General features: G+C 69.4%; 5 protein-coding genes across 12 annotated transcripts; 4 read left to right on the top strand and 1 right to left on the bottom strand.

Moving 5' to 3' along the window:
* Positions 1-200: 200 nt before the first annotated feature.
* Positions 201-47,967, top strand: FLNC (filamin C). 3 transcript variants are annotated; one of them, XM_075141410.1, is made up of 47 exons: positions 201-591; positions 3,207-3,458; positions 4,584-4,681; positions 5,470-5,620; positions 6,680-6,798; positions 6,903-6,980; positions 7,648-7,810; positions 9,717-9,917; positions 10,867-11,004; positions 12,138-12,264; positions 12,474-12,610; positions 13,823-14,016; positions 15,012-15,125; positions 15,737-15,880; positions 16,300-16,423; positions 16,863-17,023; positions 17,146-17,236; positions 17,862-18,031; positions 18,887-19,004; positions 19,432-19,694; positions 21,440-22,037; positions 23,458-23,631; positions 24,220-24,382; positions 25,360-25,520; positions 26,599-26,766; positions 27,708-27,831; positions 27,926-28,082; positions 28,702-28,891; positions 29,943-29,966; positions 30,050-30,297; positions 31,405-31,492; positions 31,781-31,921; positions 32,501-32,629; positions 32,768-32,941; positions 33,725-33,886; positions 34,499-34,702; positions 35,739-35,891; positions 35,994-36,116; positions 37,982-38,224; positions 40,399-40,668; positions 41,464-41,601; positions 41,989-42,104; positions 43,430-43,559; positions 44,313-44,489; positions 45,364-45,582; positions 46,513-46,728; positions 47,669-47,967. In XM_075141410.1, the coding sequence occupies exons 1-47, from the start codon at positions 255-257 to the stop codon at positions 47,854-47,856; spliced, it is 8,058 nt and encodes a 2,685-aa protein (XP_074997511.1). In that variant the 5' UTR covers positions 201-254; the 3' UTR covers positions 47,857-47,967. The 3 variants fall into 3 exon arrangements, with proteins under 3 accessions (XP_074997511.1, XP_074997529.1, XP_074997520.1); XM_075141428.1 differs by lacking the exons at positions 29,943-29,966; positions 37,982-38,224 and adding an exon at positions 30,987-31,000 and having other exon boundaries at positions 30,050-30,304; XM_075141419.1 differs by lacking the exons at positions 29,943-29,966; positions 37,982-38,224.
* A 2,075-nt stretch (positions 47,968-50,042) lies between these two features.
* ATP6V1F (ATPase H+ transporting V1 subunit F) lies at positions 50,043-52,828 on the top strand. Of its 2 annotated transcripts, XR_012672291.1 has the most exons (3): positions 50,043-50,302; positions 51,230-51,978; positions 52,010-52,828. XR_012672291.1 is itself a non-coding variant. In XM_075141394.1 (2 exons), exons 1-2 carry the CDS (start codon positions 50,145-50,147, stop codon positions 51,429-51,431), a joined length of 360 nt encoding a protein of 119 aa, XP_074997495.1. In that variant the 5' UTR covers positions 50,043-50,144; the 3' UTR covers positions 51,432-52,828. The 2 variants fall into 2 exon arrangements, 1 of the variants encoding a protein (XP_074997495.1); XM_075141394.1 differs by having other exon boundaries at positions 51,230-52,828.
* Positions 52,829-60,674: 7,846 nt separating this feature from the next.
* On the top strand, positions 60,675-71,723 carry LOC142078076 (cadherin-related family member 5-like). Its single transcript, XM_075140606.1, has 12 exons — positions 60,675-60,731; positions 61,973-62,059; positions 62,161-62,271; positions 64,154-64,324; positions 64,404-64,494; positions 66,042-66,148; positions 67,033-67,233; positions 67,996-68,127; positions 68,904-68,982; positions 69,217-69,407; positions 70,581-70,601; positions 71,310-71,723. Exons 1-12 carry the CDS (start codon positions 60,675-60,677, stop codon positions 71,721-71,723), a joined length of 1,662 nt encoding a protein of 553 aa, XP_074996707.1.
* A 5,030-nt stretch (positions 71,724-76,753) lies between these two features.
* Positions 76,754-92,879, top strand: IMPDH1 (inosine monophosphate dehydrogenase 1). Of its 5 annotated transcripts, none has more exons than XM_075141373.1 (15): positions 76,754-76,809; positions 78,745-78,843; positions 79,886-79,934; positions 80,405-80,479; positions 81,964-82,038; positions 82,123-82,329; positions 83,728-83,815; positions 84,407-84,606; positions 85,804-85,894; positions 87,430-87,525; positions 87,667-87,810; positions 88,643-88,787; positions 88,861-89,004; positions 89,084-89,167; positions 92,293-92,879. In XM_075141373.1, exons 1-15 carry the CDS (start codon positions 76,790-76,792, stop codon positions 92,312-92,314), a joined length of 1,539 nt encoding a protein of 512 aa, XP_074997474.1. In that variant the 5' UTR covers positions 76,754-76,789; the 3' UTR covers positions 92,315-92,879. The 5 variants fall into 5 exon arrangements, with proteins under 5 accessions (XP_074997474.1, XP_074997453.1, XP_074997445.1 ...); XM_075141352.1 differs by having other exon boundaries at positions 80,378-80,479; positions 82,126-82,329; XM_075141344.1 differs by having other exon boundaries at positions 80,378-80,479.
* Positions 92,880-94,278: 1,399 nt separating this feature from the next.
* Positions 94,279-96,685, bottom strand: LOC142078075 (uncharacterized). The gene is made up of 4 exons (XM_075140605.1): positions 96,673-96,685; positions 95,089-95,574; positions 94,729-94,917; positions 94,279-94,646 (listed from the first exon to the last, which is right to left on the bottom strand). Exons 1-4 carry the CDS (start codon positions 96,683-96,685, stop codon positions 94,279-94,281), a joined length of 1,056 nt encoding a protein of 351 aa, XP_074996706.1.
* Between the last annotated feature and the right edge of the window lie 7,703 nt (positions 96,686-104,388).

The following is a 104,388-nucleotide window of genomic DNA, read 5'->3' as shown; positions in this document are numbered from 1 at the left end:
GGCACTGGGATTAACTCGGGGCACCCACCCGTAGACACCAGGACTGACCCGGGACCCCCACCCAGGACACCAGCACCCACCCAGGACCCCTATTGAGGACAGCAGGAGCGATCCAGGACCCCCACCCAGGACACCAACCCCCAGCCTGGTCTACAGCCCCCTCTAGCAGAAACCCACCCCAGCACCCACCACCCCCCAGCACCCCCCACAGCACCCACCACCCCCGTAGCACCCAGTACCCCCCAGTACCCACCATGAACTCCACCTACGAGGCGCAGCCGGGCGAGGAGCCGGAGGAGCTGCCGGCCACCGAGAAGGACCTGGCGGAGGACGCTCCCTGGAAGAAGATCCAGCAGAACACCTTCACCCGTTGGTGCAACGAGCACCTCAAGTGCGTCCACAAGCGCATCGGGGACCTGCAGCGGGACCTGAGCGACGGCCTGCGCCTCATCGCCCTCCTGGAGGTCCTCAGCCAGAAGAAGATGGGGCGCAAGTACCACCCGCGCCCCAACTTTCGTCAGATGAAGCTGGAGAACGTCTCGGTGGCTTTGGAGTTCCTGGAGAGGGAGCACATCAAGCTGGTCTCCATCGGTGAGTGAGTGGGTGGGTGTGCAAGGGGGGGGGGCACGGAGGGGTGGGATGAGTGTGCGAGGGCGGGGGGGGTGGAAGGAGTGGGGCTGGGGGTGAGTGTGCAAGGGGTGGGGGTGGTGGACAAGTGGGGGTGAGCGTGCAAGGGGAGAGGTGATGGTCAACTGGGAATGGGGCTGGGGGTGAGCGTGCAAGGGTGGGGGTGAGGGACAAGTGGGGATGAGTGTGCAAGGGGAGAGGGGATGGGTGTGCAAGGGTGAGGATGATGGAGGAGTGGGGCTGGGGATGAGCGTGCAAGGGGGGGTGAGGGACAAGTGGAGATGGGGGTGAGTGTGCAAGAGTGGGGGTGATGGCCAACTGGGAATGAGGCTGGGGATGAGCGTGCAAGGGCAGGGGTGAGGGACGAATGAGAATGGGAATGAGTGTGCAAGGGCGGGGGCGATGGAGGAGTGGGGATGAGTGTGCAAGGGTTGAGACGACGGTCAACGGGGAATGAGGCTGGGTTGAGCGTGCAAGGGTGGGGGTGATGGAGGAGTGGGGAGGAGCGTGCAAGGGGAGAGGTGGTGGTCAACTGGGAATGGGGATGAGTGTGCAAGAGCAGGGTGATGGATGAATGAGAATGGGAACGAGCGTGCAAGGGCGGGGATGAGGGACAAGCGGGGATGGGGGTGAGTGTGCAAGGGGAGAGGTGATGGACAAGTGGGGATGAAGCTGGGGATGAGTGTGCAAGGGCGGGGGTGAGGGACAAGCGGGGATGGGCGTGCAAGGGTAGGAGTGACAGACAAGTGGGGACAGGGCTGAGGATGAGTGTGCAAGGGGAGAGGTGATGGACAAGTGGGGGCAGGGGTGAGCGTGCAAGGGCAGGGGTGACGGACAAGGAATGAGCAACGAGTGTGCAAGAGCAGGGTGATGGGCGAATGAGAAGGGGAATGAGTGTGCAAGGGCGGGGGTGACGGGCGAGTGGGACGAGTGTGCGAGGGCAATGGACGGGGGTTGAGTGTGCAAGGGCTGGGCCGTGGGTCCGACCCTCGTGCGAGGGCTCGTGTCGAGCCGCGCTGGGGGGCCCGGTCCTCGTGCGAGGGGCCGGGTGTGCAAGGGTGGCCATGCCTGGGGGTTCCAGGGCGCGTGTGCAAGCGTGCAAGGGGTCGTGCACGGCCGCTCGGGGGTCCGGTCCCCGTGCGAGGGGCCGCAGCGTGCGAGGCCCCGCGGGGCGGGGGGGGGGGGCTGCGCTGAGCTCACTCTTGGCTCAGGGGCCGCGTGCCGGTGAGCTCACGCTGCGGGGGCACGCTCGCCCCTCGCACGCTCGCCCCTCGCACGCTCACCCCCCTCGCACGCTCGCCCCTCGCACGCTCACCCCCCTTGCACGCTCGCCCCCCTCGCGCGGGGCCCCAGCGCCCACCCGCCACCCCGAGTGCCCCCCCTCGCACGCCCACTTGCACGCTCGCCCTCGCACGCCTGCTTGCACGCTCGCACCCTTCCTCGGCGGGGCTTGCACACGCAGCCCCGGGGGGGGGTTGCATACCCCCCCCCTTGCACACCCACTCGTGCACCCCCGCCCTTGCACACGCAGCCCCGGGGGGGGTGTTGCACACCCCCCCTTGCACACCCACTCGTGCCCACCCCCCCTTGCACACCCAGCCCGGGGGGGCTGAGCATCCCTGTGGACCCCCCCGTGTCTCTGCACCCCCACAACCGCCCCCCCCCGGGGTGTCACCCCCCTCCCCCACGCGTGTCCTTGCCCACCCAGATGTTGGGGTGCCCCCCCCCCAGATGTTGCCCCCCCCCGGCAGGCCCCAGAAATGGGGGGGGCCGGGGGGTCCCGGCCACATCTGCAGCCCATTTCCTCCCCGAAACACGATCGCTCGTGGGGGGGGGGGAGTGGGGGGGGTGGGGGGGAGGGGCGGACGCCTGGGTTCGCTCTCCGGCCGGGGGGGGAGGGGCGGGGAGGGGGAGGGGCCGGGACGCCGGGGTCCTCTCGGCAGGGCGGTGGGGGAGGGGGCAGGGATGCCTGCCCCCCCCCCTCCCCCCCAGCAGCCCCTGCCTCAGTTTCCCCATCCCGGCACCAACCCCCAGGGCCAGGGACCCCCAGGGTGCTGGGGGGGGTCCCTCAGGGTGCTGTGGGGGTCAGGGACCCCCAGGGTGCTCTGATGGAGACCCCAGGGTGCTGGGGGGGGACCCCAGGGTGCTATCAGGGTGTCGTGTCCCCCCCCCGGCACCGTCCCGTGGGATGTTGGGGTCCCCCCCCCGCCGTGGGGGGATGTGGGGGTGCTGGTGCCCCAGGTGGGGTCCCCCCGGGGGGGTCGGGGTGCTGCAGCTGGGTGCTGTGGGGTGCTCTGGGGGGACAGGAGTGACAGTGCCGTGGGGTGTCGGGGTGCCCCCAGCCCGGCCTTGGGGTGTTGGGGTGTTGGGGAGCCCCCAGCCCAGTGTTCGGGTTTTGGGGTGCCCCCCTGGCCCTGGGATGTTGGGGAGCCCCCAGCCCGGTGTTGGGGTTTTGGGGAGCCCTCAGCCCGGTGTTGGGGTTTTGGGGAGCCCCCAGCGCGGTGTCGGGGTGCAGGGGTGCCCCCCCGGCCCTGGGGTGTTGGGGAGCCCCCCTCCACGCCCCCCCCGCCCCCCCGCAGACAGCAAGGCGATCGTGGACGGGAACCTGAAGCTGATCCTGGGGCTGGTCTGGACGCTGATCCTGCACTACTCCATCTCCATGCCCGTCTGGGAGGAGGAGGAGGAGGAGGACGAAGGCCGCCGGCAGACCCCCAAGCAGCGCCTGCTGGGCTGGATCCAGCACAAGGTGCCCCAGCTGCCCATCACCAACTTCCATCGCGACTGGCGCGACGGGAAGGCGCTGGGAGCCCTGGTCGACAACTGCGCGCCCGGTGAGGGGGGGGGTTGGGGGGTACGGGGGGGGGTGGGGGTATGGGGGGGCTAGGGGGGTGTGGGGGGGTGGGGGGCATGGGGGTACGGGGGATATGGGGGGGATGGGGGTACAGGGGGTATGGGGGGGATGGGGGGGGTGGGGGGGTGGGGGGCATGGGGGTACGGGGGATATGAGGGGGATGGGGGGTACAAGGGGTATGGGGGGGCTGGGGAGGTGGGGGGGCATGGGGGTATGGGGGGCTGGGGGGTACAGGGGGTACAGGGAATACGGGGGGTACAGGGGGGATGAGGGGCAGGGGGGCGTATGGGCGGGTATGGGGAGTATGGGGGGTACAGAGGGGCATGGGAGGCATCGGGGGGTATGGGGGTACAGGGGGACACGGGGGGCGTATGGAGGACTGAGGGGGTATGGGGGGTGCAGCGGGCATGGTGGGTATGGGGGTATAGGGGTACAGGGGGGTACGGAGGGTATGGGGGGCTGGAGGGTACAGGGAGTACGGGGGGTACAAGGGGGCATGGGGGATAAGGGGGGGCACAGGGGGTATGAGGGATACAGAGGGGTATGGGGGGCATAGGGGACACGGGGGGCATGGGGGGGCGGGGGGGGCTGGAGGGTATGGGGGTATAGGGGATATGGGGGGCATGCGGGGGATGGAGGGGATGGGGGGCATGGGGGTCACGGGGAGCACAGGGGTTATGGGGGGCATGGGGGGGTATGGGGGGCACAGGGGACATGGGGGGCTGGGGGGGGCAGGCGGGCATGGGGGCAATTGCACCCCAGTGAGTGGGCGTGGGGGGCACAGGCGTCGGGGGCAGCGGCACCCCCAGTCCGTGCTGGCTCAGGGGGCACTGGGGGGGGGGCAGGGGTAATGGGGGACAGCCCCCCCCGGCTGTGCTGGTGTGGGATGCGAGGGGGCACTGGGAGATGCTGGGGAGGGCACTGGGAGATTGTGGGAGGCACTGGGGGGATACTGGGGGGTCACTGGGAGATTCTAGGGGGGCACTGGGCGATGCTGGGGGATGCTGGGGGTCACTGGGAGCAACAGGAAAGGGGGGGTGGGAAGGGGGATGCTGCCCTCCCGGAGGGGTGGGGGTGCTGACCCCCCCACTCCCCCCCCCGCCAGGCCTGTGCCCGGACTGGGAGAACTGGGACCCGAACCAGCCGGTGCAGAACGCCCGGGAGGCCATGCAGCAGGCTGACGACTGGCTGGGCGTCCCCCAGGTACTGGGAGCACTGGGATGGATTGGGGGTACCGGAAGCACTGGGGGGACTGGGGACGCTGGGGGGACTGGGGGCGCTGGGGGGACTGGGAGCATTGGGAGCACTGGGACTGGGAGCACTGGGAGCAACTGGGATGCACTGGGTTGTACTGGGAGCACTGGGAGGGCCCCACGGTTGGGGGTGTGGGGGGTGGGGGGGGGGCTGGGGTGCCAGCCAGTCCCATGATGGGGTGCGGGGGGGTATGGGGGGGTCCCAAGGGTGACCCTGGGCATGGGGGGGGGGCACCCTGGAGGGGGCAGGGGGGTCCCGGGGGGGGGTCCCTGGGGGGGCAGGGGGGTCCCTTGGGTGTCCCTGGGGGTCTGAGGGGTCCCTGGGGGTGTAGGGGGGTGTCTGGGCATGGAGGGACCCTGGGGTTACAGGGGGGTCCCCTGGGGGTGTAGGGGGTCCCTGGGGGGGGTCCCTGGTCCTGAGGGGGACCCTGGGGGGGGCCAGAGAGGTCCCCAGAGTGTCCCTGGGTGTGGGGGTGTCCTTGGGGGTTTTGAGGGTCCCTGGGGGGGTCCCTGGGAATGGGGGGACCCTGGGGTTACAGGGGGGTCCCCAGGGTGTCCCTGGGGGTGTGGAGGGTCCCTGGGCATGGGGGGGTGTCCCTAGGGGTCCCTGGGGGGTCCCTGGACATGGGGGGTGTCCCTGGGGGTGTAGGGGGTCCCTGGGGGGGGTCCCTGGGCATGGGGGGGGCACCCTGGGTGGGCGGCAGGGGGCGCTGACGGGTGTCGGGGTGTCCCCCCCAGGTGATCGCCCCCGAGGAGATCGTGGACCCCAACGTGGACGAGCACTCGGTGATGACCTACCTCTCCCAGTTCCCCAAGGCCAAGCTGAAGCCGGGGGCCCCCCTGCGCCCCCGCCAGCCCCAGCCCGCCCGCGCCCGCGCCTACGGGCCCGGTACGGGGACGGGGGGCACGGGGGGGCACGGGGGGACATGGGGGGGCACGGGGGGACATGGGGGGGATAGCCTGGCCAGGGCATGGGGGGACATGGGGGAACACGGAGGGGGCACGGGGGGACATGGTGGCCAGGGCATGGGGGGACACAAGGGTCACCATGGCCGGGGACAGGGGGGACATGGGGGGGACATGAGGGGACATGGGGGGGACATGGGGGACACATGAGGGGGACATGGGGGACACATGAGGGGGGACATAGGGGGACATGGGAGGACATGGGGGGACATGGTGGGACATGGGGGCCAGGCACACAGGTGGTGGGGGGGGACACGGTGGGCAGGGCATGGGGGGACACAAGGGTCACCATGGCCAGGGACATGGGGGGGACATGGGGGGGACATGGGGGGGACATGGGGGGACATGGGGGGGACATGGGGGGGACATGGGGGGGACATGAGGGGACATGAGGGGACATGGGAGGACATGGCGGGACATGGCGGGACATGGGGGCCAGGCACACGGGTGGTGGTGGGGGACACGGTGGGCAGGGCATGGGGGGGACACAAGGGTCACCATGGCCAGGGACAGGGGGGACATGGAGGGGACATGGGGGGACATGGGGGGGACATGAGGGGACATGGGAGGACATGGGGGGACATGGCGGGACATGGGGGCCAGGCACACGGGTGGCATGGGGGGGACACGGTGGGCAGGGCATGGGGGGGACACGGGGTGCCACGGGGGGGGACACGGTGGCCAGGCACAGGGTGCCACGGGACGTCAGGGCGTGGGGGTGACCCACAGGTCCCCTCCAACCCGCGGGACCCCCCTGTGCCCAGGAACCCCCTTAGTCCCCCGGGGTACCCCCCCATGCCCAGGGTGCCCCCCACCCCCAGGGACCCCCTTTGACCCCTCCCAGAGTCCCAGGGACCCCCCTGCCACCTCCACCTTAGAGGTCCCAAATTGGGGGGGGGCTGAGAGGGGGGGATCAGGGTCTGGGGTGCCGGGGGGTGGGGTGCCGGGGGTGGGGGGCACCCTGACCCCGGGGGTCCCGCAGGCATCGAGCCCCAGGGGAACGTGGTGCTGAAGCCGGCGCAGTTCACGGTGGAGACCCTCGAGGCGGGGGTGGGCGAGGTGCTGGTCTACGTCGAAGACCCCGAAGGCCACACCGAGGAGGTAAAGGGGGGGGGTCCGTCCCGTCCCCCCCAGCACCCCCACCCTGGGGGTTCCCCCCAGCTCTGCCTCACATTTTTGGGGTTCCCCCCCCCGCCTCGCCCCAGGCCAAGGTGGTCCCCAACAACGACAAGAAGCGGACGTACAGCGTCACCTACGTGCCCAAGGTCGGGGGGCTGCACAAGGTGAGCACCCCCCAACGCGCGCGTCTTGGGGGGGGGGTGGGGTGGGTGCCCCCCGCACCTGGGATGGGGATGGGGGGGAGTGGGGCACTTGGCACTCAGGGGGGTCCTGGAGGGGGGGGGTCCTCCATAAGGGTCCCCAAAGGGTGTCCCATGAGGGTCCCCTGGGGTATTGCACTGGGGGGGCCTGGGGGGTCCCTGGGAGCGGGGGGGCATTGCAATTGGGGGTGCCTGGGGGGGGCCCTTGGGGGTCTCTGGAGGGGGGGATTGCAATAGGGGGTCCCTGTGGGGGGGGCACTGCAATTGGGGGGCCCTTGGGGGGCCCTTGGGGGTCCCTGGGGGGGCATTGGGGGTCCCTGGGGGGGGCACCACAGTTGGAGGTCCCTCGGGGGGCCTTGGGGGTCCCTGGGGGGGGCACTGCAATTGGGGGTCCCTTGGGGGTCCCATTTGGGTCCCCGCTGGCTCTTGCATTAGGGTCCCTGGTAGGGGGGGCAATAAAGGGTCCCTTGGGGGGGGGCAGTGCTGGGGGATCCCCTTCAGGACGTTGCTGCGGGGGTCCCTGGGGTGTCCCACTTGGGCGGGGGGGTCACCGAGGTGCCGGGTGCTCTGGCGTGGTGGTGGTGGTGGGGGGGGGACACGCGGCCACCCCTGACCCCCCCGTGTCCCGCAGGTGACGGTGCTGTTCGCGGGGCAGAACATCGACAAGAGCCCCTTCAGCGTCAACGTGGGCATGGCCCTGGGGGACGCCAACAAGGTGACGGCGCGTGGCCCCGGCCTGGAGCCCGTCGGCAACGTGGCCAACAAGCCCACCTACTTCGACATCTACACCGCAGGTGGGCTCCGGTGGCCACCACGCACTGGGGACGTGGCGTGGCCCGGTGGCCCTGGGGTGTGGCATGGCCGTGGTGATGCTGGGTGGCATTGAGGGCATGTCTTCATGGTGGCGTGGCCATGGGATGGGCTGGTGGCTCTGGGGCCGTGTTCTCGTGGCGGCATGGCCATGGCATGGCCTGGTGGGACTGGGACCATGTCCTCATAGTGGCGTGGTCATGGCATGGCTGGGTGGCACTGGACTGTATCCTTCTCGTGGCATGGCCATGGGATGGTCTGGTGGCTCTGGGGACATATCCTCATGGTGGCATGGCTGTGGCATGGCCTTGTGGCTCTGGGGCCGTGTCCTCATGGTGGCATGGCCATGGTGTGGCCTGGTGGTGTTAAGACAATGTTCTCATGGTGGCATAGCCATGGTGTGGCCTGGTGGTGTTAAGACAATGCTCTCATGGTGGCATGGCCATGGAATGGCCTGGTGGCTCTGGGACCATGTTCTCGTGGTGGCGTGGCCGTGGTGGTGCTGGGTGGCATTGGGACCATGTCCTCATGGTGGCATGGCCATGGTGTGGCCTAGTGGTGTTAAGACGATGTTCTCATGGTGGCATGGCCATGGCATGGCTGGGTGGCACTGAGACTGTGTCCTTCTTGTGGCATGGCCATGGGATGGCCTGGTGGCACTGAGACTATGTCCTCGTAGTGGCATGGTCATGGTGTGGCCTTGTGACTCTGGGGCTGTGTTCTTACGGTGGCATGGCCGTGACATGGCCTGGTGGCACTGAGGCCACATCCTCATGGTGGCGTGGCCATGGTGGGGCCTGATGGCTCTGGGGCCATGTTCTTGTGATGGCATGGCCATGGCGTGGCTGGGTGGGACTGGTGCCATGTCCTCATGGTGGCATGGCCATAGGATGGCCTGGTGGCTCTGAGGACACAACCTCATGGTGGCATGGCCATGGTGGTGCTGGGTGGCACTGGGACCATGTCCTCATGGTGGCATGGCCATGGTGTGGCCTGGTGGCATTAAGATGACGTCCTCATGGTGGCATGGCCGGGTGGCACTGGGACCATGTCCTCATGGTGGCAGGGCCATGGTGTAGCCTGATGGCTCTGGTGCCATGTTCTCATGGTGGCATGGCCATGGGATGGCCTGGTGGCTCTGGGGCCACGTCCTCATGGTGGCACGGCCATGGTGGTGCTGGGTGGCACTGAGGCCATGTCCTCATGGTAGCATGGCCACGGCATGGCTGGGTGTCACAGAGACTGTGTCCTTCTCGTGGCATGGCTGTGGGATGGCCTGGTGGCTCTGGGGCCATGTCCTCGTGGTGGCATGGCCATGGTGTAGCTGGGTGGCACTGAGGCCACATCCTCCTGGTGGCATGGCCCTGGCGTGGCCTGGTGGTTCTAGTGCCATGTCCTTATGGTGGCATGGCCATGGCATGGCTGGGTGGCACTGAGACCGTGTCCTTCTCGTGGCATGGCCATGGGATGGCCTGGTGGCTCTGGGGCCATGTCCTCATAGTGGCATGATCACGGTGATGCTCGGTGGCACCGAGGCCATGTCCTCGCGGTGGCATGGCCGTGGCAGGGCCAGGTGTCACTGACATCATGTCCTTGTGGTGGCACAGCAATGACGTGGCCTGGTGGCACTGAGCCCGTGTCCTTGCCATGGCTTGGCTGGATGGTCCTCACTGTGTCATGGCCTGGTGGCACTGGGGTCGTGTCCTTGCCGTGACGTGACCAGGGGACACTGAGGTGTGGCATGACCATGGCATGGCCTCATGGCTCTGAGGCCATGTTCTCATGGTGGTGTGGCCATGGGATGGCCCGGTGGCTCTGGGGACACGTCCTCATGGTGGTGTGGCCGTGGCATGGCCGGGTGGCACTGAGCCCGTGTCCTCGCGGTGGCAGGGGCCGGCCCGGGCGACGTGGGGGTGGTGATCGTGGACCCCCAGGGCCGGCGGGACACGGTGGAGGTGATGCTGGAGGACAAAGGGGACAACATCTACCGCTGCACCTACCGGCCCGTCCTGGAGGGGCCCCACACCGTCTGCGTCACCTACGCCGGCGCCCAGATCCCCAAGAGCCCCTTCACCGTCAACGTAGCTGAAGGTGAGACCTCCCCTGGGGGTCCCCACCAGGTCCCTTTGTCACCCATCAGTGACCATGGTGGCCCCATGGCACCCATAAGTTCCCCTCCGTGTCCCTGTGTCACCCATCAGTGACCATGGTGGCCCCATGGCACCCATCAATTCCCTGTGTCACCCATCAGTGACCATGGTGGCCCCGTGGCACCCTCTGTCCCCAGGGTGTCCCCAGGGTGTCCCCATGTCACCCTTATGTCCCTGGGGACCCCATGGCACCTCTCTGTCCCCAGGGTGTCCCCATGGCACCCCACTGTCCCCAGGGTGTCCCCATGTCACCCTTACTCCCCTTGGGACCCCATGGACCCCTCTGTCCCCAGGGTGTCCCCAGGGTGCCCCCATGTCACCCGTATGCCCCTTGGGGACCCCATGGCACCCCACTGTCCCCACTGTCCCCAAGGTGTCCCCATGGCACCCTTATGCCCCTGGGCACCCCATGGCACCCCTCTGCCCCCAGGGTGTCCCCAAGGTATCCCCATGGCACCCTTATGCCCCAGGGACCCCATGGCACCGCTCTGTCCCCAGGGTGTCCCCAGCGTGCCCCCATGTCACCCTTATGCCCCTTGGGACCCCATGGCACCCCACTGCCCCCCGGGTGTCCCCAGGTTGTCCCCAGGGTGTCCCCATGCCACCCTTATGCCCCAGGGACCCCATGGCACCCCTCTGTCCCCAGGGTGTCCCCAGGGTGTCCCCATGCCACTCTTATGCCCCTGGGCACCCCATGGCACCCCACTGCCCCCCGGGTGTCCCCAGGGTGTCCCCAGGGTGTCCCCATGCCACCCTTATGCCCCTGGGCACCCCATGTCCCCCCTCTGCCCCCACCCCCCGTCCCCACGGGTGCCCATAAGCCCTTCCCGGGGGTCCCCGGCCCCCCCGGGCGCTGGCGGCGGGGTGCTGAGGGTGCCCCGTGCCGGCAGCGTGCACCCCCTCCGCCTGCCGGGCGACGGGGCGGGGGCTGCAGCCCAAGGGCGTGCGGGTGCAGGAGGCGGCCGACTTCAGGGTGCTCACCAAGGGCGCCGGCACCGGGGACCTGCGGGTGCTGCTCAAGGGGCCCAGTGAGTGGGGGGGGGCACCATGGGGTGCTCATGGTGGGGGGTTGGATGGTTGGGGGTCCCATGGGGGAGGTGCCCATGGTGGGTGCCCATGAGGGTTGGATGGTTGGAGGGCACCATGGGGTGCTCATGGTGGGGGGTTGGATGGTTGGGGGTCCCATGGGGTGCCCATGGGGGGGGGGTATCCATGGTGGGTGCCCATGAGGGTTGGATGGTTGGAGGGCACCATGGGGTGCTCATGGTGGGGGGTTGGATGGTTGGGGGTCCCATGGGGTGCTCATGGTGGGGGGGGTTGGATGGTTGGGGGTCCCATGGGGTGCTCATGGTGGGGGGTTGGATGGTTGGGGGTCCCATGGGGTGCTCATGGTGCGAGGGGTTGGATGGTTGGGGGTCCCATGGGGTGCCCATGGTGGGGGGTTGGATGGTTGGGGGTCCCATGGGGTGCCCATGGTGGGGGGTTGGATGGTTGGGGGTCCCATGGGGTGCTCATGGTGGGGGGGGGGTGGATGGTTGGGGGTCCCATGGGGTGCCCATGGTGGGGGGTTGGATGGTTGGGGGTCCCATGGGGTGCCCATGGTGGGGGGGGTTGGATGGTTGGGGGTCCCATGGGGTGCTCATGGTGGGGGGTTGGATGGTTGGGGGTCCCATGGGGTGCTCATGGTGCGGGGGGTTGGATGGTTGGGGGTCCCATGGGGTGCTCATGGTGGGGGGTTGGATGGTTGGGGGTCCCATGGGGTGCCCATGGTGGGGGGTTGGATGGTTGGGGGTCCCATGGGGTGCCCATGGGGGGGGGTGCCCATGGTGGGTGCCCATGAGGGTTGGATGGTTGGAGGGCACCACGGGTGGGGTGCATGGTTGGGGGCACCATGGGGAGGGGTGCAAGGTTGGGGGACACCCATGGGGGTCCCCATGGTGGTTATATGGTTGGGGGGCACCATGGAGTGCCCATGGTGGGGGGCGTTGGGTGGTTGGGGGTCCCATGGGAGTGCCTGTGGGGGGGGCGTGCCCATGGTGGGGGGGTTGCATGGTTTGGTGGGTGCCCACAGGGATCCCCACAGAGGGATGTCCATAACGGGGGGGGGGGTTGCACCATATAGGGGTGCCCCCCATCTGACACCCCCCCCCCCTTTACGCAGAGGGCACGGAGGAGCCGGTGACGGTGCGGGACGCGGGCGACGGCGTCTACGAGTGCGAGTACCACCCCGAGGTGCCCGGCAAGTACCAGGTGGCCATCACCTGGGGCGGCTACGCCATCCCCCGCAGGTCAGCTGACACCCCCCACCCATGGGGACCCCCACCCCAATACGCCCCCCCCACCCCCCACCCCGGGAGCCTGGCGGGGCTGGGTGCAGACGCGGGGGGACCGGGGCGCGGTCGGGGCGCGGTCGGGGCGCGGTCGGGGCGTGGTCGGGGCGCGGCGGGGGCGCGGTCGGGGGCGTGCCCCCCGGTGACGCGGCCCCGCGGCCCCGCAGCCCCTTCGAGGTGCAGGTGTCCCCCCGGCCGGGCAGCCAGAAGGTTCGGGCCTGGGGGCCGGGGCTGGAGGGCGGCGTGGTGGGACGCTCGGCCGACTTCGTGGTGGAGGCCATCGGCACCGAAGTGGGGACCCTGGGTGAGCGGGGGCGGGGGGACGCATTGGGTGGCACCGTGGGGGGGACGTGGGCATGGGGACACACACACCATGGTGGGGACATGGGGACATATTGGGTGGCATTGTGGTGGGGACGTGGGCATGGGGACACACACACCATGGTGGGGACATGGGGACATATTGGGTGGCACCATGGTGGGGACGTGGGCATGAGGGGGGGTTTCATGGTGGGGACGTGGGGACATATTGGGTGGCTTTGTGGTGGGGACGTGGGCATGGGGTGGGGGACACCGTGGTGGGGACGTGGGCATGAGGGGGGGCTTCATGGTTGGGGACATGGGGACATATTGGGTGGCATCGTGGTGGGGACGTGGGCATGGGGGGACACACACCATGGTGGGGACATGGGGACGTATTGGGTGGCACCATGGTGGGGACGTGGGCATGGCGTGGGGGACACTGTGGTGGGGACGTGGGCATGGGGGGGGCTTCATTCTGGGGACGTGGGGACATATTGGGTGGCTTTGTGGTGGGGACGTGGGCATGAGGGGGACACTGTGGTGCGGACATGGGGACATATTGGGTGGCATCGTGGTGGGGACGTGGGCATGGGGGGACACACACCATGGTGGGGACATGGGGATGTATTGGGTGGCACTATGGTGGGGACGTGGGCATGAGGGGGACACTGTGGTGGGGACGTGGGGACATATTGGGTGGCATCATGGTGGGGATATGGGCATGGCGTGGGGGACACCATGGTGGGGACATTAGCACGGAGTGGGGGACCTCATAGTGGGGACATGGGGACATATCGGGTGGCATTGTAGTGGGGACGTGGGCATGGGGTGGGGGACACTGTGGTGGGGACGTGGGCATGGGGGGGGCTTCATTCTGGGGACGTGGGGACATATTGGGTGGCTTCGTGGTGGGGATGTGGGCATGGAGGTAGGTGACACCATGGTGGGGTTGTGGGGACATATTGGGTGGCATCGTGGTGAGGACGTGGGCATGGGGTGGGGGACCTCACGGTGGGGACGTGGGGACAGGCTGGGGGTGACCACAGTGGAGACAAGGACTGGGTGGGGGGGTGTCACCACCACATGGGGACACATGGGGTGGCGCAGGCTGGGGGTGACCACGCTGCCACCACCACGGGCGGTGCTGGGGGGACCGCGGAGGGGGGGGTCACCGCCCCCCGCCGGTGCCACCGCCTGTGTCCCCGTCCCCCAGGTTTCTCCATCGAGGGCCCCTCGCAGGCCAAGATCGAGTGTGACGACAAGGGGGACGGCTCCTGCGACGTGCGGTACTGGCCCACCGAGGCGGGGGAGTACGCCGTCCACGTGGTCTGCGACGACGAGGACATCAAGGACAGCCCCTTCATCGCCCACATCCTGCCCGCCCCCCCCGGCGCCTGCCCCGAGAAGGTAGCGCTGCGCCCCGCTGCGCCCCGCTGCGCCCCATAGCACCCTGCTGCACCCCATTGTGCCCCGTTGCGACCCGCTGCGACCCATTGTGCCCCATAGCGCCCCGTTGCGCCCCATAGCGCCCCGTTGCGCCCCGTTGCGCCCCGTTGCGCCCCATAGCACCCCATGGCACCCCATTGCGCCCCATTGCACCCTATTGCAACCCGTTTCGCCCCATTGCACCCCACTGCACCCCACTGTTCCCCACAGCACCCCGTAACACCTCATTGCACCCCATAGCACCCCATAGCACTTCACTGCACCCCATAACACCCCATTGCGCCCCATAGCGCCCCATTGCACCCCATAGCACCCTGTTGCACCCCATAGCGCCCCGTTGCACCCCATTGCAGCCCATAGCGCCCCATAGTGCCCCACAGCACCCTGTTGCACCCCATTGCACCCCATAGCGCCCCGTTGTGCCCCATAGCACCCTGTTGCACCCCATTGCACCCCATAGCGCCCCGTTATGCCCCATAGCACCCCATTGCACCTCATGGCACCCCGTGCGCCCCATTGTGCCCCATTGCACCCTGCTGGGCCCCGCTGCCCCCCATAGTGCCCCACTGTGCCCCACTGTGCCCCACTGTGCCCCATTGCGCCCCATTGCGCCTCATTGCACCCCGCTGCGCCCCACTGCACCCCTTTGCACCCCATTGGGCCCCACTGCGCCCCACTGCGCCCCATGGCACCCCCTTCTGCCCCCCGCCACGCGGCTGCCGTGCCACCCATTGTCCCTCGTCCTCGGGCGCAGCTGGCGTTGGCACCCCCTGCACCCATGGGTGCTGCTCCCCGCCCTTGCACCCACGGGTGCTACCCCCCATCTTTGCACCCCCGCGCCCCTCTGCGCTGCTCTCCCTGCCCTCCCCCTCCACCCCCCTCCCTCAATCTCCCCCCCCTGCCCCCTCCATGGGCGCTGAGGGTGCTGACCCCCCCACCCTCACCCCCACCCATAGGTGAAGGCCTTCGGGCCGGGGCTGGAGCCCACCGGCTGCATCGTGGAGCGGCCGGCAGAGTTCACCATCGACACCCGCGGCGCCGGCAAGGGCCCCCTCAAGCTCTACGCCCAGGTAGGGTGCCATTGGGTGCCGTTGGGTGCCCATGGGTGCTGTTGGGTGCTGTTGAGTGCCGTTGAGTGCTGATGGGTGCTGTTGGGTTCCGTTGAGTGCCGTTGGGTGCCATTGGGTACCGTTGGTGCCAGTGGGCGCCGTTGGATGCCATTGAATGTCTTTGAGTGCCGTTGGGTGCTGTTGGGTTCCGTTGAGTGCCGTTGGGTGCCATTGGGTACCGTTGGTGCCAGTGGGCGCCGTTGGATGCCATTGAATGTCTTTGAGTGCCGTTGGGTGCTGTTGGGTGCCGTTGAGTGCCGTTGGGTGCTGTTGGGCGCCATTGGGTGCCGGTGAGTGCTATTGAGTGCTGTTGGGTGCTGTTGGGTGCTGTTGAGTGCCATTGGGTACCATGGGGTGCTGTTGGGTGCCGTTGGGTGCCAGTGGGTGCCGTTGGGTGCCATTGAATGTCTTTGAGTGCCGATGAGTGCTGTTGGGTGCCATTGAGTGCCATTGGGTGCTGTTGGGTGCCTTTGAGTGCTGTTGGGTGCTGTTGGGTGTCATTGAGTGCTGTTGGGTGCTGTTGAGTGCCCTTGGGTGCCAATGAATCCCCTCAACCCCGCCGGTGCCCACAGGATGCCGAGGGCTTCCCCATCGACATCAAGGTGAAGGACAACGGGGACGGCACCTACCACTGCGTCTACGTGCCCACCAAGGCCATCAAGCACACCATCATCGTCACCTGGGGGGGTGTCAACACCCCCCGCAGCCCCTTCCGCGTGGGTGCCATGGGGGTCCCATGGGGTGGCCCTGGGGGGCCCATGGGGTGATGGGCATGGAGATGGGGGTCCCAGACCTATAGGGTGTTGGGGTGGGGATGGGGGTCCCACTGTGCTGGGGTGCTGGAGATAGGGTGCCAGGCCCGCAGGATGTTGGGGTGCCAGTGGTGGGGTTGGGTTGGGGGTCCCAGACCCATGGGGTGCCAGGGTGCTGGGCGCAGGGGTGGGGTCCATGGGGTGTGGGGTGCCAGGTCCAATGGCAGGGTGCTGGGCAGGGGCATGGGGTGCATGGTACGTGGGGTGCCACCCAGGAGGAGGAGGGTGCTGGCTACGGGGCAGGGGGTGTATATGGGGTGCCAGGCACAGGAGGGGGTCACGGCACCGCGGGTGCCCACTGGTGACGCTCCCCGTGCCCACAGGTGAACGTGGGTGAGGGCAGCCACCCCGGCAAGGTGAAGGTCTATGGGCCAGGCGTGGAGAAGACAGGGCTGAAGGCCAACGAGCCCACCTACTTCACCGTTGACTGCAGTGAGGCCGGGCAGGGTGGGTACCCACCGCTGGGGGCAGGCAGCACCCAAGGGGACCCCTCTGTGGGCGTGACCCCACCTCCAGCATCCCTGGTCCTGCTCCATCATCCCTGGTCCTGCTCCTGCATCCCTGGTCCTGGTCCATCATCCCTGGTCCTGGTCCATCATCCCCGTCCTGGTCCATCATCCCTGGTCCATCATTCCTGGTCCATCATCCCTGTCCTGGTCCATCATCCCTGGTCCATCATCCCTGGTCTGCGTCCTGCATCCCTGCTCCATCATCTCTGGTCCATCATCCCTGGTCCTGGTCCATGATTCCTGCTCCTGGTCCATCATCCCTGGTCCAGCACCCGTGGTCCTGGTCCAGTCCCACGTCCCTGGTCCCACCCCATCCCTTGGTACCACCCCAGAGGAGCAGGGTGACACGGGTGCTGACGGTGGGGGACACCTCACAGGTGACGTCAGCATCGGGATCAAGTGCGCCCCGGGCGTGGTGGGGCCGCTGGAGGCCGACATTGACTTTGACATCATCAAGAACGACAACGACACCTTCACGGTCAAGTACACGCCGCCGGGCGCCGGGCTCTACACCATCATGGTCCTCTTCGCCAACCAGGTACCGCGCACCCGTCCCCCCCTCCCGCCCCACACCGGGTGCCCTGGGTGCCACCGCTGGGGTGATGCGGGCGTCACCTCGGCAGTGGCACCGTCCCACCGTGCCACCCGCTCTGTCCCCAGGAGATCCCCAGCAGCCCCTTCCGCATCAAGGTGGACCCGTCCCACGACGCCAGCAAGGTCAAGGCGGAGGGACCCGGGCTCAGCCGGACGGGTGAGGGGACGGGGGGACGGGTGCTGAGGGGATGGGTGCTGAGGGGCTGGGTGCTGGGGGGCAGGGGCTGTGGGTGGTGTGGGGCAGAGCTGTGGGTGCTGGGGGTCTGGGTGCAGTGGGGCAGGGCTGTGGGTGCTGAGGGTGTGGGTGCTGTGGGGCAGGGGCTGTGGGTGCTGTGGGGCAGGGTCTGTGGGTGCTGTGGGGCAGGGCTGTGGGGCAGGGGCTGTGGGTGCTGTGGGGCAGAGCTGTGGGGCAGGGGCTGTGGGTGCTGGGGGTCTGGGTGCTGTGGGGCAGCGGCTGTGGGGCAGGGCTGTGGGTGCTGAGGGTCTGGGTGCTGTGGGGCAGGGCTGTGGGGCAGGGGCTGTGGGTGCTGTGGGGCAGAGCTGTGGGGCAGGGGCTGTGGGTGCTGGGGGTCTGGGTGCTGTGGGGCAGGGGCTGTGGGGCAGGGCTGTGGGTGCTGTGGGGCTGTGGGTGCTGTGGGTCTGGGTGCTGTGGGGCAGGGGCTGTGGGTGCTGTGGGGCTGTGGGTGCTGGGGGTCTGGGTGCTGTGGGGCAGGGGCTGTGGGTGCTGTGGGGCTGTGGGTGCTGTGGGTCTGGGCGCGGCGGGCGCTGACGGTGCGGCGCAGGCGTGGAGGTGGGGAAGCCCACCCACTTCACGGTGCAGACGAAGGGCGCGGGCAAGGCCCCCCTGGGGGTGCAGTTCGGGGGGCCGGGGCCGGGCGCGGCCGTGCGCGACTTCGAGGTCATCGACAACCACGACTACTCCTACACCGTCAAGTACACCCCCCTGCAGCAGGTGGGCACCCGTGGGCACCCCGCCCCATGGGGGCACCCCCATAGGCACCCCGCCCCGTAGGGGCACCCCTATAGGCACCCCACCCCAGAGGGGCATCCCATGGGGGCACCCATCCCATAGGGGCACCCCAGCCCATATGGGCACCCCTATAGGCACCCCGCCCCACAGGGGCACCCCTTCCCATACGGGCACCCCTATAAGCACCCCACCCCAGAGGGGCATCCCATGGGGGCACCCATCCCATAGGGGCACCCCAGCCCATATGGGCACCCCTATAAGCACCCCGCCCCATAGAGGCACCCCTTCCCATATGGGCACCCCTATAAGCACCCCACCCCATAGGTGCACCCTGCCCCAGAGTGGCACCCCATAGGGCACCCCATCCCATACGGGCACCCCTATAGGTACCCCATCCCATAGGGGCACCATATGGGCACCCCTATAAGCACCCCACCCCATAGGTGCACCCTGCCCCAGAGTGGCACCCCATAGGGCACCCCATCCCATACGGGCACCCCTATAGGTACCCTGTCCCATAGGGCACCCCATTCCATACGGGCACCCCTATAGGCACCCCGTCCCATAGGGCACCCCATTCCATACGGGCACCCCTATAGGTACCCCGTCCCATAGGGCACCCCATTCCATATGGGCACCCCTATAGGTACCCCGTCCCCACGGCCACCTCCATGTACAGCCGTGCCCCCCATGGACACCCCAGGGACCCCCAGCCCCCCCCCAGCCCCGTGGGCACCCCCCACCCCCCCAGCACCCCTTTGTCCCCCCCAGCACCCACGGGTGCCCCCGATCCCAGTCCCCCCGCGGCAGCACCCTGAGGCGCGGGTGTCCCCGCAGGGTCCCCTGGCCGTGGTGGTCACCTACGGGGGGGACCAGGTCCCCCGCAGCCCCTTCTCCGTCCCCGTCGCCCCCCCCCTGCAGCTGGGCAAGGTCACGGTGCAGGGGCTGAGCAGCAGTGAGTGGGGGCGGGGCCCGGGGGGGCGGGGCCCTGGGGGGAGGGGCACCGGGGGGGAGGGGCACCGGGGGGGGAGGGGAGGTCTTGGGGGTGGGGGGCACCCAGGGTGGTGGAGGGGGTCCAGGGGGGGAGGGAAGGACTTGGGGGAGAGGGGCACGGGGGGGGAGGGGATCCAGGTGTGGGGGAGGGGAGGACTTGGGGGTGGGGGGGCACCCAAGGTGGGGGAGGGGAGCACTTGGTGGGGGTGGGGGAGCACCCAGGGTGGAGGAGGGGAGCACTTGGGGCTGTGGGGGGCCAGCACGGGGGTGGGGGGGGGGCATCCATGGGGGGGGGGGGGGGCACCCATGTGGGACTGGGACCCCCTGGGGGGCACCCATGGGGTGGGTGCCCTTCCCCCACCCTGACCCCCCTCCCCTCCCCCCCGCAGAGGTGGAGGTGGGGCAGGCGCAGGAGTTCGCGGTGGCGACGCAGGGGGCGGGGGGCCAGGGCAAGGTGGAGGTCAAGGTCACCGGCCCCTCCCGCCGCCCCGTCCCCTGCAGGGTGGGGCCGGCCCCGCCCGGCGGACCCCACCCCGTCACCTACACCCCGCCCGAGGAGGGGCCCTACCGCCTGGAGGTCACCTACGACGGGCACCCCCTGCCCGGCAGCCCCTTCCCCGTGGAGGCCCTGCTGCCCCCCGACCCCGCCAAGGTGGGCGTGGCGGGCGTGGTGGGCGGGCGTGGCAGGCGTGGCGGGTGTGGCGGGCGGGCGGGGTGGGCGTGGTGGGCGTGGCGGGCGGGCGTGGCAGGTGTTGCTGGTGTGGCGGGCGGGCGGGGTGGGCGTGGTGGGCGTGGCAGGCAGGTGGGGTGGGTGTGGCGGGCGTGGCGGGCGGGTGGGGTGGGCGTGGCGGGCGTGGCGTGGCGGGCGGGACCCCTCCTTGCACACGCGCGGCCTCGTGCCACGCGCACGCGGCCCCCCCCCGGCGCGCCCCCGCTGCCTGCACGTGCCCCTTGCACACTCGCGCTGCCCGTGCACGCTCCTTGCACGCCCGCGCTGCCTATCCGTGTCCTTGCACGCTCACATTGCCTGCGCGTGCTCCTTGCACGCCCGCGCTGCCTACACGCGTTGTTGCACGCCCACACTGCCTGCGCGTGCCCCTTGCACGCTCGCGCTGCCCGTGCACGCTCCTTGCACACCCACGCTGCCTACACACGTCGTTGCACGCCCGCGCTGCCTGCACATGCTCCTTGCACACTCGCGCTGCCTTTGCATGTTCCTTGCGCACCCGCGCTGCCTATACGTGTCATTGCACGCCCGCGCTGTCTATACATGCCGTTGCACACTCACGCTGCCTGTGCATGCCCCTTGCACACTCACACTTCTTTTGCATGCTCCTTGCACACCCACGCTGCCTGCACGTGCTCCTTGCACACTCACACTGCCTTTGCATGTTCCTTGCACACCCACGCTGCCTACACGTGTCGTTGCACCCCCACGTTGCCCGTGCACGCTCCTTGCACGCCCACGATGCCTGTGTGTCATTGCACACCAACGCTGCCTGCACGTGCCCCTTGCACGCTCACGCTGCCTGCGCACACTCCTTGCACGCCCACGCTGCCTACGCGTCTCATTGCACGCCCACGCTGCTACGTGCGCTGTCGCACACCCACGCTGCTCACCGGCGCCTTCCCGGCACGCACGCCGAGCGCACGCTCCCTGCTCACACGTGCCAGCCGGTTGCACCCGCACGCGCTGCTCCTTGCACGCTCACCCCGCTTGCACGCTGCTTGCACACTCCCTGCTCTCCTACTGCGCGGGGGGCACCCGTGCTGATCACACTCGTGCTGCAGGTGCAACTGCACGCTTGCCACCCTTGTGCCCGTGCCTTGCACACTTATCGCCGTCATCGTTGTGCCTTGCACGCTTACCGCCATCGTGCCCGTGCCTTGCACGCTTACTGCCAGCAGACCTGTGCCTTGCACGCTTACCACCCTTGTGCCCGTGCCTTGCACGCTTACCGCCGTCACGCCCGTGCCTTGCACGCTTATTGCCATCATCGTTGTGTCTTGCACACTTACCGCCAGCACACCCGTGCCTTGCACACTTATTGCCATTGTGCCCGTGCCTTGCACACTTATCGCCATCATCCTTGTGCCTTGCACGCTTACCGCCATCGTGCCCGTGCCTTGCACACGCACCGCCAGCATCCTTGTGCCTTGCACGCTGACTGCCATCGCGCCTGGGCCTTGCACGCTTATCACCAACATGCTTGTGCCTTGCACGCTTACCGCTATTGTGCTTGTGCCTTGCACACTTACCGCCATCTTCATCCTCGTGCCTTGCACGCTTACCGCCATCGTGCCCGTGCCTTGCACGCCGCCCCCCGCCCCCGGCGCGCCCCTCCCCCGCGCGCCCGCGGCCCCCAGCCCCCCCCGACGCCCCTGTCCCCCCCCCAGGTGTGCGCCTACGGGCCGGGGCTGCAGGGCGGCCGGGTGGGCACCCCCGCCCCCTTCACCATCGACACCAAAGGCGCCGGCACCGGGGGGCTGGGGCTGACGGTGGAGGGTCCCTGCGAGGCCAAGATCGAGTGCCAGGACAACGGCGACGGCTCCTGCTCCGTCTCCTACCTGCCCACCGAGCCCGGCGACTACGCCATCAACATCCTCTTCGCCGATCGGCACATCCCCGGCAGCCCCTTCAAGGCGGAGGTGACCCCCGTCTTCGATCCCAACAAGGTGACGGCCAGCGGACCCGGTTTGGAACGGGGGAAAGCCGGCGAGGTGGCCACCTTCATGGTGGATTGCTCCAAAGCCGGAGACGCCGAACTCACCATCGAGATCATTTCGGAAGCCGGGGTGAAAGCCGAGGTGCTCATCCAGAACAACCGGGACGGCACCTACGCCATCACCTACACCCCCGCCTGCCCCGGCTCCTACACCATCACCATCAAGTACGGCGGGCACCCCGTCCCCAAGTTCCCCGTCCGCGTCACCGTCGATCCCGCTGTTGATACCAGCGGCGTCAAGGTCTACGGCAAAGGCGTGGAGCCGCGAGGTGAGAGCAAGGGGCATCTCCGTGGGCATCCCATCCCTGTGGGCACCTCCGCCCCATGGACACCACCATGGGCATCTTCTCATGGGCACCTCCTCCCCATGGGCATCCCATCCCTGTGGGCATCTCAACCCCATGGACATCACCATGGGCATCTTCTCATGGGCACCTCCTCCCCATGGGCATCCCATCCCTGTGGGCATCTCAACCCCATGGGCACCACCATGGGCATCTTCTCATGGGCACCTCCTCCCCATGGGCATCCCATCCCTGTGGGCATCTCGACCCCATGGACACCACCATGGGCATCTTCTCATGGGTACCTCCTCCCCATGGGCATCCCATCCCTGTGGGCATCTCAACCCCATGGACACCACCATGGGCATCTCCTCCCCATGGGCACCTCCCTCCCGTGAGCATCCCCGTGGGCATCACCTCCCCGTGGGCATCTCCTCCTCATGGACATCACCATGGGCATCTTCTCCTCATGGGCATTTCCTTCCCACGGGCGTCCCATCCCTGTGGGCACCTCCTCCCCATGGGCGTCCCATCCCTGTGGGCATCTCCTCCTCATGGACATCACCATGGGCATCTTCTCCTCATGGGCACCTCCTCCCCATGGGCGTCCCATCCCTGTGGGCATCTCAACCCCATGGGCACCACCATGGACATCTTCTCATGGGCACCTCCTCCCCATGGGCATCCCATCCCTGTGGGCATCTCCACCCCATGGACACCACCATGGGCATCTTCTCATGGGCACCTCCTCCCCATGGGCATCCCATCCCTGTGGGCATCTCCTCCCCATGGACACCACCATGGGCATCTCCTCCCCATGGGCACCTCCCTCCCGTGAGCATCCCCATGGGCATCACCTCCCCGTGGGCATCTCCTCCTCATGGACATCACCATGGGCATCTTCTCCTCATGGGCATCTCCTTCCCACGGGCGTCCCATCCCTGTGGGCACTTCCTCCCCATGGGCACCCCCATGGACATCTTCTCATGGGCACCTCCTCCCCATGGGCGTCCCATCCCTGTGGGCATCTCCACCCCATGGACACCACCATGGGCATCTTCTCATGGGCACCTCCTCCCCATGGGCATCCCATCCCTGTGGGCATCTCCACCCCATGGACACCACCATGGGCATCTCCTCCCCATGGACACCACCATGGGCATCTTCTTCTCATGAGCATCCCCATGGGCACCCCCTCCCCATGGACATCTCCTCCCCATGGGCACCTCCTCCCCATGGGCACCTCCTCCCATGGACATCCCCACGGCCACCCCCTCTTATGGGGGGCTCCGTAGCTGTGGGGCACAGCGGGGATTGGGGCCGGAGACCCCGCAATGGGTGGTCCGGGGTGGGGGGTGGCCAGAGGTCAGGACCTCTGGGGGATGCTGAGGGTGCTGTGCCGCAGGGGTGCTGCGGGAGGTGGGCACCGACTTCACGGTGGACGCCCGGGCGCTGACCAAGACGGGGGGACCCCACGTCAAGGCCCGGGTGGTCAACCCCTCGGGCGCCCAGACCGACACCTACGTCACCGACCACGGCGACGGCACCTACCGCGTGGACTACACCCCCTACGAGGACGGTGAGGGACCCCCACCCACCCTGGGACCCCAACACCCCTGGGGACCCCCAAACCCCAACCAGGGACCCCAACACCCCCGGGGACCCCCAAACCCCAACCAGGGACCCTAAACCCCCCCAAACCCCAACCAGGGACCCCAAAATCCCCTGAGACCCCCCCAAAACCCCAACCAGAGACCCCAAAACCCTGAGACCCCCCAAAAACCCCAACCGCGGACCCTGAAACCCCCCCAAATCCCAACCAGGGACCCCAAAATCTCCTGAGACCCCCCCAAAACCCCAACAAGGGACCCCAAAACCCTGAGACCCCCCAAACCCCATCCAGGGACCCCCAAAACTCCCTGAGACCCCCCAAAACCCAAAGCAGGGACTCCCAAACCCCCTGAGACCACCCAGACCCCAATCAGGGAACCTGAAACCCCCCCCAAACCCCAACCAGGGAACCCCAAGATCCTGAGACCCCCCAAAACCCAAAGCAAGGACCCTCAACCCCCCTGAGACCCCCCAAACCCCAACCAGGGACCCCCAAACCCCCTGAGCCCCCCTCCCCATGGCGGGCGGGGGTGACGGCGTGTCCCCGTGTCCCCAGGCATGCACCGGGTGGAGGTGACCTACGACGAGGTGGCGGTCCCCAAGAGCCCCTTCCGCGTGGGGGTGACGGAGGGCTGCGACCCCACCCGCGTGCGGGCGCACGGGCCCGGCCTGGAGGGCGGCCTCGTCGGCAAGGCCAACCGCTTCACCGTGGAGACCAGGTGGGGACCGGACCCTCGGCCACCTCTGTCCCATGCCACCAACCCACCACCTCCAGCCCCTACCATGGAGGTGCCACCTCCATCCTGTGCCACCAACCCACCATCTCCATCCCCTGCCATGGAGGTGCCACCTCCATCCCATGCCACCTCCATCTCCTGCCACCAACCTGCCACCTCCATTCCATGCCATGTTTGTGGCACCTCCATCCCATGCCACCAACCCACCACCTCCAGCATCTTCCATGGAGGTGCCACCTCCATCCTCTTGCATTGGATGTGGCACTTCCGTCCTGTGCCACCAACCCACCACCTCCGGTCCCATGCCATGGATGTGCCACCACTGTCCCATGCTATCACCTGCCACCTCCACCCCATGCCACCAACCCAGCACCTCCATCCTCTCTCATGGAGGTGCCACCTCCATCCTCTTACATTGGATGTGGCACCTCCGTCCACTTGCCTCCAACGTGGCATCTTTGTCCTCCTGCCATGGATGTGGCACCTCCATCTCTTGCCACCAACGTGGCATCTCCACCCCCTGCCATCGATGTGCCACCTTCACCCCCCAGCGTGGCACCTCCATCCCACTGCCATGGAGGTGGCACCTCTGTCCATCTGCTGCCATCATGGCACTTCTGCCCTCCTGCCACTGATGTGGCATCTCCGTCCCCTTGCTACAGAGGTGGCACCTCCAGCCCCATGCCACCAAAGTGGCACCTCAATACCCTTGCCATGGAGGTGGCACCTCCATCCCCCTACCACCAACGTGGCATCTTCATCCCACTACCATGGAAGTGCCACCTCCATCTGCTTGCCATGGTGGTGGCACCTCCAGCCCCATGCCACCAACGCAGCACCTGCCATCACCCTACCATAGATGTGACCCCCCCACCCCGGCACCCACCATGGACGTGCCACCCCTACCCCAAAAGCCAGGCCAGCCCTGGCAGCGTCCCTGAGCGGTGTCCTGTCCCCAGGGGTGCGGGCACCGGGGGGCTGGGCCTGGCCATCGAGGGTCCCTCCGAGGCCAAGATGTCCTGCAAGGACAACAAGGACGGGAGCTGCACGGTGGAGTACATCCCCTTCACACCTGGGGACTACGACGTCAACATCACCTTCGGTGGCCACCCCATCCCTGGTGCGTGGAGGGGCTGGGGCGTGGCTGGGGGGAGCTGTGGGGCTGAGGTACCCCCCAGGGTGGCTGTGGGTCGGAGATGGGTTCCTTGGTGCTGGACGGTGGAGGTGCTTGTGCTGACCACATGGCCAACCCCATGGTGGCTGTGCTGACCCCACGGCCACACTGAGCCCGTGCCTGTGCCGGCCCCATGGCCATGGCCTTGGTGTCCCCATGCCCATGTTGACCCCATGCTGAGGCCATGTCCACGTTGACCCCATGGAGATGTTGACCCCATGGACATGCTGGCCCCATGGCCATGCTGTCCCTGTGCCCATACTGTCCCCATGGCCACGCTGACCCTATGGCCACGCTGACCCAATGCCCATGTTGACGCCACGCCCATGTTGACCCCATGACCATGTTGAACCCATGCTGTGCCCATGGCCGTGTTGACCCCATGGAGACATTGACTCCATGGACACGCTGTCCCTGTGTCCACATTGACCCCATGGCCACACTGACCCCATGGCCATGTTGACCCCACGCCCATGTTGACCCCATGGACACGTTGACCCCATGGACATGCTGGCCCCATGGGCATCCTGTCCCGGTGCCCATACTGTCCCCATGACCATGTTGACCCCATGGAGACGTTGATCCCATGGAGACGTTGACCCCATGGACACGCTGTCCCTGTGTCCACATTGACCCATGGACACGTTCACCCCATGCCCATGTTGACTCCATGGAGATGCTGTCCCTTGTGTCCACATTGACCCTATGCCCACGTTGACCCCATGGACACATTGACCCCATGGAGATGTTGACCTCATGCCCACGTTGACCCCATGGACACATTGACCCCATGGAGATGTTGACCTCATGCCCACGTTGACCCCATGGACACATTGACCCCATGGAGACGTTGACCTCATGCCCACGTTGACCCCATGGACACATTGACCCCATGGAGACGTTGACCTCATGCCCACGTTGACCCCATGGATGTGTTGACCCCATGGACACGTTGACCCCATGCCCATGTTGACCCCGTCCCACGCTGACCCCCGCCCACGCTGACCCCTGCCCGCCGCCGCAGGGAGCCCCTTCCGGGTGCCGGTGAAGGAGGTGGTGGACCCCAGCAAGGTGAAGTGTTCGGGGCCAGGGCTGGGCCCCAGCGTCAGGGCCCGGCTGCCCCAGACCTTCACCGTGGACTGCAGCGCCGCCGGGCTGGCGCCCCTGGAGGTGACGCTGCTGGGACCCTCCGGTAGGTGGGGACACGCGGCGGGGAGGTGGTGGGGGGCATGGATGGAGGGGGGGCCCTGCCCCATGGGGTGTCCTGCTCCAAGAGTTGCCCTACCCCATGGCATGTTCTTCTCCATGGAGTGTCCTCCTCCATGGGGTGCTCTGCCCAGGAACCCACTGCCCCAGGGGGTGCCCTGCCCCCTGGCAGGTCCCCCTCTATAGAGTGCTCCAACTTATGGGGTTGCCTTGCCCAGGGATGTCCTGCTCCATAGGGTATCCAACCCCATAGATCCCATGGTCCATAGGGTGTCCTGCCCCACAGGGTGTCCTACCCCATGGGGTGTCCTGCTCCATGGGGTGCCCTGCTCCGTAGGATGTCCTGCCCCATTGGATGCCCTTCTCCATAGGGTGTCCTGCCCCATGTATGCCCGGCTCCATAGGGTGCCGTGCCTCATAGGGTGTCCTGCCCCATGGATGCCCGGCTCCATAGGGTGCCCTGCCCCATGGATGCCCGGCTCCATAGGGTGTCCTGCCCCATAGACTGCCCTGCCCCATAGGGTGCCCTGCCCCATGGATGCCCTTCTCCATAGGGTGTCCTACCCCGTAGGCTGCCCTGCTCCATAGGGTGTCCTGCCCCATGGATGCCCGGCTCCATAGGGTGCCGTGCCCCATAGGGTGCCCTGCCCCATAGACTGCCCTGCTCCATAGGGTGTCCTGCCCCATAGGCTGCCCTGCTCCATAGGCTGCCCTGCCCCATAGGGTGTCCTGCCCCATAGGCTGCCCTGCCCCATAGGATGCCCTTCTCCATAGGGTGTCCTACCCCGTAGGCTGCCCTGCTCCGTAGGGTGTCCTGCCCCATAGGATGCCCTGCCCCATAGGGTGTCCTACCCCGTAGGCTGCCCTGCTCCATAGGGTGTCCTGCCCCACGGGTCACCCTGCCCCACTGACGGCTGCTGCCCGCAGGTCTGGCGGAGCCGGTGGAGGTACGAGACAACGGTGACGGCACCCACAAGGTCAACTACACCCCGGCCACCGACGGGCCCTACACCGTGGCCGTCAAGTACGCCGACCAGGAGGTGCCACGCAGGTGAGGACCAGCACCCTTGGGTGGGTGGGGGAAACACACCCACCCCAACATGGGGGTCCCGGCACCCCACTGACCCCCACCCACCCACCCGCAGCCCCTTCAAGATCAAGGTGTTGCCCACCCACGACGCCAGCAAGGTGCGTGCCAGCGGGCCGGGGCTGAGCGCCAGCGGCATCCCCGCCAGCCTGCCCGTCGAGTTCACCATCGACGCCCGCGACGCCGGCGAGGGGCTGCTGACGGTCCAGATCCTGGTGAGCACCCGGGGGGCCGGGGGGGCTGAGCCCTTGGAGGTGATGGGGTGCGGGGCTGGCAGACGTGGCGGTGGGGGGTGCTGAGCACCCGTATGGTGCCCTGGCACCCATGCCATGGGGTGCTGAGCCCCATATGGTGAATGGGTGCTGCCCTGGCACCTATGGTATGAGGTGCTGAGCCCCATAGGGTGCACCTGTACTGCCCTGGCACCCATGACATTGAGCGCTGAGCCCCACACGGTGCCCTGGCACCCATGCTATGGGGTGCTGAGTCCTGTAGTGTGCACCTGTACTGCCCTGGCACCCATGCTATAGGGCGCTGAGCCCCATATGGTGCATGGGTGCTGCCCTGGCAACATGCCATGGGGTGCTGAGCCCCGTAGGGTGCATGGGTGCTGCCTTGGCACCCATGCCATGGGGTGCTGAGCCCTATATTATGCCCTGGCACCCATGCCATGGGGTGCTGAGCCCCATATGGTGCATGGGTGCTGCCCTGGCACCCATGACATTGGGCGCTGAGCCCCACACGGTGCCCTGGCACCCATGCTATGGGGTGCTGAGCCCCACACGGTGCCCTGGCACCCGTGCTATGGGGTGCTGAGCCGGGTGGTGCCCGCAGGACCCCGAGGGGCAGCCCAAGAAGGCGGCGATCCGGGACAACGGGGACGGCACCTACACGGTCTCCTACGTCCCCGACCTGCCGGGGCGCTACACCATCACCATCAAGTACGGGGGGGACGAGATCCCCTGCTCCCCCTTCCGCATCCACGCCGTGCCCGCCGGCGACGCCAGCAAGTGCCTCGTCACAGGTGGGCCCTGCCCCACGGCATCCCCTGCTGCCCCACGGCATCCCCGCGCTGCCCCACGGCATCCCCTGCTGCCCCACGGCATCCCCTGCTGCCCCACGGCATCCCCGCGCTGCCCCACGGCATCCCCTGCTGCCCCACGGCATCCCCTGCTGCCCCACACATCCCTTGCTGCCCCACGGCATCCCTGCGCTGCCCCACAGCATCCCCGCGCTGCCCCACGGCATCCCCTGCTGCCCCACACATCCCTCGCTGCCCCACACATCCCTTGCTGCCCCACGGCATCCCTGCTGCCCCACGGCATCCCTCGCTGCCCCACGGCATCCCCTGCTGCCCCACACATCCCTCGCTGCCCCACGGCATCCCCTGCTGCCCCACGGCATCCCTCGCTGCCCCATGGCATCCCCGCGCTGCCCCACGGCGTCCCCGCGCTGCCCCACGGCATCCCATCCCACCCCCGCACCCCTGCCTTGCCCCATGCCACCCCACGGCTGCCCCCACCCCACCCCCTGCCCCATGGCTGCTGCCCCACCCAGCACCCCCATCTGCCCCACCCCTGCCCCCCACCGCCCCCCAACCCTCCCCTCCCCACCCCTGCCCCCCACCGCCCCCCAACCCTCCCCTCCCCACCCCTGCCCCCCACCACCCCCCAACCCTCCCCTCCCCACCCCTGCGCCCCCCCACCCCCCACCCCACCACCCCCCAACCCTCCCCTCCCCACCCCTGCGCCCCCCCACCCCCCACCCCACCACCCCCCAACCCTCCCCTCCCCACCCCTGCCCCCCCCCCCACCCCTCCCCTCCCCACCCCTGCACCCCCCCACCCCCCACCCCCCCACCCCCCAAACCTCCCCCCCCCACCGCTGCCCCCCCCCCACCCCTCACCCCTGCCCCACGGCGCAGTGGGGGGTGAGCGGGTGCCCCCAGAGCAGAGCAGGACCCGCCGGCCCCCCGGCCCCCCCCGGAGCCCCCCGGAGCCCCCTGGCCCCCCCGGAGCCCCCCACCCCAGCCCCCTCCCCCCTTCTCACCTGCTTTTCCCCGCTCTCTCTTTGCAGTATCCATTGGGGGCCACGGATTGGGTAAGTGGGGCCGGGGGGAGGGGCAAGCCAGGGGGCTGCCTTGGGGGTCCCCATGACCATGACACCCCCCAACCCTCCCGCAGGTGCCTGTTTGGGTCCCACCATCCAAATCGGGGAGGAGACGGTGATCACGGTTGACGCCAAAGCGGCCGGACAGGGGAAGGTGACCTGCAAGGTGTCCACCCCCGACGGGGCCGAGCTGGACGTGGACGTGGTGGAGAACCACGACGGCACCTTCGACATCTACTACACCGCCCCCGAGCCCGGGAAATACGTCATCACCATCCGCTTCGGGGGGGAGAACGTCCCCAACAGCCCCTTCCACGTCCTGGTGGGTGGCGTTGGGGGGGCTGGGGTGGGAGGTTGTGGTGGGCACCAGGGAGGAGGAGCTGCAGGGCCATGGGGTGGGGTTGTGGGGAGGACCGTGGGGTCGAGAGGCCATGGTGGGCACCGAGGGGTTGGGAGACTGTGATGGGTAGCAAGGGGTGGAGAGTTGGGGCTGTGGAGGACATCATGGGGTTGGGAGACCATGGTGGGCACCGTGGGGTTGGGAGAGCATGATGGGCACCGTGGGGCAGAGAGCTGGGGCCATGGTGGGCACCATGGGGTTGGGAGACCGTGATGGGTACCATGGGGCTGAGTTGGGGCCAGGGTGGACATCATGGGGTTGGGAGACTCTGGTGGACCAAGGGGCAGAGGTTTGGGGCTGGTGTGGACACCATGGAGTTGGGACACCATGATGGGCACCAAGGGGCAGAGAGTTGGGGCCATGGTGAGCATGATGGAATTAGGAGATCATGATGGGCGCTGTGGGGTAGGGAAGCTGTGATGGTCGCCATGGAGTTGGAAGGTCCTGATGGGCACCAAGGGGCAAAGAGTTAGGGCTGGGGTGGGCACCATGGAGTTGGGAGACCATGATGGGCACCATAGGGTAGGCAAGCTGTGATGGTCGCCATGTGGTTGGGAGACCATGATGGGTACCATGGGGCAGAGAGCTGGGGCTGTGGTGGCCTTCATGAGATTGGGAGATTCTGGTGGGCCATGGGGCAGAGTTTTGGGGCCGTGGTGGGCACCATGGAGTTGGAAGACCATGATGGGCACCATGAGACAGAGATTTAGGGCCATGGTAATCAGGATGGAGTTAGGAGACCATGATGGGCACCATGGGGCTGAGTTGGGGCCAGTGTGGACATCGTGGAGTTGGGAGATCCTGGTGGACCAGGGTCAGAGGGCTGGGGCTGGTGTGGACATCATGGAATTGGGACACCATGATGGGCACCATGAGGCTGAGTTGGGGCTGGGGTGGACACCATGGGGTTGGGACACCACGATGGACACCACGGGGCAGCGAGTTGGGGCCATGGTGGGCACCCTGGGGTCGGGACCCCACGTCGGGGTGCCGTGGTTCTTACGCCCCCTCTCTGCCCCACGGCGTCAGGCCACGGAGGAGCCCCCCGCCACCGCTGAGAACCTCCGGCCCTTCAACCTCGTCATCCCCTTCACCGTGCAGAAGGGCGAGATCACGGGTAGGGGGGGGCAGGGGAGGGGCACTGGGAGGCACTGGGAGGCACTGGGGAAGCACTGGGGGGGCACTGGGGGGCACCAGGAGGCACTGGGAGGCACTGGGGGTGCACTGGGAGGAATTGGGGGGACACTGGGAGGCACTGGGAGGGGCACTGGGGGGCACTGGGAGGCACTGGGGCAGGCTGCAGGCTGTGGGGATGCAGAGGGAGGGGTGCCCAGGCGTGGGGTGCCTGGCTATGGGGTGCCCGCCCCCCCTCGCCCCCGGTGCCCGGCTGACGCGGCGGCCCCAGGGGAGGTGCGGATGCCCTCGGGGAAGACGGCGCGACCCAACATCACCGACAACAAGGACGGGACGGTGACGGTGCGCTACGCCCCCACCGAGAAGGGGCTGCACGAGATGGACATCCGCTACGACGGCAACCACATCCCCGGTGAGACCACGGCGGGCACTGGGAGGCACTGGGAGGCACTGGAGGGGCACTGGAAGGCACTGGGGAGGCATTGGGGGGCACTGGGGGGGCACTGGGAGGCATTGGGGGGCATTGGGGGGCACTGGGAGGCACTGGGAGGGCACTGGGGGGCACTGGGGGGGGCACTGGGAGGCATTGGGGGGCACTGGGAGGCACTGGGAGGGCACTGGAGGGGCAGTGGGGGGGCACTGGGAGGCATTGGGGGGCACTGGGAGGCACTGGGAGGGCACTGGGGGGGCACTGGAGGGTCACTGGAAGGCACTGGGGAGGCATTGGGGGGCACTGTGGGGGCACTGGGAGGCACTGGGGGGCAGTGGGAGGCACTGGAAGGGCACTGGGGGGCACTGGGGGGGGCACTGGGATGCACTGGGGGGCACTGGGAGGCACTGGGAAGCACTGTGGGATCCCTGGGAGGTACTGGGAGGCACTGGGAGGCACCGGGCGGTGGCTGAGCGAGGTTGATGCCACCTCACCCTGGTGGGGCACCCATGGGTTTGGGCTCCCCGCGGGGTCCCTGAGCGTCGCCCCCCGTGTCCCCAGGGAGCCCCCTCCAGTTCTACGTGGACGCCATCAACCCCCGGCACGTCAGCGCCTACGGGCCGGGGCTGAGCCACGGCATGGTCAACAAGCCCTGCACCTTCACCATCGTCACCAAAGATGCCGGGGAGGGTGAGTGGTGGCCAAGGGGGGGCACCGGGAGGTCTAGGAGGGTTTTGGAGACCCCCCCCCCGCAATGTCACCGGGAGGGGTTGGGAAGGGACCGGAGACCCCCCCAATGCCTCCTGACGCCCACCCCGTGCCCCCCAGGTGGGCTCTCGTTGGCGGTGGAAGGTCCCTCCAAGGCGGAGATCACCTGCCAGGATAACAAGGACGGGACCTGCACCGTGTCCTACCTGCCCACCGCCCCCGGGGACTACAACATCATCGTCCGCTTCGACGACAAGCACATCCCGGGCAGCCCCTTCACCGCCAAGATCACCGGTGAGACGGGACCCCCGTGGTCCTGAGGACCCCACCAAGGTCCTTGGGACCTCCATATGGCCTTGGGGACCCCTGCGTGGTCATGGCCATGGGGGCACCTGCATGGTCACTGGGAACCCATCACATAGCCGTGGTGTCCTTGGCCGTCCCTGGTCACCAGAACCCTATCACGTGGCCATGGGGACCTTGTGGGGTCATGGGGACACCATCACATGGCCATGGGGACCTTGTGGGGTCTTGGGGACCCCATCACATGGCCATGGGGACCTCGTGGGGTCATGGGGACACCATCACATGGCCATGGGGACCTTGTGGGGTCTTGGGGACCCCATCACGTGGCCATGGGGACCTCGTGGGGTCATGGGGACACCATCACATGGCCATGGGGACCTTGTGGGGTCTTGGGGACCCCATCACATGGCCATGGGGACCCTGTGCACCTGGCCATGGGGACAGCTGCATGGCCACCAGGACCCCACCACATGGCCATGGGAACCCCATCCATTCCCAGCCTCCAAGACCCCATCACATGGCCTTGACCACCCCTGCGTGGCCACCAGGACCCCATCACGTGGCCCAGGGGACCTTCTGGGGACCCTATCACATGGCCTTGAGGACCCAAGTCACACATCTATGGGAACCCCATCCCTCCCTGACCCTGGGGACCCTGTCCACATGGCCATGGGGACCCCATCCATCTCCAGCCCTGGTGACCCCATCCATGTCCCCCCCCCCCCACCTCGGGCTCCCGTCCCCTCGGCCCCGCTGATGGCATCTCCATAGGGGACGACTCCATGCGGACGTCCCAACTCAACGTGGGCACCTCGACGGATGTCTCGCTGAAGATCACGGAGACGGACCTGAGCCTGCTGACCGCCAGCATCCGGGCGCCGTCGGGCAACGAGGAGCCCTGCCTGCTCAAGCGGCTGCCCAACCGCCACATCGGTGGGTGGGGGACACGGGGACAGGGGACAGGGGGACATGGGGGCACAGTGACCTACACACATGGGGCCAGGAGGATGTGGGCGCAGGAGAACCGGGACACGGGGTGTAGGGTGGTGGGCGCACAGAGAGGGTGGTGTGGGACTTGGGGACTTGGGGACGTGGGACAGGGGATGATGGGGGCTATGGGGTCACAGGGATGGGTGGCCCCATGGCATTGGATGCCCAGGGCTTGGTGGCCACAGCCAGGGCACGTTGCTGGTGCCCAGGGGCTGGTGGTGGTGGCTAGGGACTGGTGGAGGTGGTGGCCAGGGCTGGTGGAGGTGGCCAGGGCTGGTGGTGGTGGCCAGGGCTGGTGGAGGTGGTGGCCAGGGGCTGGTGGAGGTGGCCAGGGCTGGTGGAGGTAGCCAGGGGCTGGTGGAGGTGGTGGCCAGGGGCTGGTGGAGGTGGCCAGGGCTGGTGGAGGTGGCCAGGGGCTGGTGGAGGTGGTGGCCAGGGCTGGTGGAGGTGGCCAGGGCTGGTGGAGGTGGTGGCCAGGGGCTGGTGGAGGTGGCCAGGGCTGGTGGTGGTGGCCAGGGCTGGAGGTGGTGGCTGATGGTGGTGTGTCCCCCCCAGGCATCTCCTTCACGCCCAAGGAGGTGGGCGAGCATGTGGTGAGCGTGAAGAAGAGCGGCCAGCACGTCACCAACAGCCCCTTCAAGATCCTGGTGGGGCAGTCGGAGATCGGGGACGCCAGCCGGGTGAAGGTGTGGGGCAAGGGGCTGGTGGAAGGTCACACGTTCGAGGTGTCCGAGTTCATCGTGGACACACGCAGCGCCGGTGAGACCACGGTCCCCGGGGCCACGGGTGGGGATGGGGCTGTGGGATGGTCGTTGCCATGGTGTGGTCATTGCTGGGATGAGAAGGTGGCCATGGCCATGGCCAGGATGGGATGGTGGCCATGGTTGTGGCTGGGATGAGGTGGTGGCCGTGGCCATGGCCAAGATGGGATGGTGGCCATGGTTGTGGCTGGGACAAGATGGTGGCCATGACCATGGCCAGGATGGGATGGTGGCCATGGTTGTGGCTGGGATGAGGTGGTGGCCGTGGCCATGGCCAAGATGGGATGGTGGCCAAGGTCATGTCATGGCTGTGGCCAGCATAGGATGGGGTGGTGGCCATGGCCACGGCCATGGTGTGCCATGGCCAAGATGGGATGGTGGCCATGGTTGTGGCTGGGACAAGATGGTGGCCATGACCATGGCCAGGATGGGATGGTGGTCGTGGTCATGGCTGGGACAAGATGGTGGCCATGACCATGGCCAGGATGGGATGGTGGCCGTGGTCGTGGCTGGGATGGGATGGTGCCCATGGTTGTGGCTGGGATGAGATGGTGGCCATGGCCATGTCATGGCTGTGGCCAGCATAGGATGGGGTGGTGGCCATAGTTATGGCTGTGGTGTGCCATGGCCAGGATGGGATGGTGGCCATGGTTGTGGCTGGGGTGCGGCGGTGGCCATGCCTATGGCCAAGGTGGGATGGTCACTGTGGCTGGGGTTGGATGGTGGCTGTGATGGTGGCATGGCCAAGGCCCAGGTGAGATGGTGGCCAAGGCCATGCCATAGCTGTGGCCAGCATAAGCTGGGGTGGTGGCCACGGTGGTGGCTGGGCTGGTGTGGTGGCCATGGCGTGGCCATGGCCAGGAAGGGATGGTGGCTGTGGCCATGGTGCAGCCATAGCCAAGAGGGCGATGCTATGGTGACCACGGCTATGGTGTGGTCATGGCCAGGATGGGGTGGTGGCCATGGTGTGACCATGGCCAGGATGGGGACAGCAGTGGTGGGACATCTCTGAGCGTGTCCCCGTGGCTGCCCAGGCTACGGCGGGCTGGGCCTGTCCATCGAGGGTCCCAGCAAGGTGGACATCAACTGTGAGGACGTGGAGGACGGCACCTGCAAGGTCACCTACTGCCCCACCGAGCCCGGGAACTACACCATCAACATCAAGTTTGCCGACAAACACGTCCCAGGTGGGGACAGGGGGGATGGGGACAGGCGGGGTGGCACCGGGGAGCCCGGTCCCCTGGGTCCCCTCTTGGTGACCAGGTCCCTGAGGTGGCCGTCACCCGCAGGGAGCCCCTTCACGGTGAAGGTGACGGGCGAGGGGCGCATGAAGGAGAGCATCACGCGCCGGCGGCAGGCCCCCTCCATCGCCACCATCGGCAGCACCTGCGACCTCAACCTCAAGATCCCAGGTAGGGGCCGGCCTTCCTCCTCCTCCTCCTCCTCCTCCTCCTCCTCCTCCTCCTCCTCCTCCTCCGTGGGGCTCGGGGACGGGGACGCGTCTCGGCCCAGCTCTGATTTCCGCCTCCTTCTTCTTTCTCTCCCCGTCCGTCCGTGCGTCCGTCCCCGTGTCCGTTTGCGTCCGCCCCTGCCTTTCCGTGCCTCCCTGCCTCCGTCCGCGCGCCCGTCCGTGCGTTCCTCCGCGTGTGCCTCCGCCCACCTCTGCGTCCATCCACGCGTCCATCCACATGTTCATCCACCCACGCGTGTCTTCTTGTGCCTGTGATCATCCGCGTGTCCACCCATCTGCGCATCCACCCCTATGTCCATCCCCACGTCCATCCATCCCTGCATCCACCCCTACGTCCATCCCTGCATCCATCTCTCCAACCATCCACTTCTCCATCCATCCACATCTCCACCCATGTCTCCATCCATCCCTGTGTCTATCCTTGTCTCCATCCATCCTTGTCTCCATCCATCCGTGTCTCCATGCACGTCTCCATCCATGTCTCCATCCATGTCTCTATCCATGTCTCCATCCATGTCTCCATCCATGTCTCCATCCATCCATGTCTCATCCATCTCTCCATCCCTGCATCCATCCACATCTCCATCCTTGTCTCCATCCATCCTTGTCTCCATCCGTCTCCATCCACATCTCCATCCATTCTTGTCTCCATCCATGTCTCCATCCATCCACGTCTCCATCCTTGTCTCCATCCACGTCTCCATCCATCCACGTCTCCATCCTTGTCTCCATCCATGTCTCCATTGTTGTCTCCATCCTTGTCTCCATCCATGTCTCCATCCATCCATGTCTCCATCCATCCACGTCTCCATCCACATCTCCATCCTTGTCTCCATCCATGTCTCCATCCATCCATGTCTCCATCGTTGTCTCCATCGTTGTCTCCATCCTTGTCTCCATCCACGTCTCCATCCATCCATGTCTCCATCCATGTCTCCATTGTTGTCTCCATCCTTGTCTCCATCCACGTCTCCATCCTTGTCTCCATCCATCCATGTCTCCATCCATCCACGTCTCCATCCACATCTCCATCCATGTCTCCATCCATGTCTCCATTGTTTTCTCCATCCGTGTCTCCATCCATGTCTCCATCCTTGTCTCCATCCATGTCTCCATCCATCCATGTCTCCATCCATCCACGTCTCCATCCACATCTCCATCCATGTCTCCATCCATGTCTCCATTGTTTTCTTCATCCTTGTCTCCATCCATGTCTCCATCCATGTCTCCATCCATGTCTCCATCCTTGTCTCCATCCATGTCTCCATCCATCCTTGTCTCCATTGTTGTCTCCATTGTTGTCTCCATCCTTGTCTCCATCCTTGTCTCCATCCACGTCTCCATCCTTGTCTCCATCCACGTCTCCATCCATCCACGTCTCCATCCTTGTCTCCATCCATGTCTCCATCCATGTCTCCATTGTTGTCTCCATCCATGTCTCCATCCATGTCTCCATCCATCCACGTCTCCATCCATCCACGTCTCCATCCACATCTCCATCCACGTCTCCATCCATCCACGTCTCCATCCACATCTCCATCCATGTCTCCATCCATGTCTCCATTGTTTTCTCCATCCATGTCTCCATCCTTGTCTCCATCCATGTCTCCATCCATCCATGTCTCCATCGTTGTCTCCATCGTTGTCTCCATCGTCTCCATCCTTGTCTCCATCCACGTCTCCACCCACGTCTCCACCCACCCCTCCATCCATCCCCTCACCCCCCCCACCTCCACCCACCCCCGCGCCCACCCCCCGCGCCCCTCCCTGTGCCCCCTCCGTCTCCGTCCCCGCGGCGGCCGGCAGGGAACTGGTTCCAGATGGTGTCGGCGCAGGAGCGCCTGACGCGCACCTTCACGCGGAGCAGCCACACCTACACGCGCACCGAGCGCACCGAGATCAGCAAGACGCGGGGCGGCGAGACCAAGCGGGAGGTGCGGGTGGAGGAGTCCACCCAGGTCGGCGGGGACCCCTTCCCCAACGTCTTCGGGGGCTTCCTGGCCCGCGAGGGCCTGGGCTCCTTCGGCCCCATCGCCCGCGGCCAGGAGGGTGGGTGCCGCCGAGGGGGGCGGGGCGGGGCGGGGCGGGGCGGGGCGCGCGTGCACCAGGGCTGGGCTCGCACGAGGGCTGGGCTTGCACAACGATTGGGCTCGCACGAGGGCTGTGCACTGGTCCGTGGGAGGGTGCTCGCACGGGGCTGTGGGTGCAGGGGAGCGCGCTCGCACCAGGGCTGGGCTCGCACGAGGGCTGGGCTCGCACGAGGGCTGGGTGCACTGGGGCAGGGGAGCGCACTCGCACGGGGGCTGGGCTCTCACCAGGGCTGTGCTCGCACGAGGACTGGGTGCACTGGGACAGGGGAGCGCGCTCGCACGGGGGCTGGGCTTGCACGAGGGCCGGTGCCCTGGTCCGTGAGATGGTGCTTGCACGGGGCTGTGGGTGCAGGGGAGCGCGCTCGCACCAGGGCTGGGCTCGCACCAGGGCTGGGCTCGCACGAGGTTTGGGCTCGCACGAGGGCCGGTGCACTGGCAGTGCGCTTGCACGGGCACTGTGCTTGCACGGGAATGCGCTTGCACGGGGCTGTGCGTGCAAGGGAGCGCGCTCGCACGAGGACCGGGTGCGCTGGGGCGGCAGGGTGCTTGCATGGGTGCTGCTGCGTTTGCACGGGCGCTGGGTGTGCAGGGGAGCGCGCTCGCACGAGGGCTGGGCTCGCACGAGGGCTGGTGCACTGGGGCATCGGGGTGCTTGCACGGGGGCCGTGCACGCAGGGCAGCGCCTTTGCACGAGGGCAGGGGAGCGTGCGTGCAGGGGGCTGCGTGTGCTTGCAGGGGGGGCGTGCGCCCCCTCCCACGCCAGCCTGCGCGTGCCCCTCGCACGAGGCCTCGCACGAGGCCAGACCGGGAGCTGCGGGTGCGACACGCTGACTCGCACGGGGTGCCCTTGCACACGCGCGGCGGCTGAGAGGGGTGCGCGCCCCTCGCACGGGCGGGGCACCGCTGGCCCTTCCTTTGCACAAGCGTGCACAAGCGGGTGCGCGCGCTCACGGGGGTGTGCGTGCCCTTAGCGTAAGCGTGCAAGCTCGCAGGTGCGCGTGCACGCTCGCAGGCGTGCACGAGCGCGCACAGGCTTGCGAGCACGCGTGTCGCCCTTGCACAAGCGTGCAAGCTCGCAGGCGTGCACGCCTCCCTTGCACGAGGGCGCACGCTGGCGGGGGGCGCGTGCACAAGTGTGCAAACTGACGGGCGTGAGCACCCGCTCGCAAGCCCACGCGTGTCCCTTGCACGAGGGCGCACGCTGGCGGGGGGGCCGGCACCCAGCGGGGGGGCGCAGGCAGGCCCTGGCGGGTCTCGGAGCTGGGGGGGTCCCCGGTGGGTGCCCTGGTGCCAGGGTGCCCTGGTGCCAGGGTGACGTGGTGCCAGGGCGATGGGGTGCCCTGGTGCCGAGGTGCTGGGGTGCCAGGGTGCCCCAATACCAGGGTGCCCTGGTGCTGGGGTGCCCTGGTGATGGGGTGATGGGGTACTGGGGTGCCCTGGTGCTGGGGTGCCCTGGTGCCGGGGTGCTGGGGTGTTCTGATGCCAGGGTGCCCTTGTGCTGGGGTGTTGGAGTGCTGGGGTGCCAGGGTGCCCCGATGCCAAGGTGCCCTGGTGCTGGGGTGCTGGGGTGCCAGGATGCCAGGGTGCCCTGGTGCTGGGGTGCTGGGGTGCTGGGGTGCCCTGGTGCCAGGGTGCCCTGGTGCCGGGGTGCTGGGGTGCCGGGGTGCCCCAATGCTGGGGTGCCCTGGTGCTGGGGTGATGGGGTGCTGGGGTGCTGGGGTGCTGGGGTGCCCTGGTGCCGGGGTGCTGGGGTGCCGGGGTGCCCCAATGCTGGGGTGCCCTGGTGCTGGGGTGATGGGGTGCCAGGGTGCTGGGGTGCCGGGATGCCGGGGTGCCCTGGCGCCAGGGTGCTGGGGTACCGGGGCGCCCCGATGCCGGGGTGCCCTGGTGCCGGGGTGCTGGGGTGCCGGGATGCCGGGGTGCCCCGGTGCTGGGGTGCTGGGGTGCCCTGGTGCCGGGGTGATGGGGTGCCAGGGTGCTGGGGTACCAGGGCACCCCGATGCCGGGGTGCCCTGGTGCCGGGGTGCCGGGGTGCCGGGGTGCCCCGATGCCGGGGTGCCCTGGTGCCGGGGTGCCGGGGTGCCGGGGTGCCGGGGTGCGGCGGGGTGACGGGGTGCCGGGGTGTCCCCGCAGGCGAGGCGTCCCCGCAGGAGCTGGCGGCGCAGGTGCTGAGCCCCTCGGGGCAGCGGTTCGAGGCGGAGGTGGTGGCGGGGGGCGCGGGGGTCTACAGCGTGCGCTTCGTGCCCCAGGAGATGGGCCCCCACACCGTCAGCGTCAAGTACCGGGGGCAGCACGTGCCCGGCAGCCCCTTCCAGTTCACCGTCGGGCCCCTGGGCGAGGGGGGGGCCCACAAGGTGCGGGCGGGGGGCACCGGTCTGCAGCGCGGCGTGGCCGGGGTGCCAGGTACGGGGGCGCGGGGGTGCTATGGGGGGGGGGGTGGGGAGTGGGGGGGGGGTGCTGGGGGGGGGTATGGGTGCTATGGGGGGTGTGGGTGCTATGGGGGGTGGGGATTGGGGGGGGTGCTGGGGGGGGGTATGGGTGCTATGGGGGTGTGGGTGCTATGGGGGGTGGGGATTGGGGGGGGGTGCTGGGGGGGGTGGGTGCTATGGGGGGGGTATGGGTGCTATGGGGGTGTTGGGTGCTATGGGGGGGGTATGGGTGCTATGGGGGGGTTGGGTGCTATGGGGGGGTATGGGTGCTATGGGGGGTGTGGGTGCTATGGGGGGTGGGGATTGGGAGGGGGGTGCTGGGGTGGGTGGGTGCTATGGGGCGGGTATGGGTGCTATGGGGGGGGTGGGTGCTATGGGGGGTATGGGTGCACTTGGGGGGGGTGTGAGTGATATGGGTAGGGGGGGTATGGGGATTTGGGGGGATATGGGTGCTACGGGTGGGGGTATGGGTGCATTTGGGGGCGGGTGGGTGCGCTTGGGGGGGAGTGGGTGCTACGGGGGGGGTGTGGGTGCATTTGGGGGAGTTATGGGTGCTATGGGGGGGTATGGGTGCTGGGGGGGTGTGGGTGCTATGGAGGGTTATGAGTGCTATGGGGGGGCATGGGTGCATTTGGGGGGATGTGGGTGCGTTTGGGGGGGATGTGGGCGCAGGGGCCGTGGGCGCGTGGCGGGTGGGGGTGGCGCCGGCCCTGGGGTGCCGGCGGAGGACGGGGGGCACCCACGGGTGTCCCATCCCCTCCCTCCCCAGCCGAGTTCAGCATCTGGACGCGGGAGGCGGGGGCCGGGGGCCTCTCCATCGCGGTGGAGGGGCCCAGCAAGGCCGAGATCGCCTTCGAGGACCGCAAGGACGGCTCCTGCGGCGTCTCCTACCTCGTCCAGGAGCCCGGTGGGTCTGGGGGACACCCCGACCCCCCCGAATCCCCCCAACTCCTCCCCACCCCCCCCGACCCCCCCCCCGGAGTGCGCCCACCTTGAGGGCTGTAAACCACGGGGAGAGGGACCCTCGTGTGAGGTGGGACCCACGTGCAAGGGTGGCCCCGTGCAAGGGCGTCCTCGTGCAAGGGTCTCCTCGTGCAAAGACGCCCTCGTGTAAGGGTGTCCCCGTGCGAGGGTGTCCCTGTGCAAGGCTCTCCCTGTGCAAGGGTGTCCCCGTGTCCCCGTGCGAGGGTGTCCCCGTGCGAGGGTGGCCCCGTGCAAGGCTCTCCCTGTGCAAGGGTGTCCCCGTGTCCCCGTGCGAGGGTGTCCCCGTGCGAGGCCACCCGTCTGTCCCCAGGTGACTACGAGGTCTCCATCAAGTTCAACGAGGAGCACATCCCCGACAGCCCCTTCGTGGTCCCCGTGGCCTCCCACTCCGATGACGCCCGGCGCCTCACCGTCACCAGCCTCCAGGTACGGGGGACGCGGGGACACCCGGTCACACCCCCAGTGTCACCCTGCAGCCCTGGGCTCCACAGCCACCCCTGGGGCCCTCGTGTCACTCCCGGGCCACCTTGTGTCCCTGTGGCACCTTTGGGACCCCCCCCCCATGTCACCCCTGGGCCACCTTGCACCCCGGTGGCACCCTTGGGACCCCTCCTGCTGCCACACCTGGTGCCACCCTTGGGTTCCCGTGTCACCCCCGGGCCACCTTGTGCCCATGTGGCACCCTTGGGACCCCCCTGGTGCCACACCTGGGTCCCCGTGGCACCCCTGGGCCACCTTGTGCCCATGTGGCACCCTTGGGACCCCTCCTGCTGCCACCCCTGGTGCCACCCTTGGGTCCCCGTGTCACCCCCAGGCCACCTTGTGCCCATGTGGCACCCTTGGGACCACCCCCCCAGTGCCACCTCTGGGTCCTCCATGTCACCCCCGGGCCACCTTGTGCCCATGTGGCACCCTTGGGACCTCCCTGGTGCCACCCCTGGGACCCTATGTCACCCCTGGGCCACCTTGTGCCCATGTGGCACCCTTGGGACCACCCCCCAGAGCCACCTCTGGGTCCTCCATGTCACCCCTGGGCCACTTTGTGCCCTTGTGTCACCCTTGGGACCCCCCTGGTGCCACCCTTGGTGCGACCTCTGTCTCCTCATGTCACCCCTGGGCCACCTTGTGCCCATGTGGCACCCTTGGGACCCCCCTGGTGCCACCCCTGGGTCCCCATGTCACCCCTGGGCCACCTTGTGCCCATGTGGCACCCTTGGGACCCCCCTGGTGCCACCCTTGGTGCGACCTCTGTCTCCTCATGTCACCCCTGGGCCACCTCGCACCCCTGTGGCACCCTTGGGACCCCTGCCCCCTGTCACCCTTGGTGCCCGCCCTGGGTCCCCCATGTCACCCCTAGGTCCCTTGTGTCACCCCTGGGCCACCTCGCGCCCCTGTGGCACCCTTGGGACCCCTGCCCCATGTCACCCTCAGTGTCACCCCTAGGTCCCTTGTGTCACCCCCGGGCCACCTCGCACCCCTGTGGCACCCTTGGGACCCCTGTCCCACGTCACCCTCGGTGTCACCCCTGGGTGCCCCATGTCACCCCTGGGTCCCTTGTGTCACCCCCGGGCCACCTTGCGCCCCTGTGGCACCCTTGGGACCCCTGCCCCACGTCACCCTCGGTGTCACCCCTGGGTGCCCCATGTCACCCCTGGGTCCCTTGTGTCACCCCCGGGCCACCTTGCGCCCCTGTGCCCCCCCCAGCCCCCCCCGGCTCGCCGGGGGTGGGTGCCAGCGCCGTGTCCCCGCAGGAGACGGTGACGGTGAACCAGCCGGCGTCCTTCGCGGTGCAGCTGAACGGGGCGCGCGGCGTCATCGACGCCAAGGTGCACACGCCGGCCGGCGTCGTGGAGGAGTGCTACGTCTCCGAGCTGGACAGCGGTGGGACACGGGACACGGGGACACGGGGACACGGGGACACGGGGACCATGGGGCGTGGGGACATGGGGACAGGGGGACGGGGGGACGTGGGGCGTGGGCACACGGGGATGTGGGGACACGGGGACATGGGGACATGGGGAGTGGGGACACGGGGACACGGGACATGGGGACATGAGGCATGGGGACATGGGGACGTGGGGTGTGGGGACATGGGGACACGGGGCATGGGGACATGTGGACACAGGGACATGGGACACGGGGACATGGGGCATGGGGACACGGGGACACGGGGACATGGGGACATGGGGTGTGGGGACATGGGGAGACGGGGACACAGGGACACAGGGCATGGGGACACAGGGACACGGGGCGTGGGGACATGGGGCATGGGGCGTGGGGACATGGGGACACAAGGACATGGGGACATGGGGACGTGGGGTGTGGGGACATGGGGACACGAGGACATGGGGACACAGGTTGTGGGGACACAGGGACATAGGGACATGGGGCACGGGGACATAAGGACATGGGGACACGGGGACATGGGGCGTGGGGACACGGGGATGTGGGGACACGGGGGATGCAAGGACATGAGGACACGGAGACACGGGGGGCGGGGACGTGGGGTGTGGGGCTAGAGGGAGATGAGGACATGGGGACAGGGGACATGGGGACAGGGGACACGGGGACACGGGGACACGGGGACAGGGTGCCGCGGTGCCGGGGCGGTGGGTGACGCGGTGCCGCCCCCAGACAAGTACGCCATCGGGTTCCTGCCGCGGGAGAACGGGGTGCACTCCATCGACCTGCGCTTCAACGGGCGCCACGTGCCCGGCAGCCCCTTCAACATCCGGGTGGGCGAGCAGAGCCAGGCCGGGGACCCCGGGCTCGTCACCGCCTACGGCCCCGGCCTCGAGGGCGGCCTCACAGGTGACACCGCTCGCGGGGGACCTGGCTCCGGGTGGTGGCGATGGGGACGTGGCCGTGGTCAATAGCGGGGACGTGGGAGGGTGGTGATGGGGACATGGCCATGGGGACGTAGCTGTGGGGTGGTGGCAATGGCCATGGTCAACACCATGGCCGTGGGAGGGTGGTGATGGGGACGTGGCCATGGGGACGTAGCTGTGGGGTGGTGGCAATGGCCATGGTCAACAGCATGGCCGTGGGAGGGTGGTGATGGGGACGTGGCCATGGGGACGTAGCTGTGGGGTGGTGGCAATGCCGTGGCCACGGTCAACACCATGGCTGTGGGAGGGTGGTGATGGGGATGTGGCCATGCCCATGGGGTGGTGGCCCTGGGGACATGACCATGGGAGTGGGGACATGGCCATCGTATGGGGCCACAGCTCTGGAGTGGTGGCAGTGGGGGCACGGCCATGCCTCTAGGGTGGTGGCAATGGGGACATGGCCATGGTATGGAGCCACAGCTCTGGGTGGTGGCAATGGGGACATGGCCATAGTATGGGGCCATGGCTCTGGGTGGTGGCAATGGGGACGTGGCCATGGTGTGGTGGGGACATGGCCATGGTATGGAGCCGTGGCTTGAGCTGGTGGCAATGTGGACGTAGCCATGGGTGGTGGCAGCGGGGACGTGGCCATGGGTGATGGCAGTGGGGACACGGCCATGGCATGGACCCATGGTTCTGGTGGTGCAATGGGGACACGGCCATGGCACGAAGCCGTGGCTTGGACTGGTGGCAATGGGGACGTAGCCATGGGTGGTGGCAATGGGGATGTGGCCATGGGTGGTGGCAGCGGGGACACGGCCACGGCGCGGTGCCGGCGCCTGACCCTCCTGGCGCAGGCGTGTGCTCGGAGTTCCTGGTGAAGACGGCCAACGCGGGGGCGGGGGCGCTGGCCGTCACCATCGACGGCCCCTCCAAGGTGAAGCTGGACTGCGTGGAGTGCGCCGAGGGCCACCGCGTCACCTACACCCCCATGGCCCCCGGCAACTACCTCATCTCCATCAAGTACGGTGGCCCCCACCACATCGTTGGCAGCCCCTTCAAGGCCAAGGTCACCGGTACGGACCAGGGGGGGACAGGGGTCCCCGGGGATGGGGGGGTGACAAGGGGTCTCCACGGTGGTGTGATGGGGGCGTCCCCAAGGTGGAGTGACAAGGGGTCAAGGGAGTGGCATGATGGGGGGTCCCTGGGGTGACATGGTGGTGGACCTCCAAGGTGACAGGATGGGGGGTCCCTGGGGTGGCATGATGGAGGACCCCCAAAGTGGCATGATGGGGGGTCTCTGGGGTGACAGGATGGAGGGTCCCTGGGGTGACAGGATGGTGGACCCCCAAGGTGGCATGATGGGGGTTCCTTGGGGTGACAGGATGGGGGGTCCCTGGGGTGACACGACGGTGGACCCCCAAGGTGGCATGATGGGGGGTCTCTGGGGTGACAGGATGGTGGACCCCCAAGGTGGCATGATGGGGGTTCCTTGGGGTGACAGGATGGGGGGTCCCTGGGGTGACACGACGGTGGACCCCCAAGGTGGCATGATGGGGGTTCCTTGGGGTGACAGGATGGGGGGTCTCTGGGGTGACAGGATGGGGGGTCCCTGGGGTGGCATGATGGAGGACCCCCAAGATGACAGGATGGGGGGTCCCTGGGGTGACAGGATGGAGTGGATGCCCAGGGTGACATGCTGGGGGGTCCCCAGGATGCTGTGAGAGGGGGTCCCTGGGGTGACAGGATGGGGGAGGGTCCCTGGGGTGACGTGATGGAGGACCCCCAGGGTGACAGGGTGGGGGTCCCCGGGGTGCTCTGACAGGGGGTCCTCAGGGTTGGGTACAGAGGGTCCCCAGGGTGACAAGCTGGGGACCCCCAGCGTGGCGTGACAGGGGTCCCGGGGGGGGGTGAGCATGGTGGGTTCCCCGGGGGGGTCCCCAGATGGGTGCGACAGGGTGGGGGTGTCCCCATGGCGGGGGCTGACGGCGTCCCCCCGTCCCCAGGCCCGCGTCTGTCGGGGGGACACAGCCTGCACGAGACGTCGACGGTGCTGGTGGAGACGGTGACGCGGGGGGGGACGGCGTCGCGGGGACCCCCCGCCTTCGGGGGGCTCCCCAAGTTCTCCTCGGACGCGGGGAAGGTGGTGGCGCGGGGGCCGGGGCTGGCCACCGCCTTCCTCGGCCAGAAGAACCACTTCACCGTCGACTGCAGCAAGGCCGGTGCGTGGCTGGGGGGTCCGGGGGGGTCCTGGGGGGTCCTGGGGGTCCTGGAGAGTCCTGGGAGGGGAGGTGGTGGGTCAGCAGGGGGTTCTTGGGGGGTCCTGGGGGGTCTTGAGGGGTTCTGGGGGTCCTGGGTGGTCTTCGGGGGGTCCTGGGAGGGGAGGTGATGGGTCAGCAGGGGGTTCTTGGGGGGTCCTGGAGGGTCTCAAGGGGTTCTGGGGGTCCTGGGTGGTCCTGGGGGGGTCCTGGGAGGGGAGGTGATGGGTCAGCAGGGGGGTCCTGGGGGGTCCTGGGGCATCCCAGGGATCTTGGGAGGTCCTGGGGGGTCTTGGGGGGCCTTGGAGGGGGGGTGGGTGGGTCAGTGGGGGGTCCTGGGGGGTCTTGATGGGTCCTGGAGGGTCTCAAGGGGTTCTGGGGATCCTGGGGGGGTCCTGGGAGGGGAGGTGATGGGTCAGCAGGGGGGTCCTGGGGGGTCCTGGAGCATCCCAGGGATCTCGGGAGGTCCTGGGGGGTCTTGGGGGGCCTTGGAGGGGGGGGGGGTGGGTCAGTGGGGGGTCCTGGGGGGTCTTGATGGGTCCTGGAGGGTCTCAAGGGGTTCTGGGGATCCTGGGGGGGTCCTGGGAGGGGAGGTGATGGGTCAGCAGGGGGGTCCTGGGGGGTCCTGGGGCATCCCAGGGATCTTGGGAGGTCCTGGGGGGTCTTGGGGGGCCTTGGAGGGGGGGGGGGTGGGTCAGTGGGGGGTCCTGGGGGGTCTTGATGGGTCCTGGAGGGTCTCAAGGGGTTCTGGGCGTCCTGGGAGGGGAGGGGATGGGTCAGCAGGGGGGTCTGCGGGCCGGTGGGGGACACAACGGGTCAGAGGGGGGGTCTGGGGTGCAGCGGGGGGGGGGACTCAAGGACAGGGTGAGGACCCAGCGCTGACCCCCCCCCCCGCCCCCCCCAGGCACCAACATGCTGATGGTGGGGGTCCACGGCCCCAAGACCCCCTGCGAGGAGGTCTACGTCAAACACGTGGGCAACCGGGTCTACAACGTCACCTACACGGTCAAGGAGAAGGGGGACTACGTCCTCATCCTGCGCTGGGGGGACGACAACGTCCCCGGCAGCCCCTACCGCGTCACCGTCCCCTGACCCCCCCCCGCAGCCGGAGGGGAGGAGGAGGAGGGGGCCGGGGGGGGTCCCAAGGGGACCTGGGGGGTGCCAAAGGGGTCCTGGACCCACCAATAAAGCACTGGGAGACTCAGGGTGCTGTGGTCATTGAGGGGGGGGGGGACATGGGGTGGGGGGTTCTGGGGGTGGATGGGGGGGACGCTGGGTTCAGGGGGGGGTCCTTGAGGGTCCAGGGCAGGACACGGGGGTCCTGGGGGGGTCCTGGGGGGGGTCCTGGGGGGGTCCTGGGGGGTTCCAGGGCAGGACACGGGGGTCCTGGGGGAGTCCTGGGGGGGTCCTGGGGGGTCCAGGGCAGGACACGGGGGTCCTGGGGGGGTCCTGGGGGGTCCAGGGCAGGACACGGGAGTCCTGGGGGGGTCCTGGGGGGGTCCAGGGCAGGACACGGGGGTCCTAGGGGGGTCCTGGGCGGGTCCAGGGCAGGACACGGGGGTCCTCGGCGGGTCCTGGGGGGATGATGGCAGGACACAGGGGTCCGGGGGGGGGGTCCTGGAGGGGTCCTGGGGGGTCCAGGGCAGGACACAGGGGTCCGGGGGGGGGGGGTCCTGGAGGGGGTCCAGGGCAGGACACGGGAGTCCTGGGGGGGGGTCCTGGGGGGTTCCAGGGCAGGACACGGGGGTCCTGGGGGAGTCCTAGGGGGGTCCTGGGGGGGTCTTGGGGAGGGTCCAGGGCAGGACACGGGGGTCCTGGGGGGGTCCTGGGGGGGGTCCTGGGGGGGTCCAGGGCAGGACACGGGGGTCCTAGGGGGGTCCTCGGGGGTCCAAGGCAGGACACGGGGGTCCTGGGGGGGTCCTGGGGGGGTCCAGGGCAGGACACGGGGGTCCTGGGGGGGTACTGGGGGGGTCCAGGGCAGGACACGGGGGTCCTGGGGGGGTCCTGGGCGGGTCCAGGGCAGGACACGGGGGTCCTCGGCGGGTCCTGGGGGGGTGATGGCAGGACACAGGGATCCGGGGGGGGGGGTCCTGGAGGGGTCCTGGGGGGTCCAGGGCAGGACACAGGGGTCCGGGGGGGGGGTCCTGGAGGGGGTCCAGGGCAGGACACGGGAGTCCTGGGGGGGTCCTGGGGGGGGGTCCTGGGGGGTTCCAGGGCAGGACACGGGGGTCCTGGGGGAGTCCTAGGGGGGTCCTGGGGGGGTCTTGGGGAGGGTCCAGGGCAGGACACGGGGGTCCTGGGGGGGTCCTGGGGGGGGTCCTGGGGGGGTCCAGGGCAGGACACGGGGGTCCTAGGGGGGTCCTCGGGGGTCCAAGGCAGGACACGGGGGTCCTGGGGGGGTCCTGGGGGGGTCCAGGGCAGGACACGGGGGTCCTGGGGGGGTCCTGGGGGGGTCCAGGGCAGGACACGGGGGTCCTCGGGGGGTCCTGGGCGGGTCCAGGGCAGGACACGGGGGTCCTCGGCGGGTCCTGGGGGGGTCCAGGGCAGGACACGGGGGTCCTGGGGGGGTCCAGAGGGGTCCTGGGGGGGTCCATGGCAGGACACAGGGGTCCGGGGGGGGGGTCCTGGAGGGGTCCTGGGGGGTCCAGGGCAGGACACAGGGGTCCTGGGGGAGTCCTGGGGGGTCCTGGGGGGTCCAGGGCAGGACACGGGGGTCCTGGGCGGGTCCTGGTGGGGGTCCAGGGCAGGACACGGGGGTCCAGGGGGGCCCGGGGGGTCCGTGGGGGTCCTGGGGCTGCGGCCCCGGGGTGCCGGGCCCCGTGCGGCTGGGGGTGCTGTGCCCCGGGGGGTCCCGGACACCGGCTCCCGGGGGGGGCCCCCCCCCGCGTCCCCTCAAGGGCACGGCGCCCTGCGCATGCGCGCAGCCGGGCCACGCCGAGGCCCGGCGCTCAGGGGCGGGGCCACGGCGCTGGGGCGGGGCCATAGCTGCGGGGGCGGGGCCAGGACGAGCAATAGGACCACGACGAGTGGCGGGGCGGGGCTATAACTGCGGGGGCGGAGCAAACGGCCGGAGCGAGGCGGGACCATCCCTGCGTGGGCGGGGCCAGAACGAGCAATTGGGCCAGAACGAGCAGCGGGGCGGGGCTAGCGCGGTAGGGCGGGGCGAGAGCCGACGGCCGGCGCGAGGGGGCGGGACCATCCCGTCGGGGGCGGGGCCAGAAGGACGAAGCGGGGCCAGACCGAGCAGGTGCGGCGGGGCGGGGCTAGCGCCGTTGCCCGGGCGACGGTGGGCGTGACCGGGAGGAGGGGGCGTGCCCTGCGCGGCGGCGCATGCGCGGCGGCGCCCGGCGGAGCGGCCGGTGCCGGTGCCGGTGTCGGCCATGTCGGGGCGGGGGAAGCTGATCGCGGTGCTGGGGGACGAGGACACCGTGACCGGGTTCCTGCTGGGCGGCGTGGGGGAGCTGGACAAGCACCGCAAGCCCAACTTCCTGGTGGTGGAGAAGGAAACCAGCCTGGCCGAGATCGAGGAGACCTTCCGGTAGGCCCCGGCCCGGGGGGGGGGCACCGGGGACCGGCCGGGGGACGGGGGGGGATCCCGGAGATATGGGGGGGTCCCGGGGATGGGGGGGGGGGGCGGGGGTGGGGGAGGGTCCCGGGGCATGGGGGGGGTCCCGGGGGTGGGGGGGTCCCGGGGCATGGGGGGATCCGGGGTATAGGGGGGGACGGGGACGGGGACGGGGGGGGATAGGGGATAGGGGGGTCCCGGAGGTTGAGGGGGTCCCGGGCATGGGGGGGATCCGGGGATGGGGGGGGTCCGGGGTATAGGGGGGTCCCGGGGATGGGGGGGGTCTGGGGGATTTGGGGGGGTCCCGGAAATGGGGTGTCCCGGGGGAGGGGGCGGGGCGGGGGATGGAGGAGTCACGGGGGAAGGGAGGGATCCCGGGGGAAGCGGGGGGGTCCCGGGGATCGGGGGGTCCCGGGGAATGGGGGAGGGTCCGGGGAATGGGGGGGGTCCCGGGGATATGGAGGAGTCCCGGGTATGGGGGGGGGGGTCCCGGGGATCGGGGGTCCCGGGGGATGGGGGATCCCGGAGATATGGGGGAGTCCTGGGGATGGGGGGGGTCCCGGGGGATGGGGGTGTCCCGGGGGGACCAGGAGTCCCCGATGGGGGGGTCCTGGAGGGGTGTCTTGAACAAGGGGAGGGGGGAAGGGGCAGCCCTGGGGGTCCCAGGAGTCCTGGGGGGGCGGGTCTGGGGGTCTTGGGGGTCCCAGGAGTCCCCAGCTTGGGAAGGGGGGTGGCAGGGGGACCCCTGGGGGTCCCCTCGGGGAGGGATCTGGAGCAAGGGGGGGTGTCGGGGGGAGCCCCGGTGGTCCCAGGAGTCCTGGGGGGGGGGGGGGTTATACAGATCGAGGGGGTGCTGGGGGGACCTCGCGCGCTGACCCCCCCCTCCGTGTCCCCCCCCAGGAGCTTCCTGAGCCGGGAGGACATCGGGATCATCCTGATCAGCCAGTGCCTGGCGGAGCTGATCCGGCACGCGGTGGAGGCGCACGCCCGGCCCCTGCCCGCCGTCCTGGAGATCCCCTCCAAGGAGCACCCCTACGACCCGGGCAAGGACTCCGTCCTGCGCCGCGCCCGCGGCGTCTTCAGCCCCGAAGACCTCCGCTAGAGACCCCCCAAAACACCCCCCCCCGCCTCCACCCGGGGGGCCACACCCTGCCCCAGGGGTCCCCGTCCCACCCCAGGGTGCTGCTGGGGGTCCCTAACCCACCCTCAGGGTCCCCGTCCCACCCCAGGGTGCTGCTGGGGGTCCCTAACCCACCCTCAGGGTCCCCGTCCCACCCCAGGGTGCTGCTGGGGGTCCCTAACCCACCCTGGGGGTCCCTGTCCCACCCCAGGGTGCTGCTGGGGGTCCCTAACCCACCCTGAGGATCCCCGTCCCACCCCAGGGTGCTGCTGGGGGTCCCTAACCCACCCTCAGGGTCCCTGTCCCACCCCAGGGTGCTGCTGGGGGTCCCTAACCCACCCTCAGGGTCCCCGTCCCACCCCAGGGTGCTGCTGGGGGTCCCTAACCCACCCCAGGGTGCTGCTGGGGGTCCCTAACCCACCCTGGGGGTCCCTGTCCCACCCCAGGGTGCTGCTGGGGGTCCCTAACCCACCCCAGGGTGCTGCTGGGGGTCCCTAACCCACCCTCAGGGTCCCCGTCCCACCCCAGGGTGCTGCTGGGGGTCCCTAACCCACTCTGAGGGTCTCCATCCCACCCCAGGGTGCTGCTGGGGGTCCCTAACCCACCCCAGGGTGCTGCTGGGGGTCCCTAACCCACCCTGAGGGTCTCCATCCCACCCCAGGGTGCTGCTGGGGGTCTCTAACCCACCTCAGGGGTCCCCACCCTGCCTGAGGGGTCCACACCCCCCCCCAGGGTGCTGCTGGGGGTCCCTAACCCACTCTGAGTGTCTCCATCCCACCCCAGGGTGCTGCTGGGGGTCCCTAACCCACCCTGAGGGTCCCCGTCCCACCCCAGGGTGCTGCTGGGGGTCCCTAACCCACCCTCAGGGTCCCCGTCCCACCCCAGGGTGCTGCTGGGGGTCCCTAACCCACCCTGAGGGTCTCCATCCCACCCCAGGGTGCTGCTGGGGGTCCCTAACCCACCCCAGGGTGCTGCTGGGGGTCCCTAACCCACCCTGGGGGTCCCTGTCCCACCCCAGGGTGCTGCTGGGGGTCCCTAACCCACCCTGAGGGTCCCCGTCCCGCCCCAGGGTGCTGCCGGGGGGGGGTCCCGGCGCTGCCCCGTGACCCCGGCTCAGCCGCCCCGTGACGGGTGCTGGAAGGGGAAGTGCCACCGCGCCGGCGCTGCCGGATTCCGCCGGATTCCGCCCGCCGCGGCGGGTGCGGGCAGGGAGGGGACACCCCCGAGGGGGGGGACACCCCAAGGTCACCAGGCGTCACCGCGGCCCCCCCCCCGCAGCACCCTGGGGTGGGGGGTGGGGGTGGCTGGTATTTATTGACCCCCCCCCGCGTGCCCAAATGTTGTCCCCCCCCGTGTCCCCAACACGTGCTGTCACTGCTCGCCGCCTGCTCTGCTCTGTGGGTCGCGCCGTGGGGCGGGGGGGGTGGGGACAGCAGCGCCGGGAAGCCCAGCGTGGTCCTGGGGGGGACGGGACACGCTGTGGGGCACGGGGGGGGGACAGGGACATGGTGTGGGGCGCAGGGGGGCACAGGGAGACGCTGTGGGGCACGGGGGGGGACAGGGACATGGTGTGGGGCACGGGGGGGGGACAGGGACATGGTGTGGGGCGCAGGGGGGCACAGGGAGACGCTGTGGGGCACGGGGGGGGACAGGGACACGCTGTGGGGCACGGGGGGGGGACAGGGACATGGTGTGGGGCGCAGGGGGGCACAGGGACACGCTGTGGGGCACGGGGGGGGACAGGGACATGGTGTGGGGCGCGGGGGGGCACAGGGACACGCTGTGGGGCACGGGGGAGGGACAGGGGGCACAGGGACACGCTGTGGGGCACGGGGGAGGGACAGGGGGCACAGGGACACGCTGTGGGGCACGGGGGGGGACAGGGACATGGTGTGGGGCGCAGGGGGGCACAGGGACACGCTGTGGGGCACGGGGGGGGACAGGGACATGGTGTGGGGCACAGGGGGGCACAGGGACACGCTGTGGGGCACGGGGGGGGACAGGGGGCACAGGGACACGCTGTGGGGCACGGGGGGGACAGGGACACGCTGTGGGGCATGGGGGGGGACGGGGCACAGGGACACGCTGTGGGGCACAGGGGGCACAGGGACACGCTGTGGGGCACGGGGGGGACAGGGGGCATGAGGACACGCTATGGGGCACAGAGTGGGGGGGACAGGGGGCATGGGGACATGTATGGGGCACGGGGGGGGACAGGGATGTGGCACGGGGACACGCTATGGGGCACAGGGTTGGGGACGGAGCATAGGGAGACTCTATGGGGCACAGGGACACAGGGATGTGGCATGGGGACAGGCTGTGGGGCACGGGGCCCTGGGGGTCACAGGTGGGGGTCGGGGGGGCAGGATGGGGCCCCGGGGCTGGTGCTGTGCCCTGGGGGGCTGGGACCCTCCGCCCGTGCCCAGGCAGGACCCCCAACCCCATGTCCCCCCTGTCCCCCTTGTCCCCAGCCCCACAGCCTTGTCCCCTGATGTCCCCAGTCCCCCATGTCCCTGTCCCCCCATGTCCCCAGCCCCACATCCTTGCCCCCCCAGCTCCATGTCCCTGTCCCCAGCCCCACAGCCTTGTCCCCTGACGTCCCCAGTCCCCCATGTCCTCGTCCTTCCATGTCCCTGTCCCCCCATGTCCCCAGCCCCACAGCCTTGTCCCCCCCAGCCCCATGTCCCTGTCCCCATGTCCCAGTCCCTCCAGGTTCCTGTCCCCCTTGTCCCCAGCCCCACAGCGTGTCCCCCCCATCCCCAGTCCCCATGTCCCCAACCCTCCATGTCCCCAGTCCCCATGTCCCTGTCCCCAGCCCCACAGCCTTGTCCCCTGATGTCCCCAGTCCCCCCGTCCCCATCACCCCATTTCCCCAGTCGCCCCTGTCCCCATTTCCCCATCCCCCTGTCCCCAGCCCCACAGCCTTGTCCCCCCTTGTCCCCAGCCCCCATTCCCCCCATGCCCCCTGTCCCCCATGTCCCCAGCCCCCCGTCCCCCCGCCCCTGCTGGCGCAGGGGTGTCACCGACGGGGGACCCCGGCACCCCGGGACCCCCGAGCTGAGGGTGTGGGGCTGGGTGGGGACCCCCTGCCCCAGGGTGCTGGGATCGATGGGGACCCCCCATCTTGGGGTGCTGGGTCCCTCCAGTGAGGGGGTGCAGGACCGGGTGGGGACCCCAGACCCCGATGTGCCGGGTCCCCCCGATGCCGGGGTGCAGGGGTGGGTGGGGATCCCCCATCTTGGGGTGCTGGTCCCCCCCAATGGCGGGGTGCAGGGCTCAATGGGGATCCCCCATCTTGGGGTGCTGGTCCCCCCCAATGCCGGGGTGCAGGGCTCAACGGGGATCCGTTGCCGGCTCCCACCGGTGCTGGGGTCCACGGCTGGGTGGGACCCCCCATCTTGGGGTGCTGGGATCAATGGGGCCCCCCCATCTTGGGGTGCTGGGTCCCCCCGCTGTGGGGGTGCAGGGCTCAATGGGGACTCCCCCCATCTTGGGGTGCAGGGCTGTGTCCCGCGGTGGGGGGGGGGTGTCACCCACTGCCCCCCCCAGACACCGGGGTCCCCCCGGGGAGGGGGGCAGCGCCGGGCACACGCACACACGTGTGCAAATGCACCCAGGCACACCCGCGTGTGCACACGCGTGACCGGTTGCACGTGCAAAGAAATACGTCGGCCACTTGCACACGCACACGTGCCTGCACGCACACACGCGTGTGCGCACACACGCGTGCACACGCACACACGTTCGCATGCACCCCCACGCCCCCGGGGGGGCTGTGGGTGCCCCTGCCCCTCCCCCCCCGCGGCCGGACGTGTTGATCCTCTTTGTCCCCAAAGCGGCTTTAGTGCGTCAGCGCCAGGACGCGCCGCCACCGCCCCGGCACCCGCCCTTGCACCCCCACCCCGGTGCCCACGCCCGACACCCGCCCTTGCACCCCCACCCGGGTGCCCACGCCTGACACCCGCCCTTGCACCCCCACCCGGGTGCCCACGCCTGGCACCCGCCCTTGCACCCCCACCCGGGTGCCCACGCCCCGGCACCCGCCCTTGCACCCCCACCCGGGTGCCCACGCCTGACACCCGCCCTTGCACCCCCACCCGGGTGCCCACGCCTGACACCCGCCCTTGCACCCCCACCCAGGTGCCCACGCCTGACACCCGCCCTTGCACCCCCACCCAGGTGCCCACGCCTGACACCCGCCCAGACGTGGCCGGGGACCGGGCGCGGGGCTGGGGCCGCAGGTGCCCACCCCCCTATGCAGGCAGCATGGACGCGGCCTGGCGGGGCAGGCAGTGCAGGCAGTGCAGGCAGGGCAGGCACGGCAGGTAGCACAGGCAGGGTAGGCAGGGCACACAACCCAGCAGTGCAGGCAGGGCAGGCAGTGTAGGCAGCGCAGGCAGGGCAGGCAGCCCGGTAGGCGATACTCCAGGCAGTGCAGTCCTGGCAGTGCAGGCAGCGCAGGCAGTGAGGGCAGGGAATGCCACAGGCAGTACAGATAGCAGGCAGGCGATACCCCCAGGCAGTGCAGGCAGAAGAGACAGCGCAGGCAGTGCAGGCAGCACCAGCAGTGCAGGCAGGTGATACTCCAGGCAGCACAGGCAGTACAGGCAGTGCAGGCAGCAAAGGCAGTGCAGGCAGTGCAGGCAGCATAGGCAGGTGATATCCCCAGGCAGGGCAGGCAGGACTCAGTGCAGGCGGCGCTCGGTGCAGGCAGGGCTCAGAGCAGGCAGGGCAGGCAGGGCTTGGTGCAGGCAGGGCTCAGAAGAGGCAGGGCAGGCAGTGCAGGCAGGCCTCAGTGCAGGCAGGCCTCAGTGCAGGCAAGGCTCAGTGCAGGCAGTGCAGGTAGGGCTCGTTGCAGGCAGTGCAGGTAGGGCCCGGTGCAGGCAGGGTGGTGCAGGCAGGGCCCGGTGCAGGCAGGGCAGTGCAGGCGGTGCAGGCAGGGTGGTGCAGGCAGGGCCCGGTGCAGGCAGGGCAGTGCAGGCAGTGCAGGCAGGGCGGTGCAGGCAGGGCTCGGTGCAGGCGGTGCAGGCAGGGCGGTGCAGGTGGTGCAGGCAGGACAGTGCAGGCAGGGCCCGGTGCAGGCAGGGCAGGCAGTGCAGGCAGGGTGGTGCAGGCAGGGCTCGGTGCAGGTGGTGCAGGCAGGGTGGTGCAGGCAGGGCCCGGTGCAGGCAGGGCAGGCAGTGCAGGCAGGGTGGTGCAGGCAGGGCTCGGTGCAGGCAGTGCAGGCAGGGCGGTGCAGGCAGGGCCCGGTGCAGGCAGGGCAGACAGTGCAGGCAGGGCGGTGCAGGCAGGGCGGTGCAGGCAGGGCCCGGTGCAGGCAGGGCCCCGCCCCCCGGGCTCAGGCCGCCCCGTGACCCGCCCCCCCCGTCCCGGCCGGGCTCGGGCAGCAGCGCCGGGGGCGGCGGCGCCGGCAGGTGAGGGGGGGCGGGGGGCGCAGGGGGGCGCGGGGGGGGGCCGCACCCCGGGGAGGGGTCCCGGGGCGGGGGGGGGTGTTGGGCGCTGCCCGGGGGGGGACCCCGGACGGCTGGGTCCCCTGCGCGGGGGGGTCCCACCCTCGGAGGGGGGGGTCTGGCCGCGGCAGGGCGGGGGGGGCACCCTGAGGGACCCCCGGGGTGAGGGTGGGGACACCCTCTGCCCCCCAACTGGGGGGGGCAGGATGGGGGGACACCCCCCCCCATCCCGGTGCCGGGGGGGGGGGTCGGGGTGGCAGATGGGGAGAGCCCCCCCCTCCCCCTGCCCTAATTACCTAATTGGGGGGTGGGGGGGAGGACCAGCACCTGGCTGGGGGGCGGGGCAGCGGGGGGGGCCATGTGGTCCCCACCCCCACAGGCGGGGAGGGCTGGGGGACCCCCCACCCCCGCGGACCCCATGGCGGGAGGGGGACACGGGGGGGACACGGGGGACACGGCTGTCGCGCAGGGAGCGGTGCCGGCCTGGCGCGGGCGCATCGCCCCCCGCATCGCCGGGGCCCGGCCGACCCCCAGCCACCGAGGCCGGTGAGACCACTGGGGACGGGGACACCCCGGGGACACCCCGGGGACACCCTGGGGACAGGGGCACCCAAAGATGGGACCCAGGGATGGGGACAGGGCTGGGGAAAAGGATGGGGACAGGGATGGGGTCCCAAGGGGAAGGGGACATAGGGCTGGGGACACAGTCATGGGCACCCAAACATGGGGTCCTGGGGTTGGGGACCCCAGGGATGGAGACTCAGGGGTGGGGACAGGGGTGGGGACCCACAGGTGGGGACAGAGACGGGGACATGGACATGGGGACCCATAGGGAGGGGACCCACGGATGGGGACAGGGATGGGGACCCCAGGGGAAGGGGACCCAGGGGATGGAGACCCAGGGGTGGGGACATGGGCATGGAGACCCCAGGGGAAGGGGATGGGGACAGGGCTGGGGACCCCAGGGGAAGGGGACCCTGGGGATGGAGACCCAGGGGTGGGGACATGGAGACCCCAGGGGAAGGGGATGGGGACAGGGATGGGGACGTGGGCAAGGGCACTTGTGCCCCAGGTGACACAGATGGGGACCTGGGGATGGCAGGCGTGGGACCGTGGCTGATGGGACATGGAGGGGGCAGGGGACAGGGACACAGCGCCGGGGGTGCCAGCCCCGCTCCTTCCCCCCCCCCGGCTGCAGGCTGCCACCGAGGGCCCCGTCCCCGTCCCCGGTCCCCATGGCGGCACCGTCCTGCCCGGCCCTCCTGGCTGCCTGCCTGGCGCTGCAGCTGGCCACAGGTGAGGACGGGCAGGGGTGGCACCGGGGACGCTGGGGACACCGGCGACGGGTGGGGGCACAGGGCTGGGAGGGAGCCGGTGACTGGTGGGGACGGTGACCTGGACCACCAGGACCCTGGGGGTGGGGACCCAGGGGATGGGGTCACCAGGGAATGGGGACACTGGAGATGGGGATCCAAAGGTAGGGACCCTGAGGATGGGGACCCTGGGGGTGGCAACCATGAGAGATGGGGACCCAACGGCATGGGGACCCAAGGGTGGGGACCCAGGGGACAGGGTCACCAGGGAATGGGGACACTGGAGATGGGGACCCTGGGGATGGAGACCCTGGGGGTGGCAACCATGAGAGATGGGGACCCAAGGGCATAGGGACCCAAGGGTGGGGACCCAGGGGATGGGGTCACCAGAGAATGGGACCCAAAGATGGTGACCGTGGGGATGGAGACCCTGGAGGTGGCAACCATGAGAGATGGGGACCCAAGGGCATGGGGACCCAAGGGTGGGGACCCAGGGGGACACCAGTGACCTGGAGATGGGGGTCCGGGGAGTGGGACATGGGTGATGGTGACCTACAGGCATGGGGACCGGGAAGGGTGTGGGAAGCTGGGAGCGGGGACCCTGGAGATGGGGACATGGGGACCTTAAGGCATGGAGACCTGGGGATGGGGACATGCGATGTGGGGACCAAGGGGCTGGGGACCCCCGGGGACGTGCACCCCATGGGCAGGGGGACAGGGGGTGGCCGGGCGCGTGTCCCCGTCCCTGACCCCGCGGCGGTGGCGGCAGCCCGGGGCGACGGGTGCAGCGGCTTCGGGAACCTGTTCACGGAGATCGCGGAGAACAGCGCCCACGGGAGCCTGGTGGCCCGGCTGCCGGCGGCGGGGGACGCGGGCAGCGCCGGCCTCCAGCTCTGCCTGGCCGGCGCCGACGCCACGTGGTTCTACCTGGACGGCCGCAGCGTGCGGCTCAACGTCTCGGCTGGGCGGGCGCTGGACCGCGAGGTGCTGCCACCACCCTGGACCACCGCATCGTCCTCCATCCTCCATCCATCCTGTGTCCACCTGCCTCCATCGTGCGTCCACCTGCCTCCATCCTCCATCCATCCTCTGACCACCCTGCCTCCATCCTCCATCCATCTTCTGCCCATCCTACCTCCATCCTCCATCCATCTTCTGCCCATCCTACCTCCATCTTCCATCCATCTTCTGCTCATCCTGCCCCCATCCTCCATCCATCTTCTGCCCATCCTACCTCCATCCTCCATCCATCTTCTGCCCATCCTACCTCCATCCTCCATCCATCCTGCCTCCGTCTCGCCTCCATCCTGCACCCATCGTGCCTCCGCCTGCACCCATCCCCTGTCCATCCTCCATCCATCCACCAATCGCCTGTGTCCATCTTACACCCACCTGTCTCCATCCTGCATCTGCCTGTCCCTCCTCCATCCATCTTCCATCCATCCTGGATCCACCTGCATCCATCCTGTGTCCATCCTTCATCCATCCTCCATCCACCTGTGTTCCTCCTCCATCCATCCTCCATCCATCTGCCTGTGTCCATCCTGGGTCCACCCACACCCATCCTTCATCCATCCTCCATCCACCTGTGTCCGTCCTATGTCCATCCTCCATCCATCCTCCATCCACCTGTGTCCATCCTGTGTCCATCCTCCATTCATCCTGTGTCCATCCTCCATCCACTTGCGTCTACCCTGTGTCCACCTGTGTCCAACCCCTGTCTTCCTCCATCCATCCTCCATCCATCCTGTGTCCATCCTGCGTCCATCCTCCATCCATCCTCCATCCATCCTCCATCCATCCTCCATCCATCCTCCATCCATCATCCATCCATCTACTTGTGTCCATCCTCCATCCATCCTGTGTCCATCCTCCATCCATCCTCCATCCATCTGCCTGTGTCCATCCTGGGTCCACCTGCACCCATCCTCCTGGGATCCTCCATCCATCCTCCATCCGTCCATTCTTCATCCATCCTCCATCCATCCTTCATCCATCCTCCAGCCACCTGGGTCCATCCTGGGTCCATCCTCCATCCCTCCCGCACCCCCCTGGGTGGGGACCCCCTCGGGGGTGTCCCTGTGGGGCAGCCCCCCCCCCACCCCATGTCCCTGCCCAACGCCCCATCCCTTGCAGGAGCTGGAGTCCCCGGTGCTGATGGTGGCCCTGACGTGCACTGAGGACGGCTTCTCCCCGGTACGGCCATCGCGCCCGTGGGGACCCCAAGGGGCGCCGGGTGCTCCATGGGGCATGGTCCCACCCTGTGTCCCCCCACCGTGCCCCCCGGCAGGTCGAGTACCGGATCATCGTCCAGGTCCTCAACGAGAACGACAACAGGCCCCACTTCCAGGGGGCCACCGACCTCACCCACAACGTCAGCGAGGTGCCGGGATGGGGACGGGGACGGAGAGGGGGACAGGGATGGGCATGGGCATGGATTGGGGATGGGGATGGAGGCGGGGATGGGGCCAGAGGTGGGGACAGGCATGGGTATGGTCATGGTCATGGTCATGGTCATGGTGACAGGGATGGGGATGGGCACCAGGACAAGGACGGCCATGGGCATGGATTGGGGATGGGGATGGAGATGGGGATGGGGCCAGAGGTGGGGACAGGCATGGGCATGGGCATGGGCATGGTCATGGTGACAGGGATGGGGATGGGCATGGATTGGGGACGAGGACGGGGATGGGGATGGGGACAGAGAGGAGGACAGGCACGGTGATGGTCATGGTGACAGGGATGGGGATGGGTGCTGGGACAGGGATGGCCATGAGCATGGATTGGGGACAGGGATGGAGATGGTGATGGGGCCAGAGGTGGGGACAGGCATGGTCATGGTCATGGTGACAGGGAAGGGGACAGAGATGGAGATGGCCACCAGGACAAGGGATGGTTGCAGGCATGGGCATGGGGACAGGGATGGGGACAAGCATGGTCATGATCATGGTGACAGGGATGGTGCTGGGACAAGGATGGCCATGGATTGGGGATGGGGATGGAGATGGGGACAGGCGTGGCCATGGTCACGGTGACAGGGATGAGGATGGGCACCGGGACAAGGATGGCCATGGGCATGGATTGGGGATGGGGATGAAGATCAGGACAGAGATGGGGACAGGCATGGTCACGGTCACGGTCACGGTGGCAGGGACGGGCACCAGGATGGGAGCATCACAGGCATGGCCATGGGGACAGGGATGGGCACTGGGACAGGAATGGGGACAGGGACAGGGATGGGAATAGGGATGGTGGGGACGGGGACAGGGCTGGCGCTGGGAGAAGGTGGGGTGTCCAGGAAGGACGGGGACACCCAGGAGGGACAGGGACACCCAAGAGGGACGGGGACACCCAGGAGGGGATGGGGACACCCAAGAGGAATGGGGACACCCAAGAGGAGATGGAGATACCCAAGAGGGATGGGGATACCCATGGAGGGCTGGGGTCACCCAAGAGGAGATGGGGACACTCAGGAGGGGATGGGGACACCCAAGAGGAATGGGGACACCCAAGAGGAGATGGAGATACCCAAGAGGGGTGGGGATACCCATGGAGGGCTGGGGTCACCCAAGAGGAGATGGGGACACCCAGGAGGGGATGGGGACACCCAAGAGGAATGGGGTCATCCAAGAGGAGATGGGGACACCCAAGTAGGACAGGGACCCCCAAGAGGGATGGGGACACCCAGGTGGGTTTGGGGGCACCGGGGTGTGTTTGGGGGTGCCGTTGGGTGCCGGTGGTGACGGTTCGGCGCCGTCAGCTGGCGGCCGTGCACTCGGTGGTGTTCAGCACGGAGGCGGAGGACGCCGACGGGGACACGCTGATGTACGTCATCGACACGGCCTCGGTGAGCCCGGGGGCGGGGATGAGGGGGGACGCGAGGCCGCGCGGGGGCGGCGGGGGGCCGGGGCCATCTGCCGGCGCTGAGCCCCCCGCCCGGCCCCCCAGCCCGACGCCAGGTTCTTCCGCATCGACCTGCCCAACAGCGGGAAGGTGGTGCTGGCGCGCGCCCTCGACTTCGAGAGCAGGCAGCAGCTGGAGGTGGTGGTCACCGCCGTGGTGAGCCCCCCGCCACTGGCGGGAACCCCTGCCCGCACCCTGCCCGCACCCTGCCCGCTCCGACCCGCTGACGTGGGGGTGGGGACCTGGTGGATGTGCCGTGGCCCTTCCGCCCACCCCATGTCCCTGCGTCCCCGCGTGTCCGTGTCATCTCCACCCCATGTCCATGCAGCCCCGCTGCCCTGGGTCTGGGGTCCTCCTGCCCACCCCGTGTCCCCATGACCCCTCATGCCCATACCATTCCCACCCCATGTCCCTGCGTCCCCTCCTGTCCCTGCCACCTCCACCCCGTGAAGCCCCACTGCTGTGGGGCTGGGGTCCTTGTGCCAACCCTGTGCCCCCTCATGCCCATACCATTCCCACCCCGTGTCCACGCAACCCCACTGCTGTGGGTCTGGGGTCCTCGTGCCCACCCCGTGTCCCCATGTCCCCTCATGCCCATACCATTCCCACCCCATGTCCCTGCGTCCCCACGTCCCTGCCATCTCCACCCCATGTCCATGCAGCCCCGCTGCCCTGGGTCTGGGGTCCTCGTGCCCACCCCGTGTCCCCATGACCCCTCATGCCCATACCATTCCCACCCCATGTCCCTGCGTCCCCACGTCCCTGCCATCTCCACCCCATGTCCATGCAGCCCCGCTGCCCTGGGTCTGGGGTCCTCGTGGACATGCCGTGTCCCCTGTGCCCACCCCCTGTCCCTGTGTCCCCTCTGCCCGTGCCATCTCCACCCCATGTCCTTGTGTCCCCCACCTCCCTGCCATCTTCACCTGCAGCCCCACTGCTGTGGGTCTGGGGTCCTCGTGCCCACTCCGTGTCCCCACATCCCTCATTCTCCTGCCGTGCCCCCCCCGTGCCCCCTGCCGTGCCCGCCGGCCGATCCCCGCCGGCCCCGCTAATTGGGGGTGACGTGATCTCGTCAGCCCCCGGCACCTGCCCTCAATCCCCCTCATTTCCCTAATGGGCACCTGGCGCCCGCCCCCCCCGTGCCAGTGGGCACTGCCGGGGTGGGGCACCCACCCACCCACCGGCACCCCCTGCCCAGGGGCTGGGACCTCGGGGACCCTCCTGTGCCCTGAGCTGCTGACCCCGTTTCTGGCTGGGCCTGGGGGTCCCTGTGCTGGGGGGGTCCCTGTCCCATGGGGGTCCCTGGGCCTGGGGGTCCCTGTGCTGGGGGGGTCCCTGTCCCATGGGGGTCCCTGTGCCTGGGGGTCCCTGTGTGTGGGCGTCCCTGTGCCACAGGGGTCTCTGTCCCATGGGGGTCCCTGTGCCTGGGGGTCCCTGTCCCCTGGGGGTCCCCATGCTGGGGGGGCCCTGTGTCGAGGGGTCCCTGTGCTTGGCTGGGCAGCACCCCTCCCGTTCCCCAGCTGGCAGGGCTCAGGGCAGGCAGGGCGGGCAGTGCAGGCAGTGCAGGCAGTGCAGGCAGGGCTCAGGGCAGGCAGGGCTCAGGGCAGGCAGGGCTGGCAGGGCTGGCAGGGCTGGCAGGGCAGGCAGGGCGGGCAGGGCAGGCAATGCAGGCAGGGCAGGCAGGGTTCAGGGCAGGCATGGCTCAGTGCAGGCAGGGCAGGCAGGGCTCAGGGCAGGCAGGGCTCAGGGCAGGCAGGGCGGGCAGGGCAGGCAGGGCAGGCAGTGCAGGCAGCGCAGGCAGGGCGGGCAGGGCTCAGGGCAGGCAGGGCTCAGGGCAGGCAGGGCGGGCAGGGCAGGCAGGGCAAGCAGTGCAGGCAGGGCGGGCAGGGCAGGCAGGGCTCAGGGCAGGCAGGGCTCAGGGCAGGCAGGGCAGGCAGGGCAGGCAGTGCAGGCAGCGCAGGCAGGGCGGGCAGGGCTTGCCCCACAGCAGGGTGGGGGAGCTCTCTGCCCCCACGGCGTCCATCCCTCCGTCCCCCAGGAGATGAACACCAAGGAGCGGTTCAACGCCTCCGCCCGCGTCCGGGTGAACGTGCTGGACGGGGACGACCAGTACCCCCAGTTCCTGCCCTGCACCCCCCGCACCCACCACGGCCTCACCGTCTGCACCAGCCCCGTCTACACCGCCAACGTCACCGAGGGCCAGCTCCAGGTGGGGACACGGGGACACCGGGGGGGGGGTGGACGCGGTTGAGGGTCCCGTGGGGCTGAGCTGGCCGTGTCCCCCCCAGGGGGGTCCCCTGAGCTTCAGCCCCGGCTCCGTCTACGCCGAGGACGGGGACAGGGGCTTGAGGGCGGCCATCACCTACTCCCTGCTGGCAGGTACGGGCAGGGCGGGCAGGGGCATGTGGGCAGGGGCACACGGACATGGGTGGGCATGGACACGTGGATATGGGCATGGAGACACAGATGTGGACACACGGACATGGGTGGGCATGGACACGTGGATATGGGCATGGAGACACAGATGTGGACACACGGACATGGGTGGGCATGGACACGTGGATATGGGCATGGAGACACAGATGTGGACACACGGGCATGGGTGGGCATGGACACATGAGCGTGGGTGGGCATGGAGACACAGACATGGGTGGGCATGGATGGGTGGGCATGGACACATGGGCGTGGGTGGACATGGACACGTGGATGGGTGGGCATGGACACACAGACATGGGTGAGCAGGGACACACGGACATGGACATATGGGCATAGGTGGGCATGGACACACGGACATGGACACACGGACATGGGTGGGCATGAACACATGGACATGAGTGGGCAGGAACACATAGGCATGGACACACGGACATGGACACACAGACATGGGTGGGCATGGGCACAGGTGGGCATGGACACACGGACATGGGGGGACATGGACACGTGGGCATGAGTGGGCAGGGACATGGGTGGGCGTGGACACATGGACATGGGTGGGCAGGGACACACGGACATGGGTGGGCAGGGACACATGGGCGTGGGTGGGAATGGACAAGTGGGCATGGACATGGGTGGCCATGGGTGGGCAGGGACACATGGGCGTGGGTGGGAATGGACAAGTGGGCATGGACATGGGTGGGCATGGGTGGGCAGGAACACATAGGCATGGACACACAGACATGGGTGGGCACGGGCACAGGTGGGCATGGACACATGGACATGGGTGGGCAGGGACATGAGTGGGCATGGACATGAGTGGGCAGAGCAAGCAGCAGTGCCTGGGGTTGGGGGGGTTCACAGGGCCAGTGGCCCCCCTGCGCCCCCCAGTCCCTGGGGCAGGCAGTGCCAGGGGGGTCCGTGCCGGGGGGTCCATGCCGGGGGGGTCCGTGCCAGAGGGGTCCATGCTGGGGGGGTCCGTGCCGGGGGGGTCCGTGCCGGGGGGTCCATGCCGGGGGGGTCCGTGCCGGGGGGGTCCGTGCCGGGGGGGTCCATGCCGGGGGGGCCGGTGCCAGCACAATCCAATTGCCAGGATCCAATGGGGCCCCGCGGGTGCAAATTGCATAAAGGGATCAAGCTGGGGGGGGCCCCCTAATCCCCCCCATTATGGGTGACCGGGGCGGGGGGGGGGGGGGTCATGCCCTGGCACACCCAAGGGTGCTCCAGCACCTGAGGGTTTAAACCCCCCCATATTGGTGCTCAAAGTGTTAATAACACCCCCCCATGTGTGTCCCCCAAATGGGGGGGGGCCCTTCCAAAATAAGGGGGGGAGCCTCCCAGCCCTGGGGGTGCAGGTATGAACATGCAGGGGGGACACATTGGAGACCCCCCCAGGGATGCCCTGCGGCGGGGAGGGGGATGAGGGGCCCCGGGGGGTGGGGGGGTGGGGGGCTGGGGGTCCCCAGCTCAGCCCCGGCCCCCCCCCCCCCCAGGCCGGGAGAGCGGCCGCTTCCACATCGACAACACGACGGGGGCCATCACGCTGCTGCGGGCCGTGGAGAGCAGCCGCAGCACCCCCGCCATCAGCCTCAGCGTCATGGTGGGGGCCGGGGGGGGGTCTGGGGGGGTACCCAGGGGGAGGATGCTTGGGGAGATGGGGGGTAGCCAGGGAGATGGGGGTACCTGAGGGGAAGGATGCCCAGGGAAATGGGGGAACCCAGGGTAAGGGATACCAAGGGAAATGGGGGGTACCTGGGGTGAGGGGTGCCCGGGGAGATGGGGGTACCCGGGGAGATGGGGGGTACCTGGGGTGAAGGATGCCTGGGGAGATGGGGGTGCCCAGGGGGAGGGAGACCCAGGGAGATGGGGGTACCCGGGGTGAAGGATGCCCAGGGAGATGGGGGGCCCCAGGGAGATGATGGGGGGTACCTGGGGTGAAGGATGCCTGGGGAGATGGGGGTACCTGAGGAGATGGGGGTGCCCGAGGAGATGGGGGTGCCCAGGGTGAGAGATGTCTGGGGAAATGGGGGTACCCAGGGTGAAGGATGCTCAGGTAGATGGGGGATATCTGGGGAGATAGGGGTACCCAGGGAGATGGGGGTGCCCACGGAGATGGGGGATGTCTTGGGTGGGGGGTACCCAGGGAGATGGGGGTGCCCGGGGAGATGGGGGTGCCCGGGGAGATGGGGGATGTCTTGGGTGGGGGGTACCCAGGGAGATGGGGGTGCCCGGGGAGATGGGGGTGCCCGGGGAGATGGGGGATGTCTTGGGTGGGGGGTACCCAGGGAGATGGGGGTGCCCGGGGAGATGGGGGGTGCCCGGGGTGAAGGATGCTGGGGAGACGGGGGCACAGCAAGGTGGGGGATGCCCGGGGCGGTGGGTGGTGCCCGGGGGTGGGGGACACCCCTGGCGCCGGGGCGGTGCCAGGCGGCACCCGTGGGTGCAGGACGCCGGGTGGCAGCGGGTGCCCCCCCCCCCCCCCAGGCCTCGCAGGTGAACGACGCCAACAAGTACGCGGTGACGCAGGCGGTGGTGCGGGTGCTGGCCGCCAACCGGCACCCGCCGCGCTTCGCCCGCCCGACATACCGGGCCTTCGTCCCCGCCGGCGCCCGCGAGGCCGCCCTCCTCCTCACCTTCGGTGGCCACGTGCTGGCCCTGCGCGCCCACGACCCCGACTTCCCCGAGGTGGGTGAGCCGGGCGCGGGCAGGGAGCGGGCAGGTGTGCGGGCAGGGGATGCGGGCAGGGGATGCGGGCAGGGGCGCGGGCAGGGGTGTGGGCAGGGGATGCGGGCAGGGGATGCGGGCAGGGGTGCAGGCAGGGCTGCAGGCAGGGGTGTGGGCAGGGGTGTGGACAGGGGTGTAGGCAGGGGTGGGGCAGGGGTGGGGGTAGGGGCTGCAGGCAGGGTTGCGGGCAGGGTTGCAGGCAGGGGATCCAGGCAGGGGGTTGTGGGCAGGGGATGTGGGCAGGGGGTGCAGGCAGGGATGCAGGCAAGGGATTTGGGCAGGGTTGTGTGGGCAGGGGTGCGGGCAGGGGTGTGGGCAGAGAATGTGGGCAGGGGTATGGTCAGGGAATGCGGGCAGGGGTGCAGGCAGGGGAGTGGGCAAGGGATGCGGGCAGGGGTGTGGGCAGGGGATTGTGGGCAGGGATGTGGGCAGGGGATGCAGGTAAGAGTTGCAGGCAGGGGTGCGGGCAGGGGGCTCAGGCAGGGGAGCGGGTAGGGGTGTGGGCAGGGGATGCAGGCAGGGGATACAGGCAAGGGATTCAGGCAGGGTTGTGCGGGCAGGGGAGCGGGCAGGGGTGCGGGCAGGGGATGTTTGCAGGGGAGCAGGCAGGGGATGTGAGCAGGGGATGTGGGCAGGGGATGCAGGTAGGGGTTGCAGGCAGGGGTGCAGGCAGGGGGTGCGGGCAGGGGTGCGGGCAGGGGGCTCAGGCCGGTGCCCCCGCAGGGTGTGAACCCCCAGGTGCGGTACAGCCTGCGCCCCGGTGCCAACCACAGCCAGCTCTTCCAGGTGATGCCCAACGGGCTGCTGGTGGCCCGCGCCGACCGCCTGCGCCCCGGGCAGAGCCACCGCCTGCAGGTGGGCACGGGGGGCACTGGGGGGGCACCGGGGGGGGGCACCGGCGGGCTGGAGGGGCACTGGGGGCTGGGGGGCACTGGGGGGCTCCAGGGGCTGGGGAGCACTGGGGGCTGGGGGGCACTGGGGGGCTCCAGGGGCTGGGGGGCACTGGGGGCTGGGGGTCTCCAGGGGCACTGGGAGGCACCAGGGGCTCAGGGGCACCAGGGGGCCGGGGGTCACTGGGAGTGCGGAGCACCGGGGGGGCACCGGGGGGCTGGAGGGGCACTGGGGGCTGTGGGGCACTGGGGGGCTCCAGGGGCTGGGGGAACACGGGGGGCTGGGGGGCACTGGGGGGCTCCAGGGGCTGGGGGAACACCGGGGGCTGGGGGGCTCCAGGATTGGGGGCACCAGGGGGGGCACCGGCGGGCTGGAGGGGCACTGGGGGTTGGGGGGCACTGGGGGCTGGGGGGCATGGTGGGGATGGGGACATGGGGGGGACGCTGTGGGGAGCTGGAGGTGGCACCCGGGGGGGGCAACGGGGGATGAAACCAGGGACCGACCCCAGGGGGGGCACCCATGGGACCACCCCCAGGGTAGCACCTGTGGGGCAGGAGGGACCCCGGGGGGGTGGCACGGGTGGACCCAGACCCCCAGGGGACCCGGGGACCCCCCCTCAGGTCTCACGGCTGGGCGGTGGCCCCGTGCCGAGCTGGGGGGGAACCCAGGGGTGCGCGGGGGGCCCTGGGTGTCGTTGTCCCCCCATTGTCCCCCCCTCCCCCGTGCCACCGTGTCCCCAGGTGCTGGCGAGGGACGAGGAGTCGGGGGAGACCTCGAACACCACGGTGGAGCTGGAGGTGCTGTGGCCGGGGCAGGCGGGTACGGAGGGGGGTCCCTGTGCCCACCGGGGGGGCCCTCCTGCCCCACGGCACCGGGACCCCCCCCAGGTCCCCTCCTGCCCTATGGCACTGGGACCCCCCCATGATGGGTCCCCTCCTGCCCCATAACACCACGACCCCCTCAAAGTCCCCTCCTGGGGGGGCACTGGGACCCCCCCCACCACCCCCAGCCCCCCACAGCGTGCCCCCCCCCGACTCTCGCCTCTCCCCGCAGCCCCCCGGGACCCCTCGGAGGGGCCGGGCCGCAGCCCCCTGAACACGGGGGTGCTGGCGGGGGTGCTGGGGGCCCTGCTGCTCCTCACCGCCGCCATCCTCTTCCTCATCATGAGGGCGATGAAGAAGCGCCAGCGGCAGCAGGAGACGGCCGACCGGGCGGCCCTGGCCATCGAGAAGCACCCCAACGTGGTAGGGGCCCCCCAAAAGCCCTCCCTGCCCCCCCAACCCCTCCCCCTGGACCCCCAACACCCCCCCTCAGACCCCCAGATCCCTCCCCGACTCCCCTCCCAAACCCCCAAACTCCCCCCTGGACCCCCAACCCCCCCCCCTAGGCTTGCAGACCCCCCACCGGACCCCCAACCCCCCCCCAGACTCCCAGACACGGCCCCCGGACCCCCAAACCCTCCCCCAGACCCCAAAACTCCCCCTGCACCCCCAAACACCCCTCAGACCCCTCTGGACTCCCAGAGCCCCCCCAGACCCTCCCCGGACCCCCAAACCGTCCCCAGACCCCCCGCGGACCCCCAGAACCCCAGACTTCCCCCCTCACCCTGAAACCCCCTCTCGGAACCCCAGACCCCTCCCCAGACCCCCAAACCCCCCCAGGACTCCCAACACCCCCCCAGACTCTCAGACACACACCCCCGCACCCCCAGACCCCCCCCAGACTCCCCCGGACCCCCAGATACACCCCATGGACACACAGACCCCCCCAGACCCCCAACTCCCCCCCAGACTGCCCCCTCTGGATGCCCAGACCGCCCCCCCGCACCCCCAAACCCCTCCCAAACCCCCAGACCCCCCCGGACTCCCAAACCCCCCCTGCACTTTCAAACACCCACCCAGACTCCCAAACCTCCCCAGGACCCCCAGACCCCCCCTGCACCCCAAGCCCCCCCCAGACCCCCAGACACCCCCTGGATGCGCAAACCCCCCCAACCCCCGCAAGACACCCAGACACCCCCCAGACTCCCCCCACAAACCCCCTCCGGACCCCCAACATCCCCCCGCAGGCTCCCAGACCCCCCCCGGACCTCCAACCCCCCCCAGACCCCCAAATCCTCTCCCTGGACCCCCAGAACCCCAGACCTCCCCCCGCACCCCAAACCCTCCCAGGACCCCCAGACCCCCCAGACTCCCAGACACCCCCCCTGCACCCCCAGACCCACCCCCACCCCCAAAACCTCCCCCAGACCCCCCCCCAGTACCAGAACTCCTGGGTCCACAGCTCGGAGTGGGGGCTCAGAAGGTGGGGGGGGTCCCCAAGTTTTGGGGGGCTGGGGAGGGCCCCCCCAAGATTTCCCCCATGCGCCCCCCCCGTGCCTCAGTTTCCCCACCTGACGCCCCTCTCCGCCCCCGCAGAGCCTGAGGTGGTTCCAGCCGGTGAGTGGGGGGGGGGTGACCCCCCGGGTGGGGGGCTGCCCTGAGCCCCCCCCAAAAGGGTGCTGGAGGGGGGGCCCACAGTGTCACACTGCCCTGAGCCCCCCGAAAGGGTGCTGGGGGTCCTTGTGCTCGGGGGGGGGGGGTCAGGGTGCCGGGGGGGTCAGTCTGTGGGGGTGTCTCCGTGTCAGGGTGGGGGGTCAGGGTGCCAGAGGGGGGTCGGTCCCATAGGGGGGTCGGTCCATGGCGGGGTTCGGTCAGGGTGCCGGGGGGGGTCCCATAGGGGGGTCGGTCCATGGGGAGGGTCTCTGTGCCAGGGTGGGGGGTCAGGGTGCCGGGGGGGTGTCCCATGGGGGGGTCCCTGTGCTGGGGCTGGGGGTCCCTTGGGGGCGTCCCTGTGCTGTGGGGGTCAGGGTGCTGGGAGGGGTCCCATGGGGGGGTCCCTTTGCTGGAGGGGGTTGGGGTGCTGGGAGGGGTCCCATGGGGGGGATCCCTCTGCCGGGCAGGGGTTGGGGTGCTGGGGGGGCCCCTGGAGGGGTCCCTGTGCCAGGGGGGTCGGGGTGCCGGAGCAGGGGTCCCAGGGGAAGGCTCCTTTGCCAGAGGGAGGGTCCCATGGGGGGGGTGTCCCTGTACCGGGGGGGTCGAGGTGAGGGGGGGTACGGGGGGGTATGGGGGCCCCCCCCACTGACCCCTCTGTCCCCCCCCCCGCAGGTCCCCACTGGCAAGTCGTCCCCGAGCCCCCCCAGCCTCTACTACCCCAACGAGGGGTACAGCGAGGGGGGCGAGGGCCCCCCCCCACCGCCTCCGCCCCCCCCTCCCCCAGCTCCTCAGCCCCCCCCCACCCCCAAACCCCAGGCCAACTCCGTGGGGCGGCCGGGGGGGTCCCCAGAGGGGTCCCCTCCCCCCGCCCCGGCCCCCCCCAGCCCCCCCAGCCTGGGTGAGGCCTCGGGGGGCTGCGGGGAGGGGGGGGACAGCCCCGGCTCGGGGGGGGGGCGGGGGGCCCCCCCGGGGGGGCTGCCGGCGCTGGAGGAGGTGAGCGAGGAGAGCCTGGAGGAGGGGGCGGGGGGGGACCCCAGGGTGCCCCCCACCCTGCTGCAGCTGCTGGAGGACTCCATCGAGTGCTGAGGGGGGGTCCAGGGGTCGGGAGTCGGGGGCGCGGGATGGATGGGGGTCTGGCACCAATAAAGAGGCAGAGAGGCAGCGGGGGTCCCTGCGGCCGGGGTTCACTGGGAGGCACTGGGGGGTCACTGGGAGAGCACTGGGAGGTACTGGGGGGCACTGATGGGACACGGGGATGCACTGGGGGGGCACTGGGAGGCACTGGGGGGGCACTGAGATGCACTGGGGGGACACTGGAAGGCACTGGAGAGGCACTGGGGGGTCACTGGGAGGGCACTGGGAGGCACTGGGGGGCACTGAGGGGACACGGGGATGCACTGGGCGGGCACTGGGAGGCACTGGGAGGGCACTGGGAGGGCACTCGGAGACACTGGGGGGCACTGGGAGGCACTGTGGGGGGGGCCCTGGGAGGCACTGGGGGGGCACTGAGATGTACTGGGGGGACACTGGAAGGCACTGGGGGGCACTGGGGAGGCACTGGGAGGCACTGTGGGGGGGGCCCTGGGAGGCACTGGGGGGGCACTGAGATGTACTGGGGGGACACTGGAAGGCACTGGGGGGCACTGGGGAGGCACTGGGAGTCACTGGGAGGGCACTGGGAGGCACTGGGGGGGAGCATTAGGAGGGCACTGAGAGAGCAGTGGGAGGCACTGGGAGACACCGGGGCGGTTACAGCCCCCAGCCCTGCTCCCCTGGGGGGGCACTGGGAGGCACTGGGGGACACTGGGATGCACTGGGATGCACTGGGAGGGCACTGGGGAGGTTACAGCTCCCAGACCTGCTCCCCTGGGGGGGTACTGGAAGGCACTGGGATGAACTGGGGGGCACTGGGAGGCACTGAGAGGCCACTGGGAGGGCACTGAGAGGGCACTGGGATGAACTGGGGGGCACTGGGAGGGCACTGAGAGGGCACTGGGATGAACTGGGGGGCACTGGGAGTCGCTGGCAGCTGGGGAAGCCGGGGCTCCCCCACGTGGCATTTCCCGCGCTCACAGTCGCCACGCCCCCTGGGGGGCGGTGCCATCCTGACCACGTCCCTTAAAGGGCCCGCGCGGTGCCCCGCAGCCCGGGCGTGGGGCGTGGGTGCCGTGGGGCCCCTGTCCCGGGCGTGGGTGCCGTGGGGCCCCTGTCCCGGGCGTGGGTGCCGTGGGGCCCGTGCGGAGGTCCCGGGGTCCCCGGGCGCAGGGATGGGGCTGCCGGGGTCCCCGGGGTACCGTGGGGGTCCCCGGGGTGGGGGGTGCCCTTCCAGCACATCCCCCCACCCGTGACCCCGGGGCCACGAGTGGCCGTGGGCGGCTCTCGCTAAGAGGCTTGTGCGGGTGTTTGTCACTCAACCCACGGGGTCACCCGTGGCACCGTCACCACCGGCGGGACCCACAACAGCACCCACAGTCTGCCGGGGAGCACCCACGGGTGACCCCCCCCCGGGTGTGCGACGGCGGGGACGACCCACGTGTGGGTGTAACGCGGCTGGGTGCAAATGGGGGTGGGCACGTGCGTGGCACCGCGGGGGACGTGTGCTGCGGTGTACTGGGGTGCACTGGGAACGCTGGGATGTACTGGGGAGTGCTGGGGCGCACTGAGAGCACTGGATTCTACTGGGAGCACTGGGATGTGCTGGGGTGCACTGAGAGCACTGGGAGCGCTGCGATGCACTGGGGAGTGCTGGGGCGCACTGAGAGCACTGGATTGTACTGGGAGCACTGGGATGTGCTGGGGTGCACTGGGCGCACTGGACTGTACTGGGTTATATGGGGAGCACTGGAGTACACTGGGATGTACTGGAATGTACTGGGAGCACTGGGATGTACTGGGTTAAACTGGGAGCACTGGGATGTACTGGGGTGCACTGGGAGCACTGGGATGTACTGGGTTATACTGGGAGCACTGGGATGTACTGGGAACACTGGGGTGCATTGGGTTGTACTGGGAGCATTGGGAGTACTGGATTGTACTGGGATGTACTGGGAGCACTGGGAGCACTGGGGTGCACTGGGAACACTGGGGAGCACTGGGATGTGCTGGGGAGCACTGGGAGCACTGGTCTGTACTGGGATGTACTGGGAGCACTGGGATGTACTGGATTGTACTGGGAGCACTGGGATGTGCTGGGGAGCACTGGGAGCACTGGGATGTACTGGGATGTACTGGGGCCACTGGGAGCACGGGGAGCACGGGGGTGCACTGGGTTATACTGGGAGCGCTGGGAGCCGGCAGCAGCCCGGGCGCTGCTGCCCGTGACCTTGGCGCGTGGCCGCCGCCCCCCTCCCCCCACGCCCCTCCCCCCCGTAAATAGCCGGGCTAATCCCACGGCCACGCTAATCCCCGACAGCTGCCACGGCTGAGAAAGGCCCGTGGGGGGGGGGGGCACACGACCCCCACGCCCCACCCACCCCCCCCAGGACCGACCCCCGCCCCCCCCCCCCGTGCCTCAGTTTCCCCCGTGCCGTGACCGGGTTCCCACGGGGGGTGGGCGGAGCCGAGGGGGCGGGGCCGTCCCCCCCACGCACACCCACACCCCCCCCCACGCCATCCGAGGAAGGAGCAACAAGAGCAGCCGGGCCCCCCACGGGCACCCCACGGGACACGGGCACCCCCCCCGTGTCGTGTGTCCCTTGTCCCCCCACGGCCCCTCCACGCGTGACCTCCACTCCCACTTCATGGAGGCTTCTCCCGACCCTCCGGCGTGGTCCCCCACGGAGGTCGGGGTCTCCCACGCGGGACACGGCCACGAGACGGCGGCGCAGCGCTGCAGCACCCGGCTGCTGCGGGCCGGCCAGGAGGGCAGGTAGGGGCGGGGGGCGTCACGGGGGGGCTGTGCCGTGGGGGGGGGGGCCGTGGGGGGCTGTGCCGTGGGGAGGGTGTCTATGCTGTGGGGGGTCTATGCCGTGGGGGTCTGTGCCGTGGGTGGGGGGACCGTGGGGGTCTGGGTCGGGGGGGGGGGGACGACCGTGGGGGTCTGTGCCGTGGGGGGGGGGACCGTGGGGGTCTGGGTCGTGGGGGGGGGGACCGTGAGGGTCTGGGTCGTGGGGGGGGGACGACCGTGGGGGTCTGTGCCGTGGGGGAGCTGTGCCGTGGGGGGGGGACCGTGGGGGTCTGTGCCGTGGGGGTCTGTGCCGTGGGGGGGGGGGGGGTGTCAGTGCCGTGAGGGCAGTGCTGGGGGGGGGACGACTGTGCCGTGGGTGGGGGGTCGGGGAGGGGGTGGTGCCGTGGGGGGGGCCCGTGGGGGTCTGGGCCGTGGGGGGCAGTGCTGGGGGCGGGGGCTTTGGCATAGGGGGGTAGTGCCGGGGGGGGGGGGCTGTGCCGTGGGTGGGGGACCGGGTGGGGGGCTATGCTGGGGGGGGCGGGGGAGGGACGTCCCGTGGGGGGGCCGTGCCGTGGGTGGGGGGCCGTGGAGGTCCTGTGCCGTGGGGGGCTGTGCCGTGGGGGGTGTCTCGGGGGGGCTGAGTGGGACCCTGGAGGGGGGGGCTGGGCTCCGGGAGTCACCGGCGCGTCCGGCCGCGGCCTTGACCCTCCCCCTGCGCCGCGGGGGCCGGTTATTGCAGGCAGGGAGCGGGCAGCGCTAATCCCCCTGCCTGCACCCTGCCTGCGCCCGCCTATGCCCTGCCCGCGCCTGCCTGCACCCTGCCTGCACCCACTTGTGCCCTGCCTGCACCCGCCTGCACCCTGCCTGCACCCTGCCTGCACCCGCCTGCACCCTGCCTGCACCCCCCTGCACCCTGCCTGCCCCTGCCTGTACCCTGCCTGTACCCTGCCTGCCCCTGCCTGCACCCTGGATGCAGACCCTGGGGGGGTGCTTCCCCCAAGAGGGTGGCAGTGCCTCTCCCCCACCCGCCTGCCTGCAGGCAGGGGCAGGCAGGAGCAGGCCGGGTGCAGGCAGGGTGCAGGTAGGAGCAAGCCCGGTGCAGACAGGTGCAGGCAGGGGCAGGCAGGGTGCAGGTAGGAGCTGGCAGGGTGCAGGCAAGGGCAGGCCAGTGCAGGCAGGAGCAGGCCGGGTGCAAGCAGGGTGCAGGTAGGAGCAAGCAGGGAGCAGGCAGGAGCAAGCCGGGTGCAGACAGGTGCAGGCAGGGGCAGGCAGGGTGCAGGTAGGAGCTGGCAGGGTGCAGGCAAGGGCAGGCCAGTGCAGGCAGGAGCAGGACGGGTGCAGGCTGGGTACAGGCAGGGTGCAGGTAGGAGGAAGCTGGGGGCAGGCAGGAGCAGGCAGGGTGCAGGCAGGAGCAGGCAGGGCGTGGGCAGGGGCAGGCAGAAGCAGGCAGGAAGCGGGCAGGAGCAAGCAGGTGCAGGCAGGAGAGCAGGCAGGAGCAGGGAGGGTGCATGCGGGTGCAGGCAGGGTGCAGGCAGGAGCAAGACGGGTGCAGGCCAGGGCAGGCAGGAGCAGGCAGGAGCAGGCCGGGGCTGTTTTGCTGCCCGTGTCCCGCAGGGCCTCGTTAGCGGGCGGGTAACGAAGCCCCACGGGGCACAAACAGCTCCCAGCACCCGGGGGGGGGGTTGGGGGGGTCCCCGCAGCACCCGTGTGCGTGGGGTGGGGTGCTGGGCACAGCTGAAGGGGGGGCGGGGGGCACCCAAGGGAAGGGGCAGCACCTGAAGGGGCACCCAGAACGGGGGGGGGGGCACCCAAAACAGAGGAGGGGCACCCAAGGCAAAGGGGGGTCACCCACAAAAAAGGGGGCACCCAAAGCTAGTGGGGCACCCTAAAAAATGGGGTGCACCCAAAACAAGGGGTGGGCACCCATAAAAAAGGGGTGCCCCCAAAGCCGGTGGGGGCACCCAAGGCAAAGGGGGGCACCCAAAACAGAGGGGGGGCACCCAAAAAAAGGGGGTGCCCCCAAAGCCGGGGGTGGCCGGATTGGGCCCAGCGGGGGGTGGGGGTGCAGTGGGGCCGAGGGGGGTCACGGGTGTGCACGTGGCGTGGGGGGGCGTGCGCGCGCCGTGGGAAGCAGCGGGCGGGGCTGGCGCAGGGCGGCTCCGCCGGAGCGGGGCGGGGCGGTGGGCGGGGCGGTGGGCGGGGCGGGGTTTCCCCGCCCCGCCCACCGCCCCGCCCACCGCCCCGCCCCGCTCCGGCGCTCAGCGCCATGGGCGAGGGGGAGCCCAGGTAGCGGGTGGGGCGCGGGGGGAGTTACTGGGGAGGGGGGGGAGCAATGGGAGGGTACTGGGAGATTACTGGGACATGGAGGGGGCAGCAGTAGGGCGGTACTGGGGGGTTACTGGGACATGGCGGGGCAGCAGTGGGGGGGTACTGGGGCCTGCGGGCGAAGCACTGGGGGGGTTACTGGGGCCTGGGGGAGGTACTGGGGGGTTACTGGGACATGGAGGAGCAGCAGTGGGGGAGTACTGGAGGGTTACTGGGGCCTGGGGGAGAAGCACTGGGGGGATACCGGGAGGTTACTGGGGTATGGGGGAGCTACTGGGTAGTGGGTGGGCAGCAGTGCGGGGGTACTGGGAGGTTACTGGGGCCTGGGGGGGTACTGGGGGATTACTGGGGCTTGGGGGGGAAGCACTGGGGGGGGAACTGGGAGGTTACTGGGACATGGCGGGGCAGCAGTGGGGGGATACTGGGGCATGGGGAGGCCACTGGGTAATGGGAAGGCAGCAGTGGAGGGGTACTGGGAGGTTACTGGGGCCTGAGGGGGAAGCACTGGGGGGGTACTGCGAGGTTACTGGGACATGGGGGGACAGCAGTGAGGAGGTACTGGGGGGTTACTGGGGCCCGGGGGGGCTGTAATGGGGGGTTTCCTGGAAGTTACTGGGGGATGTGGGGCAGCAGTGGGGAGGGGGGATGGGGAAGGCTTACTGGGCCGCGGGGAGGTAGTGGGAGGCTACTGGGGGATGCGAGAAGGGTTACTGGGAGGCGCTGGGGGCTGGGGAAGCCGCGGCTTGGGGTGGTACTGGGGGCTGCTGGGAGGCGGGGGGGGCACTGGGAGGCGCTGGGGCAGGCTGGGAGGGGGGGGGCTGCGGCGGCCGGTCCCGGCACCTCCCCCCGGGGCGGTCCCGCCCACTGCCCCGCCCACTGCCCCGCCCACTGCCCCGCCCTGCGCCGGGGCCGCTGCGGGCACCGGCACCGCAACGCCCCAGGATCCCCCCGGGACCGAGACCCCCCCCACGGGACCCCCATCCACACCGGGACCCCCCCCACGGGACCGGGAACCCCCACCCGGGACCCCCGTCCATACCGGGACCCCCACCCGGGACCGCGACCCCCACCCGGGACCGGGACCCCCCCCACCCGGGACCCCCCCATCCACACCGGGACCCCCCCCCTCGCGGGACCGGCCCGGCCAGCCCAGGTGGGGATGCGGGTGGGGGTCCCGCTGTGGATGGGAGGTCCCGCGTGGGGGTCGCAGTCCCGGGTGGGGGGATGAGTTCTGCTCCCGGGTGGGGGTCCTGGTCCCGGGTGGGGGTCCCGGTGTGGGTGGGGGGGTCCCAGTCCTGGGGGGGGGTCCCGGGTGGGGGGGGTCCCTGTTCCAGATGGGGGTCGCAGTCCCGGCTTGGGGGATGAGTTCTGCTCCTGGGTGGGGGTCCTGGTCCTGGGTGGAGGTCCCGGTGTGGGTGAGGGGTCCCGGGTGGAGAGGTCCTGGTGCAGATGGGGGTCCTGGTCCACAGTGGGGGGGTTCTGGTGTGGGTGGGGGTCCCGGTCCCGGGTGGGGGGTCCTGGTCCTGGGTGGGGGTCCCAGTGTGGATGGGGTTCCCAGGTGGGGGGGTCCCGGTTCTGGGTGAGGGTCCCAGTGTGGATGGGGGGTCCTGGGTGGGGGAGTGCAGGTGGGGGTCCTGGTCCCGGGTGGGGGGGTGAGTTCCGCTCCTGGGTGGGGGTCCTGGTCCTGGGTGGGAGGTCCTGGTGTGGATGGGGGGTCCTGCATGGGGGGGTCCCGTTCCTGGGTGGGGGGGTCCCGGCACAGGTGGGGGTCCTGGTCCCGGGTGAGGGGTCCCAGTCTCAGATGGGGGATGGGTTCCGCTCCTGGGTGGGGGTCCCGGTCCCGGGTGGGGGGTCCCGGTGCGGGTGGGGGTCCCGGTGCCACGCCCTGTCCCACAGCATGGCCGACTACCTGATCAGCGGGGGCACCGGCTACGTGCCCGAGGACGGGCTGACGGCCCAGCAGCTCTTCGCCACCTCCGACGGCCTCACCTACAAGTACGTGTGACCCCCCCGGCACCCCTGGCCCCCCACCTGGGGGTCCCCCCCACCCCCGTCCCTGCGGGGCCCCAGCCTTGGGTGTCCCCACCCCAGCTCTGCTGTCCCCAGCCCAGCCCCATGGCCAACGTGGGATCAGGGGTCCCCAGGCACCATCGTCCCCATGGGGCCACCTTGGGTCTTCCCATCCCACCCAGGATGTCCCCACCCCAGCCCCATGGCCTCTATGGGATCGGGGGTCCCCAGGCACCATCGTCCCCGTGGGGCCACCTTGGGTGTCCCCGTCCCACCCAGGATGTCCCCACCCCAGCCCCATGGCCTCTGTGGGATCGGGGGTCCCCAGGTGCCATCGTCCCCGTGGGGCCACCCAGGGTGTCCCCATCCCACCACCAGTGTCCCCCTCCCAGCCCCATGGCCTCTATGGGGTCAGGGCTCTGTGGGCACTGCTGTCCCCATGGGCCACCTCGAGTGTCCCCATCCCATCTTGGGTGTCCCCACCCCAGCTCTGCTGTCCCCCTCCCAGCCCCATGGCCTCTATGGGGTCAGGGGTACCCAGGCACCATCGTCCCCATGGGGCCACCTCGAGTGTCCCCATCCCATCTTGAGTGTCCCCATCCCAACCCCATAGTCTCTATGGGATCAGGGGTCCCCAGGCATCATCATCGCCGTGGGGCCACCCAGGGTGTCCCCATCCCACCCAGGGTGTCCCCACCCCAGCCCCATGGCCTCTGTGGGATCGGGGGTCCCCAGGCGCCATCGTCCCCATGGGGCCACCTTGGGTGTGCCCACCCCACCTCAGGTGCCACCCCGTGCTCGGGGGTCCCCAGGCCCCGCTGTCCCCGTGGGGCCGTCCCTGGTGTCCCCACCCCACCTTGGTGTCCCCATCCCGGCCCCATGGCCGGGGGCTCAGGACTCCCCGGGCACCGCCAGCCCCACGGGACCCCCTGGGGTGCCCCCCCGCCGGCTTGGGTGCCCCCATGGGCTGGGGGGGCTGCGGGGGGGTCCCAGCCATGGCGACCCCCCCCCTTCATCCCCCCACCAGTGACTTCCTCATCCTCCCCGGCTTCATCGACTTCACGGCGGATGAGGTGGTGAGTCCTGGCCCCCCCGCCCGGGGCCCCCCCGGTGACGTCCCTGTGCCCCTCCCCCCGGGTGATGTCCCCATGCCCCCCCGGGTGACGTCCCTGTGCCCCCCCAGGGTGACATCCCCGTGCCCCCCCGGGTACCCCCCCCGCACCCTCCCAGGGTGATGTCCCCGTCCCCCCCTGGGGTGACATCCCCATGACCCCCCAGGGTGACATTTCTGTGCCCCCCCCCAGGGTGACGTCCCCGTGCCCCCCCCCGGGGTGGTGGTGGGACAACATGGCCTGGGGCCACCCTGGATTTTTGGGGGTGGGGGGGTGGGGGGGGCCGCACCCCCTGGCTCAGCGATGTGGGGGGCTGCCGGGACACCCATGGGCCGGGGGGGGGGGGGTCCCCCCGGTGCTGGGGGGCGCGGGGGGGCCAGGAGGGAGAAGGGTCCCTGCCCCCCCAGGACCTGACCTCGGCGCTGACCCGCAAGATCACCCTGAAGACCCCCCTCATCTCCTCCCCCATGGACACCGTCACCGAGGCCGACATGGCCATCGCCATGGCCGTGAGGCACCGGGGGGGCGGGGGGCACCCCGGGGGGCACCCCCGGGGATCGCAGGGGGATGGGGGGGGCACCCTGGGGACGGAGGGGGGCCCTGGGGGTGGGGGGGGACCCGGGGGGCACCCAAGGGGGATCCCTGGGGGCAGTGGGGGGGGCACCCCAGGGGGCGGGGGGGGACGCCGGGGGTTGGGGGGGCACCCCAGGGATCGGGGGGGGGGGATTCTGGGGGCTGGGGGGGGCACCCTGGGGTGCAGGGGATTGCAAGGGGGTCAGGAGGGCACCTTGGGGGGTGGGGGGGGCACCCCAGGGATCAGGGGGGGCACCCTGTGGCATGGGGGGGGGCACCCCAGGGGGCAGGGGGGGGATCCTGGGGGCTGGGGGGGGCACCCCAGGGCACAGGGGATTGCAGGGGGTCGAGGGGGGCACCCTGGGGGGTGGGGGGGGCACACCAGGGAGCGGGGGGGCACCCTGTGGTGTGGGGGGGGCACCCCAGGGGGCAGGGGGGGGATTCTGGGCGCCAGGGGGGGCACCCTGGGGTGCAGGGGATCGCAGGGGGGTCGAGGGGGGCCCCCTGGGGGGCGGGGGGACATGGGTGCAGGGGGGGTGCCCACCCGCAGGTGGGTTGGGGGGGGCAGGGTGGGGGTGTGCGCACCCCCGGGGGGATCGGGGGATGCATGGGTGCAGGGGGGGGGTGCCCAGCCCCAGGGGTGGGTTGGGGGACATGGGTGCCGGGTGGGGGTGCAGGGTGGGGGTGCAGGGTGGGGGGATCCCCCCCCAGGGGGGTCACAGGCGTGTGGCTGCGGGGTCAGGGTGCCCGTCCCCACGCGGGATGGGGGTGCAGGGTCGGGGTGCTCACCCCTGTCTGATTTGGGGGTGCAGGGTCGGGGTGCTCACCCCTGTCTGGGGGGTGCAGGGTTGGGGGTGCAGGGTTGGGGGTGCAGGGTTGGGGTGCCCACCCCTCTCTGACTTGGGGGTGCAGAGTTGGGGTGCCCACCCCTCTCTGGTTTGGGGGTGCAGGGTTGGGGTGCTCACCCCTGTCTGATTGGGGGGTGCAGGGTTGGGGGTGCAGGGTTGGGGTGCCCACCCCTCTCTGACTTGGGGGTGCAGGGTAGGGATGCCCACCCCTGTCTGATTTGGGGGTGCAGGCTCAGGGTGCTCACCCCTTTCCAGGTTGGGCGTGCAGTGTTGGGGTGCCTACCCCTGTCTGATTGGGGGTGCAGGGTCAGAGTGCCCACCCCTGTTTGATTTGGGGGTGCAGGGTGGGGGTGCAGGGTCAGAGTGCCCACCCCTGTTTGATTTGGGGGTGCAGGCTCAGGGTGCTCACCCCTTTCCAGATTGGGGGTGCAGGGCTGGGGTGCCCACCCCTGTCTGATTTGGGGGTGCAGGGTCAGGGTGCCCATCCCCATGTGGGTTGGGGGTGCAGCGTTGGGGTGCCCACCCCTCAGCGCAGGGGGCACCCGCTGACCCCCCGTGTCCCCCCCCCCCAGCTGATGGGCGGCATCGGCATCATCCACCACAACTGCACCCCCGAGTTCCAGGCCAACGAGGTGCGCAAGGTGAAGGTAAGGGGGGGGGGGTCCCCCAAAGCGGCGGCCCCCCCGCCCCGCCCCCCCGCCTGCCCCCCGCCTCTGCCTCCCTCCCCCCAGAAGTTCGAGCAGGGCTTCATCACGGACCCGGTGGTGATGAGCCCCACGCAGACGGTGGGGGAGGTGCGGGAGGCCAAGCTGCGCCACGGCTTTTCGGGGATCCCCGTCACCCAGACGGGGCGGATGGGCAGCAAGCTGGAGGGGATCGTCACCTCCCGCGACATCGACTTCCTCGCCGAGAGGGACCAGGGCACCCGCCTGGCCGAGGTGGGGGGGGCGGGGGGTGTAGGAATGGGGGGGGGGGCAGGGGTGGGGGGCAGGGGTGGGGGGCAGGGGTGGGATGTGGGATGTGGGGTGGGGGGGATATGGGGTTGGGGGGGACGTGGGGCAGGGGTGGGATGTGGGGTGGGGGGGATATGGGGTTGGGGGGGACGTGGGGCAGGGGGGACGTGGGGGTGTGGGGCAGAGGTGGGGGGCAGGGGTGTGGGGCAGGGTGGGACGTGGGGCAGGGGTGGGATGTGGGGTGGGGGGGACGTGGGGCAGGGGGGACGTGGGGGTGTGGGGCAGAGGTGGGGGGCAGGGGTGTGGGTCAGGGTGGGACGTGGGGCAGGGATGGGATGTGGGGTGGGGGGGATATGGGGTTGGGGGGGACGTGGGGCAGGGGGGACGTGGGGGTGTGGGGCAGAGGTGGGGGTAGGGGTGGGGGTCAGGGTGGGACGTGGGGCAGGGGTGGGATGTGGGGTGGGGGGGATATGGGGTTGGAGGGGACATGGGGCAGGGGGGACGTGGGGGTGGGGGGCAGGGGTGTGGGTCAGGGTGGGACGTGGGGCAGGGGTGGGATGTGGGGTGGGGGGGGACGTGGGGCAGGGGGGACGTGGGGGTGGGGGGCAGAGGTGGGGGGCAGGGGTGTGGGTCAGGGTGGGACGTGGGGCAGGGGTGGGATGTGGGGTGGGGGGGGACGTGGGGCAGGGGGGACGTGGGGGTGGGGGGCAGAGGTGGGGGGCAGGGGTGTGGGTCAGGGTGGGACGTGGGGCAGGGGTGGGATGTGGGGTGGGGGGGTGCGGGGGTGTGGGGCAGGGGTGGAGGGGCGGGGGGGTTGGAGGATGTTGGTGGGATGTGGGGCAGGGGTGGGATGTGGGGTGGGGGGGATGTGGGATTGGGGGGGACATGGGGCAGGGGGGGTGTGGGGGTGAGGGGCAGGGTGGGGGGCAGGGTGGGACATGGGGCAAGGATGGGATGTAGGGTAGGGGGGATGTGGGGCGGGGGGGATGTGGGGCAGGGGGGTGTGGTGTGGGGGTGTGGGGCAGGGGTGGGATGTGGGGGGGGGATGTGGGGTGTGGGGGGGCATGGGGCAGGGGTGAGATGTGGGGTGGGAGGGACGTGGGGCAGGGGGGACGTGGGGCAGGGGCGGGAGGTAGGGGTGGGACATGGGGCAGGGGGGTGTGGGGGTGTAGGGCGGGGGTGGAGGGGCGGGGGGGGTCGGAGGACGTTGGTGGGACGTGGAGTGGGGGTGGGATGTGGGGTGGGGGGGACGTGGGGGGGATGTGGGGCAGGGGCAGGTCGCCGGGCTGGCCCAGGCCAGGTGGCGGGGGGGTGCGGGGGGGGCGCAGCCCGTGGTGGCCCCGGTCCCCTCCCCGCTCCCCCCGGGTGACGGTGGCCACGCAGGTGATGACGAAACGCAACGACCTGGTGGTGGCTCCCGCCGGCGTCACCCTCAAAGAGGCCAACGAGATCCTGCAGCGCAGCAAGAAGGGTACGGGGACAGCACCCCCGCCGTCCCCGGGGCCACCCCCGCGTCACCCCCACCCCGCGGCCACCCCCCTGTCCCCCTGTCCCTTGGGGTCACCCCCACGTCCCCCTGTCCCCATCCCCTGGGGTCACCTCTATGTCACTCTGTCCCTTGGGGTCACCTCCATGTCACCCCATCCCTGGCATCACCTCCATGTCCCCCGCCCCTGGGGTCACCTCTGTGTCCCCCTGTCCCTGGGGTCACCTCCACGTCCCCCTGTCCCCATCCCTTGGGGTCACCTCTACGTCAGCCTGTCCCTTGGGGTCACCCCCATGTCCCCCTGTCCCCATCCCTGGGGTCACCCCTGTGTCCCCCTGTCCTCATCTCTTGGGGTCACTTCTGTGTAACCCTGTCCCTTGGGGTCACCTCCATGTCACCCTGTCCCCATCCCTGGGGTCAGCCCCATGTCCCCCTGTCCCCATCCCTGGGGTCACCCCTGTGTCCCCCTGTCCTCATCTCCTGGGGTCACCTCCACGTCACCCCATCTCTTGGGGTCACCCCCATGTCCCCCCGTCCCCATCCCTGGCGTCACCTCTGTGTCGTCCCCCCCCCCAGGGAAGCTGCCCATCGTTAACGACAGTGACGAGCTGGTGGCCATCATCGCCCGCACGGACCTGAAGAAGAACCGGGAGCACCCTCTGGCCTCCAAGGACGCCCGCAAGCAGCTGCTGTGCGGGGCGGCCATCGGCACCCGCGAGGACGACAAGTACCGGCTGGACCTGCTGGTGCAGGCCAGCGTCGACCTGGTGGTGCTGGTGGGTGGGGGGCGGCGGGGGCACCCCCCGCCCGGGGGCGGGCACCCCCCCGCGGCTGCTCCCCACCCCGCGGCACCCCAGTCCTCCCCCTGCCCTGCACCCCGCAGCACCCCAAATCCCTGCCCCACTGCACCCCAACCCTCTCCCTGCCCTGCACCCCGCAGCACCCCAAATCCCCGCCCCATGGCACCCCAAACCTCTGCCCGGCTTCCCCCCCACTGCACCCCAACATTCCCACCCCACTGCACCCCAATCTTCCCCCTCCCCTGCACCCCACAGCACTCCAAATCCCCACCCCATGGCACCCCAATCCTCCCCCTGCCCTGCACCCCACAGCACCCCAAATCCCTGCCCCACTGCACCCCAATCCTCTCCCTGCCCTGCACCCCACAGCACCCCAAATCCCCGCCCAATGGCACCCCAATCCTCCCCCTGCCCTGCACCCCACAGCACCCCAAATCCCTGCCCCACTGCACCCCAATCCTCTCCCTGCCCTGCACCCCACAGCACCCCAAATCCCCGCCCCATGGGACCCCAATCCTCCCCCTCCCCTGCACCCCGCAGCACCCCAAATCCCCACCCCATGGCACCCCAATCCTCCCCCTGCCCTGCACCCCACAGCACCCCAAATCCCTGCCCCACTGCACCCCAATCTTCCCCCTACCCTGCTCCCCACCCCAAATCCCCGCCCCGTGGCACCCCAATCCTCCCCTGCCCTGCACCCCATGGCTCCCCAAACCCCTGCCCCCCCCGTGCTGTGCCCCCCCCCAACCCCTGTGTCCCCCCACCTGTGCCCCACCCCGTGCCCCCCCCAGCCCTGTCCCCCCCAGCAGTGCCCCCCACCGTGCCCCCCCCAGCTGTGACCCCCCAGCTGTGACCCCCCAGCCGAGCCCCCCCCCAGCCGAGCCCCCCCAGCCGTGTCCCCCCCAGCCGTGTCCCCCCCAGCCGAGCCCCCCCAGCCGTGTCCCCCCCAGCCGTGTCCCCCCCAGCCGAGCCCCCCCCAGCTGAGCCCCCCCCAGCCGAGCCCCCCCCAGCTGTGATCCCCCAGCCGTGTCCCCCCCAGCCGAGCCCCCCCAGCCATGCCCCTCCAGCCGTGCCCCCCCCCCCCCAGCCGTGTCCCCCCCCCCAGCTGTGCCCCTGCCAGCCGAGCCCCCCCCAGCCGAGCCCCCCCCAGCCGAGCCCCCCGTGTCCCCCCAGGACTCGTCGCAGGGGAACTCCATCTACCAGGTCAGCATGATCCACTACATCAAGCAGAAGTACCCCGACCTGCAGGTGGTCGGGGGCAACGGTGAGGGGGCTCGGGGGGGCGGGGGGCACGGGGGGGGGCCGGGGGGCAGGAGGGCGGGGGGGTGTGGGGGGCACGGGGGGGCCGTGGGGCGGGGGGGTGCAGGGGGCAGGGGGGTGGAGGGGCACGGGGGGGGCCATGGGGCAGGGGGGTGGGGGGGGTACGGGGGGGCCGTGGGGGGGGGGGTGCGGGGGGCACGGGGGTGCAGGGGGCACAGAGGGGCAGGGGGGGGCCGTGGGGCAGGGGGCACGGAGGGCAGGGCGGTGGGGGGGGTGCAGGAGGGCACGGGGGGGCCGTGGGGCAGGGGGGTGCAGGGGGCACAGGGGGGCGGTGGGGCAGGGTGCAGGGGGGTGCAGGAGGGCACGGGGGGGCCGTGGGGCAGGGGGTCTCAGGGGGGTGCGGGGGGCACAGGGGGGCAGGGGGGGGCCGTGGGGCAGGGGGGTGCAGGGGGCACAGGGGGGCGGTGGGGCAGGGTGCAGGGGGGCACAGGGGGGCGGGGGGGGGCCATGGGGCAGGGGGGGGCAGGGGGCACGGGGGGCAGGGCGGTGGGGGGGGTACGGGGGGCACGGGGGGGCCGTGGGGCAGGGGGGTGCAGGGGGCACAGGGGGGTGGTGGGGCAGGGTGCAGGGGGGTGCAGGAGGGCACGGGGGGGCCGTGGGGCAGGGGGTCTCAAGGGGGGTGCAGGGGGCACAGGGGGGCAGGGGGGGGCCGTGGGGCAGGGGGTCTCAGGGGGGTGCGGGGGGCACGGGGGGGCCATGTGGCAGGGGCGTGGGGTGCTTGGGGCTGGGGTTGGGGGGTCGTGGGGCGGGGACAGGACAGGGGGGTGGGGTGCAAGGGGATGGGGTGCCGGGAGGTGGGGTGCACAGCAGGGGGAGGATTGGGGGGTCATGGGGTGAGGAGCAGGGCAGGGGGAGGATGGGGGTGCTGCAGGGCAAGGAATTGGGGTGCCGTGGGGTGGGGAGCTGGGTGGGGGTTTGGGGTGCAACGGGATGCAAGGCAGGGAGAAGATTGGGGTGTCATGGGGCGGGGAGCAGGACAGGGGGGTGGGGTGCAAGGGGATGGGGTGCCGCGAGGTGGGGTGCACGGCAGGGGGAGGATTGGGGGGTCATGGGGTGGGGAGCCGGGTGGGGGAGGATGGGGGTGCTGCAGGGCAAGGAATTGGGGTGCCATGGGGTGGGGTGCAGGGTGGAGGGAGAACTGGGGTGTCATGGGGTAAAGATTTGGGTGCCATGGGGCGGGGAGCTGGGCAGGGGTTTGGGGTGCAACGGGACGCAAGGCAAGGAGAGGACTGGGGTGCCATGGGCCGGGGATTTGGGGTGCCGCGGGGTGGGGTGCAGGGTGGGGGAAGGATGGGGGTGCCACGCGGCAGGGGTTTGGGGTGCAGCGGGGTGAGCTGCAGGACTGGGGGGAGGACTGGGGTGCCGTGGGTCACGGCTGCAGGAACCGGGGTGCTGGGGGGGGGGGGGGCTGTCCCGGGAGCGGGGTCCCCCCCGTCCCGCCGGGTGCCTGACGGCGCGGGCGCCCCCCCCCGCGCGCAGTGGTGACGGCCGCCCAGGCCAAGAACCTGATCGACGCCGGCGTGGACGCGCTGCGGGTGGGCATGGGCTGCGGCTCCATCTGCATCACCCAGGAAGGTGCGTGGCACTGCCCCGGCGCCCCCCGGCACGGCGCGGTGACCCCCCCCCCGGCACGGCACCGTGACCCCCCCCGGCACGGCGTGGTGCCCCCCCCGGCACGGCGCGGTGCCCCGGCGGGCGCTGACCCCTCTCCGGCAGTGATGGCGTGCGGGCGGCCGCAGGGGACGGCGGTCTACAAGGTGGCCGAGTACGCCCGGCGCTTCGGCGTGCCCGTCATCGCCGACGGCGGCATCCGCACCGTGGGGCACGTGGTGAAGGCGCTGGCGCTGGGGGCCTCCACCGGTGAGCGGGGGGGGGGGGCTCGGGGGGCAGGGGCACCCGCGGTGGTGCCCACTCTGGGGGTCTCACGGCCATCACGCCCCTGCACCCACCGTGCTGCCCACTATGGAGGGGGTGCCCAGACTGGTGCCCGCCCTGGGGGTCCCGTGGCCAGTGTCCCCCTGCACCCATCGTGGTGTCCGCCGTGGGGGGGTCTCATGGCCGTTGTCCCCCCGCACCCACAGTGGTGCCCACCATGGAGGGGGTGCCCACCCTGTGGGGGTCTTATGGCCATCATCCCCCCTGCATCCACCGTGGTGCCCACCCTGGGGGCCTCACACCTGCCCCCCCCACACCCACTGTGGTGCCCACCATAGAGGGTGTGCCCGTAGTGATGCCCACCCTGGGGGTCTCATGGCTATCACCCCCCCTGCACCCACCATGGTGCCCACCCTTGGGGGGTGCCCATACTAGTGCCCACCCTGGGGGTCTCATGGCCATCCCCCCCCCTGCACCCACCATGGTGCCCACCCTGGGGGTCTCACGGCCATCCCCCCCCAGCACCCACCATGGTGCCCACCCTGGGGGGGTGCCCGGGGTGCCCATACTGGTGCCCACCCTGGGGGTCTCACGGCCATCCCCCCCCAGCACCCACCATGGTGCCCACCCTGGGGGGGTGCCCGGGGTGCCCATACTGGTGCCCACCCTGGGGGTCTCACGGCCATCCCCCCCCAGCACCCACCATGGTGCCCACCCTGGGGGTCTCACGGCCGTCCCCCCCCCCACACACCCACCGTGGCGCCCACCCTGGGGTGCCCCCCGCGGTGCCCGGGGCTCTGACGGCCGCCCCCCGCAGTGATGATGGGGTCCCTGCTGGCGGCCACCACGGAGGCGCCGGGCGAGTTCTTCTTCTCGGAGGGGGTGCGGCTGAAGCAGTACCGCGGCATGGGCTCCCCCGACGCCATGGAGAAGAGCGGCGGCAGCCAGAAACGCTACTTCAGGTACGTCCCGGGGGGGCTGGGGGGGTCCCTGACCCCCAGCCCTCACCCCCCCGCTCTGCGTGTGCCCCCCCAGCGAGGGTGACAAGGTGAAGGTGGCGCAGGGGGTCTCGGGCTCCGTCCAGGACAAGGGCTCCATCCATAAGTTCGTTCCCTATTTGATCGCCGGGATCCAGCACGGCTGCCAGGACATCGGGGCCAGGAGCCTCTCCGTGCTCCGGTGAGCTGGGGGGGGACACGGGGGACAAGGGGGGGGGGTCACCCGGCCCCACCGACCCCCCCCCGCCACCCTCCGCCAGGTCCATGATGTACTCGGGGGAGCTGAAGTTCGAGAAGAGGACCATGGCGGCGCAGATCGAGGGGGGGGTCCACGGGCTCCACTCGTAAGTGGGGGACGGGCGGGGCAGGGGGGCTCGGGGACGCTGCGGCAGGCACCACGTCAGATCCGGCTCCTGTGCCCCCCCCAGGGCGGGGAGGGGGGGGCAGGTACCCGGTTACCCCAGTGCCAGGCATGGGGGGGGCACCCGGTTACCCCCGTGCCAGGTATGGGGGGGCACCCAGTTACCCCAGCACCGGGTATGGGGGGAGCACCTGGTTTTCCCAGCCCCGGGTATGGGGGGGCACATGGTTACCCCAGTGCCGGGTATGGGGGGCACCCAGTTACCCCAGTGCCGGGTGCAGTGGTGGGTTGGGTACCCCATTGCCCCAGTTCTGGGTATGGGGGGCCCCAGGGCCCCCTTTGCCCAGATATTGGGGAGGGTCCCATGGCCCCCATTGCCCCAGCACCAGGTATTGGGGGTCCCAGACCCCCCCATTGCCCCAGTACCAGCTACTGGGGGGGGGCAGGCACCCCATTGCCCCAGCACCCAGTACGGGGGTCCCAGACACCCCATTCCCCCAGCACTGGGTACTGGGGGGGGGTCCCATGCCCCCCATTGCCCCAGTGCCAGGTATTGGGGGTCCCTGACACCCCATTGCCCCAGTGCAGAGTATTGGGGGTCCCTGGCCCCCCCTTGCCCCGGTGCCGGGTGTGGACTGGCGTGGCCGTGCTGGGGGCCCGAGGCACGGGGCGGGAGGGGGTGCTGCACCCAGGGGAGACCCCCAGCCGGGGTCAGTGCTGCCCCCCCCAATGACAGTCGGGGTGCGGGCTGGGGGCAGCGGTTGCTTTAATTCACCCCGTGGGGTGCCCGCACCGGGAGCGGGGGGTGAGCACCCACCGGCCCCCCAGCCCACCCCGCCTGGGTGGCACCCGGTTGCACCGGGGGCTTCTCCTCCCGGTCCCCCCCGAGACGGTGCAGCACTTTTGGCGTCCGTGGGGAGGCGGGGCTTGTGCAAGGGGGCGGGGCTTGTGCAAGGGGGCGGGGCTTCTTGTGGCTGGCGGAGCTGGTTGGCCAGTTGGGTGGCGGGCTTGTGGCCGGTTGCTGGTTGGCTGCTGGTTGCTTGGCTGCGGTGCTGGTTGGCTGTGGTTGGCTGGCTAGTTGAGATGCTGGTTGGCTGGCCAGGATGCTGGTTGGCTGTGGTTGGTCAGCTGGTTGAGGTGCTGGTTGGTTGGCTGGGATACGGGTCGGTCTGTTGGTTGGCTGGCCAGGATGCTGGTTGGCTGTGGTTGGTTGCCTCATTGGCCAAGATGCTGGTTGGCTGGTTGAGATGCTGGTCAACTGGCTGGTTGGCTGGCCAGGATGCTGGTTGGCTGTGGTTGGTCAGCTGGTTGAGGTGCTGGTTGGTTGGTTGGCTGGGTTACTGGTTGGCCGGCTGGTTGGCTGACCAGAATGCTGATTGGCTGTGATTGGTCAGGTGGTTGGGATGCTGGTTGGCTGGTTGGTTAGCTAGCTGGTTGTTCGGCCAGGATGCTGCTTGGCTGGCTAGTTGGTTGGCCGGCATGCTGGTTGGTTGGCTGGTTGGTTGGCCAGGATGCTGGTTGGTTGGCTAGTTGATTGTCTGGTTGGCTAGCCAGGATGCTGGTTGGTTGGCTGGTTGGTTGGCCAGGATGCTGGTTGGTTGGCTAGTTGATTGTCTGGTTGGCTAGCCAGGATGCTGGTTGGTTGGCTGGTTGGTTGGCCAGGATGTTGGTTGGTTGGCTGGTTGGTTGGCCAAGATGCTGATTGGATGGCTCGTTGGTTAGCCGGGATGCTGTTTGGTTGGCTGGTTGGTTGGCCGGGATGCTGGTTGGTTGGCTGGTTGGTTAGCTAGGATGCTGGTTGGTTGGCTGGTTTGTTGGCCAGGATGCTGGTTGGTTGGCTGGTTGGTTAGCCAGGATGCTGGTTGGTTGGCTGGTTTGTTGGCCAGGATGCTGGTTGGTTGGCTGGTTGGTTAGCCAGGATGCTGGTTGGTTGGCTGGTTGGTTGGCCAGGATGTTGGTTGGTTGGCTGGTTAGTTGAGTGGTTGGCTAGCCAGGATGCTGTTTGGTTGGCTGGTTGTTTGGCCAGGATGCTGGTTGGCTGGCGGGTCGGCTGACCAGGATGCTGGTTGGCCAGTTGGCCGCCTCGGCCATACTCTCCATGAGCCGTGCCCAGACAAGGCCGGGTCAGGCCCGGGCAGTCGTGGTGCTGCCGGCACCGCTCGGGGTGAAGCCGGGCAGCGGTTCGGGGTGGCACGTCCTCACCGGCCGCCAGGCGTCCGCCTCGGCGGGGACAGAGCCAGGGTGCCGGTGCCGGGCGGTGCAGTTGGAGCACGGTGCCGGTGCTGGGTGCCTTGGCTGGACCGTGGTGCCAGTGCTGGGCGGCTCGGTTGGAGCGTGGTGCCAGGATCCCAGGTCTGGTGGCCAGCCCGGTCAGAGTGCATTACTGGTGCTGGGTGGCTCGGTCACGGCACGGTGCCGGTGCCAGCCCGGTTTGGTCAGAGCATGGTGCTGGTGCCGGGTGGTGCCGGTGCCAGGAGGCTCAGTCAGAGCACGGTCCTGGAGCCCGGTGACTTGGAGCTGCCGGTGCCAGGATCCTCGGTCGAGCGCAGTGCCGGTGCCGGACGGCTCAGCCGGAGCGTGGTGCCGGTGCTGGCGCCAGGAGGTTCGGTCGAGCACGGTGCGGTGCCAGGTCGCAGGGTCAGAGCGCGGTGCTGACGTCTGTCCGGATCCCGGTGCTGGTACCAGGCGGCTTGGCCGGATCGCGGTGCCGGTGCCGGTGCTGGTGCGTCCGGGCGGGGGCCGGGGGGGTTGCCGTCCCGCGTGCCGGGCCGGGGTGACCGTGTAACCTTCTCTCTCTTTCCTGCCCATGCCGCCGCCGTAGCTTTACGGTTCTGCCACGTAAGTACCGGCTCGCGCCCCCCTCCCGCCGGGGCCGCGGGGTGATGGGGGGGCAGGCAGGGTCGGGGGGGGGCTGCTGGTGATGGGGGGACCCGCAGCCCCCCACCCCCCACATGGAGACGGGGGCTCAGGGAGCTGGGGGGGCACCCCCCCATTTCCCAGCCAGGATCTGACGTGGTGCCGGCGGCAGCGGGGGGGGGGGGGACAACCGCGGGGTCCGGGGGTGCGGGACCCCCCCCCCCGCTCACCCCCCCTCCCTCTGCCCCCCAGTTACGAGAAGCGGCTGTACTGAGGAGGGGCCGCGCGCCGGGACCCCCCGCCCGGCCCCCGCCGGCCCCCCCCCGGCCCCCCGCCACCGCCGCCGCTAGTGCCGCGCCGGGACGCCGCCGGGGCTGGCTTTGCACTACGGGCTGGACCCCTGGCCAGCCCCTCCCCCGCCGGCACCCCACGGCCACGGGGCTGCCGGGGCCCCCCCGCCTGCCCCCCCCAGCACCCACCTGGGACCACGCGGCTTTTGGGGGGCCCCGGGGTGCTGCACCCTCTAGGGCTGGGTAGGACGTAGCACCCGCTGCTTGCCCCCCCCCCATGAACCCCACTTTGCTCCTGCTGGGGGGGGCGCGGGGGAAGGGACTGGCCCCCCCCGACCCCCGACGGGACTCCCTGCCGGCGCGGGGGGGGGCTGGGGGGGCTGCCCCGTCCCCCCCCAGCCGGGGGTTACTGTGGGGGCAGCAGCAGCCCCCCCGCCCCCCAGGGGGCCCCCCCGCCCCGCGGCCCCCCCGGCAGGCTGGAGGGGGGGAGGGGCGCCGGGGCCGGCACCGCGCTGTATCCAGGTATTAATAAAGTAATGGAGCATCCGGCACCGCCCCCGCCTGTCCCCCCGCCCGCGCGGGCAGCACCGGGCACCGGCTGGCACACCGTGGCACAGGTTGGCACACCACGGCATGGGTTGGCACACCGTGGCGTGGGTTGGCACACCGCGGCAGGTGTTGGCACACCGCGGCACGGGTTGGCACACCGCGGCAGGGGTTGGCACACCGCGGCACGGGTTGGCACACCGCGGCAGGGGTTGGCACACCGTGGCGTGGGTTGGCACACCGCGGCACGGGTTGGCACACCGCGGCAGGGGTTGGCACACCGCGGCAGGGGTTGGCATACCGCGGCAGGGGTTGGCACACCGCAGCACGGGTTGGCACACCGTGGCGTGGGTTGGCACACCGCGGCACGGGTTGGCACACCGCGGCACACATGGCAGAGCCTTACATGCTCTGTGGCACGGCTTGGCACAGCCTGGCACGGCTCTGCCGCCATGGCACAGCCTGACATGGCTTGGCATGCCCTGGCACGGGTTGGCAGGCTGTGACACAGCCTTGCACACCCTGGGGACAGCTTTGTCACCTGGGGCACAGTGTTGCACGCTTGGCATGGGCTTGCACACCGTGGCACGGGTTTGCACGCCACGGGCATGATTTTCCACACCATGGCACAGCCTTGCACGCCGTGGGCGTGCTTTTCCTCACTGTGGCACAGGTTTGCACACCGTGGGCATGAGCTTGCACACCACAGCACAAGTTGGCACACACGGGGGTGTCTTTGCACCATGGCACAGCCTTGCACACCATGACACGGCTTTGCACGCCGTGGGCATGCTTTTCCACACCGTGGCACAGCCTGGCACACTGTGGCATGGCTTTGCACGCCGTGGGCATGCTCTCCTACACGCCGTGGCACAGGTTTGCACATTGTGGCACAGTCTTGCACGCCGTGGGCATGCTTTTCCACACCGTGGCACAGCCTTGCACACCGTGGGCATGCTCTCCTACACGCCGTGGCATGGGTTTGCACATCGTGGCACAGCCTTGCACACCGTGGGCATGCTTGCCTGCACGCCGTGGCACAGGTTTGCACACCATGGCACGGGTTTGCACACTGTGGCCATGGGTTTGCACGCCGTGGCACAAGTTGGCACACCCCGGGTATGTCTTTGCACACTGTGGCACAGGTTTGCACGTCGTGGCACAGTCTTGCACGCCGTGGGCACGGGCTTGCACCCTGCCGGCGCAGCACGGGTGCGTCTTTGCACACCGCGGCGCAGCGTTGCGCCCCTGCCACTCCCCACCGCAGCAGCCAGCCGGGCTCCGGACGTGGGGGGCGCAGAGCGGCCCCACGGTGCCCCATGACCTCGTGGTCCCGCGTGGGCTGGTCATGGCACTCCATCCGTCCGTCCGTCCGTCCCGGGGTGGGGTGGGGTGCCCCCCGCTAGAGCCTGGCCTTGGGCGGGGGGGGCCCCTCCAGCGAGCGCAGGAAGGCGAGCAGGGCGCGGCGGTACTCGGCGGGGTGCTGGCGCAGGTGGGCGGCGTGGCGGGAGCGCGGCCAGCCCCGGGCGTGGGCACGGATGCCCTGCGCCCGCCAGCCCCGCAGCAGCGCCCGCAGCGCCGCCGGCCGGCTCAGCGCGTCGTCCAGGCTGTAGAAGAGGAGGAGGGGGCAGCGCAGGGGGGGGCTGGCGAAGGCGCCCCGCGCCCGCTCGTACTCCTGGCCCCCCCAGCACCCCAGCACCCACAGGTACAGCCGGGCACCAGCGTGCGCCACGGCCCGCAGGGCCGGCGTGCCCACCGCGCCGGCGATGCCTGCGGGGAGAGAGCCGTGTCGGTGCCGGCGGGGGTCCCCAGGTGCGCCCATGCTGGGTATCCCCCCCCGGGCCACACTCACCCCGCGCCATGTCCCCGAAGCCGCCGGTCACCAGGCTGTCGTAGACGATGCCGCGGAAGCGCGGTGCCAGGCGCTGGCACTGCTGGGGCCGGTGGCGCAGGAGCAGCAGCACTTGGGCGAAGGTGTAGGCGCCGGCGGAGATGGCATGCACCAGCAGCGGGCGGGTGGCCAGGCCAGTGCCGCTGCCACCGCCACCGCCACCACTGCCACCATTGTCGCCACCATCACCATTGCCACCACCGCCACCATCACCACCACCACCGCCACCACCATCACCGCCACCACCGCCACCACCGCTGCCGCCACCACCGCCACCACCACTGCCACCGTTGCCACCACCATCACCACCGCCACCATCACCGCCACCACCGCCACTGATGCCACCACCACCATCACCACCGCCGCCACCACCACCAGTGCCACCATCGCCACCGTGGTCCAGCAGCCGCAGCAGCCGCCCCGCCAGGCGCCGTCCTTGCCGCGGCCGCAGGACGTGGCACGCCGTCGTCCCCACCACCAGCACGTCCACGCCGTGGCGCAGGTAGAGCGCCAGGTACCGCGCCAGCCCCCCCGCCCGCGCCCCCAGCCAGGGCAGCAGCAGCAGCAGGGGTTTGCCGGGGGGTGGCGGGGGGGACCCCCCGGTGGCGCTGCTGTAGAGGCGGATGGTCCCCGAGAAGGACGTCACCGTGACGGGGGGCAGCAGAGGGGGGGCACAGTGCTGCTCCTCATCCTCCCTGTGGGAGACAGGGCGGGGGGGTGGGACCCCCTCGAATGTGGGACCCCCTCCCAAATGTGGGATATCCCCCCCAAATGTGGGACCGCCCAAATGTGGAACACCTCCCCCCGCTAAAATGTGAGAACACCAAATGTGGGACACCCCCCCCCAAATGTGGGGGACCCCCCCAAATGGGCGACCCTGCCCAAATAGGGGACCCCCCCAAATGTGGGACTCCCCCCCCCCCAACTGAAGGACCCCGGAGTCCTGCCAGGCAGCACCAGCACCCGGGGGGATGGGGAGGGGGGCCCCATCCCGCTGCCCCCCCTGTCGCCCCCGGGCAGGGTCTGCCCCCCCCCGTGCTGCCCCAGGACTGGCTGGCACCCCCCCACCATGGGACAACCCCCCATGGGAACCCCCCTCCACAGGACACCCCCCTCCATGGGAACCCCCCCTCCATGGGACCCCCCCCACACCATGGGGCCATTTGCACCCTGCAGGCAGCCCCCCCATGTCCCGCAGGCACTTGGGGACCCCCTGCCCACCTTGTCCCCCCTCCATGTGCCCCAGCCCCCCAGTACCCCCCAGGCTGGACCCCCCCCCAATGCACCCTGCCCTGGGGGGGGCCGTACACCCCCCTCCCCAGCATCTCCCCCCACCCTGGGGCACCCATCACGGGCTGGGTCCCTGGGGGGGCATCGGGGGCACCCAGGTCCCTGCAGCTTCCCCCAGCCCCCCCCTGGCCCCCCACGGTCACCGTGTCCCCTCCCCACGCTGACCTGGGGCCACTGGCTGTGCCGGGGGGGTCTGGCAGCATCAGGGGGTCCGGCTCTGTCAGGGGATCCGGCTGTGCCGGGGGGTCCGGTGTGCCATGGGGGTCTGGCGGTGCTGGGGGGGTCTGCCCGTGCCTGGGGGTCCGGCTGTGCGGGGGCATCGGCTGAGCTGGTGGAGTCCAGCTGTGCCGGGGTCTGGCTGTGCCGGGCTGGGTGCCGGTGATGGGTGCCGGTGATGGGTGCCGGTGCGGGTGCCGGTGCTGGATGCCGGTGCGGGTGCCGGGAGGTGCCAGGCGGTGCCGGCAGCAGCCGGGATTAGGCCAGGCCGCGGTTACAAAACGCCTTACACAACGCCAGCGGGCACCGCGCCACGGCTGCCGGCATGGGGACGGGCCCCCGCGGCTCCCCACAGCCCTTTGCGGCCCCCCACGGTCCCCCATGGCCCCCACGGCTCACCATGGCCCCCCATGGCCCCCCACAGACCCCCCCCCCATGGCCACCCCCAGCCCCCTATGGCACCCCGTGTCCCCCCACAGCCCCCCATGCCCCCCACAGCCCCCCATGCCCCATTGCTACATCGACCCCACTGTGTGGTCCCGGGGGACAGCAGTGACCTGGTGACAACTGCCACCCCCCCAGCATCCCCCCCTCCCCAGTACTGGAGACAGAGGCCCCCCCCAGCCCCCCACTCGTCCCCAGGACTCCCACTCTCAGCCCCACGGACCCCACGGTTTCGAGGCACACCACCACCCCTCCCAGCCCCCCCAGGATCCCCCGTTCCCCGTCCCCTCCCCGGGGGCCCCCATGGTCCTCAGTGCCCCCCCCCGGGCTCCTTGGGGAGGGGCTGAGATGGGGTGGGGGGTGGGGCTGTGCGGGGGGGATGGGGTGTAATGGGGGGGGTGCAAGGTGGATGTCCCCTCTTGGGTACCCCCCCCCCCATGCCCGCTGTCCCAGGGTCCCAGGCCAGGGCTGGGGGGGAGGGGGGGCAGCCCCTGCTGGGGGGGTGCTAAGCCCCAGCGCCCCAGGGAAGGGTCCCCCCAGATCTGTGGGTGGGGAGCAGACGAGTGAGCACGGAGGGGCCACTATGGTGACACAGGCGGTGGCACGTGCACTGCCACGAGGGCAACGCACATGGGGGGGCACGCGGTGGCACAGGTGGTGGCACATGCGGTGGCACACGCGGTGGCACATGCGGTGGCACACACGGTGGCACATGCGGTGACACACAGTGGCACATGTGGTGGCACATGCAGTGGTACAGGCAGGTGGCACATGTGGTGCCACAAGCGGTGGCATGGGATCGGCACGTGTGGTGGCACACTTGGTGGCACGGGCAGTGGCACACATGGTGGCACATGCACGGCACACATGGTGGCACAGGCAGTGGCACAGGCGGTGCCACACTTGGTGGCACAGGTGGTGGCATGGGCACCAGCACGTGTGGTGGCACTCATGGTGAAACACACAGTGGTATACGCGGTGGCACATGCGGTGACGCACACAGTGGCACAGGCGGTGGCACAGGCACCAGCACACATGGTGGCATACACAGTGGCACATGCAGTGGCACCAGCACTGCCACAGACAGCAGCACACATTGGGGGGACATGTGGCGGCACAGGTGGTGGCATATGGGGTGGCACACGCGGTGGCCCAGGTGGTGGCACAGGCACCGGCACGTATGGTGGCACACTTGGTGGCACACAAAGTGACACATGTGGTGGCTCATGTGGTGGCACAGGCACCGGCACATGTGGTGGCACACTTGGTGGCACTAGGCGGTGGCATGGGGACTGGCACGTGTGGTGGCACACACAGTGGCACGGGTGGTGGCACATGCAGTGGCACACATGGTAGCACACACGGTGGCATGTGTGCTGCCGGCGTCCCCCCTGCACTGGGGCTGCCTGCGAGTGGGCAGGGCAGCGGTGACCCGAGCAGGTGTCCCCGTCCCCATGCCGGCCCCCCCAGGGCTGGCAGCTCCCGGTGGCCGCAGTGGCCTGGGTGGCCGCAGGGGCTCACCCGATCATGCACTGAGCGCCGTGCAGAGCCGCTGGCCCAGTGCCCAGCTCCCCACCCACGGGGGCATCGAGCGGCTGCGCCCGCCCCGACGCCTCTGTCACCCCATTGAGACGCCTGTGTCCCCCCCGCCCCGCCCTGTGTCACCCACACCCGGGGGCTGCCAGCGTGGTCTTGTCACAGCCCTTGGAGCCGCCACGGTTTGGGGCTGCTGATGTGGTGCAGGGTGCGGTCACGCGGAGCACGGGGCGCAGTGCGTGTGTGCAGTGAGTGCGCGCAGTGCGTGTGCATGCGTGCAGTGTGTGCGTGCAGTGAGGGTGCGCAGGGCGAGTGTGCAGTGCGTGTGTGCATGCCTGCAGTGCGTGCAAGCAGTGAATGTGTGCAGTGAGTGGGTGCAGGGAGGGTGCGCAGTGTGTGTGCATGCCTGCGGTGTGTGCATGCCTGCAGTGAGTGTGCGCAGCATGTGCATGCAATGAGTGCATGCATGCAGTTCGTGCCTGCACACACCGAGCGTACGCAGTGCATGCCTGCAGTGAGTGTGTGCAGTGTCATGCAGTGCGTGTGTGCGGTGCGTGCGTGCATACATGGTGTGCAGGCAGCGCCTGCAGTGAGTGTGCACAGCAGTGTGTAAGGGGCATGCGCTGCACATGGGCCACGTGCTCTGTGTCATGCAGCAAGTGTGGGACGAGCGGGGGATAAGCGTGCAGCAAGCGTGGGCTGTGCAGCGAGAGATCGTGGTGCAGGAAGGGTGCAGGCAGGGCGCAGACAGGGTGAGCTGCAGGCATCCACGCAGCGCGCGTGAGAGCACTGTGTGCAGTGTGAGCAAGTGTCTGCAGTGTCTTTAGTGTAAACAGTGTGAGCAGTGTGTGCAGACCGCGAAGTGTATGCAGTGAGCAGTGTGATGAGTGTGCCAAGTGCGTTCAGTGCGTGCAGTGTGTACAGTGCGTACACTGTGACCAGTGTGAGCAGTGCACGCAACATGTGCAGTGTGTGCAGTATGTGCAGTGTATGCAGTATGCGCAGTGTTTCCAGTGTGACCAGTCCATACAGTCTGTGCAGTGCACAGTGCATGCGGTGTGAGCAGTGTGCGCAGTGTCTGTACTGTGTGCAGAGTATGCAGTTAGAGCAGTGTGGAGTGTGTGCAGTGTATGCAGTGTAAGCAGTGTGTACAGTGTGTGCACTGTGAGCAGTGCAAGCAGTGTGACCAGTATGAACCAGTGTGTTGGGTGTGCACAGTGTGAGCAGTGTGTGCAGTGTGCGCAGTACACAGTAGGTGCAGTCCGTGCAGTGTGACTGTGTGTGCAGTGTGTGCAGTATGAGCAGCACATGCAGTGTGAGCACTGTGATCAGTGCGTGCAGTGTGCGCAGTGCGTGCAGCGGATGCAGTGCTTGCAATGTGTGCAGTGTGTGCAGTGGTTGTACGGTGTGCAGAGTGTACAGTACTTGCAGTCTGGGCAGTGTGAGCAGTGTGGAGTGCGTGCAGTGTGAGCAGCGCGCGCAGTGTGAGCAGTGTGCAGTGTGCAGTGTGTGTACCGCGCGCAGCGTGAGAAGTGTGAGCGCTGTGTGCAGTGCATGCAGTGCGTGCAGTGCTTTCAATGTGTGTAGTGTGCCCAGTGCATGCAGTGTGAGCAGTGTGTGCAGTGCGTGAAGTGTGAGGAGCGCGTGCAGTGCGTACAGTGTCTGCAGTGTGTTGGGTGTGAGCAGTGTGCAGTGTGCGCAGTATGTACAGTGTGTGCAGTGCTTGAGAAGTGTTAGCAGTGTGTGCAGTGGTTGTACTGCGTGCAGTGTGTGCAGTGCTTTCAGTCTGGGCAGAGTACGCAGTGTGCAGTGCGTGCACTGTGAGCAGTGAGAGCAGTGTCTGCTGTGCGTGCAGTGTGCGCAGTGTGCAGTGCGTGCAGTGTGACCAGGGCGTGCAGTTTGTGCAGTGCGAGCAGTGCGTGCAGTGTGTAGTGTGAACAGTGTGTGCAGTGTGTATAATGTGCGCAGTGTGCGCAGCGTGTGCAGTGCGTGCAGTGTAAGCAGTGCGTGCAGTGTTTGCAGTGTGTTCAGTGTGAGCAGTGCGTGCAGTGTGTTCAGTGCGTTGTGTGTACAGTGCGCGCAGTGTGAGCCCTGTTTAGTGTGCCCAGTGTGTGCAGTGTGAGCAGTGTGCAGTGTGACCAGCGTGCAGTGTAAGCAGTGCGGGCAGTGTTTGCAGTGTGTTGTGTGTGTGCAGTGTGCAGTGTGTGCAGTGCATGTAGTGCGTGCAGTGTGTGCAGTGCGTGCAGTGTGAGCAGTGCGCAGTGCGTGTAGTCTGTGCAGTGAGTGCAGTGCGTGCAGTGTGCTCAGTGCGCAGTGTGTGCAATGTGTGCAGTGTGAGCAGCGTGTGCAGTGTGAGCAGTGTAAGCAGTGCGTGCAGTGTTTACAGTGTGTTGGGTGTGAGCAGTGCCTGCAGTGTGAGCAGTGTGCAGTGTGCCCAGTGCGTGCAGTGTGTGCAGTGTAAGCAGTGCGTGCAGTGTGGTCCGTGTGCAGTGAGCCCAGTGAGTGCAGTGTGAGCAGTGCGTGCAGTGTGAGCAGTGCGTGCAGTGTGTGCAGTGTGCATTGTGAGCAGTGTGTGCAGTGCGTACAGTGTGTTAAATGTGAGCAGTGTGCAGTGTGAGCAGTGTAAGCAGTGCGTGCAGTGTTTGCAGTGTGTTGGGTGTGAGCAGTGCATGCAGTGTGAGCAGTGCATGCAGTGTGAGCAGTGTGAGCAGTGTCTGCTGTGCGTGCAGTGTGCGCAGTGTGCAGTGCATACAGTGCGTGCAGTGCTTTCAATGTGTGCAGTGTGTGCAGTGATTGTACTGCATGCAGTGTCTGCAGTGCTTTCAGTCTGGGCAGTGTTCTCAGTGTGCAGTGCGTGCAGTGTGAGCAGTGTCTGCTGTGGGTGCAGTGTGCGCAGTGTGCAGTGCGTGCAGTGCGAGCAATGCGTGCACTGTGAGCAGTGTGAGCAGTGTCTGCTATGGGTACAGTGTGCGCAGTGTGCAGTGCGTGCCGTGTGAGCTATGTGAGCAGTGTCTGCTGTGTGTGCAGTGTGCGCGGTGTGAAGTGCGTGCAGTGTGACCAGTGCGTGCAGTTTGTGCAGTGCGAGCAGTGCGTGCAGTGTGAGCAGTGCGTGCAGTGTGTATTGTGAACAGTGTGTGCAGTGTGTATAATCATAGAATCATAGAATCATTAAGGTTGGAAAAGACCTCTAAGATCATCGAGTCCAACCGTCAACCCAACACCACCATGCCCACTACACCATGTCCCTAAGGGCCTCATCTACACGTCTTTTAAATACCTCCAGGGATGGTGACTCCACCACTTCCCTGGGCAGCCTGTTCCAAGGCCTGACCACTCTTTCAGTAAAAAAATTTTTCCTAATGTTCAATCTAAACCTCCCTTGGCACAACTTGAGGCCATTTCCTCTCGTCCTATCACTGTTACTTGGGAGAAGAGACCAACCCCCACCTCGCTACAACCTCCTTTCAGGTAGTTGTAGAGCGCGATGAGGTCTCCCCTCAGCCTCCTCTTCTCCAGGCTAAACAACCCCAGTTCCCTCAGCCGCTCCCCATCAGACTTGTGCTCCAGGCCCTTCACCAGCTTCGTTGCCCTCCTCTGGACACGCTCCAGCACCTCCATGTCCTTCTTGTGGTGAGGGGCCCAGAACTGAACACAGGATTCGAGGTGCGGCCTCACCAGTGCCGAGTACAGGGGCACGATCACCTCCCTGCTCCTGCTGGCCACACTAGTTCTGATAGAGGCCAGGATGCCGTTGGCCTTCTTGGCCACCTGAGCACACTGCTGGCTCATGTTCAGCCGGCTGTCAACCAGTACCCCCAGGTCCTTTTCCTCCGGGCACTTTCCAGCCACTCTTCCCCAAGCCTGTGGCGTTGCATGGGGTTGTTGTGGCCGAAGTGCAGGACCCGGCACTTGGCCTTGTTGAATCTCATACAGTTGGCCTCGGCCCATTGATCCAGCCTGTCCAGGTCCCTCTGCAGAGCCTTCCTACCCTCCAGCAGATCAACACTCCCGCCCAACTTGGTGTCACTGCAAACTGACTGAGGGAGCACTCGATCCCCTCGTCCAGATCGTTGATGAAGATATTGAACAGGACCGGCCCCAGCACTGAGCCCTGGGGAACACCGCTCGTGACCGGCCGCCAGCTGGATTTAACTCCGTTCACCACAACTCTCTGGGCCCGGCCTCCAGCCAGTTTTTTACCCAGCGAAGAGTGCACCTGTCTAGGCCGTGAGCCGCCAGCTTCTCTAGGAGAATGCTGTGGGAGACAGTGTCAAAGGCTTTACTGAAGTCCAAGTAGACCACATCCACAGCCTTTCCCTCATCCACTAGCGGGTCACCTGGTCATAGAAGGAGATCAGGTTGGTCAAGCAGGACCTGCCTTCCATGAACCCGTGCTGGCTGGGCCTGATCCCCTGGTTGTCCCGGACATGGCTCGTGAGCACCCTCAAAACCAACCACTCCAATGTGCGCAGTGTGCGCAGCGTGAGCAGTGTGCAGTGTGTGCAGTGTAAGCAGTGCGTGCAGTGTTTGCAGTGTGTTCAGTGTGAGCAGTGCGTGCAGTGTGTTCAGTGCGTTGTGTGTACACTGCGCGCAGTGTGAGCCCTGTGTAGTGTGCCAAGTGTGTGCAGTGTGAGCAGTGTGCAGTGTGAGCAGTGTGCAGTGTAAGCAGTGCGGGCAGTGTTTGCAGTGTGTTGTGTGTGTGCAGTGTGCAGTGTGTGCAGTGCATGTAGTGCGTGCAGTGTGTGCAGTGCGTGCAGTGTGAGCAGTGCACAGTGCGTGTAGTCTGTGCAGTGAGTGCAGTGCGTGCAGTGTGCTCAGTGCGCAGTGTGTGCAGTGTGTGCAGTGTGAGCAGCGTGTGCAGTGTGAGCAGTTTAAGCAGTGCGTGCAGTGTTTACAGTGTGTTGGGTGTGAGCAGTGCCTGCAGTGTGAGCAGTGTGCAGTGTGCCCAGTGCGTGCAGTGTGTGCAGTGTAAGCAGTGCGTGCAGTGTGGTCCGTGTGCAGTGCGCCCAGTGCGTGCAGTGAGCCCAGTGAGTGCAGTGTGAGCAGTACGTGCCGTGTGTGCAGTGTGCATTGTGAGCAGTGTGTGCAGTGCGTACAGTGTGTTAAATGTGCGCAGTGTGCTGTGTGTGCAGTGTAAGCAGTGCGTGCAGTGTTTGCAGTGTGTTGGGTGTGAGCAGTGCATGCAGTGTGAGCAGTGCGTGCCGTGTGAGCAGTGTGAGCAGTGTCTGCTGTGGGTGCAGTGTGCGCAGTGTGCAGTGCGTGCAGTGCGAGCAATGTGTGCAGTGTGAGCAGTGTGCAGTGTGTGCAGTGAGAGGTGTGTGCAGTGTCTACTGTGTGTGCAGTGTTCGCAGTGTGCAGTCCGTGCAGTGCATGCAGTGCGAGCAGCCGTGCAGTGTGAGCAGTGTGCAGTGTGTGCAGTGTGCATTGTGAGCAGTGTGTGCAGTGCGTGCAGTGTGGTCCGTGTGCAGTGAGCCCAGTGCGTGCAGTGTGTGCAGTGTCCATTGTGAGCAGTGTGTGCAGTGCGTACAGTGTGTGAAATGTGCGCAGTGTGCAGTGTGTGCAGTGTAAGCAGTGCGTGCAGTGTTTGCAGTGTGTTGGGTGTGAGCAGTGCATGCAGTGTGAGCAGTGCGTGCAGTGTGAGCAGTGTGAGCAGTACCTGCTGTGCGTGCAGTGTGCGCAGTCTGCAGTGCGTACAGTGCGTGCAGTACTTTCAATGTGTGCAGTGTGTGCAGTGATTGTACTGCATGCAGTGTCTGCAGTGCTTTCAGTCTGGGCAGTGTTCTCAGTGTGCAGTGCGTGCAGTGTGAGCAGTGAGAGCAGTGTGAGCAGTGTCTGCTGTGTGTGCAGTGTGCGCAGTGTGCAGTGTGACCAGTGTGCAGTGTAAGCAGTGTGGGCAGTGTTTGCAGTGTGGTGTGTGTGCTCAGTGCGCAGTGTGTGCAGTGTGTGCAGTGTGAGCAGCGTGTGCAGTGTGAGCAGTTTAAGCAGTGCGTGCAGTGTTTACAGTGTGTTGGGTGTGAGCACTGCCTGCAGTGTGAGCAGTGTGCAGTGTGCCCAGTGCGTACAGTGTGTGCAGTGTAAGCAGTGCGTGCAGTGTGGTCCGTGTGCAGTGCGCCCAGTGCGTGCAGTGTGAGCAGT

The sequence above is a fragment of the Calonectris borealis genome, chromosome 1, assembly GCF_964195595.1.
Source record: "Calonectris borealis chromosome 1, bCalBor7.hap1.2, whole genome shotgun sequence".
Taxonomy (NCBI): domain Eukaryota; kingdom Metazoa; phylum Chordata; class Aves; order Procellariiformes; family Procellariidae; genus Calonectris; species Calonectris borealis.
Note: the sequence above shows the minus strand (reverse complement) of the source record. Positions and strands in the feature narration are given on the sequence as shown.

Bases quoted from the DNA above. Each gene is read 5' to 3' on its own strand.
- FLNC (XM_075141410.1), top strand. From the start codon at position 255: ATGAACTCCACCTACGAGGCGCAGCCGGGCGAGGAGCCGGAGGAGCTG. The intron at 17,237-17,861 runs GTGAGGGGACGG...GGTGCGGCGCAG, and splicing joins ACCCGGGCTCAGCCGGACGG to GCGTGGAGGTGGGGAAGCCC. The intron at 43,560-44,312 runs GTGGGACACGGG...TGCCGCCCCCAG, and splicing joins CGTCTCCGAGCTGGACAGCG to ACAAGTACGCCATCGGGTTC.
- ATP6V1F (XM_075141394.1), top strand. From the start codon at position 50,145: ATGTCGGGGCGGGGGAAGCTGATCGCGGTGCTGGGGGACGAGGACACC. The intron at 50,303-51,229 runs GTAGGCCCCGGC...GTCCCCCCCCAG, and splicing joins GAGATCGAGGAGACCTTCCG to GAGCTTCCTGAGCCGGGAGG.
- LOC142078076 (XM_075140606.1), top strand. From the start codon at position 60,675: ATGGGGCCAGAGGTGGGGACAGGCATGGGTATGGTCATGGTCATGGTC. The intron at 64,495-66,041 runs GTACGGGCAGGG...CCCCCCCCCCAG, and splicing joins CACCTACTCCCTGCTGGCAG to GCCGGGAGAGCGGCCGCTTC. The intron at 69,408-70,580 runs GTAGGGGCCCCC...CCGCCCCCGCAG, and splicing joins TCGAGAAGCACCCCAACGTG to AGCCTGAGGTGGTTCCAGCC.
- IMPDH1 (XM_075141344.1), top strand. From the start codon at position 76,790: ATGGGCGAGGGGGAGCCCAG. The intron at 82,330-83,727 runs GTGGGGGGGGCG...GTGGCCACGCAG, and splicing joins AGGGCACCCGCCTGGCCGAG to GTGATGACGAAACGCAACGA. The intron at 85,895-87,429 runs GTGAGGGGGCTC...CCCCGCGCGCAG, and splicing joins GCAGGTGGTCGGGGGCAACG to TGGTGACGGCCGCCCAGGCC.
- LOC142078075 (XM_075140605.1), bottom strand. The intron at 94,918-95,088 runs GTGATGGTGGCG...GTGGCGGTGGCG, and splicing joins CATCAGTGGCGGTGGTGGCG to GTGGCAGCGGCACTGGCCTG. The intron at 94,647-94,728 runs GTGAGTGTGGCC...CTCTCCCCGCAG, and splicing joins CTTCGGGGACATGGCGCGGG to GCATCGCCGGCGCGGTGGGC.